The sequence below is a fragment of the Bos taurus genome, chromosome 7 (genome assembly GCF_002263795.3).
Source record: "Bos taurus isolate L1 Dominette 01449 registration number 42190680 breed Hereford chromosome 7, ARS-UCD2.0, whole genome shotgun sequence".
Lineage (NCBI taxonomy): Eukaryota > Metazoa > Chordata > Mammalia > Artiodactyla > Bovidae > Bos > Bos taurus.
In genome coordinates, this window is record NC_037334.1 from 9,228,736 (window position 1) to 9,372,914 (window position 144,179).

At 39.6% G+C, this 144,179-nt stretch overlaps 1 protein-coding gene and 2 pseudogenes across 1 annotated transcript; 2 read left to right on the forward strand and 1 right to left on the reverse strand.

Annotated features, from left to right (window-relative positions):
- OR7A157BP (olfactory receptor family 7 subfamily A member 157B, pseudogene) lies at positions 4,536-5,464 on the forward strand (annotated as a pseudogene).
- LOC107131239 (adhesion G protein-coupled receptor E2-like) lies at positions 37,828-103,848 on the reverse strand. Its single transcript, XM_015471937.3, has 20 exons — positions 103,747-103,848; positions 100,608-100,661; positions 99,956-100,075; positions 96,749-96,895; positions 95,283-95,336; positions 94,860-94,994; positions 92,428-92,474; positions 92,254-92,331; positions 91,696-91,873; positions 86,010-86,117; positions 85,605-85,825; positions 85,240-85,419; positions 76,298-76,495; positions 75,791-76,026; positions 56,735-56,801; positions 56,282-56,373; positions 55,122-55,290; positions 54,926-55,036; positions 40,523-40,730; positions 37,828-38,819 (listed from the first exon to the last, which is right to left on the reverse strand). The coding sequence occupies exons 1-19, from the start codon at positions 103,811-103,813 to the stop codon at positions 40,548-40,550; spliced, it is 2,445 nt and encodes an 814-aa protein (XP_015327423.3). The 5' UTR covers positions 103,814-103,848; the 3' UTR covers positions 37,828-38,819; positions 40,523-40,547.
- A 37,493-nt stretch (positions 103,849-141,341) lies between these two features.
- On the forward strand, positions 141,342-142,280 carry OR7A147P (olfactory receptor family 7 subfamily A member 147, pseudogene; annotated as a pseudogene).
- The last annotated feature ends 1,899 nt before the right edge of the window (positions 142,281-144,179 follow it).

Genomic DNA, 144,179 nt, shown 5'->3' on the forward strand with positions numbered 1-144,179 from the left:
AAGACTCCCTCCATTTTAATTTTCCCAACACCTGTATCAACTCCTAGAAGCTCTATCTCCAAATACAGTGATGTCACACTGGGGACTTGAATTTGAACACATGAGTTTTGAGGGGACACAATTCAGTCTGCAGCACATATCTCAAGTGTGACAGGCACTATGTTAGGAATGGAGGAATAAAAATTGTGCACTTTTGGTTGAGTGAGGGTACATAGAATTTACAATAATCACACTATAATTATTGATTATACCATTTGACTCTCAGATGACAATCTATTTCCCTCACTTAAAAGTTTATAGACACCAGATCACTCTGATATGTAATCTTAACAATATACCTTGACTTTTATTAGCATAAAAAGGAAAGGAAAGAATCAGTTCTTTATCAAGGTAGACTGGGTTGTCATTGTTTAGTTACTAAACTGTGTTAGACTCTTTTCTGACCCCATGGACTGTAGCCTTCCAGGCACTTGTGTCCATGGGATTTCCCAGGCAAGAATACTGGAATGGGTTGCCATTTCCTTCTCCAGGGGATCTTCCCAACTCGCAGATCAAACCTGTGTCTCCTGTATTGGCAGGTGGATTCTTTACCACTAAGACACCTGTGAATCCCAGACTGGGTTAAGGAATGGCATTGAATACTATAGACTAATCACAGTCACTTGTCTCTATCAAACATTTTGGATTCTTCCCTTTTGCTTCAAGGGAATTTTGTAATCAAGCATGTCAGACTGACAAGTTTCTACCTTGTCTTTTTTACCTGTGCTGAAGAAAATAGGAGAAGAAATGGAAAAAGGATCCAGCAGATCTTCTCCCCCATGTGTACATCTTTCCTCTTCCCTTTTAACTAGTTATCACCCTATATTATCACTTTTGATCTCTGGTCAGTCCTAAATAGCCCCTTCTTAAAGAGGTTTTTCCTCCTCTTTTGTTATCCCCAACTGAATTCCTTCCCTTTGTGATATGTTTTCACACTGATCACTTATTTTCCACTACAGTGTAGAAAAACAGCACAGTGATTTGGGTGGGTGGGTGGGGGTTGTTGGCGATATTCTACCAAATGAACACCTTTGCTTGACTTCAAACTTGGACTTTGTCATTGACTGAGATTTTCATGTTATTATTATTAAAAATATTATTATAATTCCTTGAATATCATATGATTAACTGTGAGCCTCATGGATGACTCAGTGGCATCAGTTCAGTTCAGTTGCTCAGTCGTGTCCAACTTTTTGTGACCTCATGGACTGCAGCATGCCAGGCCTCCCTGTCTATCACCAACCCCTGGAATTTACTAAAACTCATGTCCTTTGAGTCGGTGATGTCATCTAACCATCTCATCCTGTCATCCCCTTCTCCTCTCACCTTCAGTCTTTCTCGGTGGCATAATAGATTGCTAATGTTCACTTGCTCTCATCTTACTGAAATTACCAGACTTACATGTGATGACTTTCCTTCCAAGGAGTAAGCATCTTTTAATTTCATGGCTGCAGTCACCATCTTCAGTGATCCTGGAGCCCAAAAAATATAGTCTGACACTGTTTCCACTGTTTCCCCATCTATTTCCCATGAAGTGATGAGACCAGATGCCATGATCTTCATTTTCTGAATGTTGAGCTTTAAGCCAACTTTTTCACTCTCCTCTTTCACTTTCATCAAGAGGCTTTTGAGTTCCTCTTCACTTTCTGCCATAAGGGTGGTGTTATCTGCATATCTGAGGTTATTGATATTTCTCCCAGCAATCTTGATTCCAGCTTGTGCTTCTTCCAGTCCAGCATTTCTCATTATGTACTCTGCATAGAAGTTAAATAAGCAGAGTGACAATATACAGCCTTGACGTACTCCTTTTCCTATTTGGAACCAGTCTGTGGTTCCACCTCCAGTTCTAACTATTGCTTCCTACCTGCCTACAGATTTCTCGAAGGAAAGTTATGACCAACCTAGATAGCATATTGAAAAACAGATACATTACTTTACCAACAAAGGTCCGTCTAGTCAAGGCTATGGTTTTTCTTGTGGTCATGTACGGATGTGAGAGTTGGACTGTGAAGAAGGCTGAGCACCGAAGAATTGATGCTTTTGAACTGTGGTGTTGGAGAAGACTCTTGAGAGTCCCTTGGACTGCAAGGAAATCCAACCAGTCCATTCTGAAGGAGATCAGCCCTGCGATTTCTTTGGAAGGAATGATGCTAAAGCTGAAATTCCAGTACTTTGGCCACCTCATGCGAAGAGTTCACTCATTGGAAAAGACTCTGATGCTGGGAGGGATTAGGGGCAGGAGGAGAAGGGGACGACAGAGGATGAAATGGTTGGATGGCATCACTAACTCGATGGACCTGAGTCTGAGTGAACTCCAGGAGTTGGTGATGGACAGGGAGGCCTGGCGTGCTGTGATTCATGGGGTCACAAAGAGTCGGACACGACTGAGTGACTGAACTGACTTACATGTGATGACCCCATGAGACTCTCCATGGCAAACATACAATGACTGTTACACCATGGACCTGCTCAGTGGATGGTGTTCCCTTTTATTAGTGTGCACTGTCAGTTAAAAGGGCCCTCATGATAAATACACACAGTAATTCTCTCTTGGATCAGGTGAGATCAAGGACTTTCCTCATACGTTTGGGTGAGGCTCCAATAGTGTCAACTCAAGGTGTTTGATTGTGGCCTTCAATTCTTAGAAGAAGAAATTTCATGTCATAGCCACATAAATCAACTTTTAATGATATCCTGCATCTTGGAAGCTACTCTGAGAAGTCCAGTGAGATAGGAGACATGACTCGAGCTCCCATGTATACCCTAAAGGGGAAAATATGGCACAAGCATTTGCTTTCTTTTAATATTTTAACAAGTAAGAATCACATCCATCAGAGAAAAAATACCAAAGAATATTTCATTCAATGAGGCCCTATGGGAATTCATATTAATAAGTCACAAAAAAGTTACAAATGCTTTTCCTCAATATATTCAAGTCTGTCTCATCAAAGGGGATGAGAAAACACAATCATCTCACAGAGGCTTCATGAGTTGTTCCATCTCCTTACTCTTTTAGGGGCAGCTTCCAATTTTGTCCACCATTCAAGGAAGTAATTGGATGGGAGAAGGCAGATGTTTCCATGACATTATTTGGGTGAGCCACCGCATCTTCATAGGTGCTGGAGGATATGGAAGAGCATAATAGGCTATTTTCATTTGTGAATTTTAGGGGAATCGGTGGGGAAAACAATATAAGAAAAGTTTAATGATCAAGAGACTTTCTAAGACAGGTTCTTGATTTTTTGGGGTAAGAATTTTTGGAGGAAAGACAGTTTAGGGAAAACGATGAAATTAGGTACAATGCTGACACACAGTTGGCTGTACCCAGGAGATCAGATCAGGTCAGATGAGTTGCTCAGTCATGTCCGACTCTTTGCGACCCCATGAATTGCAGCATGCCAGGTCTCCCTGTCCATCACCAGCTCCCGGAGTTCACTCAGACTCATGTCCATCGAGTCAGTGATGCCATCCAGCCATCTCATCCTCTGTCGTCCCCTTCTCCTCCTGCCCCCAATCCCTTCCAGCATCAGAGTCTTTTCCAATGAGTCAACTCTTTGCATGAGGTGGCCAAAGTACTGGAGTTTCAGCTTTAGCATCATTCCTTCCAAAGAAATCCCAGGGCTGATCTCCTTCAGAATGGACTGGTTGGATCTCCTTGCAGTCCAAGGGACTCTCAAGAATCTTCTCCAACACCACAGTTCAAAAGCATCAATTCTTTGGCGCTCAGCCTTCTTCACAGTCCAACTCTCACATCCTTACATACCACAAGAAAAACCATAGCCTTGACTAGATGAACTTTTGTTGGCAAAGTAATGTCTCTGCTTTTGAACATGCTATCTAGGTTGGTCATAACTTTCCTTCCAAGGAGTAAGTGTCTTTTAATTTCATGGCTGCAGTCACCATCTGTAGTGATTTTGGAACCCAGAAAAATAAAGTCTGACACTGTTTCCACTGTTTCCCCATCTATTTCCCATGAAGTGATGGGACCGGATGCCATGATCTTCGTTTTCTGAATGTTGAGCTTTAAGCCAACATTTTCACTCTCCTCTTTCACTTTCATCAAGAGGCTTTTGAGTTCCTCTTCACTTTCTGCCATAAGGGTGGTGTTATCTGCATATCTGAGGTTATTGATATTTCTCCCAGCAATCTTGATTCCAGTTTGTGTTTCTTCCAGTCCAGCGTTTCTCATGATGTACTCTGCATATAAGTTAAATAAACAGGGTGACAATATACTGCCTTGACGAACTCCTAAGGTGGGCCAATTATATTCTTCTGAACATGTATGTTGATTGCTCAGTCATGTCCTACTTTTTGCAACCCCATGGACTATAGCCTGGCCTGGCTCCTCTGTCCATGGGATTCTCCAGGAAAGAATATTGGAGTGGGTAGCCATTACCATTTCTAGGGAATCTTCCTTATCCAGGGATTGAACCCAGGTTTCCTGCATCACAGGCAGATTCTTTACCATCTGAGTCACTGGAAATCTCATAAGCAACATGGAACCAGGAAACCATACACAGGTTGCAGAATTTTTTTTCTGCTTGGATTCTCAGAAGAGACAGAACTGAAGCCTCTCCTTTTTGGGCTGTTCCTGTTCTTGTACCTGATCACCTTCTTTGGGAACCTTCTCACTATCCTGACCATTGTCATTGACTCCCACCTTCACACACCCATGTATTTCTTCCTCTCCAACCTATTGTTTGTAGATATCTGTTTCATCTCCATGTCCATCTCAAAGATGCTGTGGAACATCCAGATAAAGAGCAAAGCCAAACCTATGAAGGCTGCCTCTGCGAGTTACACTTTTTTGTGCTCTTTGTAGCTTTGGATTACTTTCTCCTGAATGCAATGGCCCATGACTTGTTTGTAGCCATCTGTCAGCCCTTGGATTACACAGTCATCATGATCCCCCAGCTCTGTGGTCTCCTGCTTCTGGTATGTTGGTTATTAAGCATTCTGGACTCTTTGTTAAATAGTTTACTTGTATTGCGGCTCTCCTTCTGTGCTGACATGGTAATCCCCCACTTTTTCAGAGAAAGCAATCAGGTGCTTCAACATACCTGTTCTGACAATTTTTAAAATCACCTAATGCTATATTTTGCATCTTGGTGAGTTTTATTTCATTCACTAGTATCCTTTTCTCTTACTCTAAGATTCTTTTATCTCTTCTGAGAGTTTCATCAGTTAGAGGCAAGTATAAGGTATTTTTCACCTGTGGATCTCACATCTCTATTGTTTCCTTGTTCTATGGTACAAGACTTGAGATGTAGATAAGTTCTGGAATAACCCTAAGTACCAAGGTCAGTAAAATAGTTTCAGTTATGTATACAGTGGTTACACCCTGCTGAACCCTTTTATCTATAGTCTGAGAAATAAGGACATAAAATGTCCTTTGATAAATTGTGCCACTTCTATCACTTTTGAAGGGTGACAGAGATGTTTGTCTTGGGGCTGGAGAGGTGCCCGTGAATAACACAAAATTTAAAAAATATATTAAGATTCAGAAATCCAGATACTTTGTGACTGTTTCTGTTTGTTCATAAAATTTACAAATTTTTGAAACATCATTTCATGTATTTTGTTTGATAATGACCTAGATATCTCTAAACTCTTTTCATCATTTTCCTGTTTTCTTTTCCTAAAATTCACCCCCAATTTTAGAAACCAAGGAATTTAGTTGTAATCATTTTAATTAAGTAAATTTTAGTTTTTGAGTAATCTATATTTAAAATATTCATTAATTAAAAATATATATTTGATGTTTCATTTTACTTGTCAGGTTAGTAATGAATGTTAAAATTTCTATAGATATATAAGAAATTGAACCTGATTTTCCACTTAGAATTGTACCATTGATTACAATGATAACATCTCATTGCATCAACTTTTTCTTTCAGTATACCTATTTTTATGCTAATTGCCTACTAATCTAGACAAGGAGTCTCTAATGTCTGTAAAGAAGAAGAGAGTATGTAAACATTTTTGGCTCTCAAGTCACATAGCCTCTATGACAACCACTCAATTCTGCCATGGTAACAGAAGTCAGCCAACAAAGCAGAAATAGACAACATGAAAACAAAGGAGCATGGTTTTATTCAAATAAATGATTGGCAGAGAAAAGTTGTGGGTCATGTTTGGAATGCAATCCTCTTGGTTACTACCAGCTACATGTTTGTGCTGTGTTCTGTATCAACTTTATTAAAAAGATATCTAGAATCACTTTACCTCTTGTTAAAAGAGAAATTGTATGTGATTTAACAGGTGGAAGTGAAGTGACAATAATTGCCCTCTGAAGGTCTTGACATTCGATGAGTTGACAGATAGATGCAAGTGTGCGATGAATTTTAGCTTGACTTCACTATATTCTGCTCTGTTCAGCACTTCTTCCCAACTAGTGTTCCTGATGATCGAAAGTGACCTCAAGTGTATCAACAGACATTTGGCTGCAGAGCCAGAGATATGACAGATCTGCAAAAACTTCATCACAAACTCAAACTTTGCAGTCTCTCTTCAGCAATTAGATGTTCTTTGAATAACGGGTTGGTGGTTATTTTGAAAACCACAACTGCTTTCAAATCTTCCATTCCAAGCTGTTCTCTCAAATGTGTAAGATCTAATTTCTATAATAAATTCATAATCCCTAAATCATAGTAGTCCTGGTTCTATGACTGAATGCTCACTTCTGCAATCACTGGTTTCAGAAGTGGTTTCAAAGGAATATAACTCTAGAGCTGGACATCTGAAATTGGTTCTGTGTTCTGATTAAATTTAAAGGCATTAATGACTCTAGTGTGCATGTGTGGGGGTGGTAGCTAAAAGAGACAGCAATATTTCACAGCATGCTGTGGCAAATCTACAATTAAATTAAACTTAAATTATTACTTTTAGATAACTATAGATATACACCTTTAGAAAGCAAGATTCTCAGTACCAAAGTATTTGATACCTTAGAGCTTTTTAGTAAAAGAAATATAATGTTTTCGTGGGTTACTTCTAAGAGTATAGGAGAACTTGGAGAAGGAAATATTGAACTCAGGACTTGAACTGCTTTAATTCCCAGTTCAAGTTCCAGGCAAGGAAACAGAAAGCAGAAATCCCTTAAAGGAGTGCTCTGTTACTGGAAGGATTTCAGAAATTAGTTCTACTATCAAGTACTTTGTGATGCCAAGGTATTGATTCTCACATGTACTGTGCTAATTCAGAAAATAGATAAGATGGAGAGTGATGTCAGCAACATGGTGGAGTGCAAAGCTGCCCTTGCTCTCCCTGTCAATCTACAATCAGTAAAACATAACCAGTGAAACACAAGTGTCTCTGTCCATCACATAAAGATGGTAGATAATTTACAAATTTGTACATCTAAAAGTGGTAGACCGAAATGCATCAATAAGGTGAAACTGAGGGAACGATGGAGGCAGTGTTTGCAGTTCAAGAATCTGCCTGTGATAGCTGAACCCTCAGCCCCAGAGAACCTTGCGGGGTTAGGGGAGGTGGAACACAAGACTCTGGCCTCCCAATCACAGAGACACCAGTGGCTACTGGCAACTGGGTAACTTTAGCAGTGGGGCCTGGAACACTGTTCCTCCAACTTCTGAGGTGCCTGTGACTGTGAATCTGCATCTGATCCTTGCAGTAGTAGAGCCTGTGAATCTTACAGCATGACACAAGAGAGGCATCTGCATGAACCCAGCTTCCCCAGGGCAGTGGTAACTGTAAGTCATGCCATCCTGAATGCAAGGGAGGAACCCACCGTCCTGGTGCACCAGACAGCAATGTCAGTGACATTGGTAACAACAAGGCACCAACAACCTCAGAGACACAAGAAGTGAAAATGAAGGCACAGAGCCACACCTGACAGAAGCAGGGTAGGGTAAAAAGTGCCATTTCTTTATATAACCACAGACAGCTCAGGTTAGAGAAAGGAACAAATAAAATGCTATATCTCCACTTAGTTTAAAATAAAAGATAGTCCTCTAATTTCTAATCTATTGGATTTTTAGCATCAAGCAGAAAGGTGGTTCATGCCTGAAATGTACAGAAGTACAACACATCAAGCACTATGAAGACCCAGAATAACATTATCACAGAAAGAAAATGACAATTCTTCAGAAGCCAAACTTAAAGTCACAGAATACAGTGATCTAACTGACAGAGAATTCAAACCCCTGTCAAGAAGAAACTCAACAAGCTACAAGAAAATTCAGAGGTACTTTAATGAGTTCAGGAATAAAATTAGTGAACAGGAAAAATACTTATAAAAATATCAAGTCTCTAAAAAAGAATCAGACAGAAATTCTAGACCTTAGGAATTCAATAAACAAGATGAAGAATGCACTAAAAAGCATTGTAAATTGAGCAAGATGATAAATATAAACAGGATTGGGGAATTGCAAATTTATATCAGAATAGGCTTCTAAAAATTTATTATAACATAAAGGTGAAAGGGGGAAATAAAACAGAAAAATATCTATGAGCACCACATTTAGCTAATGAACTCACAAGATAACACACAGATAATTGAAGACAACAAAAACACAAAATGAAAAAGATGAAATTCACATAGGTAATTATTGATAAAATGTTATCAACAGAATAAACTATTTCCTGTGAGATATTATATACAAATTTTATAATAATCACAAAACATAAATCTAAAGTGGAGGAACAAAATATAAAATAGAGAAAACTGAGAAGAACATTTAAGAGAACCAGCAAACCAAAAATGGCAGACAGAAACATGAGGAAAAAAGGACAATGCATGTATAGAACAACCAGAAAGCGAAAGATAAAGTGGCAATATTAAGTCTTTATTTACCAATAATCTTCCTAAATGTAAATGGATTGAATTCACCCCAAAAACAGAGTGGCTAGATGGATTAAAAACAAGACTTAACTATGTGCTCCTGCAGGAGACTCACCTCAGCTCTAAAGGACAACATAGGCTCAAACTGAAGACATAGAAGATGATACTTAAAGTCAGTGACAGCCAAGAAAATATGGATGTAGCCATACTTATATCAGACAAAATATACTTCAAGCCAAAAAATGAATAAGAGACACATGTGGACAGTACATAATGGTAAAAAGGACAATTCATCAGGAAGACATAGATATTAATCTTCATGAACCTAATATAGGAGCAATAAAATATATAAAACAAGTATTAAGAGACCCCAAAGGAGAATTGACAGCAACACAATAGTAGTAAGAAACTTTAACACCCTAGTTTCATTAATGGATAGATTATCCAGATAGAAAGTCAACAAGGAAACAGTGGGCTTAAATGAGGCATTAGGCAGGATGAATATGATAGATTTATACAGAACATTCCATTTAAATGCAGCACAATATACATTCTGTTCAAGTGCACATGAAACTTTTTCAAGGATTGAGCATATGCTTGGACACAAAGCAAATCTGAGTAAATTTAATAAGATTTAAAGCATATCAATCATCTTTCTGATTACAATGATAAAAAACTAGAAGTCAACTATGGGAAGAAAGCTGGAAAATTTCATATATGTGGAAAGTGAACAACATGCCCACTGAACAAAGAAATCAATGGGGAATCAAAAATTAGACAGCACTGAAACATGTATAATATCATATAAAAAATGAATCACCAGTCCAGATTTGATGCAGGATACAGGATGCTTGGGGCTGGTGCACTGGGATGACCCAGAGGGATGGTACGGGGAGGGAGGTGGGAGGGGAGTTCAGGATGGGGAACATGTGTATACCTGTGGTGGATTTATGTTGATGTATGGCAAAACCAATACAATATTGTAAAGTAATTATCCTCTAATTAAATAAATGTAAATAAAATTTAAATTAAAAATTTAAATAAAATATAAATAAAATAAAAAAATATTAAAAAAAAACAAAAATTAGCTAAAAGCAAATGAAAATGAAAATACAATGCACTCAAATCTTTGGGGTGGAGCAGAAATGGTACTAAAAAGCACACTTATAGCAATAAAGGCCTAACAAAGAAACAAAAAAACTCAAAGAAATAATCTAAAGTGAAAGTGAAAGTGAAGTTGCTCAGTCGTGTCTGACTCTTTGTGACCCCCGTGGACTTTTTTAGCCTACAAAGCTCCTCCATCCCTGGGATTTTCCAGGCAAGAGTACTGTAGTGGGTTGCCATTTCCTTCTCCAGAGGATCTTCCCAACCCAGGGATGGAACCTGGGTCTCCCACATTGTAGGCAGATGCTTTACCATCTGAGCCACCAGGGAAGTCTATGCTTACACCTAAATGAGCTAAAAAAAGAACACACAGACCAAAGTCTGTATAAAGAAGGGAGCAATAAAGAACAGAGCAGAAATAAATGAAATAGAGACTAAAAATACAATAGAAAAGATCAGTGAACTAGGAGCTGGCCTTGGAAATGAATACCTTTAACTATATAAAGGGAGATGGCAATGGCACCCCACTCCAGTACTCTTACCTGGAGAATCCCAGGGATGGGGGAGCCTGATGGACTGCCGTCTATGGGGTCGCACAGAGTCAGACACGACTGAAGAGACTTACCAGCAGCAGCAGCAACTATATAAAGAGACAGAAGGCTCTGATAAATAAAATTAGAGATGTAAAAGGGGAAATAATAATAGATACCACAGAAATACAAAGGATCATCAGGGAATATTATGAACAGCTAAATACCAAGTTGGACAAATTATTGGAAGACTATTTCTGGAAGAAATGGATGAATTTTTAGAATCATGCAAACTTCCAAGACTGATCATGAAGCAATAGAAAAGCTGAAGAGATTGGTTACTTGTACAGAGATTATGAGGAATTAATTTGTAGCTCAGCGGGTAAAGAATCTGACTGCAATGCAGGAGACCTGGGTTTGATTTCTTGGTTGGGAAGATCCCCTAGAGAAGGGATAGGCTACCCACTCCAGTATGCTTGCCTGGGAAATCCCATGGACAGAGGAGCCTGGTAGGCTACAGTCCATGGCATCACAAGAATTGAACACGACTTAGCAACTAAAACCACCACCATAGAGATTAAAACCATTATCAAAATGCTATGCCCAAACAACAGTCCAGGACCACGTGGCATCACTGCTGAATTCTCCCAAACATTCAATTATTTAATACCTATTCAATCTTCTCCAATAAATTGAAGTGGAGGAAAAGCTTTCTAACTCACTTTATGAAGCCAACATTACCTTGATACAAAAAACAGAAAGAGCAACACACAAAAATTAAACAAAAGACCAATATCTCTCATGAACATACATCCAAAAATCCTGAACAAAATATTAGAATGCTAAGTACAGAATCCCATCAAGGGGATCATATGCCATGATCAAGTAGGATTTAATTTGGAGATGCAAGAATTTTTCTTATATCTGAAAATCGATCAATGTGGTGCACCACATTAATAAAATGAAGGATAAAAAATGATAATCTAAATAGATGCAAAAAAGCATTTGATAAGAATCAGTGCCCATTGATGATAAAAAAAAATTCTTAGTCAAGTGGGTATAGAAGGGTCATATTTCAACATAATAAAGGCCATATATGACAAATCCAGAGCTGACATCGTACTCAGTGGTGAAAAACTGAAAGATATCCCTCTAATATCAGGAATAAGACAAGAATGCCCTGTTTCAACATCTTATACAACAGAGCTTGAAACTCTTGCCAGAGCAATTAGGCAAGAAAATTTAAAAAGCCATCCAAACTGGAAAAGATGAACTAAAACTGTCACTGAGAATGATGTGATTCTGTACATATAGAAAACCCTGAAGACACCACCAACATTTTAATAGAAATAAAAAAAGGTAAAGTTGCAAGACACAAAATCAACATACAAAAATCTGTTGCATTTCTATACACTAATAATAAGCTAGCAGAAAGAGTAATTAAGAAAACAATTCCATTTCAACTGTTAAAAAAGAATAAAGTACTTAGAGATAAATTTAACCTAGGATGTGAAAGACCTGTATATTGAAACTGATATGGCATTGTTTAAAAAAAAAAAAAAAAAACTTGTCATACAAAAATGGAAATATATCATGTGCTCATGATTGGAAGAATTACCATTTTTAAAATGTCCATATTTTGTAAAGCAATCTACAGATTCAAAGCAATTTCCATCAAAATCCCAAGGATTTTTTTTCCCCACAGAAATAGCACAAAAAAATTCTAAACTTTATATGGAAGCACAAAAGACCTCTAATAGCTAAAACAATCCTGGGGAAACCCATCTGAGCTTTCTATTCTCTTACATTGATATGTGTATCAATTTTTTCTGAAAATATCATGCTGTCTTGATTACTAGAGCCTCGTGATATTCTTCAAAGTCAAAAGTGGCATATGTCCTGGGCTTCCCTGGTGATGCTAGAGGTAAAGAACCTGCCTGCCAATCCAGGAGACATAGGTTTGATCCCTGGGTTGGGAAGATCCCCTGGAGTAAGAAATGGCAACCCACTCTAGTATTCTTGCCTGGACAGTTCTAAGGGCAGAGGAGCCTGGCAGGCTACATTCCATGGGGTTAAAAAAGAGTCTGACATGACTGATTATGTATAGATGAATATGGTGGTGGTGGTGGTTTATTTGCTAAGTCATGTCTGACTCTTGTGACCCCATGGACTGTAGCCTGCCAGGCTCCTCTGTCCATGGGGATTCTCCAGGCAAGAATACTGAAGTGGGTTGCCATTTCCTTCTCCAGATAGATGAATACACACATAATTAATTAGTGACATATATGTATATATATGATATGTGTGTATTAATTTATGACAAAGGAGCAAATTAATTAACTTATGACAAAGGAGCAATTAAAAGACAATTTGTGTTGTTGTTGTTCAGTCGCTAAGTTGTGCTCAACTCTTTGAGACACCATGAACTGAAGTATGTTGGGCTTCCTTGTCCTTCACTTCATGTCTGCAGTGAATTTAGAACTCAAGAAAAGAAAAATTGTCAGTGTTTCCACTTCCCCTTCTATTTGCTGTGAACTGATGGTGCTGGATGCCAAGATTCTAGATTTTAATATTGAATTTTAAGCGAGCTTTTTCATGCTCCTCTTTTACCTTCATCAAGAGGCTCTTTAGTTCCTCTTCACCTTCTGCCATTAGAGTGGTGACTGCATATCTGAGGTTGTTGATATTTCTCCTGGCAATCTTGATTCAAGCTTGTGATTCATCCAGACCAGCATTTTGCATGATGTACTCTGCATATAAGTTTAATGAGAGGGATGACAATATACAGCCTTGATATATTCCTTTCCCAATTCTGAAACAGTTTTACATGTTTGGTCCTACTTGCTTCTTGACCCACATACAGGTTTCTCAGGAGACAGGCAAAGTGATCTGCTACTCCTAACTCTTTAAGAATTTTCCATTTGTTGTGATCCACACAAAGACTTTAGTGTAGCCTAAGAAGCAGAAGTTGATGTTTGTCTGGAACTCCCTTGCTTTCTCTATGATCCAACAAATGTTGGCAATTGACTTCTGGTTCCTCTGCCTCTGCAAAACCTAGCTTGTACATCTGGAAGTTCTCGGTTCACAAACAAGTGAACCCTAGACTGAAGGATTTTGAGAATAACCTTACTAGCATGAGAAATGAGCAAAATTGTACAGTAGTTTGAGCATTCTTTGGCATTGCCTTTCTTTGGGATTGGAATGAAAACTGACCTTTTCCAGTCCTGTGGCCACTGCTGAGTTTTCCAAGTTTGCTGGCATATTGAGTGCAGTAATTTCACAGCATCATCTTTCAGGATTTGAAATAGCTCAGCTGGAATTTCATCATCTCCACTAACTTTGTTCATAGTGATGCTTTCTAAGGCCCATTTGACTTTACATTCTAGGATATCTGGCTCTAGGTGAGTGATCACACCATCGTGATTATCTGGGTCATGAAGATCTTTTTTGTACAGTTCTTCTGTGTATTCTTGCCATCTCTTCTTAATATTTCTACTTCTGTTAGGTCCATACCATTTCTGTCCTTTATCGAGCCCATCTTTGCATGAAATGTTCCCTCGGTATCTCTAATTTTCTTGAAGAGATCTCTAGTCTTTCTCATTCTGTGGTTTCCCCTATTTCTTTGCACTGATCACTGAGGAAGGCTTTCTTATCTCTCCTTGCTATTTGGAACTCTGCATTCAGGTGCTTATATCTTTCCTTTTCTCCTTTGCTTTTCACTTTTCTTCTTTTCACAGCTATTTGTAAGGCCTCCTCAGACAGCCGTTTTGTTTTGCATTTCTTTTCCATGGGAATGGTCTTGATCCCTGTCTCCTGTACAATGTCATGAACCTCATTCCATAGTTCATCAGGCACTCTGTCTGTCAAATGTAGTCCCTTAAATCTACTTCTCACTTCAACTGTATAATCATAAGGGATTTGATTTAGGTCATACCTGAATGGTCTAGTGGTTTTCCCTACTTTCTTCAATTTAAGTCTGAATTTGGCAATAACAGGTTTATGATCTGAGCCACAGTCAGCTCCTGGTCTTGTTTTTGCTGACTGTATAGAGCTTCTCCATCTTTGGCTGCAGAGAATATAATCAATCTGATTTCAGTGTTGACCATCTGGTGATGTCCATATGTAGGGTTAGGGTTAGCATCGCTTCCTAATGCCCACTTGACTATTAGGGAAATGCAAATCAAAAACTCAGTGAGGAATCTCCTTATACCCAATAGGATCACTATTATTAAAATAGCAAGAAGTAATGAGTGTTGGATTGGATGTGGAGAAAAGAGAACCCTCATACACTTTAATGTAGCCGCTATGGGAAACAGAATGGAAATTTCTTTTTTTTTTTTAATTTAATTTAATTTTTTAAATTTAATTTTATTTTTAAACTTTATATAATTGTATTAGTTTTGCCAAATATCAAAATTATTCCGCCACAGGCATACATGTGTTCCCCATCCTGAACCCTCCTCCCTCCTCCCTCCCCACACCATCCCTCTGGTTTGTCCCAATGCACCAGCCCCAAGCATCCAGTATCGCGCATTGAACCTGGACTGGCAACTCGTTTCTTACATGATATTCTACATGTTTCAATGTCACTCTCCAAAATTTTCCCACCCTCTCCCTCTCCCACAGAGTCCATAAGACTGTTCTATACATCAGTGTCTCTTTTGCTGTCTCGTATACAGGGTTATCGTTACCATCTTTCTAAATTCCATATATATGCGTTAGTATACTGTATTTATGTTTTTCCTTCTGGCTTACTTCACTCTGTATAATAGGCTCCAGTTTCATCCACCTCATTAGAACTGATTCAAATGTATTCTTTTTAATGGCTGAGTAATACTCCATTGTGTATATGTACCACTGCTTTCTTATCCATTCATCTGCTGATGGACATCTAGGTTGCTTCCATGTCCTGGCTATTACAAACAGTGCTGCGATGAACATTGGGGTACACATGTCTCTTTCCCTTCTGGTTTCCTCAGTGTGTATGCCCAGCAGTGGGATTGCTGGATCATAAGGCAGTTCTATTTCCAGTTTTTTAAGGAATCTCCACACTGTTCTCCATCGTGGCTGTACTAGTTTGCATTCCCACCAACAGTGTAAGAGGGTTCCCTTTTCTCCACACCCTCTCCAGCATTTATTATTTGTAGACTTTTGGATTGCAGCCATTCTGACTGGTGTGAAATGGTACCTCATAGTGGTTTTGATTTGCATTTCTCTGATAATGAGTGATGTTGAGCATCTTTTCATGTGTTTGTTAGCCATCTGTATGTCTTCTTTGGAGAAATGTCTATTTAGATCTTTGGCCCATTTTTTGATTGGGTCATTTATTTTTCTGGAGTTGAGCTGTAGGAGTTGCTTGTATATTTTTGAGATTAGTTGTTTGTCAGTTGCTTCATTTGCAATTATTTTCTCCCATTCTGAAGGCTGTCTTTTCACCTTGCTAATAGTTTCCTTTGTTGTGCAGAAGCTTTTAAGGTTAATTAGGTCCCATTTGTTTATTTTTGCTTTTATTTCCAATATTCTGGGAGGTGGGTCATAGAGGATCCTGCTGTGATGTATTTCAGAGAGTGTTTTGCCTATGTTCTCCTCTAGGAGTTTTATAGTTTCTGGTCTTACGTTGAGATCTTTAATCCATTTTGAGTTTATTTTTGTGTATGGTGTTAGAAAGTGGTCTAGTTTCATTCTTTTACAAGTGGTTGACCAGATTTCCCAGCACCACTTGTTAAGGAGATTGTCTTTAATCTATTGTATATTCTTGCCTCCTTTGTCAAAGATAAGGTGTCCATATGTTCGTGGATTTATCTCTGGGCTTTCTATTTTATTCCGTTGATCTATATTTCTGTCTTTGTGCCAGTACCATACTGTCTTGATAACTGTGGCTTTGTAGTAGAGCCTGAAGTCAGGTAGGTTGATTCCTCCAGTTCCATTCTTCTTTCTCAAGATCACTTTGGCTATTCGAGGTTTTCTGTTTTTCCATACAAATTGTGAAATTATTTGTTCTAGCTCTGTGAAGAATACTGTTGGTAGCTTGATAGGGATTGTGTTGAATCTATAAATTGCTTTGGGTAGTATACTCATTTTCACTATATTGATTCTTCCAATCCATGAACATGGTATATTTCTCCATCTATTAGTGTCCTCTTTGATTTCTTTCACCAGTGTTTTATAGTTTTCTATATATAGGTCTTTAGTTTCTTTAGGTAGATATATTCCTAAGTATTTTATTCTTTCCGTTGCAATGGTGAATGGAATTGTTTCCTTAATTTCTCTCTCTGTTTTCTCATTATTAGTGTATAGGAATGCAAGGGATTTCTGTGTGTTGATTTTATATCCTGCAACTTTACTATAGTCATTGATTATTTCTAGTAATTTTCTGGTGGAATCTTTAGGGTTTTCTATGTAGGGAATCATGTCATCTGCAAATAGTGAGAGTTTTACTTCTTCTTTTCCAATTTGGATTCCTTTTATTTCTTTTTCTGCTCTGATTGCTGTGGCCAAAACTTCCAAAACTATGTTGAATAGTAATGGTGAAAGTGGGCACCCTTGTCTTGTTCCTGACTTTAGAGGAAATGCTTTCAATTTTTCACCATTGAGGATAATGTTTGCTGTGGGTTTGTCATATATAGCTTTTATTATGTTGAGGTATGTTCCTTCTATTCCTGCTTTCTGGAGAGTTTTTATCATAAATGGGTGTTGAATTTTGTCAAAGGCTTTCTCTGCATCTATTGAGATAATCATATGGTTTTTATTTTTCAATTTGTTAATGTGGTGTATTACATTGATTGATTTGCGGACATTGAAGAATCCTTGCATCCCTGGGATAAAGCCCACTTGATCATGGTGTATGATCTTTTTAATGTGTTGTTGGATTCTGATTGCTAGAATTTTGTTAAGGATTTTTGCATCTATGTTCATCAGTGATATTGGCCTGTAGTTTTCTTTTTTTGTGGGATCTTTGTCAGGTTTTGGTATTAGGGTGATGGTGGCCTCATAGAATGAGTTTGGAAGTTTACCTTCCTCTGCAATTTTTTGAAAGAGTTTTAGCAGCATAGGTGTCAGCTCTTCTCTAAATTTTTGGTAGAATTCAGCTGTGAAGCCGTCTGGACCTGGGCTTTTGTTTGCTGGAAGATTTTTGATTACAGTTTCAATTTCCGTGCTTGTGATGTGTCTGTTAAGATTTTCTATTTCTTCCTGGTCGAGTTTTGGAAAGTTGTACTTTTCTAAGAATTTGTCAGTTTCTTCCACATTGTCCATTTTATTGGCATATAATTGCTGATAGTAGTCTCTTATGATCCTTTGTATTTCTGTGTTGTCTGTTGTGATCTCTCCGTTTTCGTTTCTAATTTTGTTGATTTGATTTTTCTCCCTTTGTTTCTTGATGAGTCTGGCTAATGGTTTGTCCATTTTATTTATCCTTTCAAAGAACCAGCTTTTGGCTTTGTTGATTTTTGCTATGGTCTCTTTTGTTTCTTTTGCATTTATTTCTGCTCTAATTTTTAAGATTTCTTTCCTTCTACTAACCCTGGGGTTCTTCATTTCTTCCTTTTCTAGTTGCTTTAGGTGTAGAGTTAGGTTATTTATTTGACTTTTTTCTTGTTTCTTGAGGTGTGCCTGTATTGCTATGAACTTTCCCCTTAGGACTGCTTTTACTGTGTCCCACAGGTCTTGGGTTGTTGTGTTTTCATTTTCATTCGTTTCTATGCAAATTTTGATTTCTTTTTTGATTTCTTCTGTGATTTGTTGGTTATTCAGCAGGGTGTTGTTCAGCCTCCATATGTTGGAATTTTTAATAGTTTTTCTCCTGTAATTGAGATCTAATCTTACTGCATTGTGGTCAGAAAAAATGCTTGGAATGATTTCTATTTTTTTGAATTTACCAAGGCTAGCTTTATGGCCCAGGATGTGATCTATCCTGGAGAAGGTTCCATGTGCGCTTGAGAAAAAGATGAAATTCATTGTTTTGGGATGAAATGTCCTATAGATATCAATTAGGTCTAACTGGTCTATTGTATCATTTAAAGTTTGTGTTTCCTTGTTAATTTTCTGTTCAGTTGATCTATCCATAGGTGTAAGTGAGGTATTAAATTCTCCCACTATTATTGTGTTATTGTTAATTTCTCCTTTCATACTTGTTAGCATTTGTCTTATGTACTGTGGTGGTCCCGTGTTGAGTGCATATATATTTATAATTGTTATATCTTCTTCTTGGATTGATCCTTTGATCATTATGTAGTGACCTTCTTTGTCTCTTTGCACAGCCTTTGTTTTAAAGTGTATTTTATCTGATATGAGTATTCTACTCCTGCTTTCTTTTGGTGTCTATTTGCATGGAAAATCTTTTCCCAGCCCTTCACTTTCAGTCTGCATGTGTCCCCTGTTTTGAGGTGGGTCTCTTGTACACAACAGATGTAGGGGTCTTGTTTTTGTATCCATTCAGCCAGTCTTTGTCTTTTGGTTGGGGCATTCAACCCATTTACGTTTAAGGTAATTACTGATAAGTATGATCCCGTTGCCATTTACTTTTTGTTTTGGGTTCGAGTTTATACACTGTTTTTGTGTTTCCTGTCTAGAGAATATCCTTTAGTATTTGTTGGAGAGCTGGTTTGGTGGTGCAGAATTCTCTCAGCTTTTGCTTGTCTGAAAAGCTTTTGATTTCTCCTTCATACTTGAATGAGATCCTTGCTGGGTACAATAATCTGGGCTGTAGGTTATTTTCTTTCATCATTTTAAGTATGTCTTGCCATTCCCTCCTGGCTTGAAGAGTTTCTATTGAAAGATCAGCTGTTATCCTTATGGGAATTCCCTTGTGTGTTATTTGTTGTTTTTCCCTTGCTGCTTTTAATATTTGTTCTTTGTGTTTGATCTTTGTTAATTTGATTAATATGTGTCTTGGGGTGTTTCTCCTTGGGTTTATCCTGTTTGGGACTCTCTGGGTTTCTTGGACTTGGGTGATTATTTCCTTCCCCATTTTAGGGAAGTTTTCCACTATTATCTCCTCAAGTATTTTTTTCATGGTCTTTCTTTTTGTCTTCTTCTTCTGGAACCCCTATGATTCGAATGCTGTAGCATTTAATATTGTCCTGGAGGTCTCTGAGATTGTCGTCATTTCTTTTAATTCGTTTTTCTTTTATCCTCTCTGATTCATTTATATCTACCATTCTATCTTCTAATTCACTAATCCTATCTTCTGCCTCTGTTATTCTACTATTTGTTGCCTCCAGAGTGTTTTTAATTTCATTTATTGCATTATTCATTATATATTGACTCTTTTTTATTTCTTCTAGGTCCTTGTTAAACCTTTCTTGCATCTTCTCAATCCTTGTCTCCAGGCTATTTATCTGTGATTCCATTTTAGTTTCAAGATTTTGGATCAATTTCAGTATCATTATTCGGAATTCTTTATCAGGTAGATTCCCTATCTCTTCCTCTTTTGTTTGGTTTGGTGGGCATTTATCCTGTTCCTTTATCTGCTGAGTATTCCTCTGTCTCTTCATCTTGTTTAAATTGCTGAGTTTGGGGTGTCCTTTATGTATTCTGGCAGTTTGTGGAGTTCTCTTTATTGTGGCGTTTCCTCACTGTGTGTGGGTTTGTACAGGTGGCTTGTCAAGGTTTCCTGGTTAGGGAAGCTTGTGTCGGTGTTCTGGTTGGTGGAGCTGTATTTCTTCTCTCTGGAGTGCAATGTAATGTCCAGTAGTGAGTTATGAGATGTCTATAGTTTTGGGGTGACTTTGAGCAGCCTGTATCTTGAAGCTCAGGGTTGTGTTCCTTGGTTGCTGGAGAATTTGCTTGGTATGTCTTGCCCTGGAACTTATTGACCCTTGTGTGGTGCTTGGTTTCAGTGTCGGTATGGAGGCATTTGATGAGCTCCTGTCAATTAATGTTCCTTGGAGTCAGGAGTTCCCTGGAGTCAGGGTTTGGACTTAAGTCTCCTGCTTCCGGTTATTGGTCTTATTTTTACAGTAGTTTCAAAACTTCTCCTTCTAAACAGCACCATTGATAAAACATCTACATTAAAGATGAAAAGTTTCTCTACGATGAGGGTCACTCAGAGAGGTTCACAGGGTTACATGGAGAAGAGAAGAGGGAGGAGGGAGTTAGAGGTGACCCAAATGAGATGAGGTGAATCAATAGTGGAGAGAGTGGGCTAGCCAGTAGTCACTTCCTTATGTGCCCTCCACAACTGGACCACTCAGAGATGTTCACGGAGTTATACAGAGAAGAGAAGGAGGAGGAAGGTGACAGAGGTGGCCAGAAGGATAAAAGGGGGGAATGAAAAGGAGGGAGACAGATCCAGCTAGTAATCAGTTCCCTAAGTGTTCTCCACCGTCTGGAACACACAGAAATTCACAGAGTTGGGTAGAGTAGAGGGGTTACGGAGGAGACACAGGCGACCTGGTGGAGAAAAAGGAGAGTCTAAAGGGAGAGAGAGCAGTCAAGCCAGTATTCTTGCTCCCTAGTGAAAAATGGGTCCTGAAGATTGGGTTCTTAAAGGTACAAAATTGGTAACAATTACATAAAAGCAAAAATTAAAAATCTAGAGTAGAGTTTGGAATTTCAAAAATACGATGTTAAAGAAAAGAAGAAGGAAAAGAAAGAGAGAAAAAACGAACAAACAAAAACAAACAAGGTCACAAAAATTGTAAAGAAAGTACAGGTACAAAATTGATAACTAATACCAAAAATCAAAAATTAAAAATCTAGAGTAGAGTTTGGAATTTCAAACATACAATGTTAAAAAAAAAAAAAAAAAGAAGAAGAAGAAAAATTAAGAGAGAAAACAGACAAACAAAAACAAACAATGTCACAAAAATTATAAAGAAAATACAGGTACAAAATTGATATTATTCAGATATACAATGTTATATAGAAGAAGAAGAGAAAGAAACAGAGAAGAACAAAAAAAGAAGTCACAGAAATTATATATAAAAAAAAAAAAACTATAGGTACAAAATTGATAACAAATACCAAAAAGCGAAAATTAAAAATCTAGAGTAGAGTTTGGAATTTCAAAAATACAATGTTAAAGAAAAGAAGAGAAAAAAAAAAAAAAAAACAAGGTCAAAAAATTATAAAATATATATATATGAAGTTTGCTGAAGAAGAAAAAATAGGGTCTTTTTTTTTTTTGCAAAGTAAAAGGTTATAAAAGTGAAAATTAAAGGAACAATAGAGGACTTAAAATTTTTTTTTTAATTAAAAAAAAAGAAAGAATGATCGTAAAAATAATAAAAATATATCTAGGACTTTCTTGGTGTTGTTGTGGGTTCAGTTCATTTTTGGCTAGTTCCTTGGTCAGATTTATATTTCTCAAGATCTATAGGCCCCTTCCTATGTAGTCCGGAGTAACCACAGGGTTTTGGTCTATTGCCTGTAGCTTCCAAGTGTTTCCCTCTGTTATATCTTCTTCTGTTTGCTAGTCTCTTCAGTATCTGGTTTCCACCCTGACACAAAGGGGATGGTGGAGGACAGTTTTGTTTTTTTGTTTTTTTTTAGGCTTACTTGTTCAGTCGCGCTGTGGGGAGGGAGGGAGGAATGCTGCAAACAAATAACACTGGCGTGGGCTTGCAGTGCCTCAGCCACCCTGGGTCTGCCCCCGCTCACGGTGCATGTAGCCACCCTGCCCACACTGCTCGGGCTCTAGGTTGTTCCGCTGGGAACAATCCGAGGCCGGCCCTGGGTTGCATGCATCTCCCAGGTCCAAGCCGCTCAGGTTCAGGCACTCGGGTAGTCCTCAGAGGTGCAGACTCAGTTGGGCCTGCGTTTTGTGCTCTTCCCAGGTCCGAGCAGCTCAGGTGATGAGGTGTTTGGCGAGCGCCAATGCTGCGACTTAATGCCTCCCCGCCACTCGGTTATCTGGATGTAAAACCGGCGCACCTTCTCAGGCAGATGTTGACCGTCCAGACCCCCAAGAAGTTTTAGTTAGCAAAGAAGCCTGCTTACAGTTTTATAGATAATGTCTCTCTGGGGCTGCGATTGCCCCCTTCTGGCTCTGGCTGCCTGTCACCGGAGGGGGAAGGTCTGCAGCCGGCTATCTCTGTTCAGTCGTTTGTTCCATGTGCGGGCCTGGTGGTCTTAGGTTAGGACTGGCTTTTCGCGTGGTAGATATCCCACAGTCTGGTTTGCTAGCCCAAATTATTTCGCTCAGATAGCGCTCAGGGTATTCAGGCCAGATTCTTACTCTAAGCGATGCAGCCCGCGCCGCGCCTCTCTGCCCAGCCCCCGCTTGCTAATGGCGGATGCAGGCGTCTGTGCTGCTTCTCCGCTGGGGGAGTTACCGTAGGGCTCTCAATCTGCGAGTTTTAATTGTTAATTTATTTTTTCTCCCTGTTATGTTGCCCTCTGTGCTTCCAAAGCTCGGCACAGATTCGGCAGTGAGAAGGTTTCCTGGTGTTTGGAAACTTCTCTCTTTTTAAGACTCCCTTCCCTGGATGGAGCTCCATCCCTCCCTCTTTTGTCTCTTTTTTTTTGTCTTTAATATTTTTTCCTACCTCCTTTCGAAGAGTTGGGTTGCTTTTCTGGGTGCCTGATGTCCTCTGCCGGCATTCAGACGTTGTTTTGTGGAATTTACTCGACGTTTAAATGCTCTTTTGATGAATTTGTGGGGGAGAAAGTGTTCTCCCCGTCCTACTCCTCCGCCATCTTGGCTTCTCCCCTCAGAATGGAAATTTCTTAAAAATTAAGAATAAAACTGTCATATGATCCACCTATCCAATTTGGGGGTATTTATCCAAAGAGTATGAAAATGCTTTACTAGAAAGATAGATATATGCTCCCCTATATTAATCATGACATTATTTACAATAGCCAATACATGGAAATACCTAAGTACCCATTAGTGATTGGAGAAGGCAGTGGCAACCCACTCCAGTACTCTTGACTGGCAAATCCTATGGATGGAGGAGCCTGGTGGGCTGCAGTCCATGGGGTCGCTAGGAGTCAGACATGACTGAGCGACTTCACTTTCACTTTTCATTTTTATGCACTGGAGAAGGAAATGGCAGCCCACTCCAGTGTTCTTTCCTGGAGAATCCCAGGGGCGGTGGAGCCTGGTGGGCTGCCATCTATGGGGTCGCACAGAGTCAGACACAACTGAAGTGACTTAGCAGCAGCATCAGCCACATCAGTGATTTGATAGGTAAAGAAGATGCAATATATATATATATATATATATATATATATATGTGTGTGTGTGTGTGTGTGTGTGTGTGTGTGTGTGTGTGTATAGACACACATGGAATACCACTAAGCCTTTAAAAGATGATATCCTAACATTTGTGACAACAGAGACTGGCCTTGAAGATATTATGTAAAGGGAAATAACTCATATATGGAATGTAAAAAACAAATGAGCAAAATAAGTGAACAATCCAAACCAAAGAAAAAAACATGTAGATACATGGAACAGAATAGTGATTGCCAGAGGGAAAGGAGTTGGGTACAGTGAGAAATAAGTAAATGAGATCAACAGTATGGTGATGAATAAAACATAGTTTTTGGTAGTGCTCATGCTCTAGGGTATACAGAAGTAGAAATGTAAAATCGAATACAAACCTTGTTGTGTGGTTTTGAGCATGCTGTGTAAACTCTAGAACATTTCAGTATTAAATCTTGTTTCTCAAATCTCCCTGTTTTTTGTTTTTGTTTTTGTTTTTTCTGAGGTGAGTTCTGTGATCTTATTTAGAACCACACGGACTGATCCAGCCACAATCTTGACCCCAGTGAAGAAAATGTTTTGGGGTCTTGCTATAAATAATATGAAACAGGTGAGTGCCTGAGGCACTCCTAGCTGATAGCATCACTACCAATAGGCTGGATACAACAGTAGGAGTCTATCTGATAGGCTAGGTGAATTCAGTTTTTTTATTTCTCCTTCTCCATGAACTCTCCTGCCTTCTAGAGCTCAGAACTCCCATCACCTTATCCCAGCCCTGAATTAAAGTTTCATCCAAGGCAGACTTAGGATGGTATCTTGATTAGTCTCCTCGGATCTTCAAAACTTTAACTTGTGGTGTGGACAGAACCTTGGTATCTCCTAGGCTGTGTTACTATCATGGCTTTCTCATCTCCAGCCACACTGAGCAGAGTAGGAGTGGATACAGCTCAAGCTGGCAAGATAAGTTATGTTTCCTCTAGGTAATGTAGAAATCGTGCCTGAGAATTCCTTTTTCTTTATTAAATAAAGATGATTTCATTCTCATTTGACCCAAGACTGAGAAAACATCACGTGAGCACATTAAAGAAGTTTTGGGCACTGGCAGGTGTAGCTGCCCTGGATGTTGATGCAGACACTGTGGCCTTTACAGACTCTGGGTCTGTGCAGACATTCGTCCACATTTGCAAGGGTAAGGAGAGTGTGATGGATACCTGTGGCTGTAGACAGCTTTCCGGGCTGGGGTTTGGCTAAGTTTCCTGGTATAAGCATCCAGAAGAGCCCGCTCTCTCTTCCCCAGTTTGTGGGGGCCTTTTCTCGTTCCCATGGAGGCTTCCTATGGTTAGCATGGTGGCCCAGATGTTCTGTTGTCCCAATGTGGCCAGAAGTGACCCAGGTCCACCCTGTCTGCCTGCTCTGGCTCCTTCAGCCTCTCTGGGAAGCTCCCAGCTGGGATGGGGACATCACAGATGCATGTGTCACAGGCTAAGGATTTGAACAAAGGCCTGGGTGGGCCTTCCTGGGAACTGAGTTCAGAGGAAATTCTGTGGTCCCTGAATAAGGCCCATATTGGCTCCCAGTGATGGACTTTGTCTGACTTCCCCAGGGCAAGTGCTGCCAACTTAGTTCACCTTGGATCCTGCTGACCCTGGCAGGGCAGCACTCCCCATCCATGCTAACTCTGATACTCCAGCTCCATGGAGATGGACCAAGACCCACCCCTGAGCCAGGCTGCTCAAGAATGAGGCTTGTGGGCAGTGGCACAGAAAATGAGCATGATGGTAAAAAGGCCATGGTCATCTGGGCAGTGGGCACCAGGCTGTGCTGGACACTGGAGCTGATGTCTGATCACACAGGCTTGGGGCTGTGAAAGTGCCTTTTTCTGATTCCCATGAAGGCTTCCCCCAGGCTGGCAGAAAGTGGTAAGAATCCACAGCTGATCAAGGCTTTTAATGGAGAAGGACTGGGTGGCTGGAGCAGGAAGCAGATGCCCTTGGGTGAAGGGTGGCAGTTGTTTCTGCCATCTGGCAGTTGGTCTCCCACCAGGGACGTAGACCTGTGCACCCTGCTGAGTGGGGCTCAGCCTCCACCTTCTGTCCCCATGTGTTCTGGGTCATCGTGGGATCTGAGTTGATCTCCTAAGTAGGGGGTCAGGCAATGGGCAGTGATGACCTCTCATCATCTGGTCCAGATGAAAGCCTCTTCATTTACCTGATTCTTCAAGTGGGTTGGGCATTGATGTTACCCCGACATACCCCTGACACAACATCCTCTCAGGCCCCAGTCATCAGAGCTGCCTCAGGTCCATGAACTGAAATTACTGGGGAGGGTCAGGATGGAGCCTTGGGTAGGGAAATAGATGAAGGCTGAGCAACTGAGATGTGGGGTCGGGATGACAGGTGTTGTCTTTCCCAGGTGGGCTTTTTATTGGGGGCAGGGCCAGTTGGAAATAGTGGGTCTTTCCTTGATACTTTCTGCTCCCACATTTCTGAACAGGTCACCCGGGTCCACCATGACACAGGGGGTCTGAGAAGTCCCCAGTGAGGGCAAACGTCCTCCCAGCAGTCACTATCGATGGTGAAGAGAACAGATATTTTTCTGGAAACCACAGTGCTGTGACCTCATTGAATATCTTGAATGTCACGCTCTCCTTTGTTTTACACAAATAAGATGCCAGGTGGTGGGGGGATGTTCTGAACATCCAGAAGACACCCTCTGCAGAGGTTCTGAGCCTTAGGGTTCAGACAGGGTTGGGAGACCAGGTAGGTGCACAGAATGGCCCTCTAATGCCTGGAGAAAGTGGGACAAGAAGCCCAAAGAGCAGCCCAGTTCTCCTGTCCATAGCAGACCCCACAGCAGGTCATGGGTAGACACATCCTCAGGTGCAGCAAAGGCTGGAATGCTGAAGTGGTGGTGCACAGACAGTCCAGCTGAGCCTGTCACAGGGCTAAGTCTTCAGGTAACAGGCTTTGCTCCAAAGCCACAGGTTCCTTTTTCAGTCAACCACCTTGAGGTCTGTTAGGGTCCTGTCCCACCCCAGTCTTGTTCATGCATGTCTCTGTACGGGTTGGCAGCAGTGGGTGGGAGATACTCACAGTCCAGAAACAGTGAGTGGAATTCATGACCACCATGTGCAATTATGCAGGTTATTCACTGCACAAGAGTGTCCAGCCAAGGAGTCAAATGGGAAGAGGAAAATCAGCTCAATCTCCATTCCCCAAACATGCAGCGTTCACCTGGAGATGAGGGGCCTTTATCTAATTCACATGAAGGTTTTGAATTCTGCCAAGGCTACATGTTTAAAGTGCAACATCCACCCACAGGGGACCCTGTGAACCAGCAGAGCCTTCACACAGATGCAGGTCCCCTCATTTCTCCCACCAGGGGGGCTATGCCATCCTCCATCTGCAGGGAAGGAGGGAAGGGGCTGAGACCAAGGTTGTGGACTCTTCTCTCTGCAGCACAGTGGGTCAAAGGACCCTCTTCAGAGTCCTCTGGACCCTGGACTTAGCCACTTCCTCACCTCCCACCTTCACTCTCCTCCCCTCCCTATCCTTGGTATTCAAGTCTAACCCTATTCTTGGACACCTCTTGGAGTTCTGTCTGCCCCACTGCTGGCTACCTCTGCCCCATCCCCATGGAAAGGGGGCAAAGCATGCTGATATGTGGAGGCTAGGCTCCTCCTCTGTCCATGGTGAGGGGCTGGGCAAACACAACTGCTCTTGAACACCCACACTGGACACAGCCCCCAAGGATGACCATCCAGGAAAGGGTGTGTTAGGTCATCATAACCATAATTTAAAAGCCCAATAGCCATCACTGTTTTGTGCTTTGTGATCTCATATACCTTCCCAGCAATTCTCTGCAGTAAGCACCATGGTTACCTCATTTTTATGCATCCTTTTTTTTTATAGTTAGGTAAGCTGGGGCACAGAGATGTGAAATAATTTGTCCAAGATCACACAGTTAACAAAAGGAAAAGTTGCTTTTGTTTTTATCTGTAATGGATAGGGATTCTTATAAAAGAAAACACTAAACTACAATAATATTATCACATCTCAAAAGTTAAGGATTTCTGAATCAGTATCCTGGCCAGTGTCAAACTCACAGCTATCAGGTAGCAAAGCCAGGATTTGGGTCCCTGGCTCATTATGCCACCCTGCCTCTCTGTGCAGGTGAGATAGGAACAGTTACACTTGTCCCAACTGAGATCTGAGTACTGCACTTGTAACCAGGTCCTGCCCCTTGGATGCTGCAGGAATGACTCAGCATTTGGCTGACCCCAAACCTCATGAATGGAGAGGTGGAGGACACAGGGTCATTTTTACCTTGACATGTGTTCCCACTCTCATTCCTGAACATTGTTACCCCAGAAATAAGCTCACATCCTTGGATGAACATGTAGTAGAAGCCTCCTGCCATGTTCCAGCAGTCTGCTAATTTCCCACAGGACACTGTTAAGGGTCCACACTCATTGATGTCTGAACACAGCAAGAAAAATGGTCACTTCCCTAAAGTCTGTGATCTCTCAAGGCTGAGATCCCCACACTGTACCTGACTCCCCAGCTCTGGGCCTAATGTTTACTCCATGTCTTTTTGGAAAGAATTAGACTCTTGGGCAATACTGCTGAGTCTAGGCTGCTGCAGGAGCAAACCATTCCTGAAGCTTGTGCAGTCCAGCTCTGCTTTTCTTGGTCCTCTGGCTGGCACCCCAGAAGGGACACAGTGGGAAGTACTGATGTGGGGAGTGGGTGGAAGCTCTGCACCCCCCTCCTCATTCCTGAAAGGATAAACTGAGGCACAAACTCCAGACTCCTGGAGACACTCTCCTTCCCAGGAAACTAAGCTTACTCACTTCTTATCTCTCCACCTTCATATCTTTTCTTTTCTCTTTTTTCAGTCCTTGATGACAGTTCTGAGGAGGAAGCCTGGGGCCCCCAACCAACATCCATGTCTTCCACAAGCGCTGGAGTATACTCCACAATCTCTGCATGCCCCGCCACCACCCCAAATCTCTGTACCACCACAACTGTCCAAGGGGTCGGTGAAGATCTCCCCAGATGAAGAAATGAATGCTGGAGCACAGTGGCAGGTGGTGTCACTGATGCATGAGGAGTTTGGAGGGAACCACTGAACACAGGCTGTGGGGATGGAGACTTTTTGCAGAGGTCCAAGGAATGAAGGAAACCAGCTGTCAGCTAGTGGCCAAAGGGCAGAAGGAGGGAGGGAAGGATGAATGGGGGGAAGGGAGGGAGAGGGGAGGGAGGGAAGAAGGCAGAGACATGACACCATCAAAAGAGGAAGAGTTCAGAACACTCTGGGCAGGAAAAAACAACTCCTCTTATTCCCAGAGAACCAATGCTGAACTTCATTTGAAAAATATGCCTCCTTCTCTCCTTTGTTTGGAGTTGCAGGTACCACTGGCAACAACAGCAGCACCAAGAGTCCTGGGGTAGTAAGACAGAGATGAGAAAGATAGGAAAATTGAGCTTCAACTTCAACCCCTTTCCTCATGATCCCACAATCTCATGAAGCAGTGCCTTAAATAAAGTTCTTTCTCTCTTCTATAGATTCATCCTATTGATTTTATTTCTCTTAAGAACCTGGACTAACACAGATGGCAAAATGAGAATCTCTGTTAGGTCCACACACTTCCCTAGGAATAAGCTTCACCAACTTTCTTTTTTGAGAACTTAATATAATTGAGTTAATACCCTTCTTAAAATTCCTTCCTTCCTCTCCCTTATATAAATAGTGGGAGAGCTAGAAATAAAGCAAAAGTTGGATGTAAATCACAGAAGAGAGGACATTCTCAAATTGGATAAATAGTCCCAGACAGCTTTAGTTGTCTATCTCCACTGTTATGGTTCTACTTGCTAGCCTTTGTGTGTCCTAAGTCACTTCAGTCATGTCCAACTCTTTGCGATCCTAGGGTCTGTAGCCAGCCAGGATCCTCTGTCCATGGGATTCTCCAGGCAAGAATACTGGAGTGAGTTGCCATGCCCTCCTTCAGGGGATCTTTCCAACTCAGGGATCAAACCCATTTCTCTTATGTCTTCTGCATTGGCAGGCAGGTTCTTTACCACTAGTGCCACCTGAGAAGCCCTTATGTCTACTTACCTGGCAGCATACTTAGATGTCCATTTCTCAAGCTGTGGAGACCAGCAAGCCCAGCCATAGAGGACCTTTTATCTTGGTATTTTCAGTATGACTTATGCTTTTCATGACCTGACAGGAAACTACAGGTCTGGATGATTTCTTTCCCCTCATTACATCTCTGAAATTTCAGAGTATTTATATTGCATTACTACTATTTGCACTGAAAGCCTCCTAAAGGGCAGTTTTTATATCTTTTTGATATAGGATGATCTATGACACGGAGAATCATTATATTGGTCTTTTCTCCTATAAGGACTTTTGCTCAGAGTGAATAGAAATATCTGTTTATTGCTTATTAACAATTTTTTTAATTTTTAAGTTTATTTTGAAATAAAGATTCAGAGGAAGTTGCAAAACACTACCAAAGATTCTGTGTAATCTTTACTCATTTTCTCACAAAGGTTGTGTTTTTATGTAATGATAGTCCAATATCCAGGTTTCCTAGGTGGCTCAGTGGTAAAGAATCCATCCGCAATGGAGGAGAAATGGGTTTGATCCCTGGGTTGGCAATATACCCTGGAGAAGGAAATGGCAACCCACTCCAGTATTTTTGCCTGGAAAATCCCATGGGTATAGGAGTCTAGCAGGCTATAGTTCAACAGGTTGTGAAGACTTGGACACAGACTGAGTGATTCAACAACAAAAGGTCCAATATCTAAATCAAGAAATTGACATTGGTATAATGTGTATATAATTTCATGCCATTTTATCACATGTTTAGATTCCTGTAACTGTCACTGCAATCAAGACACATCAGTATTCCATCGCCACAAAGATCTCCCTCATGCCACTGCAGCATCCCTAACATTGGCAGGTCTAAAACTAAGGATTTTATTCTTCAACAAGACCCAACATAGTCTGAGATTCATATTTGTTGATGAAAGAAAATAGTCCTGATATGCATTTAAACATGAGAAAAGCATACCCCTCAAATTTTCCAGTAGTCTATGTGATGGAATTATGATAATTTTGTTTGCAGTTTTTAACTTTTTTTTTTTTTTCTATGTGGTTGTGTTTATTAGGTCTGCTAGAGCTGCCACAATAAAATATAGACTGAGTGGCTTAAACAGCAGAAATTTATTTTGTCACAGTTCTGGGGCTGGATGTCCAAGATCAAGTGCTGGTAGGGTTGGTTTCTGATGAAAGCTCTCTCTGGGCTTGTACCTGGCCCTGTTTTCACTGTGTCCTCATATGACCCTTCCCCTCTTTGTGGAAAGACAGTGATCATTGGTGTCCTCTAGTTCTAAAGCTTGAGCTCTTCGTGCTCCATCTCTTAGACATGACAACACCGGTGTCCTATTCCCTCACCCTTCCCTTGGCCTCCATTCCCCTGATGAAGTGCTTCTGTGCTGCTCCTTAGTGCCACTGACATCCCAAAATCTCCATAGTGTTGTCCATTGTGGCTGTACCAGTTTACATTCCCACCAACATGTAGGAGGGGTCCGTTTTCTCCACATCCTCTGCAGCACTTGTTGTTTGTAGAATTTTTGGTGATGGCCATCCTGACCAGTGTGAGGTGATACTTCTTTACAGTTTTGATTTGCATGTCTCTAATAATTAGTGATGTTGAGCATCATTCATGTCCTTTATGGTCATCTCTATGTGGCTCCATAGGCTTTCTAGGTGGCCCAATGGGTAAAAAATATATCTGCAATGCAGGAGATGCAGGATTGATACCTGGGTTGGGAAAATCCCCTGGAGGAGGGCATGGCAACCCACTCCAGTATTCTTTTTTTTTTTTTTTTAATTAATTTATTTCTTATTGAAGGATAATTGCTTTACAGAGTTTTGCTGTTTTCTGTCAAACCTCAACATGAATTAGCCATAGTTCTCCAGTATTCTTGCCTGGAGAATTCCATGGATAGAGGAGTCTGGTAGGCTACACGTTCATGGGCTTACAAAGAGTCAGACATGACTCACGAACCCACAAATGTCTTCTTTGGAGAAATGTCTATATAGATCTTCTGCCCACTTCTGTTTTTATTTTATTTTAATATTAAGCCACATGAACTGTTTGAATATTTTTGAGATTAATGCTTTGTTAGTTGCTGCTTTGGAAAATATTTTCTCCCATTCTGAAGTTGTCATTTAGAAAGAAGTTTTATGTATCTGTTTATTTGGCTATGTCAGATCTTATTAATAGTTGTGGAATGTGGGATCTTCATTGCATCATGTGGGATATTTTGTTGCAGTGTGGGCTCAGTAGTTGCATGTGGGCTCAGTCGCCCCAAGCATGTGTAATCATAGTTCCCTGACCAGGGATCAGACTCACATCTCTAGCAATTCAAGGTGGATTCTTACCCACTGGACCAAAAAGGATTAAAAAGATATTGCTATGATGTCAAGGAGTGTTCTGCCTATGTTTTCTTCTAAGAGTCTTAGAGTATTTGGCCTTACATTTGGGTGTTTAAACCATTTTGAATTTATTTGTGTGGCATTATGGAGTATTTTATTATTATTATTATTATTTTTTTTTTGCATGCAGCTGTCCAGTTTTCTCAGCATAACTTATTGAAGAGATTATCTCTTCTCCATTGTATATTTTTGCCTTCTTTGTCAGAGTACATAACCACAGGTGCGTGTGGGTTTATCTCTACTTTCTATCCTGTACCATTGATGTAGATTTCTATTTTTGTGCCAGTACCATATTGTTTTAATAACTGCAGAGTTTTAGTACAGTCTGATTTCAGGGACTCTGATTCATCTAGTTCTGTTTATCTTTCTCAAAATTGCTTTTGCTATTCCATATAAATTGAACTTTTTGTTTTAGTTTTGTGAAAAAGAACATATAAAACCAACCCAGTTAGCATCATATTCAACAGTGGAATGCTGAAAATATTTTCCTTAATTAAAAACTTTAGATAAATTTCTCTTAACCGTTTCTGTAATAGTTACATCATTTTTGTGTGTGTGTGTGTGCACTGCATATGTCAACCGGTGTTCCTGATGGCATCTCTGTGGATGATTTTTTCTTAGAGTTTAGGTTACTTTGTTGTATATCAGCTCTCTCTGGATCCAAGGAAATGTATGACTTTGTAGTTTCTAAGACTATTTCTCATTACTAGCTTGATATTACCATTTTCCATTATCTATTTTTTATAAAACACATAAAAATGATTTATTAGTTAAAATGTGTTACCTTATTTTGCATAAAAATGGTGGATTAATTATCACAATATCTCTTTTGTAAAGTGAAAGCTACATTATCAATTATTTTATTTTATTTTTTTGGCTTCAGACTTTTTTTTTTTTTTAATTTTAATTGTAGGTCAACTACTTTATAATATTGCACTGGCTTTGCCAAACCTCAACATGAATCTGCCATGGGTATGCACATGTTCCCCATCCTGAACCCCCCTCCCTCTTTCCTCCCCGTACCATCCCTCTGGGTTGTCTCAGTGCACAAGCCCTAGGCATCCAGTATCATGCATTGAACCTGGACTGGCGATTCGTTTCATATATTATATTATACATGTTTCAATGCCATTCTCCCAAATCATTCCACCCTCTCCCTCTCCCACAAAGTCCAAAAGACTGCTCTATACATCTGTGTCTCTTCTGCTGTCTCGCATACAGGTTTATCGTTACCATCTTTCTAAATTCCATATATATGCATTAGTATACTGTATTGGTGTTTTTCTTTCTGGCTTACTTCACTCTGTATAATAGGCTCCAGTTTCATCCACCTCATTAGAACTGATTCGAACGTATTCTTTTTAATGGCTTAGCCAGATGTGTGAATACCCTCTATTTTTTTTGACATTTTTAAAATTTTGCTTTAATTTTAAGTTTTATACTTTAAATCATCAGCATAGAGCCAAATTCATATATTTATATCAATTTACAAGGTTAGTTTTGTATAAAAAGGACATCTTTTGTAAACCTAAAAATTCATGAGTATATATGCTTTTAAGGAATTGATAACTGATTATACATTTATTTACTTTTATGATAGATTTTATGTATAATTTGCAATATAGATTTTGGTGCAATGACACACTAAAATCTTATATAGACTACACCCTGGGACCACAATTATTAACACAGCACCACATTATAAAATCTTGCATAATGTGTATACACATGTTTATTTTGCTGCTGATACTTGATTTTCAGTGGAGACATTATAAAACTTTATGCTTTAAAATGTCTTCATCAAATGTTGAAGAATTTATAGAATATGCTCAACATAATTATAATACTAGTATTTCACCCCTCAAAATAAATGATTTCAAAGTAAAATTATCCCAGTTGTCTCCAAAATATTTTTGTAATATATATCCAAACCAGAAAAATTGACATCAAATTTGACTGTCATGTTATTTTGTCACTTTGATCTAGGATAGCCTTATGAAACTTTTATAAGGATACTGACATTAGAAGAGTCTGCATTTGCCTAATTGTTTCCTCATGATGTCATTTGACTTGTGTGCCTTTCTCCTGTATTTCATGTGTACTGAAAGTCTGGTCACAAAGAATGGGTACCTGTAAGCTTTTTCTAGAAGTGGCCAGAAGGTAAGTATTTTTGGCTTTGTAGTCTTGCATTCTCTTTCACAAGCACTCAACTTGATATTGTAGCTTGAAAGCGGCTATGGCATCAGTCCTTCAGATGGATATTCAGGACTGATTTCCTTTACAATTGACTGGTTTGATCTTCTTGCTGTCCAAGGGACTCTCAAGAGTCTTCTCAAACACCTAAATAAAGCCTGGATTGTATTTAGGTTAGACTGATTTGCCACAATCTTTTATTTCACAAGTGAGATGTTGTAAACTCATGTTTTATCAGGAAATATAAACTGTCAGACATACTTTTGATGTTGAGATTGATTATTAATTCATTTGGTGGTTGTCTAATCTAACAATGTAAAATAACACTTTGTTCCTTGTAATTAATCAATTATCTCATAGAAAATTCTGTGGGATAGTCTTGTCTTTCAACAAGATTTTCCCTTGTGCTTTTAGTGATGATTTACTAAATACTGTAAAGTTATCATGATCTATTTCTATCATATCTTCCATATTTATTGGCTGTTACTTTTCTTATCATTATCCTCAAGCTAGGCTTCAACATTACGTGAACTGGGAACTTCCAGGTGTTCAAGCTGGGTTTAGAAAATGCAGAATAAACAGAAGTAAAATTACCAACATTCACTGGATCATAGAGAAAGCAAGGCAATTCCCTCCAAAACTTCTACTTCTGTTTCATTGACTATGCAAAAGCCTTTGACTGTGTCAATCATAACAAAGTGGGAAAACTTAAAGAGTTGTGAATACCAGATCACTTTAACTGTCTCCTGAGAATCCTGTATGTGGGTCAAGAAGCAACAGTTGAAACCCTGTATGGACAATTGACTGGTTCAGAATTGAGAAAGGAGAACGATGAGGCTGTTTATTGTCACCCTGTTTATTTAACTTATACACAGAGCACTTCATGCTAAATGTCAGCCGGGCTGGATGAGTTACAAGCCGGAATTAAGATTACCAGGACCTCAGATACGTGGATGATACCACTCTAATGGCAGAAAGTGAAGAGGAACTAAAGAACCTCTTGATGTGGGTGAAGGAAGAGAGGGAAAATGCCAGCTTAAAACTCAATATTAAAAACTAATATCGTGCCATCTGGTCCCATTACTTCAAGTCAAATAGAAGAGGAAAATGTGGAAGCTGTGACATATTTCCTCTTCTTGGGCTCTAAAATCATTGTGGATAGTGACTACAGCCACGAAATTAGAAGACAATTGTTTCTTGGCAGGAAAGCTATGACAAACCTAGACAGTGTATTAAAAAGCAAAGACACCACTTTGCTGACAAAGGTCTGTATAGTCAAGGCTATGGTCTTTTCAGTAGTCATCTAAGGATGTAAGCCTGGACAATAAAGAAGTAAGACCATTGAAGAATTGATGTTTTGAACTGTGGTGCTGGAGAAGACTCTTGGGAGTCCCTTGGAAAGCAAAGTGATCAAACCAGTCAATTTTTTTTTAATTTAATTTAAAAATTTTTAAATCAATTACTTAATTTATTTTACTTTACAATATTGTACTGGTTTTGCCATACATTGACTTGAATCTGCTGTGAGTGTACATGTGCTCCCCATCCTGAACCCCCCTCCCACCTCCCTCCCCATTCCATCCCTCTGGGTCATCCCAGTACACCAGCCCCGAGCATCCTGTATCATGCATTAAACCTGGACTGGCGATTCATTTAACATATGATATTTTATACGTTTCAGTGAAATTCTCCCAAACCATCCCACCCTCGTCCTCTCCCAGAGTCCAAAAGACTGTTCTATACATATGTGTCTCTTTTGCTGTCTCGCATACAGGATTATCGTTACCTTCTTTCTAAATTCCATATATATGTGTTAGTATACTGTACTGGTGTTTTTCTTTCTGGCTTACTTCACTCTGTATAATAGGCTCCAGTTTCATCCACCTCATTAGAACTGATTCAAATGTATTCTTTTTAATGGCTGAGTAATACTCCATTGTGTATATGTACCACTGCTTTCTTATCCATTTATTGGCTGATGGACATCTAGGTTGCTTCCATGTCCTAGCTATTATAAACAGTGCTGCGACGAACATTGGGGTGCACGTGTCTCTTTCGATTCTGGTTTCCTTGGTGTGTATGCCCAGCAGTGGGATTGCTGGGTCATATGGAGCTCTATTTTCAGGTTTTTAAGGAATCTCCACACTGTTGTCCATAGTGGCTGTACTAGTTTGCATTCCAACAGTGTAAGAGGGTGCCTTTTCTCCACTCCCTCTACAGCATTTATTGCTTGTAGACTTTTGGATCACAGCCATTCTGACTGGCGTGAAATGGTACCTCATTGTGGTTTTGGTTTGCATTTCTCTGATAATGAGTGATGTTGAGCATCTTTTCATGTGTTTGTTAGCCATCTGTATGTCTTCTTTGGAGAAATGTCTGTTTAGTTCTTTGGCCCATTTTTTGATTGGTTCATTTATTTTTCTGGAATTGAGCTGCAGGAGTTGCTTGTGTATTTTTGAGGTAAATTCTTTGTCAGTTGCTTCATTTGCTATTATTTTCTCCCATTATGAAGGCTATCTTTTCACCTTGCTTATAGTTTTCTTTGTTGTGCAGAAGCTTTTAATTTTAATTAGGTCCCATTTGTTTATTTTTGCTTTTATTTCCAATATTCTGAGAGGTTGGTCATTGAGGATCCTGCTGTGGTTTATGTCGGAGAGTGTTTTGCCTATGTTTTCCTCTAGTATTTTAATAATTTCTGATATTACATTTAGATCTTTAATCCATTTTGAGTTTATTTTTGTGTATGGTGTTAGAAAGTGTTCTAGTTTCATTCTTTTACAAGTGGTTGATCAGTTTTCCCAGCGTCACTTGTTAAAGAGATTGTTGTTTCTCCATTGTATATTCTTGCCTCCTTTGTCAAAGATAAGGTGTCCATAGGTGTGTGGATTTATCTCTGGGCTTTCTATTTTGTTCCATTGATCTATATTTCTGTCTTTGTGCCAGTACCATACTGTCTTGATGACAAGTCAACCTTAAATGAAATCAACCCTGAATACTCTTTGGAAGGACTGATGCTGAAAATGAAACTCCAGTACTTGGGCACCTGATAGGAACAGCTGACTCACTGGAAAAGATCCTGATGCTGGGAAGAACTGAAGGCAGAAGGAGAAGAGCAAGACAGGATGAGATGGTTGGATGGCATCATTGATTCAATGGACAAGAAGTTGAGCAAACTCTGGGAGATGATGTAGGACAGGGAAGCCTGGTGTGCTTCAGTCCATGGGGATGCAGAGTTGGACATGTCTTACTGATTGAAGAACAATCTGTACTCATTGATGGGGCTTCCCAGGTGGCTCAGTGGAAAAGAATCCACCTGCCAATGCAGGAGATGTGGGTTTGACCCTGGGATGGGAGGATTCCCTGGAGAAGGAAATGGCAACCCACTTCAGTATTCTTGCCTGGGAAATCTCATGGACAGAGGAACCTGATGGGCTACATTCCATAGGGTTTCAAAAGAGTCAGACATTACTCAATGAGTAAACAACAACAAGAACTCATGGATATTTTAAAGTTTATATATTATGATAACTTACAGTAATTTTCTATTTTGTTTCAAGTGATACAAAGAGATTAGTGGGTGTTTGCAGGACATTTACTGTAGATGTAATCCTCTGGCTTATATCTTGAATAGGTCACATTTTGAGAAAGAAATAATTTGTTATATACGTAAACAAAACAAAACTGTTCAGTAACAATATACACTTTTATTTTGCCAAGCTCAGTTTACAAGATAAACAAATTAAAGATATTTTATTCGCAGGGTTCTAATTTTACTCTGATAAAGCACTTTATTTATCATATAAGTGAAATTAGAAACTGAAAATCTCTTAATTTAGTGGAGCATATGGTGAGTACTTTATATATATATATATATATATATATATATATATATATATATATATATACACATATATATATATATACACACACATACACTTCTAATGAATATGTTAGCAATCTTTAGAAATAGAGAGTGAAGAAGATGAAGCATGTATGTATGGAGACCATCTGTCCTAGGTTGCCTGTAATGAAAATGTTTTTTAGAACATAATCCAGAAAAATCTTGGGAAACCATATTGGTTGTTTACCCTATATGTAGAGTTTGACCTGTTTCCTCTCTTACTGTATTTTAAGTTTGACTTCTGAAGCTCATTCTCCTTGTCATATATCTTCAATTAGAGGAACTTTGTAGAAAAAAAATGTTGAAGCAGATGATTTAATCCAAGGCAACTGGGGAATTGGGTCATAGCTCCTTGATTATGCTGTTAGTGAAGTAAGCATCCCATATGGAACAGAAAACCCAAATTCTCCAGCAATCTGAATATCACACGTTCCCTTCATGCTTTCTTCCACAATGGTTCCATGAAGAGTTACTTGTAAAAAACACGAATTTTTTTTTTTTTTTCCATGACGGAGGTGACAGTTCAGAATTTTCCTCATTGTCTAGGATACCAGATCATCTGGTTTACTGACTGATTCAAGCATCCTGAGAAGAAAAGTGTGAAAAATAATATTTTTTTAGAAAGTGCTAGACTTTTACACCAAAAACTAAAAAAGATAGTCAAAAGAAGTCAAAGAAGACCCAAAGAATTAAATAAACTTTCTATGACCATGGGTCAGGAGGCAATATAGTTAATATGGCAGCATTCCCCCAAGTTGATCTATAGACTCAACATAGTCCTTATCAACATCTCAGCTAACTTTTTTTCAGAAATTGACAAGCACTTCTTACAATTTACATGGGACTTCACCCTTATGGCAGAAACGGAAGATGAACTAAAAAGCCTCTTGATGAAAGTGAAAGAGGAGAGTGAAAGAGTTGGCTTAAAGTTCAACATTCAGAAAACTAAGATCATGGCATCTGGTCCCACGACTTCATGGGAAATAGATGGGGAAACAGTGGAAACAGTGTCAGACTTTATTTTTTGGGGCTCCAAAATCACTGCAGATGGTGATTGCAGTCATGAAATTAAAAGACGCTTACTCCTTGGAAGAAAAGTTATGACCAACCTAGATAGCATATTAAAAAGCAGAAATATTACTTTGCCAACAAAGGTCTGTCTAGTTAAGGCTATGGTTTTTCCAGTAGTCATTTATGGATATGAGAGTTGGACTGTGAAGAAAGCTGAGCACCGAAGAATTGATGCTTTTTAACTGTGGTGTTGGAGAAGACTCTTGAGAGTCCCTTGGACTGCAAGGAAATCCAACCAGTCCATTCTAAAGGAGATCAGTCCTGGGTGTTCTTTTGAAGGAATGATGCTAAAGCTGAAACTCCAGTACTTTGGCCACTTCATGAAAAGAGTTGACTCATTGGAAAAGACTCTGATGCTGGGAGGGATTTGGGGCAGGAGGAGAAGGGGATGACAGAGGATGAGATGGCTGGATGGCATCACCGACTGAATGGTATGAGTTTGAGTGAGCTCCAGGAGTTGGTGATGGACGGGGAGGCCTGGCGTGCTGGCGATTCATGGGATCGCGAAGAGTCGGACACGACTGAGTGACTGAACTGAACTGAACTGATGCGGTCCCAAATTGTTAAAAAATCCTGAGAAAAACTTATTGATAGAGTCAAAGTGAAATTTACTACAAAATACTTGAATCAAGATATACGAATGAAAGAGCTTAGAGTACAGACATGAACACTTATATTTAGGGTAACTTATTTTGACAAGGTTTTCAGTAAAGTTCACTGGGGGAAAGAATAACCTTTTAAAAAAATGATGCTGGGACAACTGCAAATCCACATGCTAAAGAATGTGGACCTCACAAAAAAAGTATAAAATTTGTATCATTAAAATGTTAATTATACATCAGTGTCTCTTTTGCTGTATAGAACAGTCTTATGGACTCTGTGGGAGAGGGAGAGAGTAGGAAGATCTGGGAGAATGGCACTGAAACATGTAAAATATCATGTATGAAACGAGATGCCAGTCCAGGTTCGATGCACGATACTGGATGCTTGGGGCTAGTGCACTGGGACGACCCAGAGGGATGCTATGGGGAGGAAGGAGGGAGGAGGGTTCAGGATGGGGAACACATGTCTACCTGTGGTGGATTCATTTTGATATTTGGCAAAACTAATACAATTATGTAAAGTTTTAAAATAAAATAAAATTAATTTAAAAAAGAGAAATGAACGCATATGACTATACAAAATTTAAAAAAAATGTTAATTATAAATTGATATACCTATGGAAGTGAAAGTGTTAGTTGCTCAGTCATGTCCAATTCTTTGTGATTCCATCGTTTGTAGGTCGTCAGGCTTCACTGTCCATGGTATTCCCCAGGCAAGAATTCTGGAGTTGGTTGCCATTTCCTCCTCTGGGGGATCTTCCTGACCCAGGGATTGAACCTGGGTCTCCTGCACCGCAGGTAGATTGCTTACCACTAGCGCCACCTGGGAAACAATTACTATATGTAAAACTATATTATTATAAGCAATCATTTCAGTTCAGGTCAGTCACTCAGTTGTGTCCGACTCTTTACAACCCCATGAATTGCAGCACGCCAGGATTCCCTGTCCATCATCACTCCCAGAGTTCACTCAAACTCACATCCATTGAGTCGGTGATGCCATCCAGCCATCTCATCCTCTATTGTTCCCTTCTCCTCCTGCCCCCCATCCCTTGCAGCATCAGAGTCTTTCCCAATGAGTCAACTCTTCTCATGAGGTAGCCAAAGTACTGGAGTTTCAGCTTTAGCATCATTCCTTCCAAAGAACACTCAGGACTGATCTCCTTCAGAATGGACTGGTTGGATCTCCTTGCAGTCCAAGGGACTCTCAAGAGTCTTCTCCAACACCACAGTTAAAAAGCATCAATTCTTTGGTGTTCAGCTTTCTTCACAGTCCAATTCTCACATCCATATATGACTACTGGAAAAACCATAGCCTTGACTAGACGGACCTCTGTTGGCAGAGTAATGTCTCTGCTTTTGAATATGCTATCTAGGTTGAATATGCTATCTGTAACCAATACCTAATACAATTAATATACATTATATATATATATATATATATATATATATATATATACACAATTAATATAGACAATACCTATATGCAATTACTAAAAGTTCTGAAGTCTTGGAAGAAACATGCATGCAAATTTTTGTGACCTTGTTGCAAGCCATTGTTTTAAGATAAGACTGCCAAAGTGCAAGTGAACAAAAAAATGGATAAACTGGATTTCTTCAAAAATTAAAACTTCTGGGGAATGGTCCCAAGATGCCGGAGGAATAGGATAGGGAGACCACTTTCTCCCCCACAAATTCATCTAAAGATCATTTGAATGCTGAGTAACTTCCACAAAACAACCTCTGAATGCTGGGGTAGGACACCATGCACCCAGAAATGCAGCCCATTCTCTTTGAAAGGAGGTAGGACAAAATATAAAAGACAAAAAGAGAGACAAAAGAGTTAGGGACAGAGACCCATCATGGGGAGGGAGTCGTGAAGGAGAAGAAGTTTCCAAAACAGTAGGAAACCCCCTCAAAGGCAGGTCTGTGGGGAGATTTGAAATCTCAGAGGGCAACATAACTGGGAGGGGGGAAAAAACCCCACAGATTAGGCGCCTAACCACAGCAGAGAAGTAGCCTAGAAGCTCAGATCTACCACCCCTGCTGTGTACAGGCCACCCTGCTGGAGGCAGAGAGGCAGGCATGTGACAGCCAGAGCTGGAAGGCAAGGGGCTGCTCCAATCTCGGCCCCAGAGACCAGCATCCTCCACCAAACTGTGAGCAGGCTCCCAGTTGCTAACCACGTCTTCCTGGGATCCTGGATGGTTGACATCTGCCAGGAAGGTCACAGCCTGACATCAGCTCCCCAGAGGAGACACACAGCACACATGAGACAGTGCTCTCATGCTCTAGGAAACCAAGCCAGGACTGGGAGGTGATTAAGACGCACTGCACATCTGGGGCAGTGCACTTGCCAAGCACCTGGTTGTCTGAGCTGCTCGGACCTGGGAAGGGCACAAAACACATGCCCAATCAAGTCTGTGCCCTTGTGGAGTACCCGAGAACCTGAACCTGAGCGGTTTAGACCTGGGAAGTGCACGAAATGCAGGGCCCACTTTGAACAGTGCCTTCCAGAGCATCCTGGAGCCTGAGCAGTGTAGACCAGGAAAGCACATGCTGCTGTGACCTGGGACAAACCCAGTGTGGTCCATACACTGTGAGCACTCCCCACACATGCCAGCGATATTTATTTGCAGTGTTCCTCCCCTCCCCCACAACACAACTGAACAAGTGAGCCTAAATAAGTGACTGCCTTCACCGCCTTGTGTCAGGGCAGCAATTAGACACCAAAGAGACCTGCAAACAGAGGAAGCCAAAATGAACAAAGAAGAGGGAACCACTGGAAGTAACAGGTGCAACAGATTAAAACCTTATAGTTAACATTGACTAAGCATTGGAGGGGGCCTGTAGACCTGGAGAACAAGTACAAGCTGGAACAAGGAACTTTTTGAAACTGAACTGACTCCACACTGCTTTCAACAGCTCCAGAGAAATTCCTAGATATAGTTTTGCTATCATCACTTTTTAATTTTTTTAAAAATTTATGTTCCTTATTACTCCTTTAATTTTCATTTTTACAACCTACTGTTACCTTGCAAAAAAGACCCTATTTTTAAAGCATATTTCATAAATATATATTTTATAAATTTTGTGATTGATTTTGCTTTGTATTTTTAAAATTGTATTTTTGAGAGTTTAACCTCTACTCTAGATTTTTAATTTTTGCTTTTTGGTATTTGTTATCAATTTTGTACCTTTAAGAACCTAACCTTCAATATCCATTTTCACTTAGGGATGTTGATTACTGGCTTGATTGCTCTCTCCCCTTTGGACTCTCCCTTTTATCTCCAGGTCACCTCTATCTCCTCCTTCCCCCTTCTCTTTTCTACTTTGTGAATATCTCTGGATGTTCTGGGCCGTGGAGAACACTTAGGGAACTGATTACTTGCTAGATTGGTCTCTCCTCTTTTGACTCCCCCCTCTTCTCCTCCTGGTCACCTCTATCTTCCTCATCCCTCTTCTCTTCTCTATGTAACTCTGAACCTTTCTGGGTGTTTCAGACGGTGGAGAGCACATATGGAATTGATTACTGGCTAGATTGCTCCTTCCCCTTTTGACTCTCCCTGTTCTCCTCCTGGTCACCATGCTAATTCTCCAGCAAAGCAGGAAAAAAGCCTTGAGAATTAAAAGACAAGCTGTTCAAAGCCATACCAATCCCACTGACACCCCAACTCTCTACTGGACACTTCACTGCACTCCAGAGAGAAGAGACCCAGCTCCACCCACCAGGACACAGATGCAAGCTCCCCTAACCAGGAAACCTTGACAAGCCACTAGTCCACAGGGCAGGCTCCACAATAAAGAGGAACCATAAATTTCCATCATACAGAATGGACACCCCAAACAGAGCAATCTAAACAAAATGAAAAGGCAGAGAAATATTCAGCAGGTAAAGGAACATGATAAATGCCCACCAGATCAAACAAAAGAGAAGGAGATAGGGAGTCTACCTGAAAAAGAATTCAGAATAATGATAGTAAAGATGATCCAAAAGCTTGAAAACAAAATGGAGTTACAGATAAATAAATTAGAGACAAGGATTGAGAAGATGCAAAAAATGTTTAACAAGGATCTAGAAGAGATAAAGAAGAGTCAATAAATTATGAACAATGCAATAACTGAGATCAAAAGCACTCTGGAGGGAACCAACAGTAGAATAACTGAGGCAGAAGATAGAATAAGTGAGGTGGAAGATAGAATAGTGGAAATAAATGAAGCAAAGAAGGAAAAATTTAAAAAAGAATTAAAATAAGTGAGGACAACCTCAGAGACCTCCATCCCTACATTCAAATCATAGGAGTCCCAGAAGAAGAAGACAAAAAGAAAAGGCATGAGAAAATACTTGAGGAGAGAATAGTTGAAAACTTCCCTAAAATGAGGAAGGAAATAGCCATCCAAGTTCAAGAAACCCAGAGAATCCCAAACAGAATAAACCCAAGGTAAAACACCCCAAGACACATACTAATCAAACTAACGAAGAGCAAATATTAAAAGTAGCAAGGGAAAAACAACCAAAAACACACAAGGGGATCCCCATAAGGATAACAGCTGATCCTTCAATAGAAACTCTTCAGGTCAGGAGGGAATGGCAGGACATACTTAAGGTGATGAAAGAGAAAAACCAACAACCCAGATTACTATACCCAACAAGGATCACATTAAAATATGAAAGAGAAATTAAAAGCTTTACAGAGAAGCAAAAGCTGAGAGAATTCAGTACCACCAAACCAGCTCTTGAGTAAGTGCTAAATGATCTTCTTTAGACAGGAAACACAGAAAACGTGTATAAACTTGAACCCCAAACAACAAAGTAATTGGTAAGAGGGTCATACTTATCAATAATTACTTTAAATGCAAATGGGTTGAATGCTGAAACCAAAAGGCAAAGACTGGATACAAAAACAAGCCCCCTATATATGCTGTCTACAAGAGACCCACCTCAAAACAAGGGACACAAACAGATTGAAAATGAAGGGCTGGAAATAAATATTTCATGCAAATAGAGACCAAAAGAAAGCAGGAGTAGCAATACTCATATCAGATAAAATAGACTTTGAAATAAAGGCCATGAAAAGAGACAAAGAAGGACTCTACATAATGATCAAAGGATCAAACAAAGAAGAAGATATAACAATTATAAACATATATGCACCCAACCTAAGAGCACCTCAATACGTAAAACAAATGCTAACAAGCATGAAAGGGGAAATTAACAGTAACACAATAAGAGTAGGAGACTTTAATACCCCACTCACACCTATGGATAGATAAACTAAGCAGAAAATTAGCAAGGAAACAAAAACTTTAAATGATACAATGGACCAGTTAGACCTAATTGATATCTTTGGATGCTTGGGGCTAGTGCACTGGGACGACCCAGAGGGATGGTATGGGGAGGGAGGAGGGAGGAGGGTTCAGGATGGGTAACACATGTATACCTGTGGCGGATTCATTTTGATATTTGGCAAAACTAATACAATTATGTAAAGTTTAAAAAAAAAAATACAAAAAAAAAAAAAAAAGACATTTCACCCCAAAACAATGAATTTCACCTTTTTCCCAAGTGCACACAGAACATTCTCCAGGATTAATCACATTCTGGGCATAGGTCTAACCTTAATAAATTCAAAGAAAATTGAAACCATTTCAAACCTCTTTTTTGATCATAATGTGGTAAGAGTAGATATCAACTCAATGAAAGGCAATGACAAAGAATGCTCAAACTACCGCACAATTGCACTCATCTCACATGCTAGTAAAGTAATGCTCAAATTTCTCCAAGCCAGGATCAGCAATACGTGAACCATGAACTTCCAGATGTTCAAGCTGAATTTAAAAAAGGCAGAGGAACCAGAGATCAAATCGCCAACATCCGCTGGATCATGGGAAAAGCAAGAGAGTTCCAGAAAAACATCTATTTCTGCTTTATTGACTATGCCAAAGCCTTTGACTGTGTGGATCATAATAAACTGGAAAATTCTAAAAGAGATGGGAATACAAGACCACCTGACCTGCTTCTTGAGAAACCTATATGCAGGTCAGGAAGAAACAGTTAAAACAGTTAGAACATGGAACAACAGACTGGTTCTAAATAGGAAAAGGAGTATGTCAAGGCTGTATATTGTCACCCTGCTTATTTAACTTATATGCAGAGTACATCATGAGAAATGCTGGACTGGAAGAAGCACAAGCTGGAATCAAGATTGCCAGGAGAAATATCGATAACCTCAGATATGCAGATGACACCAGCCTTATGGCAGAAAGTGAAGAGGAACTAAAAAGCCTCTTGAGGAAAGTGAATGAGAAGACTGAAAAGGTTGGTGTAAAGCTCAACATTCAGAAAACTAAGATCATGGCACCTGGTCCCATCATTTCATGGCAAGTAGATGCGGAAACAGTGGCAACAGTGTAGGACTTTATTATTATCTTTTTTTTTTTTTTTTTTTGGCTCCAGGATCACTGAAGATGGTGATTGCAGCCATGAAATTAAAAGATGCTTACTCCTTGGAAGGAAAGTTATGACCAACCTAGATAGCATATTCAAAAGCAGAGACATTATTTTGCCAACAAAGGTCCGTCTAGTCAAGGCTATGGTTTTTCCAGTAGTCATGTATGGATGTGAGATTTGGACTGTGAAGAAAGCTGAGCACCGAAGAATTGATGCTTTTGAACTGTGGTGTTGGAGAAGACTCTCGAGAGTCCCTTGGACTGCAAGGAGATCCAACCAGTCTATTCTAAAGGAGATCAGTCCTGGATGTTCTTTGGAAGGAATGAAGCTAAAGCTGAAACTCCAGTACTTTGGCCACCTCAAGAGAAGAGTTGACTCTTTGGCAAAGACTCTGATGCTGGGAGGGATTTGGGGCAGGAGGAGAAGGGGACGACAGAGGATGAGATGGCTGGATGGCATCACCGACTCAATGGATGTGAGTTTGAGTGAACTCTGGGAGTTGGTGATGGAGAGGGAGGCCTGGTGTGCTGCAGTTCATGGGGTCACAGAGTCGGACTCGACTGAGTGACTGAACTAAACTCAACTGAATAGGGAAAAAACTATTAACAATACAAACATAAGGAGATTAAACAACACAGTTCTGAGTAACCAACAAATCATGGAATAAATCAAAAAGGATATCAAAATATGCACAGAAACAAATGAAAATGGAAACACGACAACCCAAAACCTATGGGATTCAGTAAAAGCAGCGCTAAGGGCAAGGTTCATATCATTACAAGCTTACTTCAAGAAACAAGAGAAAAATCAGATAAATAACCTAACTTTACATGTAAAGCAACTAGAAAAAGAAGAAATGAAGAACCCCAGGGTTAGTAGAAGGAAATAAATCATAAAAATTAGGGCAGAAATCAATGAAAAAGAAATAAAGGTGACTATGGGGCGGAAACGAGAGGAGTTACCTGGAGCCATGGCTGCGCGGGCGCAGGAGGGCCTAGAGGCGCTATCCCACATTGAAGGGCAGGAAGGGTGGCGGTGAGGAGATACACGTCGTCCAAGGTAAGGAGCAATGGCTGTGCTTTGCTGGAGCAGCCATGAAGAGATACCCCACACCCAAGGTAAGAGAAACCCAAGTAAGATGATAGGTGTTGCAAGAGGGCATCAGAGGGCAAACACACTGAAACCATACTCACAGAAAACTAGTCAATCTAATCACACTAGGACCACAGCCTTGTCTAACTCAATGAAACTAAGCCATGCCCATGGGGCAAACCAAGACAGGTGGATCATGGTGGAGAGATCTGACAGAATGTGGTCCACTGGAGAAGGGAATGACAAACCACTTCAGTATTCTTGCCTTGAGAACCCCATGAACAGTATGGAAAGGCAAAATGATAGGATACTGAAAGAGGAATTCCCCAGGTCAGTAGGTGCCCAATATGCTACTGGAGATCAGTGGAGAAATAACTCCAGAAAGAAGGAAGGGATGGAGCCAAAGCAAAAAGAATACCCAGCTGTGGATGTGACTGGTGATAGAAGCAAGGTCCGATGTTGTAAAGAGCAATATTTGCATAGGAACCTGGAATGTCAGGTCCATGAATCAAGGCAAATTGGAAGTGGTCAAACAAGAGATAGCAACAGTGAATGTCGGCATTCTAGGAATAAGTCAACTGAAATGGCCTGGAATGGGTGAATTTAACTCAGATGACCATTATGTCTACTACTGCAGGCAGTAATCCCTCAGAAGAAATGGAGTGGCCATCATGGTCAACAAAAGAGTCCGAAATGCAGTACTTGGATGCAATCTCAAAAATGACAGAATGATCTCTGTTTGTTTCCAAGGCAAACCATTCAATATCACAGTAATACAAGTCGATGCCCCAACCAGTAATGCTGAAGAAGCTGAAGTTGAACGATTCAATGAAGACCTACAAGACCTTTTAGAACTAACACCCAAAAAAGATGTCCTTTTCATTATAGGGGACTGGAATGTAAAAGTAGGAAGTCAAGAAACACCTGGAGTAACAGACAAATTTGGCCTTGGAATACGGAATGAAGCAGGGCAAAGACTAATAGAGTTTTGCCAAGAAAATGCACTGGTCATAACAAACACCCTCTTCCAACAATACAAGAGAAGACTCTATACATGGACATCAACAGATGGTCAACACCGAAATCAGATTGATTATATTCTTTGCAGCCAAAGAAGGAGAAGCTCTATACAGTTAGCAAAAACAAGACCAGGAGCTGACTGTGACTCAGAACATGAACTCCTTATTTCCAAATTCAGACTTAAATTGAAGAAAGTTGAGAAAACCAGTAGACCATTCAGGTATGACCTAAATCAAATCCCTTATGATTATACAATGGAAGTGAGAAATAGGTTTAAGGGCCTAGATCTGATAGATAGAGTGCCTGATGAACTATGGAATGAGGTTCGTGACATTGTACAGGAGACAGGGATCAAGACCATTCCCATAGAAAAGAAATGCAAAAAAGCAAAATGGCTGTCTGGGGAGACCTTACAAATAGCTGTGAAAAGAAGAGAAGCAAAAAACAAAGGAGAAAAAGGAAGATATAAACATCTGAATGCAGAGTTCCAAAGAATAGCAAAAAGACATAAGAAAGCCTTCTTCAGCGATCAATGCAAAGAAATAGAGGAAAACAACAGAATGGGAAAGACTAGGGATCTCTTCAAGAAAATGATAGATACCAAAGGAACATTTCATGCAAAGATGAGCTTGATAAAGGACAGAAATGGTATGAACCTAAAAGAAGCAGACAATATTAAGAAGAGATGGCAAGAATACACAGAAGAACTGTACAAAAAAGATCTTCATAACTCAGGTAATCACGATGGTGTGATCACTGACCGAGAGCCAGACATCCTGGAATGTGAAATCAAGTGGGCATTAGAAAGCATCACTACGAACAAAGCTAGTGGAGGTGATGGAATTCCAGTTGAGCTATTTTGAATCCTGAAAGATGATGCTGTGAAAGTGCTGCACTCAATATGCCAGCAAATTTGGAAAACTCAGCAGTGGCCACAGGCCTGGAAAAGGTCAGTTTTTATTCCAATCCCAAAGAAAGGCAATGCCAAAGAATGCTCAAACTACCGCACAGTTGTATTCATCTCACACGCTAGTAAAGTAATGCTCAAAATTTTCCAAGCCAGGCTTCAGCAATATGTGAACCGTGAACTTGCTGATGTTCAAGCTGGTTTTAGAAAAGGCTGAGGAACCAGAGATCAAATTGCCAACATCTGCTGGATCATAGAAAAAGCAAGAGAGTTTCAGGAAAACATCTATTTCTGCTTTATTGACTATTCCAAAGCCTTTGACTGTGTGGATCACAATAAACTGTGTAAAAGTCTTCAAGAGATGGGAATACCAGACCACCTGATCTGCCTCTTGAGAAATTTGTATGCAGGTCAGGAAGCAACAGTTAGAACTGGACATGGAACAACAGACTGGTTCCAAATAGGAAAAGGAGTTCGTCAAGGCTGTATATTGTCACCCTGTTTATTTAGCTTATATGCAGAGTACACCATGAGAAACGCTGGACTGGAAGAAGCACAAGCTGGAGTCAAGATTGCCGGGAGAAATATCAATAACCTCAGATATGCAGATAACACCACCCTTATGGCAGAAAGTGAAGAGGAACTAAAAAGCCTCTTGATGAAAGTGAAAATGGAGAGTGAAAAAGTTGGCGTAAAGCTCAACATTCAGAAAATGAAGATCATGGCATCCGGTCCCACCACTTCATGGGAAATAGATGAGGAAACAGTGGAAACAGTGTCAGACTTTATATTTCTGGGCTCCACTACAGATGGTGACTGCAGCCATGAAATTAAAAGACGCTTACTCCTTGAAAGGAAAGTTATGACCAACCTAGATAGCATATTCAAAAGCAGAGACATTACTTTGCCAACAAAGGTTCGTCTAGTCAAGGCTATGGTTTTTCCTTTGGTCATGTATGGATGTGAGAGTTGGACTGTGAAGAAGGCTGAGCACTGACGAATTGATGCCTTTGAACTGTGGTGTTGGAGAAGACTCTTGAGAGTCCCTTGGACTGCAAGGAGATCCAACCGGTCCATTCTGAAGGAGATCAGCCCTGGGATTACTTTGGAAGGAATGATGCTAAAGCTGAAACTCCTGTACTTGGGCCACCTCATGCGAAGTGTTGACTCATTGGCAAAGACTCTGATGCTGGGAAGGTTTGGGGGCAGGAGAAGAAGGGGATGACACAGGATGAGATGGCTGGATGGCATCACTGACTCAATGGACATGAGTCTGAGTGAACTCCGGTAGTTGGTGTGGGACAGGGAGGCCTGGCGTGCTGCGATTCATAGGTTCGCAAAGAGTCGGACATGACTGAGCGACTGATCTGATCTGATCTGATCTGATAGCAGTAATCTACAAAACTAAAAGTTGGTTCTTTCAGAAGATAAGTAAGATAGACCAACAATTAGCCAGACTCATCAAGAAAAAAAAAAGGAGAAGAATCAAATAAACAAAATAGAAATGAAAATGGAGAAATCACAGCAGACAATGCAGAAATACAAAGGATCATAAAAGACTACTATCAGCAATTATATGCCAATAAAATGAACAACGTGGAAGAAGTGGACAAATTCTTAGAAAAGTACGACTTTCCAAAACTGGACCAGGAAGAAATAGAAAATCTTAACAGAGCTATCACAAGCATGGGATCAAAACTCTAATAAAAATTCTTCTAACAAATAAAAGCCCAGGATCAGGTGGCTTCACAGCTGAATTCTACCAAAAATTTAGAGAAGAGCTAGCGCCTATCCTACTCAAACTCTTCTAGAAAACTTCAGAGGAAGGTAAACTCCCAAACTCTTTCTATTGCACCATCATCACCCTAATACCAAAACCAGAAAAGATGCCATAAAAAAGAAAACTTCAGGCCAATATCACTGATGAACATAGATGCAAAAATCCTCAACAGAATTCTAGCAAACAGAATCCTGCAACATATTAAAAAGATCACACATCATGACCAAGTGGGCTTTATCCCAGGAATGCAAGGATTCTTCAATATTCACAAATCAATCAATGTGATACACCATATTAACAAATTGAAGGATAAAAACCATATAATTATCTCAATAGATGCAAAGAAAGCCTTTAACAAAATTCAACATCCATTTATGATAAAATCCTTCCAGAAAGCAGGCACAGAAAGAACATACCTCAACATAATAAAAGCCATATATGATAAACGCACAGCAAACATTATCCTCAATGGCAAAAAATCAAAGGGTTTCCCCTAAAGTCAGAAACAAGACAAGGGTGACCACTCTCATCACTACTATTCAACATATTTTTGGAAGTTTTAGCCACAGTAATCAGAGCAAAAAAAGAAATAAAAAGAATCTAGATTGGAAAAGAAGAAGTAAAACTCTCACTATTTGCAGATGACATGATCTTTTACATAGAAAACCATAAAGACTCCACCAGAAAATTACTAGAGCTAATCAATGATTATAGAAAAGTTGCAGGACATAGAATTAATACACAGAAATCCCTTGCATTCCTGTACACTAACCATGAAAATACAGAAGGAGAAATTAAGGAAACAATTCCATTCACCATTGTGATGAAAAGAATAAAACACTTCGGAATAAATCTACCTAAAGAAACAAAAGACCTATACATAGAGAACTATAAAACACTGATAACAAAATCAAAGATGAGACTAATAGATAGAGAAATATACTGTGTTCATGTATCAGAAGAATCAACATAGTGAAAATGAGGGTACTACACAAAGCAGTCTATAGATTCAATGCAATCCCTATCAAGCTATCAACGGTATTTTTCACAGAACTAGAACAAATAATTTCACAGTTTGTATGGAAATACAAAGTCCTCGAATAGCCAGAGTAATCTTGAAAAAGAAGAATGGAACTGGAGGAATCAACCTTCCTGACTTCAGACTATACTACAAAGCTGGCACAAAAACTGAAATATAGATTAATGGAACAAATAGAAAGCCTATAGATAAGTCCATGCATCTATGGACACCTCATCTTTGACAAATGAATAAAAAATATACAATGGAGAAAATACAATTTCTTTAAGAAGTGGTGCTGGGAAAACTAGTCATCCACCTGTAAAAGAATGAAACTAGAACATTTTCTAACACCATACAAAAAAATAAACTCAAAATGGATTAAAGACCTAAATGTAAGATCAGAAAGTTTAAAACTCCTAGAGGAAAACATAGGCAAAACACTCTCTGATGTAAATCACAGCAAGATCCTCTATGACCCACTTCCCAGAGTAATGGAAATAAAAGCAAAAATAAATGGGGCCTAATTAAACTTAAAAGCTTTTACACAACGAAGGAAACTATAAGGAAGGTGAAAAGACAGCCTTCAGAATGGGAGAAAATAATAGCAAACAAAGCAACTGACAAAGAATTTATCTCAGAAATATGCAAGCAGCTCATGCAGCTCAATTCCAAAAAGTAAACAACCAAATCAAAAAATGGGCCAAAAAACTAAAAGGACATTTATCCAAAGAAGACAGACAGATGGCTAACAAACACATGAAAAAATGCTCAACATCACTCATTATCAGAGAAATGCAAATCAAAACCACAATGAGGTACCATTTCACGCCAGTCAGAATGGCTGCTATCAAAAAGTCTACAAACAGTAAATGCTGAAGAGGGTGTGGAGAAAAGGGAACCCTGTTACACTGTTGGTGGGAATACAAACTAGTACAGCCACTATGGAGAACAGTGTGGAGATTCCTTAAAAACTGGAAATAGAACAGCCATACAACCCAGTAATCCCACCGGTGGGCATACACAGGTAGGAAACCAGAATTGAGAGAGACACGTGTACCCCCAATGTCCATCGTAGCACTGTTTACAATAGCTAGGACATGGAAGCAACCTAGATGTCCATCAGCAGATGAATAGATAAGAAAGCTGTGGTACATATATACAATGGAGTATTACTCAGCCATTAAAAAGAATACATTTGAATCAGTTCTAATGAGTTGGATGAAACTGGAGCCTATTATACAGAGTGAAGTAAGGTAGAAAGAAAAACACCAATACAGTATATTAATGCATATATATGGAATTTGTAAAGATGGTTACGATGACCTTATATGCAAGACAGTGAAAGAGACACAGATGTAAAGAACAGACTTTTGGACTCCGTGGGAGAAGGCGAGGATGGGATGATTTGAGAGAATAACATTGAAACATGTATATTACCATATGTGAAACAGATCACCTGTCCGAGTTTGATGCATGAAACGGGCACTCAAAGCTGCTGCACTGGGACAACCCAGAGGGATGGGGTGGGGAGGGACGTGGGAGGGAGTTTGGGAGGGTGGATACATGTACACCTGTGGCTGATTCATGTTAATGTACAGCAAAAACCACCACAATATTGTAAAGTACTTAGCCTCCAATTAAAATAAATAAATTAGTTAAAAAATTAAAACTTCTGTGCATCAGTTGACACTATGAGAGAGTGAAAACATTGAGAGAAATGGTGGGCTGAGGTCCTTGCACAATTCATATAGACCCCATGGGTCTCAGTGTTTTCATCTGTCGAATAGAAACAGTAATACCTTATTTTCAAGTGGTGATGTGAAGAATATATGATTAGAAAACATGAGAACTGTTTTTGTAAACTCAAAAATACAAATTCTTGGTAAGATTCACAGTGCCAGGATCTCTCTATGACCTCTGTGATTTTTTTGATGTTTTGCATTATTTGTGCGTGTTGCAAATCCCAGGAATGATTACTTTTAAGGAAATTCTCCAATCTAATGTAATCCTTATACTTTACTTTTATGACTACATAAGACGTGTATTTACTGTTTTCTATATACAGGGGTGGCTTTCCAGGTGGCACTAGTGGTAAAGAACCCATCTGCCAATGCAGAAAGATTCGGGAGATAAGCATTTAATACCTGGGTTGAGAAGATCTCCTGGAGAAGGGCATAGAAACCTACTCCAGTATTCTTGCTTGGAGAATCCCATGGACAGAGAAGTCTGGTAGGCTATGGTCCATAGGGTCTCAAAGAGTCAAACGTGACTGAAGCAATTTGGCACACACACACACACACACACACACACACACACACACACACACACACATAGAGGGGTACTAGGGTTGATATGGGTTAAATGATGGTCCTGTGACTCTGGTTAGCTTGTGCGTCTGTGCTTCAGATCCACAGTTACTGCTTATTGAGCTTAACACAGGACTATACTCTTCCTTAAGAGTTTGTGCATGAAAAAGCCCATGCTGCATGGACAAAATAGGTGCTCAACCCAGGTGGAGAATAAGAAGATAGTTATGTATGAGAGTCAAGATGAGAATAGAAATGCAATGAGCAGAAGTAAGAGGAAGACATTCTTTCATGACAGAGGAATGTCCTGAGTGAGTTTAGATGTAAACCAGTGTGAGTCATAGGATATCACCTGCTTTATACCCAATTGTCCAGTATGATAGGAATGTGCTGCTCAATGAATCAATCAGTGAAGTGCTCTGGGGAAATGCATGATTTTACCTCACTATGTTTAGAGGGTTCCGACATGGCCCTGCTGGAGAGTGTGTACTCCTCAGACTCAGTTTTCTTTTTCTTGATCACTTTGAACCATATATTGTATTGCTCTTGCACCTGTAGAGACAAAGCATGCTCTGCATCAGCTCTCAGAGAGAAATGAGGATGAGAAGAGTCCTAAGCAGGAGTCAGACAGTGGTACCTGCTGGCTGAGGAGGCAGTACACCAGGAAGATGAAGAAACCTTGCAGGCTGTTGATGATGGTGAAGAGGTAAGCCATGACGTGGGGAGCTGGTCCCACCTGCAGGATTCCCAGACACCATGTACATCCCAAGATAAAGAGCTGAGCTGTGGCTTTAAATGTTAGCATCCTGAGTAGGAGGACAAAAAAGATTCACTATGCACCCTGACCAACACAGTCAAGTCCATCTCTTTTCAACTCAAACAATGTCTCTGACTTAGTTGTGGCCAATCGGATGTTTACTGTGAAGGATTATCTAAAAGAAATTTTTTTGTTGTTGTTCTGGAATGGCATATTATCTTAGACTGAAGTTGGTAGTGAAACTTCATAATGTGGCTTTCAGTAATAGGATGAATATCCCAAGTTTCAATTAACTAATATTACTGTGGATGTTCTGTGCACATGGCTTTGTGCTGGCCCTGAGCATTAAAAATAAGAAAGGCAAGATTTCTGATTTCACAGACCTTACCACCTTTTGGGAAGACAAATACAATGGTCAATTATACTTGTGAAATTGAAGGTCCCTCTGCCCTGGTCCCTCCAATGATTTCCCTATCTTTTCCATCTCCATGAATTGACCCACAGCATGCTTTGTCAGATGATTCATTCTGTGTAAAGGAAAAGAAAGCAAAGGATATCCTTGGCTTCTTAGAAGATATGATATATAGATAATCAACCTGACTTCACCAGGTAGAGCAGGGCAGATAAGGGTAGTGGGACGAACATGAATAAAGACATGGGCATGAAAGGGAATGCTGGGGCCTGTGTCAGGTATGTAAGTGATTTATAAGGATATACATATTCTCAGGACTTTTCTTATAGTGTCATGGTGGTAATCCCTGTTTACCAGAACAAAATCAATTTCCTTTGTAGCTAAAATAGTTCCATTCTCGGGTTAGAGATGAATGGAATATTTTTGACTTAGGTATCAGCAACAAAACAGTATTCAAGCTTCCAAGAGGGTGGCTGAACTCCTCCTCTCAAGTCCCCTTGAAACCCTGTGAAGGGACACTAGAAGCTTGGAACTCTATGTCCTTGCTCCTGGACCATGCTTTTTATGGTGTGGGGTTGGGGGGGTGTGGTGGGGTAGGGTGGTGATGTGTACCTCTGATCCATCTCACCTAGTCTTCCGGAGAGTGGACACATCACTGTTGAGTGAGGAAAGCTTCTTTTTCACAATCCAGAATGTTATCAGGAAGAAAACTAAATTAATCTGCAGAAACATCACAAGGGATATTAAGTGCATCCAGATCTGCTAATCCTTCCCTGTGGCTCATCCAACATCTAAATCAGCAGGTAGGAAGGGTTTGTATTTCATAACAGTGATAGAAAACCAGACTGAACACCAGTAACTCACTTTGCATGGGGATTTACATGTTTAAACACCGAGAGTGCTATGTCTAAGGAAATGCTCCTTCCTGGTTTTAAAATGGGAATTTCTGCATCCCGGGACCCTCTCATTCCTCAGCTAATTGGAATAATTGGTCACCTTGTCCATAGCCCTCTTTTTGCTTGTGGTTTTAATTCACCCTCAGCCAGGGAGGAAAGATCCTCTGATGTCATCCATTACTCACAGAGAAGATGGTGCAGACAGGGCCAAGAAATGTCCATACAAATCCTTTCTCTGTGCTGAGCCAGCATCTAAGAGAGGTGGTTGAGAATCAAGAGTATATTAGCCTTTGTGGATAAAGAATTGATAGATGAACATATCTCTCATTCCTCAAAGTTTTTCCTAACTCCTTTATTATTTTATTATTAATTATTATTATTATCATTTTTTGGTCAGAATATTTCACATAAGATCACCCTTAGCAAATTTCAATACACAACACAATATTAGCTATAGGCACTATGTTCTATAGTAGACTTTCTGAACTTATTATTTTGCATAATTGAAAGCTATGTATGTCCTTGATATTAGTAAAGGCCATGGGTGTGTACTTATTCCCAATTTGTCAGGTTATACACATTAATCATGTGCAGCTTTTTTTCCAAGTAAATCACAATGTAAAAAAGTGGTTTTAAATAAATATAAACTTATTTTAAAAAGCCCTTTTAAGTCTTGGCCCTCATATGCTGGCAGAAAGAAATGTACATGTTTTAAAGACAATAATCAATAAACATTAATTTATGGTTTATGAGACAAATATTGAGTCTCTCTTTCTCTATTAGGGTCAGTTCTTGGCTCTGAAGATCAAGTATGATTAAGAGAGCGATCTCTTTCTTCAAGGAGTTCCTAGCTCTGTAGGCTTATTGATAGTTAGACAATAGAAACAATCAAAATGATGAAGCTTATGATCAAATATGAGGAGTTGTGGGAACATGTAGGTGGATCTATAACCTAGTCAGACCTGTAGGAGGTTCTGATACTGGGAAGGGTTCCCTGAGAGAATTCTGTTGTGTTTATGATGAGAGGTGAAGGATGAGTAGATGTAGATGGGGTGAAAAAATTGGGGACAGCCAAGAAGGGAGAGAGAGAGTGAGAGAGAGAGAGAGAGAGAGAGAGAGATAATAACAGTAAGCCTGACACTGCTATGGCAGGCTCATGTGCGTTAAACAAGTTATTCCTCATGACGACATACGTAATCAAATGATTACAGATCAGGCATCTGAGGCATAGGGATACAGAGTCAGTAACTGAAGTTCACACTGATAGAAATTATAGAATTGGTGCTTGGTCCTAAATAGGAACTGTGTGCGATTTGGGAGATGTTAAGACCACGCTAGTTGGATCCACCAGGAAGAACCAAAGAGAGAGTTACAGAGACAGGGGTTGACATACTGCAGCCTGTGGTTCACACTGGGTTGCTGTCTGATTTTGGAAATGCATTTTACTGGGTCAGAGTTACACTCATTTTCTTATATCTTTTCTGTGGCTGCTTTTGAACTACAAGGACAGAGGTGGAAAATTGCAACTGAGACTGTTTGACCCACAAAACCAAAATATCTACTACCTTGTGTTTGTAGGGAAAGTTTTCTGACTTTTTGCTAAACTATCTAGAAAGGCCAGTGATTCAGAAACCATCTGATGCAGGTCGACATCAGTTTTTACCAGCATAAGAATTTGTTGTGAGTTGCTAAGTTATGTCTGACTATTTGTGACCCCATGAACTGCAGTACGCCAGGTTTCCCAATCTTCCACTATCTCCCTGAGTTTGCTCTAACTCATGTCATCTAGTTGGTGATGCTATCCAACAATTTAATCCTTGTCACACCCTTCTCCTGCCCTCAATCTTCCCAGAAACAGAGTCTTTTCCAATGAGTCTGCTCTTCACATCAGGTGGCCAAAGTATTGGAGCTTCAGCTTCAGCATCATCCTCCCAGTGAATGTTCAGTGTTGGTTTCCTTAAAGATTGACTGATTTGATCTCCTTGCTATCCAAGGCAGTCTCTAGAGTTTTCTACAGCACCACAATTTGAAAGCATCAGTTTTTGGCATTCAGATTTCTTTATGGTCCAGCATAGAAATTTGTTGTGAGTACCAGTGTGCATTTTATCACATCTCTACCACCAACAGCCTAATTAAAAAATGGTACAGGACTAACGAGACATTTTCTAAAGAGGTCATAGAGATTATCAGCAGGCACATGAAAAATGTTCAACATCACGAATGTCAGGGAAATGTAAGTCAAAACCACAGTGAGACATTCCAGCACACTTGTTAGAGTGGGTCTTATCAAACACGTGTGTAATAATCACTGTAAGTGAGAATGTGGAGAAAAAGGAATTCTTATACATTGTTGCTAGAAATGTAAACTGATGCAATCACTATGGAAGACAGTACTGAGACCTTCAAAAACATTAAGAATAGAACTACTATGTGATCCAGCTATCCTGTGCCTGGGTAATTATAAGGACTACAAAAACACTAACTCAAAATGATGTGCAGACTTTTATGTTCACTGCGGCATTATTTGCAATGGCAAAGATATGGAGGCATACTAAGTGCCTATCAAAGGATAAAGAAGATGTGATACACACACATACACACCAGCCATGTAGTACTACCTAGCCATAAAATGAGGAAATCTTGCTAATTGTTACAACGTGAATGGATGCTGGGTTTATTATGCTAAGTGAAAGAAGCCAGATAGAGAAAGACAAATACAGTCTGATTTAATTCACATGTGGACTATGACAAATCAATAAACAAACAAAATAAATGAACTGCCTAAACCAAACAACTGCCCTCTCCCTATAGAAGAAGATAATAGAGTACTGACAGAAGAGAAAATATGAGTTGGGGAGAGGTGAAATGGGCAACTGTATTGTAATGGATGGAAACCCAATTATCAGTGGTAAACAGGTTGTAGGGTATACAAACATAGAAATATGTCCTACACATAAAACATATACAGTGTTGCAGAACAATATTGACACAATGAAAAGAATATATCAATGGAGAAAAGACAATCTTTTCAGTAAATGGTTCTGGGAAAACTAGACAGCTACACGTAAAGGAATGATATGAAACACTCCCTAACATCATATACAAAAATAAATTCAAAATGCATTAATGACCTAAATGTAAGGCCAGACATTATAAAACTCTTAGAGGAAAACATAAGCAGAACTCTCTTCCACATAAATTACAGCAAGATCTTTTCCCCCCATTCTTCTCCTAGAGTAATGAAAATAAAATTAAAATAAAAAATTGGACCTAGTTAAACTTAAAAGCTTTTGCACAGAAAAGGAGACCATAGTGGGGTGGTCCTAAGATGGCAGAGGAATAGGACAGGGAGACCACTTTCTCCCACAAAAATTCATCAAAAGAATATTTAAAAACTGAGTAAATTCCACAAAACAACTTCTGAATGTTGGCAGAGGACATCAGGCACCCAGAAAAGGAGCCCATTGCCTTCGAAAGGAGATAGAAAAAATTTAAAAGACAGAAAAAGAGACAAAAGAGGTAGGGACAGAGCTCCATCCAGGGAAGGGAGTCTTAAAAAGAGAGAAGTTTCCAAACACCGGGAAACACTCTCATTGCCGAGTCTGTGGCGAGCCTTGGAACCACAGAGGGCAACATAACTGGGAGGAAAAATAAATAATTAAACCCCATAGATTACGTGCCCAATGGTAACTCCCCCAGCAGAGAAGCAGCACAGACGCCTGCACCCGCCACTAACAAGCGGGGGCTGGGCAGGGAGGTGCAGGCTGCATTGCTTAGAGTAAAGACCAGGCCTGAATGCCCCAAGGTCAACCTGAGGGAACTAACTTGGGCTAGCAAACCAGCCTGTGGGATAGCTATCACATGAAACACCCTAACCTAAGACACCACCAGGCCCGCTCACAGAACAAAGGACTGCCTAGAGCTATGTGAGGGGTCCTAACCTAGGACACCATCAGGCCCACTCACAGAACAAAGGACTGAACAGACCTAGCCAGCTGCAGACCATCCCCCTCCGGTGACAGGCAGCCAGAGCTGGAAGGGGGCAAGTGCAGCCCCAGAGAGACATTATCTACCAAACTGTAAGCAGGCTTCTTTGCTAACTAAGACTTCTTGGGGTTCTGGATGGTCAACATCCACCTGAGAAGGTGCGCCAGTTGTACACCCAGAAAACCGAGTGGCAGGGACGGGGGAGGCAGTAAGTCACAGCGACCACGCTCGCCAAACACCTCATCACCTGAGCTGCTCGGACCTGGGAAGGGCACAAAATGAGGCCCAACCAAGTCTGTGCCTCTGAGGACTACCCGAGTGCCTGAACCTGAGTGCCTTAGACCTGGGAGGTACATGCAGGCAAGGGCCGGCCTTGGACGGTTCCCAGCGGAGCAACCTAAAGCCTGAGCAGTGTAGACAGGGAAAGCACACATGCTGTGAGTGGGGGCAGGCCCAGTTTGGCTGAGACACTGCGAGCACACGCCAGTGTTATTTGTTTGCAGCGTCCCTCCCTCTCGACAGTGCGATTGAACAAGTGAGCCTAAAAAAGTGTCCACCACCTCCCCCTTGTGTCAGGCAGTAAATCAGACACTGAAGAGACTAGCAAATGGAAGAAGCTAAAATAGAGGAAACCGCCTTGGAAGTGACAGGTGTAATAGATTAAAACCCTGTAGTTAGTACTGACTACATAGGAAGGGGCCTATGCTGCTGCTGCTGCTAAGTCACTTCAGTCGAGTCCAACTCTGTGTGACCCCATAGACGGCAGCCCACCAGGCTCCCTTGTCCCTGGGATTCTCCAGGCAAAAACAGTGGAGTGGGTTGCCATTTCCTTCTCCAGTGCATTTAAGTGAAAAGTAAAAGTGCATCAAAACTGGGCTGGCTGGTGCACTGGAATGACCCAGAGGGATGGTATGGGGAGGGAGGAGGGAGGAGGGAGGAGGGTTCAGGATGGGGAACACATGTATACCTGTGGCAGATTCATTTTGATATATGGCAAAACCAATATAATATTGTAAAGTTAAAAATAAAAAAAAAAGGAAATGTGAAGTCTCTCAGTCATGTCCAACTCTTAGCGACCCCATGGACTGCAGCCTACCAGGCTCCTCTGTCCATGGGATTTTCCAGGCAAGAGTACTGGAGTGGGGTGCCATTGCCTTCTCCAAGGAAGAGGCCTATAGATCTTGGGAAATATAAGCCGGACCAAGAAACTATCTGAAAATGAACTGACCCCACACTGCCCACAACACCACCAGAGAAAGTCCTAGATATATTTTTACTATTTTTACTATCATTCTTTTTAAAACAATTTTAAAAATGTTTAAGTCCTCTATTACTCCTTTAATTTTCATTCTTATAACCTACTATTGCTTTGCAAAAAAAAAAAAAAAAGAGAGAGAGAGAGACCCTATTTTTTAAAGCAAACTTCATATATAATTTAAAAAAATAATTTTTGTGACTTTTTTTTCTTTTCTTTAATACTGTATTTTTGAAAATCCAACCTCTACTCTAGATTTTTAATATTTGCTATTTGGCATTTGTTATCAATTTTGTACCTTTAAGAACCCAATCTTCAGTACCTACTTTACTTGGGAGTGAGATTACTGGCTTGACCGATCTCTCTCCCTTTGGACTTTCCTTTTTCTCCATCAGGTCACCTCTATCTCTTCCCTCCCCCTTCTTTTCTCTACCCAACTCTGTGAATCTCTTTGTGTGTTCCAGACGGTGGAGAACACTTAGGGAACTGATTACTGGCTGGATCTGTCTCTCTCCTTTTGATTCCCACCTTTATCCTCCTGGCCACCTCTGTCTCCTTCCTCCCTCTTCTCTTCTCTGTATAACTCTGTGAACATCTCTGAGCGGTCAAGACTGTGGAGCACACATAAGGAAGTGATTACTGGCTAGCTTGCTCTCTCCTCTTTTGATTCCACCTCATCTCATTTGGGTCACCTCTAACTCTCTCCTCCCTCTTATCTTATTCATGTAACTCTGTGAACCTCTTTGGGTGTCCCTCACTGTGGAGAAAATTTTCATCTTTAACCAAGATGTTTTATCAATGGTGCTGTATAGATGGAGAAGTCTTGAGACTACTGTACAAATAAGACTGAAAACCAAAAGCAGGAGGCTTAAGTCCAAATCCTGAGAATACCTGGGAACTCCTGACTCCAGGGAACATTAATCAACAGGAGCTCATTAAATGCCTCCATACCTACCCTGAAACCAAGCACCACCCAAGGGCCAACAAGTTCCAGAGCAAGAAATACTACACAAATTCTCCAGCAACGCAGGAACACAGCCCTGATCTTCAATATACAGGCTTCCCAAAGTCACTCCAAACCCACTGACATCTCCTAACTCATTACTGGACATTGCACCCCAGAGAGAAGAAATCCAGCTCCACCGACCAAAACACTGACACAAGCTTCCCTAACCAGGAAACCTTGACAAGCCACCCGTAAAACCTCACCCAAATGTGAGGAAACTCCACAATAAAGAGAACTCCACAAACTGCCAGAATACAGAAAGACCACCCCAAACACAACAATATAAACAAGATGAAGAGACAGAGAACTACCCAGCAGGTAAAGGAACAGGACAAATGCCCACCAAACCAAACAAAAGAGGAAGAGATAGGGAATCTACCTGATAAAGAATTCTGAATAATGATAGTGAAAATTATCCAAAATCTTGAAATCAAAATGGAATCACAGATAAATAGCCCGGAGACAAGGATTGAGAAGATGCAAGAAAGGTTTAACAAGGACCTAGAAGAAATAAAAAAGAGTCAATAAATAATGAATAATGCAATAAATGAGGTCAAAAACATTCTAGAGGGAACAAATAGTAGAATAACCAAGGCAGAAGATAGGATTAGTGAATTAGAAGATAGAATGGTAGAAATAAATGAATCAGAGAGGAATAAATAAAAATGAATTAAAAGAAATAAAGACAATCTCAGAGACCTCAAGGACAATGTTAAACACACCAACATTTGAATCATAGGAGTCCCAGAAGAAGAAGACAAAAAGAAAGACCATGAAAAAAATACTTGAGGAGATAATAGTTGAAAACTTCCCAAAATGGGGACGGAAATAATCACCCAAGTCCAAGAAACCCAGAGAGTTCCAAACAGGATAAACCCAAGGTGAAACACCCCAAGACACATATTAATCAAATTAACAAAGATCAAACACAAAGAATAAATATTAAAAGCAGCAAGGGAAAAACAACAAACAACACACAAGGGAATTCCCATAAGGATAACAGCTGATCTTTCAATAGAAACTCTTCAGGCCATGAGGGAATGGCAGGACATACTTAATGTAATGAAAGAAAATAACCTACAGCCCAGGTTACTGTACCCAGACAGGATCTCATTCAAATATGAAGGAGAAATCAAAAGCTTTACAGACAAGCCAACGCTGAGAGAATTCAGCATCACCAAGCCAGCTCTCCCACAAATTCTAAAGGATCTTCTCTAGACAGGAAACACCAAAAGGGTGTATAAACTTGAATCCAAAACAATAAAGTAAATAGCAATGAGATCATACTTATCAATAATTACCTTAAACATAAATGGGTTGAATGCCCCAACCAAAAGACAAAGACTGGCTAGATGGATACAAAAACAAGATCTCTATATGTGTTGTCTACAAGAGACCCACCTCAAAACAGGGGACACATACAGACTGAAAGTGAAGGGCTGGAAAAAGATATTCCACGCAAATAGAGATCAAAAGAAAGTAGGAGTAGCAATACTCATATCAGATAAAATAGACTTTAAAAAAAGGCTGTGAAAAGAGACAAAGACACTACGTAATGATCAAAGGATCAATCCAAGAAGAAGATATAACAGTTATAAATATATATGCACCCAACATAGGAGCACCACAATATGTAAGACAAATGCTAACAAGTATGAAAGGGGAAATTAACAATAACACAACAATAGTGGGAGACCTTAATACCCCATCACACCTATGGATAGATCAACTAAACAGAAAATTAACAAGGAAACACAAACTTTAAATGATGCAATAAACCAGTTAGACATAATTGATATCCATAGGACATTTCACCCCAAAACAATGAATTTCACATTTTTCTCAAGTGCACACGGAAGCTTCTCCAGGATAGACCACATCCTGGGCCATAAATCTAGCCTTGGTAAAATTAAAAAAAAAAAAAAAATGAAGCCATTCCAAGCATCTTTTCTGACCACAGTGCAGTAAGATTAGATCTCAATTACAGTAGAAAAACTATTAAAAATGGCAACATATGGAGGCTGAACAACACGTTGCTGAATAACCAACAAATCACAGAAGAAATAAAAAAAGAAATCTAAATATGCATAGAAACGAATGAAAATGAAAACACAGCAACCCAAAATCTGTGGGACACTGTAAAAGCAGTACTAAGGGGAAAGTTTATAGCATAGCAATACAGGCATACCTCAAGAAACAAGAAAAAAGTCAAACAAAGCAGACCATAAACAAGATGAAAAGACAACCATCATAATGGGAGAAAATATTTGCAAATGAAGCAACTGACAAAGGACTAATCTCTAAAATGTACAAAGAGTTCATGTACACAGCTCTCTCTCTCTCTCTCTCTCTCTCTCTCTCTCTCTATATATATATATATATATATATATAGAAACAGCATTTTGTGGTCAAATGTTCATATAGTTAAAGCTATGCTTTTTCCAATAGTCATGTATGGGTATGAGAGTTGGATCATAAAGAAGGCTGAGTGCCAAAGAATTGATACTTTCAAACTGTGGTGTGGGAGAAGACTCTCGAGAGTCCCTTGAATTGCAAGGAGATCAAACTGGTCAATCCTAAAGGAAATCAACCCTTAATATTAATTGGAAGAACTGAGGCTGAAGCTCCATTACCTTGATTGCTTGATGTGAAAATCTGACTCACTGGAAAACATCCTGTTGCTGGGAAAGATTGAAGGCAGAAAGAGGAGGAAGTGGCAGATGATGAAATGGTTAGATAGCATCACTAATGCAACTGATACAAACTTAAGCAAACTCTGGGAGATAGAGGAAACTCAGAGGGCAACATAACAACAACAAAAAAAAAATTTACCACAGAATACGTTCTGAACCTCAATTACTAGCAGAGAAACAGCTCAGATGCTGCTCAAGTCCACCAGCAACTAGTGGGGGTTGGGTGTAGAGGTTTGGGCTGGTGGCTGGTTCTTAGGGTAAGGACTGGATCTGAATGTCCTGTGGACAATCGGAGGAGGCTACTATAACACAGCAACCTAAACCATGTGAATGCCAGAGAGACAAAGAAAATCAAAGGACCTTTCCTGCAGGAAGGCTCAAGTGCTGCATGGTGACACCTGGTCAGCTCACAGAACAAATATTGTGCCCTAGTGAAAACCAAAAAGGAGTAAGCTGCTGCCATTTATGACCCTCTTTCCCTGGAGGCAGAGAGGTAGGACTGTGACAGCCAGAGCTGGAATGCAAGGGGCTGCTGCAATCTTGGCCCCAGAGACTGCATTTCCCATCAAACTGTGAGCAGGCTGTCAGTCGATAACCATGTCTTCCTTGGATCCTGGACAGTTCACATTGGCCGGGAATGTCACAGTCTGAGACCAGCTCCCCAGAGGAGAAACACAGCACACCTGGCATAGTGCCCTCTTCGTGCAACAGAGAAATTGGGCAGCTTGGACCAGGGAGGTGCATAAGATGCATGGCCCACCCAGGACAGTGTGCTCGCCAAGCACCTGGTCACCTGAGTTGCTTGGACCTGGGAAAGGCACAAAATGCACAGCACACCTGGGTCTGAGCCTTATGGAGGCCACCATCATCCTGATACCAAAACCAAACAAAAGCCACAAAAGAGAAAACTACAGGCCAATATCACTGATGAACATAGATGTAAAAATCCTCAACAAAATTCTAGCAAACAGAATCCAACAACATATTAAAAAGATCATACATCATGACCAAGTGGGCTTCATTTCAGGAATGCAAGGATTCTTCAATATTCTCTAATCAATCAATGTGATACACCATCTTAACAAATTGAAAGATAAAAATGGTATGATTATCTCAATAGATGCAGATAAAGCCTTTGACAAAATTCAATATCCATTTATGATAAAAACTCGAGAAAGTAGGCTGCTGCTGCTGCTGCTAAGTCGCTTCAGTCATGTCCGACTCTGTGTGACCCCTGAGACAGCAGCCCACCAGGCTCCCCCATCCCTGGGATTCTCCCAGGCAAGAACACTGGAGTGGGTTGCCATTTCCTTCTCTAATGCATGAAAGTGAAAGTGAAGTCGCTCAGTCATGTCCGACTCTAGCAAACCCATGGACTGCAGCCTACCAGGCTTCTCCGTCCATGGGATTTTCCAGGCAAAAGTACTGGAGTGGGGTACCATTGCCTGGGAAAGTAGGCATAGAAGAAATATACCTCAACATAACAAAAACTATATATGACAAACCCACAGCAAACATTCTCAATGGCAAAAAACTGAAAGCATTTCCTCTAAATCAGGAACAAGGCAAGGGTGCCCACTGTTACCACTACTATTCAACATAGTTTTGGAAGTCATAGCCACAGCAATCAGAGAAGAAAAAGAAATAAAAGGAATCTAGATAGGAAAAGAAGTAAAACTGTCACTGTTTGCTGATGACATGATCCTCTACATAGAAAACCATAAAGACTCCACAAGAAAATTACTAGAGTTAATCAATGAATATAGCAAAGTTGAAGGATATAAAATTAATGCACAGAAATCCCTTGCATTCCTATATACTAATAATGAAAAATCAGAAAGAGAAATTATGGAAACAATCCTATATACCATTGCAACATTAAGAATAAAATACTTAGGAATAAATCTGCCTAAAGAAACAAAAGATCCATATATAGAAAAATATAAAACACTTATGAAAGAACTCAAAGATGACACAACTAGATGGAGAAATATGCCATGTACTTGGAGTGAAAGAATCAATATAGAGAAAATAAGTATACTACCTAAAGCAATCTATAGATTCAATGCAATCCCTATGAAACTCCAATGCTGTTTTTCACAGAACTAGAAAAAATAATTTCACAATTTGCATGAAAACACAAAACCCGTCAAGTAGCCAGAGGAATCTTGAGAAAGAAGAATGGAACTGGAGGAAACAACTTTCCTGACTTCAGACTATACTACAAAGCTACAGTCATCAAGACAGTATGGTACTGGCGCAAAGACAGAAATATAGATCAATGGAACAAAATAGAAAGTCTGGAGATAAATCAATGCACATATAGACACCTTATCTTTGACAAAGGAAGCAAAAATATACAATGGAGAAAAGACAGTCTATTCAACAAGTGGTGCTTAGAAAACTGGTCAAACACCTATAAAACAGTGAAATTAGAACACTTTCTAACACCATACACAAAAATAAACTCAAAATAGATTAAAGACCTAAATGTTAAGACCAGAAACTATAAAACACTTAGAGGAAAACATAGGCAGAACAGTCTCTGACATAAATCACAGCAAGATCCTCTAAGACCCACCTCCCAGAGTAATGGAAATAAAAGCAGAAATAAACAAATGGCACCTAATTAAACTTAAAAGCTTGTGCCCTATGAAGGAAGGTATAAGCAAGTGAAAAGACAGGTTTCAGAATGGGAGGAAATAAAACAACTGACAAAGAATTAATGTGCCACATGTATAAGCAGTTCATGCAGCTCAGTCAGTACCAGAAAAATGAATAACTCAATCTAAAAGTAGGCCAAAGAACTAAACATACATTTCTCCATAGAAGACATACAGATGGCTAACAAACACATGAAAAGATGCACAACATCACTCATTATTAGAGAAATGCAAATCAAACCACAATGAGATATCATTTCACCCTGGTCAGAATGGCCATTATCAAACTCTACAAACAAAAAATGCTGGAGAGTGTGTAGAGAAAAGCGAACACTTTTATACTGTTGGTGGGAATGCAAACTGATACAACCATTATGGAGAACAGTGTGGAGATTCCTTTAAAAATGGGTCATAGACCTGTCATATGACCCAGCAATCCCACTGGTGGGTATACTTCCCAAGGAAACCAGAAAGAGACTCATATACACCAATGTTCACTGCAGCATTATTTACAATTACTAGGACATGGAAGCAACCTATATGTCCACCAGCAGATGAATAGATAAGGAAGATGTGGTACTTATACAGAGTGGAATATCACTCAGCTGTAAAAAGAAACTCATTTGATTCAATTTAGTGAGATGGATGAAACTGGAGCCTATTATATAGAGTGAAGTAAATCAGAAAGAGAAAGACAATATGAAATTTAGAAAGATGGTAACGAAGATCCTATAAGCGGGGCAGCAAAAGAGGCACAGATGTAAAGAATAGACTTTTTGGGAGGAGGAGCCAAGATGGCGGAGGAGTAGGACTGGGAGAACACTTTCTCCCCCACAAATTCATCAAAAGAGCATTTAAACGTCGAGTAAATTCCACAGAACAACTTCTGAATGCCGGCAGAGGACATCAGGCACCCAGAAAAGCAATCCAACTCTTCGAAAGGAGGTAGGAAAAAATATAAAAGACAAAAAAGAGACAAAAGAGAGAGGGACGGAGTTCCGTCCTGGGAAGGGAGTCTTAAAAAGAGAGAAGTTTCCAAACACCAGGAAACCTTCTCACTGCCGAATCTGTGCCAAGCTTTGGAAGCACAGAGGGCAACATAACGGGGAGAAAAAATAAATAAACAATTAAAACTCGAAGATTGTGAGTCCTACAGTAACTCCCCCAGCGGAGAAGCAGCACAGACGCCTGCATCCGCCATTAGCAAGCGGGGGCTGGGCAGGGAGGCACAGCGCGGGCTGCATTGCTTAGAGTAAGAATCTGGCCTGCATACCCTGAGCACTATCTGAGCGAAATAATTTGGGCTAGCAAACCAGACTGTGGGATATCTACCACTCGAAAAGCCAGCCCCAACCTAAGACACTGCCAGGCCCGCGCACAGAACATAGAACTGAACAGAGATAGCTGGCTGCAGACCTTCCCCCTCCGGTGACAGGCAGCCAGAGCCGGAAGGGGGCAATCGCAGCCCCAGAGAGACAATATCTATAAAACTGTAAGCAGGCTTCTTTGCTAACTAAAACTTCTTCGGGGTCTGGACGGTTAACATCTGCCTGAGAAGGTGCGCCAGTTTTACACCCAGATAACTGAGTGGCGGGGAGGCGATAAGTCGCAGCATTGGCGCTCACCAAACACCTCATCACTTGAGCTGCTCGGACCTGGGAATAGCACAAAACTCAGGCCCAACTGAGTCTGCGCCTCTGAGGACTGCCCGAGTGCCTGAACCTGAGCGGCTTGGACCTGTGAGGTACATGCAGCCCAGGGCCAGCCTCAGATTGTTCCCGGCGGAACAACCTACCGAGCAGTGTGGGCAGGGAGGCTACACGCGCCGTGAGCGGGGGCAGACCCAGTGTGGCTGAGGCACTGCGAGCGCATGCCAGTGTTATTTGTTTGTAGCATCCCTCCCTCCCTCCCCACAGCACGACTGAACAAAGAGAAGAAATGCAGCTCCACCCATCAAAACACCGACACAAGCTTCCCTAACCAGGAAACCTTGACAAGCCACCTGTACAAACCCACACACAGCGAGGAAAAGCCACAATAAAGAGAACTCCACAAACTGCCAGAATACAGAAAGGACACCCCAAACTCAGCAATTTAAACAAGATGAAGAGACAGAGGAATACTCAGCAGATAAAGGAACAGGATAAATGCCCACCAAACCAAACAAAAGAGGAAGAGATAGGGAATCTACCTGATAAAGAATTCCAAATAATGATAGTGAAATTGATCCAAAATCTTGAAATTAAAATGGAATCACAGATAAATAGCGTGGAGACAAGGATTGAGAAGATGCAAGAAAGGTTCAACAAGGACCTAGAAGAAATAAAAGAGAGTCAATATATAATGAATAATGCAATAAATGAAATTAAAAACACTCTGGAGGCAACAAATAGTAGAATAACAAAGGCAGAAGATAGGATTAGTGAATTAGAAGATAGAATGGTAGAAATAAATGAATCAGAGAGAATAAAAGAAAAACGAATTAAAAGAAATGAGGACAATCTCAGAGACCTCCAGGACAATATTAAATGCTGCAACATTCGAATCATAGGGGTTCCAGAAGAAGAAGACAAAAAGAAAGACCATGAGAAAATACTTGAGGAGATAATAGTTGAAAACTTCCCTAAACTGGGAAAGGAAATAATCACCCAAGTCCAAGAAACCCAGAGAGTCCCAAACAGGATGAACCCAAGGCGAAACACCCCAAGACACATATTAATCAAATTAACAAAGATCAAACACAAAGAACAAATATTAAAAGCAGCAAGGGAAAAACAACAAATAACACACAAGGGAATTCCCATAAGGATAACAGCTGATCTTTCAATAGAAACTCTTCAAGCCAGGAGGACATGGCAAGACATACTTAAAATGATGAAAGAAAATAACCTACAGCCCAGATTATTGTACCCAGCAAGGATTTCATTCAAGTATGAAGGAGAAATCAAAAGCTTCTCAGACAAGCAAAAGCTGAGAGAATTCTGCACCACCAAACCAGCTCTCCAACAAATACTAAAGGATATTCTCTAGACAGGAAACACAAAAATGGTGTATAAATTCGAACCCAAAACAATAAAGTAAATGGCAACGGGATCATACTTATCAGTAATTACCGTAAACGTAAATGGGTTGAATGCCCCAACCAAAAGACAAAGACTGGCTGAATGGATACAAAAACAAGACCCCTACATATGTTGTCTACAGGAGACCCACCTCAAAACAGGGGACACATGCAGACTGAAAGTGAAGGGCTGGAAAAAGATTTTCCATGCAAATAGGGACCAAAAGAAAGCAGGAGTAGCAATACTCATATCAGATAAAATAGACTTTAAAACAAAGGTTGTGAAAAGAGACAAAGAAAGTCACTACATAATGATCAAAGGATCAATCCAAGAAGAAGATATAACAATTATAAATATATATGCACCCAACACAGGAGCACCGCAGTATGTAAGACAAATGCTAACAAGTATGAAAGGAGAAATTAACAATAACACAATAATAGTCAGAGACTTTAATACCCCACTTACACCTATGGATAGATCAACTAAACAGAAAATTAACAAGGAAACACAAACTTTAAACGATACAATAGACCAGTTAGACCTAATTGATATCTATAGGACATTTCATCCCAAAAAAATGAATTTCATCTTTTTCTCAAGCGCACATGGAACCTTCTCCAGGATAGATCACATCCTGGGCCATAAAGCTAGCCTTGGTAAATTCAAAAACATAGAAATCATTCCAAGCATCTTTTCTGACCATAATGCAGTAAGATTAGATCTCAATTACAGGAGAAAAACTATTAAAAATTCCAACATATGGAGGCTGAACAACACCCTGCTGAATAACCAACAAATCACAGAAGAAATCAAAAAAGAAATCAAAATATGCATAGAAATGAATGAAAATGAAAACACAACAACCCAAAACCTGTGGGACACAGTAAAAGCAGTCCTAAGGGGAAAGTTCATAGCAATACAGGCACACCTCAAGAAACAAGAAAAAAGTCAAATAAATAACCTAACTCTACACCTAAAGCAACTAGAAAAGGAAGAAATGAAGAACCCCAGGGTTAGTAGAAGGAAAGAAATCTTAAAAATTAGAGCAGAAATAAATGCAAAAGAAACAAAAGAGACCATAGCGAAAATCAACAAAGCCCAAAGCTGGTTCTTTGAAAGGATAAATAAAATGGACAAACCATTAGCCAGACTCATTAAGAAACAAAGGGAGAAAAATCAAATCAATAAAATTAGAAACGAAAATGGAGAGATCACAACAGACAACACAGAAATACAAAGGATCATAAGAGACTATTATCAACAATTATATGCCAATAAAATGGACAACGAGGAAGAAATGGACAAATTCTTAGAAAAGTACAACTTTCCAAAACTCGACCAGGAAGAAATAGAAAACCTTAACAGACCCATCACAAGCACGGAAATTGAAACTGTAATCAAAAATCTTCCAGCAAACAAAAGCCCAGGTCCAGACGGCTTCACAGCTGAATTCTACCAAAAATTTAGAGAAGAGCTAACACCTATCCTGCTCAAACTCTTCCAGAAAATTGCAGAGGAAGGTAAACTTCCAAAGTCATTCTATGATGCCACCATCACCCTAATACCAAAACCTGACAAAGATCCCACAAAAAAAGAAAACTACAGGCCAATATCACTGATGAACATAGATGCAAAAATCCTAAACAAAATTCTAGCAATCAGAATCCAACAACACATTAAAAAGATCATACACCATGACCAAGTGGGCTTTATCCCAGGGATGCAAGGATTCTTCAATATCCACAAATCAATCAACGTAATACACCACATTAACAAATTGAAAAATAAAAACCATATGATTATCTCAATAGATGCAGAGAAAGCTTTTGACAAAATTCAACACCCATTTATGATAAAAACTCTCCAGAAAGCAGGAATAGAAGGAACATACCTCAACATAATAAAAGCTATATATGACAAACCCACAGCGAACATTATCCTCAATGGTGAAAAATTGAAAGCATTTCCTCTAAAGTCAGGAACAAGACAAGGGTGCCCACTTTCACCATTACTATTCAACATAGTTTTGGAAGTTTTGGCCACAGCAATCAGAGCAGAAAAAGAAATAAAAGGAATCCAAATTGGAAAAGAAGAAGTAAAACTCTCACTATTTGCAGATGACATGATCCTCTACATAGAAAACCCTAAAGACTCCACCAGAAAATTACTAGAACTAATCAATGATTATAGTAAAGTTTCAGGATATAAAATCAACACACAGAAATCCCTTGCATTCCTATACACTAATAATGAGAAAACAGAAAGAGAAATTAAGGAAACAATTCCATTCACCATTGCAACGAAAAGAATAAAATACTTAGGAATATATCTACCTAAAGAAACTAAAGACCTATATATAGAAAACTATAAAACACTGGTGAAAGAAATCAAAGAGGACACTAATAGATGGAGAAATATACCATGTTCATGGATTGGAAGAATCAATATAGTGAAAATGAGTATATTACCCAAAGCAATTTATAGATTCAATGCAATCCATATCAAGCTACCAACAGTATTCTTCACAGAGCTAGAACAAATAATTTCACAATTTGTATGGAAATACAAAAAACCTCGAATAGCCAAAGCGATCTTCAGAAAGAAAAATGGAACTGGAGGAATCAACCTACCTGACTTCAGGCTCTACTACAAAGTCACAGTTATCAAGACAGTATGGTACTGGCACAAAGACAGAAATATAGATCAATGGAACAAAATAGAAATCCCAGAGATAAATCCACGAACATATGGACACCTTATCTTTGACAAAGGAGGCAAGAATATACAATGGATTAAAGACAATCTCTTTAACAAGTGGTGCTGGGAAATCTGGTCAACCACTTGTAAAAGAATGAAACTAGAACACTTTCTAACACCATATACAAAAATAAACTCAAAATGGATTAAAGATCTCAACGTAAGACCAGAAACTATAAAACTCCTAGAGGAGAACATAGGCAAAACACTCTCTGACATACATCACAGCAGGATCCTCTTTGACCCACCTCCCAGAATATTGGAAATAAAAGCAAAAATAAACAAATGGGACCTAATTAAACTTAAAAGCTTCTGCACATCAAAGGAAACTATTAGCAAGGTGAAAAGACAGCCTTCAGAATGGGAGAAAATAATAGCAAATGAAGCAACTGACAAACAACTAATCTCAAAAATATACAAGCAACTCCTACAGCTCAACTCCAGAAAAATAAAGGACCCAATCAAAAAATGGGCCAAAGATCTAAATAGACATTTCTCCAAAGAAGACATACAGATGGCTAACAAACACATGAAAAGATGCTCAACATCACTCATTATCAGAGAAATGCAAATCAAAACCACTATGAGGTACCATTTCACACCAGTCAGAATGGCTGCGATCCCAAAGTCTACAAATAATAAATGCTGGAGAGGGTGTGGAGAAAAGGGAACCCTCTTACACTGTTGGTGGGAATGCAAACTAGTACAGCCACTATGGAGAACAGTGTGGAGATTCCTTAAAAAACTGGAAATAGAACTGCCTTATGATCCAGCAATCCCACTGCTGGGCACACACACTGAGGAAACCAGAAGGGAAAGAGACACGTGTACCCCAATGTTCATCGCAGCACTGTTTATAATAGCCAGGACATGGAAGCAACCTAGATGTCCATCAGCAGATGAATGGATAAGAAAGCAGTGGTACATATACACAATGGAGTATTACTCAGCCATTAAAAAGAATACATTTGAATCAGTTCTAATGAGGTGGATGAAACTGGAGCCTATTATACAGAGTGAAGTAAGCCAGAAGGAAAAACACCAATACAGTATACTAACGCATATATATGGAATTTAGAAAGATGGTAACGATAACCCTGTATACGAGACAGCAAAAGAGACACTGACGTATAGAACAGTCTTATGGACTTTGTGGGAGAGGGAGAGGGTGGGAAGATTTGGGAGAATGGCATTGAAACATGTGAAATATCATGTATGAAACGACATGCCAGTCCAGGTTCAATGCACAATACTGGATGCTTGGGGCTAGTGCACTGGGACGACCCAGAGGGATGGTATGGGGAGGGAGGAGGGAGGAGGGTTCAGGATGGGTAACACATGTATACCTGTGGTGGATTCATTTTGATATTTGACAAAACTAATACAATTATGTAAAGTTTAAAAATAAAATAAAATTAATTTAAAAAAAAAAGAATAGACTTTTTCGACTCTGTGGGAGAAGGGGACAGTGGGATGACTTGAAAGAATAGCACTTAAACATGTATATTACTACGTGTAAAACATATGACCAGTGCAAGTTCAATGCAAGCAGCAAGGCACACAAAGCGGGTGCTCTTGTAGAACCCAATGGGATAGGGTGGGGAAGGATGAAGCAGGGGGGTTAAGGATGGGGGGACACATGTACACCTGTGGCTGATTCATGTTGATGTATGGCAAAGCCACCACAATATCATAAAGTAATTGTCCTTAAATTAAAATGAATAAATTAAGAAAGATAAAATCAAAGTGCTATGTTGGTTCTATAATGGCCATAGTCATGCATGAGAAGTTAGGATGGCGGGAATTTGGTTTTACCGTTTGGGTGTTCCATAAAGATGAGGCCTGGATGCAGAAGAAATGGCCACAATCACCGCCGGGACTCCGTAGCCCACTGGGAACGTGAGCTTCTTCATGAATCTGTTGACACTGGAGTAGTTGACCACCGTCAGGTTGCGTGCAGTGAGGAAGAGCTGCAGACCCTCCAGCAGCATCCAGGTGAAGGAGGCCAGGTAGAGATAGTGTAAGGCACCTGCAATGATGGCACACAGCACCTGGGAGAGGAGGAAGGTGTCACCTGGATGGTTTGTCAGGATGGATCATGGCCCCAGGACTTCTTCTATGACTTGCCACTGGGGATAACTCTGATGTAAATGAATGAATTATCAATTGAGTGTTTGCTTTCTAGTTCTGTCAGTCCATGTGAATTGGCTACTTATCCATCTAACATTACCTGGGATCCCACTATATTAAGGAGTCCAGTGCAGTATGGCCCCATGAACTCAGCATCCCTGGGGCAGGTATATTCTGGGACAGTATACGTACCTTGCTCTCAGTTCTGTCGATGGCTGTCAGGAAGAGCAGGTGGGCCAGGAAGAGGCAGAGCGAGAGCTGCAGATGGAGCGAGGTGCTGATGCTCTGGATGGCTTTGCACAGCAGGAAGGTGAGGGCCGCCAGGAAGAGACACAGCAGAGAGAGGCTCAGTCCCATGTAGGTGATCACAGTCAGTGCGAGATCCTCCTCCTGGGACCCAGCAGAGAGATCAGTCATGCTTTCCTGCTGTAGGGTAATGACCCTTCCACCATTTTTATTTGTAGACATAGAAAAATCAGGAATGGAGGTGCTGAGTAGATGATGTTATGGATATGTTTACGGATATGTTATGTTTATGGATAACTTTCCCCCAGTTCCAAAATATAGAAATTTATGGGATCTGAATGATAAAATCTGTGCCAGGAAGGATCGAGGGATAAGAGAGTCCTAATGAAGACCAAGACCTGGATCTCACAAGGGTTTATTTCCCTCTAGACTTTTGAGCATGACTAAGCTTCTCAGTTACCTCAATAGGTTCACAGAGGCAAGAAGCTACATTTTGAGCACAATCCTCCATCCCCGTAATGTAATGATCTATGACAAAGTCTCTACCTGTTGTCATGATGTCCAGGTATCAATTCCCAACTCTTAATTCAGCACAGTTTATCCCTGTAATATTTCTTCATGTTTGGCCACTAATCCTTACAGATTTAGAGATAACTCTTGGGTAAAAGAGAAAAACTACTATGCTTGGATGTTGGCTGTAGCTTAAAATTGATAATGTCTGCCTCTTTTTGGTGTGCATGTGTTCTCAGTCACTCAGGCGTGTCTGACTTTTTGTGACCTCAAGGACTGTAGCCCCTCAAGCTCCTCTGTCCATGGAATTTTCCAGGCAAAAATATAGGACTGGGTTGCCATTTCCTCCTCCAGGGGATCTTCCCAATCCAGGCATTGAACCTGAGTCTTCTGCATCTTCTGAGTTGGCAAGTAGATTCTTTACTACTGAGCCACCTGGGAAGCTTGCTTCTTTTTGGAAATCATCCTAAATACCTGAGCACAAGGAAAAAATATCTCCCAACTTCCTTTTAGTATAAGTCTGGGTGAAGAGAGAGAGGGAGAAAGACAGAGGGAGGTGCAAAAAGGATGAAGAAAATGAATGTTAAAACCTGCAAATTAAGTGCTTCTGGATAAAAAGCAATTGAGTATGGTAGCACCAAATTTATTTTTGCAGCATGTCTCTATGTTCAATTTTGTTTAAGAATGAAATGTTTAGAAATAAATAACTGGCCCTCCAGATGATTCTGATGCACTTTAACTTTTGAGAATGTTTGGCTTATTGCATAAAACTAATTTTTGTACTGTATTAAAGTTCCCAAGAGAGGTCCACATGGGAGGAAATGCAGGTAGCCCCTGTTGGGAAGTGCAGTGCAAAATAGCCTTGAAGGAGAAGGTCCTTGGGAAAATGGCAGAGGGCCAGAAGTACTCAGGCTTTGCGATAGCTGAAAAACATCTCCTGCTTTTAGCTATGCTCAGTGCCAAGATTTAATAATATTAAAGATGTTGCTTGAGAAAATGGATCATGGGATAAACACCTGGGTCATTTAGAATGTGCTGTCCTTGAAATATCTTTTACTGATTATGTCTTAACCCCATATGCACTCTGCTGGTCATATACTCTAAGGTCTTTGTTCCTGCTTCTATAAAAAGGCTCGACTGCAGAAATAAATTTGTCAGTCCTTGCAAGAGACTGTCCGAGTGTTGTTCTTTCAGGTTCGTCGTTTCCAAGTTCAGGGGAGAAAATCCCCACAAGTGGCGCCTGAACAGGGACTTGAAAGGAAGGCTAAACAAAGCAACGAGCCCTGCAGAAAGAGGTAAGCAAGATGGGACAACATAGCAATAAGATCCTTTCATTTCTATAATGCATCATTTTCTGATACAAAATGGTATTAATATTTCAAGGGATCAATTGAACGACTGCTATCATATTTTACTGGAACAATTCATGGTTCCCAGAAGAGGGGACACTCAATCTAGACATAGAAAAGGGTTAAAAGTAATGTTTTGCGAGCATATCGGCAAGGGTTACATGGTCACTCATACAGGCTATCATAGAACAAATTGAAGGGCATAACATTGATTTGGAAGTAAAGACTATTCAGTCTTTACAAGAATGTTATGCTCAAGCAGACGCAATCCTTAGAAAAACAACTTAGAGACATATATATACAGGATGTGTCAAAACTGAAGCCACTTAGAACAGAGGTCATTTCATTCAACGGACAGCCCAAATCTGAGGTTTTCCTTCTGCTCCGCCTGTAACAGCAGTTGCTAACTTTGCTCATACTAATCATTTCACTCCTCCTTGGGAGATGCCTGCTTGCACTTTTGCTTTCCCAATACAGTTTAATCAACCTGCCTAAGGCCAAAATACTTGGGCTAATCTAGATTTTGACGTGTTGTCTAGCCTTGAGAAAGCATGCACTCTGCATGGACCTACTTCTCCTTACTGTGTAGAATTCCTCAGAGGATGGGCTGATCATTGGATGCCATATGATTTTTTTCAAATAGCAAAGATGGTTCAAAATCCTTAACAATTACTTCAATGGCAAATATGGGTTAATGATGAGGCCCAACAAATAATGATTGACCAGCCATCTCATGGTAACCCTGCCAATTTAACCTATGATATACTCACTGGAACAGGATCCATGGCCGATATGATTGCACAATTAGCTAATATTACCCCTCAGATGTTACATTTCATTAAAGAAACTGCCTACAGGACGTGGGCAAAGGTTGATAGCGCAAACTCTGATGGTTCATTTGTTAAGTTTATTCAAGGACATGAGGAGGAATATTCTCAATTTATAGGGAAATTACAGGATGCAATCAAAAAATCTATTAAGGATTTGATTTTACAAAATATTATTTTAAAACAACTTGCTTTTGAAAATGCTAATGAGAAATGTCAATCCGTGCTTAGACCAATTCGAGAGACTGGCTCTCTTATGGAATATTTGAAAGCTTGGAAGGATATTGGATCTATGTCCCATAGAGCAAAATTGGTGACATTAGAAACTTTTAATGTACAGAAAGCTACTAATGCCAAATGTTTTAACTGCAGGAAGGCCAACCATATGAAAAAAACAATGCTGCCTGCCAACACAGACCAGAAAAAATAATACTACTTCTAATAAGAAGAGACCCCCAGCAGTATGTCCAAGATATAAAAAGGGGTTCCATTGGCTGAATGAATGTCATTCTAAATTTGATAAAGATGGAAACACATTGACCCCTGGTGCACAACAAAAACAACAGGGAAACTAATAAAGGGGCCATCCTCTAGCCCCATTACAAAAGGAGGACCCAACGTTATGATGCTACAAGTAGCTACATCTAAGAGTGCTTGCATTGATATACCTAGTCCTTATGACATATAATTAATGGAATTATATAACCTCCACAAAATTCCCACTGGATATTATGGCCTTATTCCATCCGGGATGATGGGACTAATTTTGGGACATAATAGCTGCACAATGAAAGGTTTAATGGTATTGACCGATGTTATGGATGAAGATTATAAAGGGGAAATACATGTTATGGTAAATGTTGTGAAAATGGGGAATGTATATTTACATAAAGGGGAACATTTTGCACAATTATTACTTTTACCATATGTCAAACCAATGAAAGCATCTGATAAAATTTTGCAGGGAAGCTTTGGTAGTACCAACCTTACTGCTGCACTATCCACCTTGTTAAAGGAACATCAGAAACCCATGCTCACTTTACACATACAGGAAAAAAAATTTCACAGGCATGCTAGATACCGGAGCTAACATTTCAATCATTAGAGCGGAAGAATGGCCCCTTGATTGGGGTAAAATTGTGGCTCTTCAAGACTATTAGGAGTGGATGAAACTGATGTAATAAAAAAGAAATCAAGAAAATGGAAAATGTTGATAGATCTAAGAAATGTTAATAATACTATAATTCCTATGGGGCCATTACAACCTGGATTACCCTCCCCTTCCATGGTACCAAAAGGCTAATCTATAATTATTATTTTATAAGATTGCTTTTTTACTATACTTTTGCATCCTAAAGATAGAAAACACTTTGCTTTTTCAGTTCCTTCTATAAATCACACGGCTCCTGTTAAAAGATTTCAACGGAAGGTTCTACCTCAGGGAATGATGAACTCTCCTACCATTTGCCAATATCTCATATCCGTTTTATTACAACCCATTAGAGATAAATATCCTACTGCTTTCATAATTCATTATGTGGATAATATACTCCTCTTCATGGAATCTGAACTCTGTTTACAACAGTTATATAATGAAGTTACTACTACTCTTCAAAATCATGGCCTGCTTGTTGCACCAGATAAAATTCAATTGAAAGCACCCTTTAATTATTTAGGACATGTTATGGAAGAATCTAAAATCAAACCTCAAAAAAACTAAAATTTCTGTACAGTCTTTACACACACTGAATGATTTTCAAAAGTTGCTAGGAGATATTAATTGGCTACAGCCATTTGTTGGCATCCTCACCTATGCCTTACAAAATCTATTTAAAATTTTAGAGGGATCCCTTAGCCCTAATAGCCCTAGGCAGCTAACAAAAGAGGCCAGAAAAGAGCTAGCCTTAATGGAAGAACACATTCAACAATCTTTCTCAACTCGGCTAGATCATGATCAACCGGTTTCTTTATATATATTCCCCACTGAACATTTGCCCACTGCAATTATAGCTCAACACAGCCCAATAGAATGGGTATATTTACACACTAAACAGTCTAAAAAAATCGTATCATATATTGAGAAAATAGGGCAATTTCTCATGTCAGGGAGAAGCCATGTACAAACTTTGACTGGATTTGATCCATATACAATACACATCCCCTTGACAAAAAAGAATTGCAAATTGCCTTACAGTATAACCTGACCATGAAAATAGCATTAAATGATTTTCAAAATGTTATCTCATCTCATTTGCCAAAAAGAAAATTATGGGACTTTCTACAATGTACTAAATTCATTATAACTAATATCATTGCATCCTAGCCAATTTCCAATGCACCCACCTATTTCATTGATAGTAACAAGAAAGGCATAGCAGGGATTGTCGGCCCTAATATCAAAGAGAAATTACCCACTACCTATTCTTCAGTACAAAGAATTGAATTGTATGTTTTACATGTTCTTTTGTCTCTTCAACCATTATCCTTCAATGTATATACTGATTCCAAATACCTTGCTTCCCTTTTTCCCGACTTTGTTACCACCTTTTTATACAATCAAGATGAAGAATTGCATACTCTTTTCACAGACTCAAGCCTTAATTCGCTCACGTACAGAACCTTTCTTCATTGCACATATATATGCTCATTCAGGTTTACCTGGCCCTCTGGTTGCAAGAAATGATGCCATCGACAGGCTCATAGCTCCTGTCTTTACATCTGCCAGTGACGAACATGCTAATCTTCATACCAATGCTAACAGATTGCACTCTAAATATCATATTCCCCTCACTGAAGCAAGGCATATTATTAAAACCTATGACGTCTGTGCTCCTCTGCACTTACGAACTATGATTTCAAGAGTTAACTCCCAGGGGCAATAACCTAATTCCCTTTGGCGATCTGACTTCACTCACTGCTCCCTAAGAAAGTTTTCTTTGCTTTTTGTCTCAGTAGATACATTTTCCAGCTTTATCTGGGCAATACCTATCTCTTCAGAATCCAGCAAACACGCCATTTCCGCACTCTTACTCACCTTCCCAGTTATGGGGATTCCTTCAGTCCTGAAAACAGACAATGGACCTGCATTTATCTCACACTCATTTCATTCATTTTTATCGGAATGGAACACCACACACATTACAGGAATACTCTATAATCCCCAGAGTCAAGCCATTATTTAAAGAGCCCACCACACCCTAGAAACTCATTTATTAAAACAGAAAGGGGGAATTTGGAAGAGGAGATACACTTCTTATCCTATGAACCCTCAATTATTATTATCTTTAACTCTTTATTCCCTAAATTTTTTAAACTCAACAGAAAATGATTCTAACACTTGTGTAGATAGACATTTTGCAGAAGACAAAAACAACAAATTAGAAATCAATAAATACATCAATATGGTATAAGCAATTTAATCAATGGCTGCCAGGAATCTTACAACTCCTAGGCAAAGGTTATGGTCTTGTCATTGCAGATGGAGAGGAAATCTGGGTTCCCCTTCACCACGTCCATTACCGAGAAGGACCCCAAGACCGGACTCCCTTGGCAAATGACAAAGCTGAAGCGAAGGGTCTCATCAATGACCTTGGAAGAGCCAATGAGGAAACACCATCGTCTGAATCCTTACCCTACATGGGCTCAAATGAAAAACATGACTCATCAGGCTGAGCAAACACTGAAGAACACTAGAACTCCTATGACTCCAGAGAAGCTATTTCTGGTAATGTTAGCTGTTCTTTCCTGTTCCTCTAGGGTAAATGTGGAATATGTTTATTGGGCATATATACCTAATCCACCTTTGTTATCCATAATGGATTGGGTTGACAAGGCCCCTATGGTATTCACCAATGATAGTCTGCACTTCTCTGCCCCATGGTCAGCACAGAGGCCAATTCACAAAGAAGATGAAGGAAAAAAGATAAATGTTTCAATTGGATTCAAAACACTACCTATATGCTTCGGAGCTCATTTTTTGTGCGTGACTATATTCCCACAATGGTGTGCTTACTCTGTACACAATGTTTCCACCTATAGTATAGGAATGTTTGCAACTGCATCCTTCCTCTTAAATGGTTCTGAAAGACATTATCCTGGACAAATAGCTAACTATACTAACTCACTTTTCCAGCCTGCAGAACTAATATGTGATGCTGTATCTTGGAGAAAGAAATGATCAATTCAACCACTATATTGGTCTGACTGTTGAGGACAGTTCAGGAAGGTTTCTATCAAACAACAAAATCAATCCATATTCAAATTCGTGGACTGGGGGCCCCATGGATTATTTATGAATTGCTCTGAGGAGCAAGAAAAAAATCATAGCTGTTCCTGGTATCATAGAGTCAACACATGGGGATTCCATAAGACCAATATTGGCTTTTGGACTGATAAGGATGTATTGTTAAACTAGTATAATGGAGGGTTGTCTCCACCTCAGCCCAGAATTATAGTCCCTCTTATAGGACCTGAACAATGGCATATTTGGAAGATTCCTGCTGCACTGGAACACTTTGCCAATATACATGGGACTGTGAAGGCTTTAAAACCCCAAAACTATACCTTTATGTATAATAATACAGGTTGTATCCAATCCTATGTGCACCTCCCATACATGTTTATTGTAGGTAACTTTGATATAGATCTTTCTGCTAAAATTGTTAACTGTACAGCTTATGCTTTGTATACATGTTTAAACCATACTATTTCTTACCACAATGCCAATGTCACTTTGGTCAAGCAGAGGTTCAGACTATGGCTTCCTGTCAATTTAACAGAGCCATGGACTGACTCTATATTCCTTTCAGTTCTGCTCAGAAATGATCTGAAAAGGTCAAAGCGCATAATAGGGTGGATTATTGCTGGCATTCTTAGTCTAATATCCATTGTTACAGTAGGAACCCTGTCTGGTATGGCATTACACAATTCTATACAAAATCATGATTTTATCACTGCATGGCACAAAGACTCTCATGATCTTTGGACTCGACAAGCCCCAAATAGATCAGCAACTACAAACACGAATTAATGAGTTACAAACTATGATAATCCACTTAGGAGATCAAATGCAGCAACTGACTTTCCAAACACATATACGTTGTCACTAGAATTTTACGTCTTTTTGTCTGACTAACATGCCTTATAATAGCACTGAGTATCCTTGGGATAAAGTTAAAGCACATTTCCAGGATCTCACAGACAACTCAAGTTTAGACATCAATCTGTTGAAACAACAAATTGCTAATTTTCAAGTTGAGGTACCTAAGGAATTGTACAGCACTCAATTTTATGATACTTTAACTAAAACCCTGTCATCCCTAGACCCTAGAACTTGGTTTTCAGGAAGCAACATTTATATATATATATATATATATATTAATCACCTTACTTTTTCTGTCATTGATTATAGGATACAGATGTCTCTACTCAAGACTCCATGCCTCTCACAACGGAGTCCAACTAGCAGCTGCCATGCTTAAACTAAAAACAAAAGGAAAATATGTTGGGAAGTGAAGTGCTAAATAGCCTTGAAGGAGAAGGTCTTTGGGAAAATGGCAGAGGGCCAGAAGTACTCAGGCTTTGCGATAGCTGAAAAACATCTCCTGCTTTTAGCTATGCTCAGTGCCAAGATTTAATAATATTAAAGATGTTGCTTGAGAAAATGGATCATGGGATAAACACCTGGGTCATTTAGAATGTGCTGTCCTTGAAATATATTTTACTGATTATGTCTTAACCCCGTATGCGCTCTGCTGGCCATATACTCTAAGGTCTTTGTTCCTGCTTCTATAAAAAGGCTCGACTGCAGAAATAAATTTGTCAGTCCTTGCAAGAGACTTGTTATTCTTTCAGGTTCATCATTTCCAAGTCCCAGGGAGAAAATCCCCACAGCCCCTAAGAGCTAAACATGGACACCTGTTGTCAGATAGGAAGTCAAGGAGACCTCAGTCCTACCATCACAAGGAACTGAATTGTGCCCAAAATTAGAGGGCTAGAGGAGGACTGCAAACCTCAGATCAGAATGCAGTCCAGGCTGACAGAATGATTTCAGCCTTGGAAGAACTTGAGCAGACATCCCTGCTATACCGTGCCAGATTACTGATGTGCGATAACTGGGAGACGGTATTTTTTTCAGGTTTTACATGTGTTAGAATTTGTTCCACATCAAGATATTGAATGCAGCCCCTCTGAGGGGTGTCACCTGCACATCGTAGTAGGCCATGAGGACAGCAAAGCTGCTGAAGTGGGTGCACTGGCAGGTGGTGCTGTCGTCTCTGTTGTCCATTGTCCTGCAGCCTCTGGTTGCCCAATGACCACTTCTATTCTGGCCCTGCTCCCAGAAGACACAGTGCACCTTCCCCTTTGTTTCAGGGGTCCTTGACTGTAGAAACAGGAAGTAGGTTTGAGCTGGTGGTTCTATTGCTCAGAAATGCTGACCCAAATCTAGCTCATGATGGACTTTCCTTGGGATATGATGCACCCGTGATGGACATCCCTGAAGCACAAAGGCTGTGCCCAGGACTCAGGTCTCTCCCACACCCATAGCTTCATCCCCTCAGGACTCACATGTTTGAAGACAAATTTGACTGGAGAACTGAGGTTCTGTGTGTTACTGTTGCTGATAAAAACAGATATGACATCTGACAGCAGGATAGGGGGAATTTCCTGCAGCAATTCCCCACGTGTCTCATGTGGAACTGCCTTTTCCTCAGCGTCCACAATCAGGGGGACTTTATTCAGCAACTTTTCAATCCCAGGTATGGAGACAAGGCCCACCACAATGGGACCTGCAGGACAAAGGCAAGGTTGATATCTTGGGGTATCCATGACTCCTCCTTTAATTAACTATTTCCCTGTGGCCCCACCATTACCTATAGTTTCCTTTAAAGTATACATTTCTGTTTATTGCTTCTTTGAGTATCATGTTCCATTTTGAATTCCTAGGGATCTGTACCCTGCCACAACCATTACCTGAGTCATTAGATTCATGCATTGCATCCCAGATCAGTATCATCTTTATGTTATTCTGAATCAAGGTGACATTCTTATCTTCTTTATCCAGTGCCTTCAGTGACATTTCTGAGTTGTGAGGGTTATAGAAGGGAGTTAGATTAGTAATTGTGGCTATGATGGTACACATACTACCATTATTTGCATACATAAAAATAAGTATTTTAATATATTATGTGCTGTGTGCTGCCCTTATTTGGTCAATCGTGTCCAAAACTTTGCAACCCCATGGGTGGTAGCCTGCCAAGCTCCTCTGTCCATGGGGATTCTCCAGGCAGAATACTGGAGTGGGATATCATGCCCTCCTCTAGGAGACCTTCCTAACCCAGGGATCAAGCCCAGGTATCCTGCATTGTAAACTTTGGATTAATATTGGAACCTTTACTGTTGATCCACTAGGGAAGCTCAATAATATTAGTCTTGGTAGCCTATCCCTTCTCCAAGGGATCTTCCTGATGCAGGAATCAAATCAGGGTCTCCTGTATTGCAGGAAGATTCTTTACCAGCTGAGCTACCAGGGAAGCCCCTTAATATATTATATAAATATGTAGACAGTTTATATATTACATAATATATATTATATGGGCTTCTGTGGTAGCTCAGGAAATGATATATTTTTATCATTGATTTACATGATATCTAAATATGATGTCAAAATATCTAAATCATATGACATATATAAATGATTATGTATCATTTTATCAATAATATATAAATAATATTTATAATAATGTATATTATAAATAATGATATTATTGTTTTAAGCAATATCATTTGGTACAATAATAGTGGTATATACATATATCATTTAAATTTACAAAGGATTGTAAGAGAACATATGAGCAATTATTCAACAACATGAAATGCAACCTAAATAAAATGGAGAAATTCCTATAGACACAAAATACAAAAAGTTGATTTAAGAAAATGGAAAATCAGAGCAATCCAGTAACAGATAAGTAGATTGAATCAGTATCCAAAACTTTACAAAATGAAAAGACCAGAACAGATGGCTTCTATAGTGAATGCTCTCAGGCATTCTGGAAAAAGTTAATACTAATCCTTTGTAAACTTTTCTATAGAATAGAAGAGAAATAACTCTACCTAAATAGTTCTATGAGACCATCATTATCCCAAGAACAAAACAAGATAATGCATTACAGCAATCCCAATAAACCAATGTCAATTTGAACATAGATACACAAATAGTCAACAAAATATAAGGAAAAATTTTATCCAAGGAAACTCAAGACTTGTATATTGAACACTACAAAGGACTGTTGAAAGTAATTAGAAACTCTAAATAAATCATAAGACATCCTGTGATCATGGATCAGAACCATCATATTAAGATCTCAACAGTCCCCAAAATGATTTATCGACTCAATGCAATCTGTATCAAAATTCTGACATCATTAAATTAATTTTCAGCAGAAATGGAAAGTTCATCCTAAAATCCATAATGGACTGCAAGTGACCTGGATAAACAAAGCAATCTTAAAGGTGAAAAACAAATTTGGAGGCATTACAATTTCTGATTTCAAAACTTACTGCCAACCTACAGTATTCAAAATGGTGGGAAATTGCTATATGAATACAGAGCAGTAAAACAGAACTGAGGATCCAGGAATAAATCCATGCATCTATGGTCAGTTGATTTTCACAAAGGGGTGTCAAGACCATCAATGGGCAAAGGAGAGGGTGGGAAGATTTGGGAGAATGGCATTGAAACATGTAAAATATCATGTAAGAAACGAGTTGCCAGTCCAGGTTCGATGCAGGATACTGGATGCTTGGGGCTAGTGCACTGGGACGACCCAGAGGGATGGTATGGGGAGGGAGGAGGGAGGAGGGTTCAGGATGGGTAACACATGTATACCTGTGGCGGATTCATTTTGATATTTGGCAAAACTAATACAATTATGTAAAGTTTAAAAATAAAATAAAATCTAATTTTATCATTTATTATTTGCCAAATATCAAAATGAATCTGCCACAGGTATACATGTGTTACCCATCCTGAACCCTCCTCCCTCCTCCCTCCCCATACCATCCCTCTGGGTCGTCCCAGTGCACTAGCCCCAAGCATCCAGTATCCTGCATCGAACCTGGACTGGCAACTCGTTTCTTACATGATATTTTACATGTTTCAATGCCATTCTCCCAAATCTTCCCACCCTCTCCTTTGCCCATTGATGGTCTTGACACCCCTTTGTGAAAATCAACTGACCATAGATGCATGGATTTATTCCTGGATCCTCAGTTCTGTTTTACTGCTCTGTACCTGTGGTGGATTCATTTTGATATTTGTCAAAACTAATACAATTATGTAAAGTTTAAAAATAAAATAAAATTTAAAAAATTAAAAAAAAAAAATAAAATAAAATTAGAAAAAAAATAAGACAAAAAAATAAAATAAATAATACTAAAAAAAAAAAACAACACAATGAGACATCCAGCTTTCCACAAGCAATGAAGGAATTCAGTGACCTACTTCATATAATAAATTTTAATAAAGAAATGGGTCAAAGACCCCTTGGGGTCAAAATGGCTCAAAGATCTACATTTAAAAGTTAAAACTAAAACAAGTAGGACAAAAACACATGAGTAACTCTTCCTGACCTTGGATTTGGAAATGGACTATTAGATATGGAGTAATTATGCAGGAGCAACAAAAGTGCCAATAGATTATATGGACTTCATCAAAATGGAAATATCTATTCATTAAAGTGAAAAGACCACAAAAAAGTGAAAAGGTAATCTACAGAATGGGAGAATATATTTGCAAAGACATATCTGATAGGATCTAAATTAAGATCTATGAAGATCTCTTATAGCTTAACAACCAAATGTAAAAAATTGAAATTGAAAAGAAAGAAAAATACCCGAGTAGGTGTTTCTCCAATAAAATATAGACAAATTCAACAATGACATGAAAAGAGGTTCAACATCTTAGTCACTAGGGAAATGCAGATAGAACCATGATGAGATATCACCTGACACACACTAGAATGGCTACAAGAAAAAGAAAGCAAAATGGAAGTAACGTGTTGCTGAGGATGAGGAAATTGGAACCCTCATACATTGCTGTTGATAATGTAAAATGAAGAAAAAGCCACTGTGGAAAACTCGTTTGGTGGTTCCTCAAAAAGCTGAAAATAGAACTACCACATCACCAAACAGTTTTACACCCTATTATGTGCCCCAAAGAACTTTGTTCAACAGTTATTCAAATCAAAACTTATGCTACAGGGACTTCCCTGGTGGTACAGTGCTTCCAGGACTCCATGCTTACAATGCAAGAGACACAGTTTTGGTCTCTGGTCAGGGAATTAAGATCCTACTTCCCATATGCTGTGAGGTGCACAGAAAAGAAACACCACATTCATAGTAGCTTTGGTCACAACAGTCAAAAGGTGGCAGTCAGCCAAAGTCCATCAATGGATGAATGGATAAACAAAAGGAGGTACATCCATGTACAATACATTATTATTCAGCCATAAAAGAATGAAATACTGATACATGCTACAACATGGATGAAACTTGGAAACATTATGCTAGGTGAAAGAAGCTAAACATTCAGGTCATATATCTTTAATTCTATTTATACAAAATTTCCAGCATGGCAAATTCATAGAGAAAGAAAACAAATCAGTGGTTGGCAGGTACCAGGGGAACAGAGGATTGAGGAGTGCTTGCTTAGTGGCTACAGTTTTTACTTTGGGAGAGTTGAAGTTATTTTATAAATAGAGGTTATGATTACAACCTTGCTGCTGCTGCTAAGTTGCTTCAGTCGTGTCTGACTGTGCGACCCCATAGACGGAGCACACCAGGCTCCCCCGTCCCTGGGATTCTCCAGGCAAGAACACTGGAGTGGGTTGCAATTTCCTTCTCCAATGCATGAAAGTGAAAAGTGAAAGTGAAGTTGCTCGGTTGTGTCCGACTCTTAGTGACCCCATGGACTGCAGGCCAACAGGCTCCTCCATCCATGGGACTCTCCAGGCAAGAGTACTGGAGTGGGGTGCCATTGCTTTCTCCGATTACAACCTTATAATGTACTAAATGCTACTAGATTTTACACTTTGATTAAAATTGTGAACTTTAGTGTCCATCAGTGGAGGAATGGGATAAAAAGATGTGATGATTATGTAGAATAGAATATTAATCTACCACAGCAAAGAATGAAATTCTGCCATTTGCAACATTGTAGATGGACCTAGAGAGTATTATGCTTAGTGAAATAAGCCAGATAAAGACAAATACTGTATATCATTTCTATGTGAAATATAAAAATAATATAAACCAATATATGCAAAACAGAAACAGATTCATTGATATTGAAAAGAAACTAGTGGTTATCAAAAGGGAGATGGTAGGGTGTAAGGGCAAGCTAGGGTTATGGGATTAATAAGTGCAAACTGCTATGGCAACCCACTCCAGTGTTCTTGCCTGGAGAATCCCAGGGATGGGGGAGCCTGGTGGGCTTCCATCTATGGGGTCCCACAGAGTCGGACACGGCTGAAGCAACTTAGCATCAGCAGCAGCAGCTATGTTTAAAATAGATAAGCAACAGGGATATATTGTTTAGGATAAGGAATATAGCCATTGTCCTGTAAGAACTTGTAATCAAGTGTATTCTGTAAAAATACCAAATTACTATGCTGCACTCCTGAAACTACTATAAATAAAAATAAATTTTAAAAAAATACATAAATAATTGTGCTAAACAAAACAAATACTCAATTGAAACAGATTATACCTACATGACAAATAACATGAGAAAGTTATGTTATTCCAAATTAAAAATTTTCCCTTTTGTAACCATTTCTATTTTGTCTTAAACTTTTCATTATCATTATTTTTATGCTTATAATTTATTTACAATGAAAGTGTATATTGTATATAATTTTATTCATTTATGTTTTTCTTACTGAGGTATAATTGACAGGTATAGTGACTCCATACTTGAATATATTGCAAAACAATCACCACAAAAACTAGCTAAAATCTGTCATCATACAGAGTTCCAAATTTTTCTGTGGTAAGTCCTTTTAAGATGTACTTTCATAGCAATTTAAAATACACAGTACAGTACTATTAACTATAGTTACCATGTTGTACATTCCAGTAACTTATTTTTAACTGGAAGCTTGTACCTTTTGACTTCTTTACACCATTTCCTGTACTGCTATCCTTGTCTCTGGCAATCACCAATCTGTTCTCTATGTTGATGACCTTGGTGTTTGTATAGTTTTTTGAAAGTGTTAGTGGCTCAGTTGTGTCTGACTCTGCAACCCACAGACTGTAGACTGCAAGGCTCCTCTGCCCATGGGATTCTCCAGAAAATAGTACTGGAGTGGGTTGCCGTTCCCTTCTCCAAGGGAACTTCCTGACTCAGCAATCAAGCTCAGGTCTCCTGCATTGCAGGCTGACTCTACCATCTGAACCATTAGAGAAACCAGGGTATTTGTCTTCCTCTGTCTTATTGTTTTGCTTAGCACAATAATTTATTTATTTTTAAAAATTTATTTTTGTTTATGAGGTCAACTTGAAATACAACCCTGGTCACTGGGCTCTAGTGAGGTTGGGAAAGGAATGAACCAGGAATGAGCAGAGCAGGAGCCTGGAGGCTGTTCCAGGTAATTACCTGTGCCTGAAGGTGAACTGAAGTGCAGTGATTCATTGTTCAGGGACTTGCTCAGTCCTCTCAAGACAGTTTCCAGGCCAATGAGCAGGTTAGAGGCCACAAGGTGCTGTTCTGAGTTGGGCAAGGTTTCTAGGTCCCGGGGGGCCTCCAGCATTTCATCCACCCCCTGTATGAGGTTCTGTGGAGATAAGGACACAGAGCCAGTAGATCACACACCTGAGAGGTTGTATGAAGCCATTACCCACTCACTCACAGAAAACAGAGATTGGAAACTGTTTGAGGGATAAAGGCAGTGCCAGGTAGGATTCTTTGGGTGGTCTTTGCATCTGGAATCCAGCCATTCAGAGGTCAATCTTGTACATGAATGCCAAGGATGATGCAAACCTAATATTCAGGGGCTGCAAGATTAAAGGTTTTTAAAAGGTGCATGTGGGAGTGACTACACATGGCAGGGCCTCGGAGCAGTGCACCATTATGTTGAAATATCTCCTCCTGGACCAGATTTTCCCACAGGACCTGTGGGAAGCCTCCACCTGCCTCCCTGGGTCCTACCCTTACCTGGATAGTGTCCTGGACAGGGACTGACTCCACATTTTCACTAAGATTCTGGACTCTGTTGAAGAAGCAGGAGAGCATCTGGGGGGGAAGAATATGAGGAGGTTAGAACTTGGGGGAAATAGGTGGGCTATATGGAGGGATTTCCTGTTGTGTGTTGTCTGCTGGGCCACTCACCGAGCTGTTGATACTTGAGGGTGCGGTCCAGGTGTGGATGGAGATCTCTGCAGGGAACAGTACGGTAGATCATTAGGGGTGAGAGCATTTGTGTGTGTGTATGTTGTGAGTGGGATCTGTGGTCAGGTCAGGCCAGGTACCATCCCAGACATTAATCCCTGAATATTTGGTTCCTCAGAATAACAGTTTAAGAAGAACCATGAACGTAAGAATGAATCAAAAAGAAGGAACAGAATGCTCGATCCTGTATATTCTGATTAGGGAACCAAAGACTTTATGGCTTCACAGGACTCATAACATCATGATGAGTCAGGGCAGCTGTCTGGTCCCCCCAGATCAGAGTCCTCATCTCTGGACCTAAGGGTTTCCCTTCTAAGGCCCCAGACCCAGGTGGAGGGTCTTCAGTAAGACAGAACAAGATATAGGAGGGATGCACAACTGAGGGATTCAAATTCAACCTCTAACTGGGCATTGAGACTTCTTCCTGTCTTCTTAGATAGTGGCAGTCACTGGAGACCTGTCTTAAATGTTGATGAGATGAGATGGAATTGAGTGCAGGATAGTGGAAATGGGGTGTGAGGAGGGGAGGATATGAGGATCTGGAATTCCTCAACCTGACAAGTGTGCTCCTAGGAATGAGCTGGGACTAGCAGCCATATCTCTTCTCCATGTTCAGGAGTTTACAAATCTCCATGAGACACACATACAAATGCATCAAAGAAACTCTGGGAATACCTCTAGAGTGACAGAAAGACTGAACATCAGTCAAATACCTTTTTTGATAACAAAATCTGATAAAATCTACTTTTATAAAAAATATTAAGTAACACATGGATACTTGGAAAACAAAGATAATTTAAAACATAAAAAAAGAAGAAAGAAAGAAAATCACTCTTATGTCCATTACACAGATCCCTGGAAATTTCTTCAAAATTTTTTTCTCATCATATTGCATATATTCAGAATATTTTTCTTTAGTAGCAATAAATGTCCATCAAAAACTATTATCAGTAGACAAGGATTATTTCTTGTAAAAACTGTATAATTCTCCCCTACTTTTTAGTATTGTGGTAAAATTCATAAAACATAAAATGTACCATCTTATTAACTTTTTAAGCAATACAATTTCCCTTATGATTCTATATTGTTGAAAATGAAGTCTTTAAATTTTAGATCTGGATCTTGGTTCTATGACCCTACTAAATGTGTGACTTTGGATATATAACTTAAGCTCTTTGGGCCCAAATATGATTATTGAAAAAAAGATTCTGTCTTGAAAATGTAAAACTCCTAGAATAAAATATGACAGTTAGGCAAAGTGGGAGAAGGTGGGGAAAAAAATCTAAGTGTGCTAGCATCCTGGGTCTGCTGTGAGGATTGATGTGGGAAACCACAATGGTCAGTGGGGAGGAGTTTCTGGTGAGCTTGAGATAGTGAGAAAGCCTGAGCTTCCTCCTGGGAGTTTCTTTCCTTCTGTCGGTCCATTTATTCCCCCCCCCTTTCTTTTTGCCATAATAATAATAATAGTGTAACACTATGAATGATGATAATAGCTCTCATGTGTTGACAATTTTCTCTGCACTAAGGTCCATCTAGTCAAGACTATGGTTTTTCCAGTGGTCATGTATGGATGTGAAAGTTGGACTATAAAGAAAGCTGAGCACCGAAGAATTGATGCTTTTGAACTGTGGTTTTGGAGAAGACTCTTGAGAGTCCCTTGGACTGCAAGGAGATCCAACCAGTCCATCCTAAAGGAAATCAGTCCTGGGTGTTCATTGGAAGGACTGATGTTGAAGCTGAAACTCTGATACTTTGGCCACCTGATGGGAAGAGCTGACTCATTGGAAAAGATCCTGATGCTGGGAAAGATTGAGGGCAGGAGGAGAAGGGGACAGCAGAGGATGAGATGTTGGGTGGCATTACTGACTCAATGGACATAGGTTTGGGTGGACTCTGGCAGTTGGTGATGGACAAGGAGGCCTGGCGTGCTGTGGTTCATGGGTTCACAAAGAGTTGGACATGACTGAGCAACTGAATTGAACTGAACTGAAACTTTAGCTTTTCTTAACTAAGGTAAATATTAAATCTAAGTTCATCCATATGGGGTAGGTACAATGACTACCTTTGGTTTACAGACTAGCAAATAATGCACAGAGAGGAAAACAACTTCCTAACTGTCAAAGAGCCTGTGTCATAGCCCAGCTCTGCTGTGTCGGCTCTCAGCCCTCTTCCAACTGATCATGAAAACAAGATTACCAACTCCCCTCATACTTTCCTGTGCTGTCACTTTTATGTTATGCTTGTTAAAATACTTTTGAGCTGCTCCAATGGCTGAGGGCTCTGGAGGTCCCATTGTGTCCTCCCACAATCTCTATATACCACCCCCAAGCATATGCCACCCACAAGTTAATGCCACCCCCAAGCCTCTGTACCATCACAAGTCTCTGAGCGGCTGGTGATGACTTCCCCAGTTGAAGATGTGAATCCTGGAATGCAGCGACAGGTGTTGGCATCAACACATTTGGAGTTTGGAGGGCACCACCGAGCACAACGAGTTATGATAGAGGCTGTGTGGATGAAGATCATGGTCAGAAGACCCAAGAAACTGAGGAAGTCAGCTTCATGCTAGAGGCCCGATAGTAGAGGAGGGGAGGAAAGTGTTGAATGGCTGCCACTAGAAGTGAAAAGCCTCAGAAAACTCTGGACGTAATGGGGAAGAGTAACAGCTGTTAGTATCCTTAGAGGATACTCTTGCAGAATAAACCTCCTTTCCCAATTTTATTGGTGAGAGGACCCAGACCATGGCATACACTCTCAAGCTTATGTCACCAATGGAGCTGGGTGCAGAGACTCACTTTTAAGGTTCTGGACTGCAGTGTTCATTGTCTTCAGCAGTAGTAGATTCAGTTCTGTGGCAGAAAGACAGAGATGACAAAGAGGAGAGAGTTGAGCTCTAATTGCAACCACTGTACCCGTGGCCTTTGCCTTCTTACTGGATGGCTCTGGCTCTATAGCCCATCACTCTGAGCAACATTACTGAGGCTCCTGTACTTTACTTGGAATCAAGGAATCAACACTTCCCCTCCATTTCTCAGGTCTCTTGAGGGATCAGTCACTGATAGACAGCCCCTGTGGAACCTCATGTGCTACACATTTGTAGAAAGAATAGTGCTCTCCCATCCATGCTAGCTCAGACTCTAACTCCATGAAGCTGGTCCAAGACCCATCCCTGAGCCAGGACCATCAATAAGCTTTCAGGAAGGGGTGAGGCGTGTAAAGATGATGCCAGAACAGGCCAGAGGCTCCTGGACACTGGGGACCAGACTGGGGATACAATGGAGGTCTACTTCCATCCATGCAGACTTGGTGTTGTGAGGATCCACTTCCTGTACCCTTGGAAGGCGTTTTCCAAACTGAAATGAAATGGTAAGACTCATCATCTGAGTGAGGCCAGCTTTGTGGGAGGGCTGGGTGGCTGAAGAAGGAAGCAGGTGCTGATGGATGAGGAGTGGCTGGTGTTTCTGTCTTCTTTGTCCTGGGCATCCAGCTAGGGATGCAAACTTGTGGGCTCCTTCTGTGCAAGGCTCAAGTGGTCTGAGTCAATGTAGGGCCTTTGTTGACCTCCTAAGTAGAGAGTTGGGCCAGGACAATGAAGCCCAGTGACACTCTCTCTTTCCATCTATGCCAAATGGGAGCCACTTTGAGTATATGTGGTGTGGTTCATGTCATCTACCCATTCTGACATAACATCCTCCCGGTCCCAGTCATTTGAGTTTCCCATAGGCTTGTTAATAGAAATTATTGGTCAGGGGCATGGTGGATACTTGCATAGTGAAATAGACAAAGGCTGAGTGGCCAAGGAACTGGGTAAGGTTACCCAGGGACAGGGCTGGCTGGGGAAGATGGGACCACCCTTGAATATCCCCCTTCCAACATTTCTAGACAGAGTTCTCAGGTCCATCATTCCAGAAGAGTCTGAAAGGACCCCTAGCTTGCTCAAATCTGTATGGGATCCAGGTGAGAAAGGTCTCATCTTGGCAATTAATGATGAAGAATACAGATAATTTCCTGGGACTCATTGCACTGGACATCAACTCCTGAAATGTCTTGAATACCACTGTTCTGTTTATTTGAGAAAATAAGATGCCAAATGTCAAGGGGGCATCCAGTATTGAAGAAATGTCACTCTATGTGGGGTTCTGACCCTTGTGGTTTGGAGAGAGAGGGGATACCAGTAGGTGCTGAGAACAGACCTCTGTGGCCTAGAGTAAGTGGCCAAACTTAATGAATGAGGAAATGAAAGAAATGGGTTCCTTCTTACCAAAGGTTTTTGTAGTACACTCATTCTCAAATTCTTTTTGAGAAAGAGTTCTGTTTCCTTTGCATTGACGCTGTGTGTTGTTAAAGTTCTGGCAGTCTACATATATTCCACAGGACACTTTCCATGATGGTCCACACTTGTTGATATCTGGAACACAACAGGACAAAATGTCACCTCTCAAAGGTATGAATTCCATTGTGAATTCACATGGCACTCACCTCCGTCCTGATCTTGACACAAGACTGAACTAACTCAGCTCCTCATTAGCTCTTGTAGGGTTAGGCTGAACTAGCATCAGTTGCTCCAGAAAGCTGGCTTACTGTTCTGCTCATCCCTGCTCTCTGACTATCTGCATGTACCTTGATTCAAACACTCTGCTGTGTCATATGGGGACTGGAAGGAGGTCTGCCTCCCCGCTGCAGGCCTTTTGGGGTAGACAGAAAAAATTACTTGGTTCTGGACCATATTCTTGGTTGCTGTTTGCATCATCAGGGACATGCATTTGAGCTCAAGTCATTCCTAACTGTGAGTGACAGTGACACTGAAGGCTTCCCAAGATGCTGAGGAAATGGAGGCAGTCATGGCTGGGGAATTGTCCAGAGTGATATCCATCATTTACAGCTGAGGTTAGGGGTAGGTGATCAGACTCTTACACATTGATGCCCTCAACCTCCACTTTAGTCATAGCAGTCCTAGTACACCCTACAATCTTCATCAAGCACTCCCCCAGCTCTCATGTTAAGACTTCTTGAGATTCCCCAGGATGTCTCTAGGGGAGACTTGCTCTCTCCACTTCTGTAGAAATCACATTTTATCAGAGCCTGTTATGCATAGGAAAGAGGAAGCAGCTCACAGCTGAGTCACTGCAGGTGTTGTCTGGCATTTTACCTCTCCCTGTTCCTAAACTTAGGAGGAAAGGTGCCCATGAGCCAGGTCCCCTTGGAATAGGTCAGGGAACCATAGAGCAAGTGCTGGACACCAATGCTAAAACAACAGCAACTTAGTAAAAATTCAGAAATAGAATGTTTGGCTCTTGTACATATATGATCTCCTTCCAGTCAGGGGGCCAAAGACGTTTAAAGCCTGGAAGGACTCACACGGTCATGATCAGTCAGGGTAGACAACTGGTCTTTCCCAGGTCAGAGTTTCTTATCCAGAATTTTGACATTCCCTTCTAAGGCCCCAGATCCAGGTTGTGGGTAGTATTAACATAAGGATATGAATGGAAGGGGGAGGGATGCACACCAGAGGAATTGTTGTTTGGCCCCCATCTGATCTCTGAGATTTCCTCCTCTCAGATGGAGACCCATATTAAAGGCTGAGGGATAGGGAGGAGTGAGTGGGGGCATATGGGAATGAGTGCTGGAAGGAGAAGACATGAGGATGGGAGACTCCTCAACCTGACAAGTGTAGTCCAAGGAAGGAGCTGGAATCCAGTTAAAGCATCAGCCAGATTTCCTCTCCATGTTCAAGAGTCTGCATATCTCCCTGAGACACACACATGCAAGTTCACAAAGGAATCTTTTGGATACTTCCAGGGTCAAGTAAGGGCTGTGCAGTAATTGCAACATCTTTTCCTTTCTTTGATAAAATTTACTTTCTCCCAAATTTTAAATAATACATCGATACTTACCTGTGGTGGATTCATTTTGATATTTGGCAAAACTAATACAATTATGTAAAGTTTAAAAATAAAATAAAATTAAAAAAAAATAAAATACACACCAGATTTCAAAGACCAAAAAAAGAAAAAAAAAACTTAAAAAAAAAAAAATAAAACAGGGAAAAAGTTAAAAAAAAAAAGGGGGGGGGGGAATCACCCAGAATTCTAGTATTCTAGAATATTGTAGATTTTTTCTTTTTTTTTTCACTCATTGTTTCAAATATGCTAGGAATAATTTATTTTATTACCAATAACTCAGATTATTTTGAGCAGATGAAGAATATTTCTTGATGAAAAATCATATAATTTTCTTTTCCCTCATTAAAAAAAATTGCAGTAAAATGTCCATAACAAAAGTTTTCATCTTAACTTTATGTTTAATAATTTCCTTTTGTTGTTCTATTTTTTTGAAGAATAAAAACTCCTTGGCTTTAGACATAGTCTGTTTATACTACCTTATTAGTTATAGAACTTTGGACATCACTCAATCTCTTTGAGGCTGAATTTGCTAATTACAAAAATCAGGCTACCTTGAAATCATAAAATTCATAGAAAAAACCATACTGTATAAGCTCCTTGACATTGGTCATGGTAATAACTTTTTTTTTGGATTTGACAGCAAAAGCAAAGCAACAAAAGCAAACTAGAGAGGTGGGACTCCATCAAACTACATAGCTCTGTACAGCAAAATGAAGTGAAATCACTCAGTCGTGTCCCACCTCATGGACTCTACAACCCATCGAATTCTCCAGGCCAGAATACTTGAGTGGGTAGCTGTTACCTTCTCCAGGGGATCTTCCCGACCCAAGGATCGAACCCAGGTCTCCCACATTGCATGCAGATTCTTTACCAGCTGAGTCACAAGGGAAGCCCAAGAATTTTGGAGTGGGTAGCCTATCCCTTCTCCAGAGGATCTTTCCGACTCAGGAATTGAACCGGGGTCTTTTGCATTGCAGGCAGATTCTTTACCAACTGAGCTATCAGGGAAGACTGTACAGCAAATGAATCTATCCAAAAAATGAAAAGAAAATCTACAATATTGGATAATAATTTACAAATCATACATACATAAGGGGTTAATATCCAAAATATATAAAGAACTCATATGACTCAATAGCAAAAAAAAAAAAAAAAGAACCAAATAAAGTGATTGAGTAAAAAATGGGTAGATGACTGAATAGATGTTTTTCCAAAGAAGACTACCAAATGGCCAACAGGTACATGGAAAGGTGTTCAACATCACCAATCAATGAAATGGAAATAAAAACCAGATATCACCTCACACTTGTTAGAATAACTATTATCAAAAAGACAAGACAGAACAAGTGTTAGTGATGATGTGGAGGAAAGGACTTTTTTCCATTGTTGGTATCAAATTTGCAGCCCCTATGGGACTGCTCACTTCCTTCATGCTTTCTTAAAATGTCTCCTTTCTTATTCTCAACAAAGTGCTTCTGTGCTGCCCTCAGAGCTGAATGCTGTAGATGTACCACAGCCTCTCCCCAAATCTGCCTGAGCATTTCCACCACCCCAAGGCTCTGTACCATGGCAACTCTTCAAGGGGCTGGTGAAGCTGTCCTCAGATGCAGAACTGAATCCTGGAATGCAGCGGCAGGCATCAGTGTTGACACATGGAGGGTTTGGAGGGCACCACCAAGCACAGGCTGTGAGGGAAGAAGCAGTGGGGATGGAGGTCAAGGAATTGTCAAGGAATGAACAAAGCCTGCTTCAGGCTGGTGATCTAATAATAGAGGAAGGGAAGGAATGGATGGGACGGCTTCCATTGGAAGTTATTTTTGTTTAGTTACTAAGTCATGTCTGACTATTTGTGACCCCATGGACTTTAGCCCACCAGACTCCAGGGGATTCTCCAAGCAAGAATGCTGGAGTGAGTTGCCATTTTCCTCCTCCAGGGGATCTTCATGATCTAGGAATTAAACCTGTGTCTCTTGCATTGGCAGGCACATTCTTTACCACTGAGTCAGCTGGGAAGCCCTTTCTTGGAATAGGAAGAGACAAAAATTTCTGAGCATGTTGGAGTGTGGAGGAATAGCTTCTCTTACATTCATAAAACTGTGTCTGGACCTTACATTCAGCATAAGCCTACTTTCTTATTCCTTTGTTGGTAAGAGGACACAAACCCCAGCATATGCTCCACAGCTTATGTCACTAATGGGGCTGGCTGAACAAACTTACGTTTCTTGTTCAAGGATATGGATTCCAACGGCAAAAACAGAAGAATCAAGAATCCTGGGGGCAGAAAAACAGAAAGATGACAGAGTAGAGTCACACTCAATTTCATCTCCTGTCCCCATAGCCATTGCCACCTGGGGATGTGTTTCTGGGCCCTGTATCCCTTAGCTTTCCAGTGGCATGTCATATTCTCGAGAACTCAGTCTTTCACCTGAGTCTTGGGTCTCCCTGAGGAGTCAGTCAGCAACGGACACAGTCCTCGCGGAAAAAACAGGTGCTACAGGTAAAGGACAGGCAATATATAGACCTACAGCTGATGTTAGCAACACATCTTTGAAATTCCAACCTCTTCCAGTGGAAGTGTTAAATTGTGGAGGAGAAAGTTCTTTAGATTGTTGTACCTAGGTTATTTGTTCTCTGACAGTGGCAGAAATCTGCTCTGAAGGTTTCTCTTTCAGGATCTCTCTTCATGTTTAACATACATGACACAGATGGGTATGGGTAGTAGAAATGAAACAGCCCTGAGTTGGAGCCCTAGCTCACAATTATATCAGCAGGGCATGGAGCCCTGGATCAGGAGACAGGGAGTTTAGAGCATGTGAGAAGTAAGAACTAAGGCAACTTCTAAGGTAGAAGAACTAAGGTAGAGTCAATATAACCTTGTTAAATGGCCTCTCCACATATAGCACCAATAACTTCTATGAAACTGAAAGAGTTAGTGGCTCAGTCATGTCTGACTCTTTGTGAGCCCAAGAACTGTAGCCCACAAGGTGACTCCTCTGTCCATGGAATTCTCCAGGCAAGAATACTAGAGTAGGTAGCCATTCCTTTCTCCAGGGCATCTTCCCCATCCAGGGATCAAATCTGGGACTCCTGCATTTCAGCAGATTCTTTACCATCTGAGCCACCAGGGAAGTCCAATGACTTCTAAACTTCCAAGTGAACTCCTGGTCCTGCTATAGTGTATCAAGAGCACAGCCTTTTTTCTTGATCTCCCAGTTTGGTCTGAGAAAATGAGTTACTGATCAAGTTTTCTGTTATGAAAATAACCCTTATATGTGGAATCTAAACAGAAATAATACAAATTAACTTACAAAACAGAAAGAGTCTCATAGACATAGATAATGAACTTATGGTTGCCGGGGGGGGTGGGGGGTGGGAAGAATGGAGGAAGGGATATTTAGGGAGTTGGGGATGGACATGTACACACTGCTACATTTGAAATGGATAACTAACAAGGACCTACTGCATAGCACAGGGAACTCTGCTCAATGTTATGTGGCAACCAGGATGGGAGGAATTTCGGGGGAGAATGGATACATGTACATGTAATGGTCGAGTCCCTTCACTGTTCACCTGAAACTATCACAACATTATTAATTGGACATATGTGTGTGTGTGTGTGTTAATCACTCAGACGTGTCTTACTCTTTGCAATCCCATGGACTGCAGCCCACCAGGCTCCTTTGTCCATGAAATTCTCCAGACAAAGATACTGGAGTGGACTGCCATTCTCTTCTCCAGGGGATCTTCTTGACCCAGGGATCAAACCCACATCTCATTATGTCTCCTGCATTGGTAGGCGGGTTCTTTACCTTCTGTGCTACCTGGAAAGCCCCTAATTGGCTACACTCCAATACAAAATGAAAGTTTAAAAAAAAATGAATAAAGAAAATAACTATGGATGCAAAGATAAAATTTACTCTTATAGGCAATATGTGGAGCACGTATTAGAGTCTGTTATCTTATCCATGGGAGCCAGTGAACCCTATTAAAATTTTTTACGATCTGTGAGTCTGCACAGAATTTTCCCCAAATGTGCCCAGAATTAAGAAAGTCATGTTTCACAAAGAAGATAAGAAATATGGCCATTCTCATAAAAAACAGAAAACAATTTACAAGCAATGAGGACAACATATAAGGAACATTTGACTTACTAGGTAACAGGTATTATTCTAAACAGTGAAGAAAATAAAGATTCATCAGAATTAAGCTGACCTTTCTGATACTGTTTTTTCACCAATTTACTATTGAAAGTGTTGGTCACTCAGTTGTGTCCAATTCTTTGCCTCCCCATAGGCTGCAGCCCACTAGGCTCCTTTGTCCATGGGATTTTCCAGGCAAGAATACTGGAGTGGTTTCCCTCAAATCATTCCATCCCACATAAAGCCTATAGATTAAGTAATGGTGTTTTTCTTATGCCATTAGAATTTTCACATAGGTTGGTTTTATACTCTTCTGAAAAAAAAAAAAAGTTTACCATGCTTGTCTCAGCCATAGTACCCAGATATTTTGTCAAACACTAGTCTAGATGCTGCTGCAGAGTTTTGTTTTGCTTTTTAAAAATGAGATTAACATTTAAGGCAGGGCTTCCCAGGTCACTCAGTGGTAAAGAATCTGCCTGCCTAGCAGGAGATGCGGGTTCAGCCTCTGGGCTGGGAAGATCACCTGGAGAAGAAATTAGCAACTTGCTCCAGTGTTTTTGTCTGGGAGATCCTATGTACAGAGAAGCCTGGTGGATTACAGTCCATCGGGTCCCAAAGAATCTGAGATGACTTTGGGATTAAACATGCATGCACACACACATTTAAATCCATAGACTTTGAGTAAAGCAGATTACTCTCCATTATATAGGTGATCCTTTTTCAAACAGTTGAAAACCTTATAGTAAAAAGACTGACCTCACTGAGGAAGAGAGAATTCTTCCAGATTGCATTTGGACTTGAGAAGCAGCATTAGGTCTTCCCAAGGTTTCCAGCCTGGCTCCCTGTCCTGTTGATTTTGAACTTTCCAACCTCCGCAGTCCCATGAACCAGTTCCTTCAATAAACCCCTTTCTCTTTCCTTCTCTCTAAACATTCCAGTGAATTCTCTTTCTCAGGAAAACCTGGACTAATACAGGTGGCAAAACGAGATGTCTTTAAGTCTCCAATTTGCCCAGAAGTAAGTTTGACCAGTTTTCTCCTTTGAAACTTACTATCAGTGTGCTAATATCCTTAAAATTTCTACTTGTCTATCCCTTATAGAGATAGTAGGAAAGCAAGTTAAATATCAAGGATGAAAGAAAGAAGAGAATATTTGCAGACGGATAGAGTCCCCAAACAGCTCTATTTGTCTATACCCCGTGTTATCATTCTACACACCTGGAAGCAACCTTAGATAGCCGTTTTTCATGATGTAGAGACCAGCAAGTTCAGCCACGGAAGACATCTGATCTTGGTCTGTGCGTGTTGAAAAGACTTCTTGTTTTAAGTGTTACTTGCACTTTGAATAAGTTGACTGAGAAAAATGCTGATCTGGATTCTTTCTTCCCTTTTAATCTGCCCTATGATTAGCTTCTTAGAAACTGCAGTTCTGTTTTTAAACTATGTGCATGGTATTTATACTGAATTAGTATTTGGGCTTCCCTTGTGGCTCAACTGATAAAGAATCTGCCTGCAATGTAGGAGACCCCGATTCGATTCCTGGGTCGGGAAAATCCACTGGAGAAGGGAAAGGCTACCTACTCCAGTATTCCAGCCTGGAGAATTCCATGAACTGCATAGTCCATGGGGTCATAAAGAGTGGGACACGACTGAGTGACTTTCACATAGTGTTTGTACTGAAATACTCATTGAAGGTGGTTTTTTAATCTTTTTGGTATCAGCTCAGTTCAGTTCACTCAGTCATGTCAGACTCTCTGCAGCCTCATGAACCGCAGCATGCCAGGCCTCGCTGTCCATCACCAACTTTCAGGGTCCACCCAAACTCATTTCCATTGAGTCGGTGATGCCATCCAACCATCTTATGTTCTGTTGTCCCCTTCTCTTCCTGACCTCAATCTTTCCCAGCATCAGGGTCTTTTCCAATGAGTCAACTCTTTGCATGAGGTGGCCAAAGTATTGGAGTTTCAGCTTCAACATCAGTCCTTCCAGTGAACACCCAGGACTGATCTCCTTTAGGCTTGACTCATTAGATCTCCTTGTAGTCCAAGGGACTCTAAAGAGTCTTCTCCAACACCACAATTCAAAAACATCAATTCCTCGGTGCTCAGCTTTCTTCACAGTCCAACTCTCACATCCGTACATGACCACTGGAAAAACTATAGCCTTGACCAGACAGACCTTTGTTGGCAAAGTAGTGTCTCTGCTTTTGAATATGCTATCTAGGTTGGTCATAACTTTCCTTCCAAGGAGTAAGCGTCTTTTAATTTCATGGCTGCAATCACCATCTGCAGTGATTTTGGAGCCCAGAAAAATAGTCAACCACTGTTTCCCCATCTATCTGCCATGAAGTGATGGGACCGGATGCCATGATCTTTGTTTTCTGAATGTTGAGCTTTAAGCAAACTTTTTCACTCTCTGAAGGTGTGATACTATGTATAAGAAAACCTCCCCAACATGAATAATCATATTGGACTTTTTACCTCTGTGAGGCCTTTAGGTCAGAGTGAGCAGAATTATATATTTATTATTGATTAGTGGACATTTAAAAATTGTGTTGTAATGGGCACATAACATGATATTAGTTTCAAATGTGAAATGGGATTATTTGATATTTGTATATATTGCCAAATGATTACCAAAATAAGTCGTTAACATCCATCACCACACACAGTTACAAATTGTTTTTGCTTGTGATAGGAAATTTCAAATTTTTGGCCAATTCAAAATTAACTCAATAAAAAATTCAACTGAATTAGGCAAGTTAACTCATAGGCAGGTATTCTTTGATGTCCCTCACATTTATTTTCTTAGTCATCAAGGTCCAAGAGCTCCAGTTTTGAACAAAGATGACCACCAACCTCCCCCCCCCCCACCCCGCCGCCCCATTTCTAAGGTACATTCTATTTGACCATAAACAGCTACGGTGCCCCATCCCCAGTCAGAGATTGGTTTCAGAATGGATTGGTGACTCCGTTCTTGCAATGAGGACCAAAAGCTGTGGGGCTTCTAGTAAGATTCCTCCTTCCTAAGAAAAAAACCCTGATATCCCTTTTCTTTCTGAGCATTGCAATTTCTGGATGCAATGCTGGAATGGCTCCATCCAGCAGCCTGAAAAGGGGCACCAATCCAGTCAGAAAGGCAGAGCAGAAAAATGGACCTTGATGACATTGTTGATCAGCTCAATCACCCAATGCTGAAGTTTGTTTGCCTCAGAACTTCCGAATGTGTAAGACAATAAATTTCCTGATTGCTTAATCTGGTGAGTATGGAGAGAGGGAGAGAGAGAGAGAGGAGGGAGGGGGAGAGAAAGAGGTGGGGGAGAGAGAGAGAGAGAGAGAGAGAGAGAATGCCTCTCACTGTGATTACTGTCAACGGATAAGACTGATTTAGAAGAATCATTAAATTCTGAACGGAATATTGAAAAAAAAAAGCTTTATTTTGTTAGAAACTTTGTAATACAATATTATTAGGTATTGTTGCTTTGTTGCACGTTATATCTACATGACTTATTTTATAACTGGATACGTGTACCTTTGGATCCCCTTCACCCACTCCCCCTCTCTGTTCTCTGTTCTCTATATTTACAAAGTTGTTTTTTGTCCTATCTTGCTTCTCTAAATCTTTTAGAGTCTTATGTTTGTCTGATATATAAGATGTTTATACACATGCTAATAATGCTCAAAATTCTTCAAGCCAGGCTTCAGCAATACATGAACCGTGAACTTCCAGATGTTCAAGCTGGTTTTAGAAAAGGCAGAAGAACCAGAGATCAAATTGCCAACATCTGCTGGATCATGGGAAAAGCAAGAGAGCTCCAGAAAAACATCTATTTCTGCTTTATTGACTATGACAAAGCCTTTGACTATGTGGATCACAATCAACTGTGGAAAATTCTGAAAGAGATGGGAATACCAGACCATCTGACCTGCCTCTTGAGAAACCTGTATGAAGGTTAGGAAGCAACAGTTAGAACTGGACATGGAACAACAAACTGGTTCCAAATAGGAAAAGGAGTCCATCAAGGCTGTATATTGTCACCCTGCTTATTTAACTTATATGCAGAGTACATCATGAGAAACGCTGACTGGAAGAAGCACAAGCTGGAATCAAGATTGCTGGGAGAAATATCAATAACCTCAGATATGCAGATGACACCACTCTTATGGCAGAAAGTGAAGAGGAACTAAAAAGCCTCTTGATGAAAGTGAAAGAGGAGAGTGAAAAAGTTGGCTTAAAGCTCAACATTCAGAAAACAAAGATCATGGCATCCGGTCCCATCATTTCATGACAGATAGATGGGGAAACAGTGGAAACAGTGGCTGACTTTATTTTGGAGGGTTCCAAAATCACTGCAGATGGTGACTGCAGCCATGAAATTAAAAGATGCTTACTCCTTGGAAGGAAAGTTATGACCAAACTAGATAGCATATTGAAAAGCAGAGACATTACTTTGTCAACAAAGGTCGATCTAGTCAAGGCTATGGTTTTTCCTGTGGTCATATATGGATGTGAGAATTGGACTTTGAAGAAGGCTGAGCACTGACGAATTGATGCTTTTGAACTGTGGTGTTGGAGAAGACTCTTGAGAGTCCCTTGGACTGCAAGGAGATCCAACCAGTCCATTCTGAAGGAGATCAGCCCTGGGATTTCTTTGGAAGGAATGATGCTAAAGCTGAAACTCCAATGCTTTGGCCACCTCATGCAAAGAGTTGACTCATTGGAAAAGACTCTGATGCTGGGAGGAATTGGGGGCAGGAGGAGAAGGGGAGGACAGAGGATGAGATGGCTAGATGGCATCACTGACTCGATGGACATTAGTCTGAGTGATTCCTGGGAGTTGGTGATGGACAGGGAGGCCTGGCGTGCTGCGTTTCACGGGGTTGCAAAGAGTTGGACACGACTGAGTGACTGAACTGAACTGATACATATTTTGGATGTAATTGTGTTTTAAGTAGGGTTTTTCATGCTATGAACTTTGTCTTCAAAGTTTCTTTAGTCAGCAATAGTTCTTGGGGTGGAGAAGGCAATGGCACCCCACTCCAGTACTCTTGCCTGGAAAATCCCATGGATGGAGGAGGCTGGCAGGCTGCAGTCCATGGGGTCGCTAAGAGTCGGACACGACTGAGCGACTTCACTTTCATGCATTGGAGAAGGAAATGGAAACCCACTCCAGTGTTCTTGCCTGGAGAATCCCAGGGACAGGGGAGCCTGGTGGGCTGCCATCTATGGGGTTGCACAGAGTCAGACACGACTGAAGCAACTTAGCAGCAGCAGCAGAAGTTCTTGGGGAGTTCTTTCATGTCATTCCATGTAAATCCACATTTTTCTTTTCTGCTGCTGTTGCATGTATCCAGAACAACATGAAGAAATTAATTTTTCCATTCTCTATTTTTATGCCCATACAATAATGCTGCAGTGAATACCTCAAAAGTACCATAAGGAGAACATTTGATATTTTCCTTACAAGAGGCATTATGTGGTTCTAATCTTGGGTTGTAGAGTATATATATTCTACATTATGATAAATTCTACAAGTCTTCTATTTAATGGCACTCAAAGTGCCATTGGTGCTATAGGATAGAGTCAACTTCCTATATTCAATTAACACTCTTGCTGCCATACTTTTTTCATTTTTAATATAAAAATTTTTGTTGTCAGTTGGTTTAAGTGACATATGAATTAATCAATTATTTATCTCATTTGCTGCTAAGTTGCTTCAGTCGTGTCTGACTCTGTGCGACCCCATAGACAGCAGCCTACTAGGGTCCTGCATCCCTGCGATATTCCAGGCAAGAACACTGGACTGGGTTGCCATTCTCTTCTCCAATGCATGAAAATGAAAAGTGAAAGGGAAGTCGCTCAGTCATGTCTGACTCTTTGCACAACCCCATAAACTGCAGCCTACCAGGCTCCTCTGCCCATGGAATTTTTCCAGGCAAGAGTACTGGAATGGGTTGCTATTGCCTTCTCCATTACCTAACTTAGAATTAAATTAATAGAAGACTAAGATATAGGAACTTTAAAATGTCAGGAAGTTAATTTATTATATATTAGGTCGTTAGAATGGAAAGGGGAGTCCAAGATGGTGGCTAGCAAAAGCCATGCAGAGGTCAAACAAAGAAAAAACCTGCAAAAGAGGAAGCTAAAAACTTGAGTGAGAGCCTCTGGTAAGAAAACATGCCCTAGATGTCCATCAGCAGATGAATGGATAAGAAAGCTGTGGTACATATACATAATGGAGTATTACTCAGCCATTAAAAAGAATACATTTGAATCAGTTCTAATGAGGTGGATGAAACTGGAGCCTATTATACAGAGTGAAGTAAGCCAGAAGGAAAAACATAAATACAGTATACTAACGCATATATATGGAATTTAGAAAGATGGTAACAATAACCCGGTGTACGAGACAGCAAAAGAGACACTGATGTATAGAACAGTCTTATGGACTTTGTGGGAGAGGGAGAGGGTGGGAAGATTTGGGAGAATGGCATTGAAACATGTAAAATATCATGTAGGAAACGAGTTGCCAGTCCAGGTTCGATGCACGATGCTGGATGCTTGGGGCTGGTGCACTGGGACGGCCCAGAGGGATGGTATGGGGAGAGAGGAGGGAGGAGGGGGAGGGAGGAGGGAGGAGGGGGAGGGATGGGGAACACATGTATACCTGTGATGGATTCATTTTGATATTTGGCAAAACTAATACAATTATGTAAAGTTTAAAAATAAAATAAAATTAGAAAAAAAATAAATAAAGACTATCAAGAATAAGGGCAAATAAATATATTTTCTAAAAGAAAAAAAAAAAAAAAAAAACCATGCCCAGAACACGTTCCATTACCTTATTGATCTTGAGCATATGCCTTTTTGCATTCCCTTTCTTGATTGGTGGTGGGTACAAGCTCTGTTTTGCATAAAGGTGAAACAATCAGACTCCAGGAGGATGAGACAGAAAGTATAAGACAAGAGAGATAAAATCTCTCCTGTGGGGTCAGCCTTATCTCCCATCTTGAGGGTGCACTGTCTACTGCCTGCTGCCTTCTTGAGCTCTTAGCCTACTTGAGCTGTAACTAGTCTGTTGATGAGACGATAACCTTGAGGGTGCACTATCTGCTGTCTCCTTAATAAATCCTGCCTATTTGAGCTATAACTAGGCTATTATCTCAAATCCATGCTATGACGATACAAGAGCTGAGAAACCCTGCCTTCTTGAACTGTGACTATTTTGTCATTTCAAATCTTTGTTATGATGAGATAAGAACTAAGGGAGAAGAATAAACTGATCTGATGGCATCACCGACTCAATGGAAATGAGTTTGGGTGGACTCTGGAAGTTGATGATGGACAGCGAGACCTGGCGTGCTGTGGTTCATGAGGTCGCAGAGAGTTGGATATGACTGAGCAACTGATGCGATCTGATCTGATCTTTTGCAAACTATTTTATTCATTGTATTTACTAAAATTGTTAAGAATATACACATGTGCATGATGTGTGTATATATCTTTGATTGTGGTGTCTTTTGTTACCATATTTCCCCCCCACCTCCCCCCCCCCTCAAAAACCTGTTACCTATTTTATTCCTGGAGAAGGGTAAACAAAAAAGAGAAGATATTCACTTTAATTTGAGAGGCAGCTATGCTGGAAGCAACAGTGTCAATAATTTTAAGCCCTTAAGAATATTCTCAGTAAAGGGAATGCTGAATCATCTTACTTTGGAGACTAGAGCAAGATCATCCATTTTCACTGGGATAAAAGAATGAGGAGGGAGGAGGGTTCAGGATGGGGAACACATGTATACCTGTGGTGGATTCATTTTGATATTTGTCAAAACTAATACAATTATGTAAAGTTTAAAAATAAAATAAAATTTAAAAAATTAAAAAAAAAAAAAAAGAATCAGAAAAAAAAAAAAAAAAAAGAATGAAGAAAAGCAAGCTCAGTAACACCAAATAGGGTTTTAACAAAGAAATTAAGGTGAGGTTACTCCTTTCAAATTCAGATTTTTAAAATGAAAATATGTGTAGAAGTCACAGTTGTATTCTTTCTGAATTCAGCTGGTCTTCTACCCATAGTAGGAGCCCCAGAAACATGAAGAACAAAGGCATTATTAACCAGATACAGTCAAGTCACTCCTTCTAAACTGGGATTTGATTGCTGATGGACCTGTCTAGCTCACAGCTGCCTCCAGTGATGGGAATCAGTAACTATGTTGGCAGGAAAGCCAGATACTAAGGATGCACCCATCAAAAAGTTGAATGCTGTGCAATGGGTCCAAGATGACTTGCACACCCTGTTCACTGCACATTTTCTGACCTCTGTGGATAGGAGTTATCTGTGAACATCAGGCTCACTTGATGATGCTGCATGTCTGTGCTCATGTTGATAGTAAACAGGGTAAACATCATCCTCATTCCAATTGAAGTGAGATGAAATTGACAGCTATGTCATTACAAACTTTTATTTTGGTCTAGTTTTCAATTATTTACTATGTGGATTTTGCTTTAGCCTTGCCTAGGGCATTGTTCTTCATCTTCCAATGTTTATTTGGTAGATTGTTAGTATACTTGGAATTTGTTCATTCACTAATTTTTTCTGAATAAATAACCTGCTATCTTGATGTGATTTATTGCAGGAGTTATTGTGACTTTCCTGACTTCACATGCCATCTTTCATACATTGATTTGAAATATCATATCTACTGAACATTAAATTTCTATACATGATGTATTTGTTATTTGTTTCATGAATCAATTTTCCCATTTCCAGACCAGTAACACAGTTAAAATGCTTTAGTTTTGTTTTTATAAGTGCTATGAAGCAAATTTCTGTATTTCCTGTTAAATGTGTGAATCTGGTTGGATAAGAATAGAGTTTCATCAGAAAGTCTATTGTAATAGGGAGAATGCTCTGATCTCAGAAATCTGTGAGGATCTCAAAATCATACTGCAAAAAGTTTTTCTTTTATAGTGTAAAGGAAGAAGCAGGCAGAGATAAACTTAATTTTTGGAAGGGGAAGCTGGACAAGTAAGGGGAAATTATCCTCAGTTTGTGACAGGAAATTGATTTTAATGTGATCAGCCATTTCCCAGAAGAAGTTAAAAATGAAGGCATGTTCTACTTTATTTTGATTCTTACTCAGGCTTGTGGATAAACTTAGTTCAGAGACCTGTAGGAAAAAGAGAAACACTTGTTTCAAGCTGGACCAAGACAAAGCAAAGTGTAAGAAATAACAATTGATAAATGTCATTCTTTACAATTGTGCTATTTCCTCTTTCATATTTTTTATACTATATAAACATTAGTAAGTTCCATAAAAAAATGTCTTGGGACTTTGATTTTGATTGAACTGGCTCTGTAGATTAATTTGGAGGTAATAGATTCCTTATAAAACTGAGATTTTCCAACCCCTCCAATATAACACCCTATGTAGCTTATTATTTCTTTCAATTATACTTTCCAGTTTTCTGCTTAAGAACTTGATGCATTCTTGGAGGATTATTCCTAGTATTATTCTTAAATTTCAAACAATTTTCCTATAGTATTTTAAAATTGTTTTTTCTTTAGATAGAAAAAACATTGCACTTTGCAAGTTGATCTTGCTATATATGTAGAACTCAATATTTTTCAATAAACAATGTGAAGTTTCTTTGATAGACAACTTGCCCTCTGGAAATAAAGACTCTATTGTGTATTTCTTTCAAGCACTTGTATCTTTCTTTTTTCATTGCACTTGTGTGAGTTTGGAGATGGGATAAAGATTTGTGAGACAACTCAAGTATCAGTGTTCAAATATTTTGAGTTGAACATTTAATAATGGTCACAATAAGTCTTGCTTCCTTACTGGTAAAAGTTCAATGGTTATTGAGTTATAAATTGCAATTTAAGAAAAAGGTATCAGATATTCTGTATGCATAAGGAATTTGGCAGAGCACACACAGAGTTGAGGTATTTAATGCATTAAATGGTGCTTTTCAGTAGCTATATTCTAGCATTATTTAAATTGAAAAAAATTTTTTGATAGCAAGGACAACATGAATAAATTTTGGTTGAAAAAATAAACCCAAAACACAAGACATATATGATCCATTCCTACCCTGGTCTAGTCTCCCTTTAATAGTTATTATCTACTATCACAAAGCAGAAAATATTAAGAAGAGGTGGCAAAAATACACAGAAGAACTGTACAAAAAAGATCTTCATGACCAAGATAATCACGATGGTGTGATAACTCACCTAGAGCCAGACATCCTGGAATGTGAAGTCAAGTGGGCCTTAGAAAGCATCACTATGAACAAAGCTAGTGGAGGTGATGGAATTCCAGTTGAGCTATTTCAAATCCTGAAAGATGATGCTGTGAAAGTGCTGCACTCAATATGCCAGCAAATTTGGAAAACTCAGCAGTGGCCACAGGCCTGGAAAAGGTCAGTTTTCATTTCAATCCCAAAGAAAAGCAGTGCCAAAGAATGCTCAAACTACTGCACAATTGTACTCATCTCACACGCTAGTAAAGTAATGCTCAAAATTCTCCAAGCCAGGCTTCAGCAATATGTGAACCGTAAACTTCCAGTTGTTCAAGCCAGTTTTAGAAAAGGCAGAGGAACCAGAGATCAAGTTGCCAACATCTGGTGGATCATGGAAAATGGAATGGAGTTCCAGGAAAACATCTACTTCTGCTTTATTGACTATGCCAAAGCCTTTGACTGTGTGGATCACAATCAACTGTGGAAAATTCTTCAAGAGATGGGCATACCAGACCACTTGACCTGCCTCTTGAGAAACTTGTATGCAAATCAGAAAGCAACAGTTAGAACTGGACATGGAACAACAGACTGGTTCCAAATAGGAAAAGGAGTACGTCAAGGCTGTATATTGTCACTCTGCTTATTTAACTTATATGCAGAGTACATCATGAGAAATGCTAGGCTGGAGGAAGCACAAGCTGGAATCAAGATTGCAGGGAGAAATATCAATAACCTAAGATATGCAGATTACACCACCCTTATGGCAGAAAGTGAAGAGGAACTCAAAAGCCTCTTGATGAAAGTGAAAGTGGAGAGTGAAAAAGTTAGCTTAAAGCTCAACATTCAGAAAACTAGGATCATGGCATCCGGTCCCATCACTTCATGGGAAATCGTTGGGGAAACAGTGGAAATAGTGTCAGACTTTATTTTTGGGGGCTCCAAAATCACTGCAGATGGTGACTGCAGCCATGAAATTAAAAGATACTTACTTCTTGGAAGGAAGGTTAGGACCAACCTAGATAGCATATTCAAAAGCAGAGACATTACTTTGTCAACAAAGGTCAGTCTAGTCAAGGCTATGGTTTTTCCAGTGGTCATGTACGGATGTGAGAGTTGGACTGTGAAGAAAGCTGAGTGCCAAAGAATTGATACTTTTGAACTGTGGTGTTGGAGAAGACTCTTGAGAGTCCCTTGGACTGCAAGGAGATCCAACCAGTCCATTCTGAAGGAGATCAGCCCAGGGTGTCCTTTGGAAGGACTGATACTAAAGCTGAAACTCCAATACTTTGGCCACCTCATGTGAAGAGTTGACTCTTTGGAAAAGACTTTGATGCTGGGAGGGATTGGGGGCAGGAGGAGAAGGGGACGACAGAGGATGAGATGGCTGGATGTCATCACCAACTCAATGGACATAAATTTGAGTGAACTCCGGGAGTTGGTGATGGACAGGGAGGCCTGGCGTGCTGAAATTCATGGGGTCACAAAGAGTCAGACATGACTGAGCGACTGAACTGAACTAAACTATCATAAAACTGTATTTTTTCTGGTATACATAGAATCTATATTTTAATATTGACAGTTATATAAGATTTCTTAAATATTCAAATATTAATAAATATATACTTTTGGAAATATGAAGCATTTACTGAAAATCACCCCCAAACTTGACTACTCTTTATAGCGTACAAGGCAATTTTTCCTTGCCAACATAGGTAGAAGTAATTCAGTCTTTGGGTCTGTGGACCAGGGTTCCTTAAAATTGAGATGACTTTTCATTTTGCTATAGTTTATTAATGGTTCATTTGAGTAGCTTGATTTTTCTTCTTACAGTGCTGCAATGAATGTCTTCTCCTTGAGCTCCCTACTTTAGAAGTGTTTAGAGCAGAGACTTCCTATTGTCTGATAGATAAAAAAGGACCTTTGCTAAGATGTCACCTCTTTTCTGCTGATTGCCAGAAGTTGGTATTCTCAGCAATCTGGAAACCAGAAGTTTGTGACTAAAGTAAACTGGAAACCACATTCCATTCCTGTCAATTGAAACACAAGAATAAGGGGAATTGAAACTTTGTATATGCGGAAATCCAGGAGCATGACTCAAGAATCTAAGACTTGAACACTGGAGATGCTGAGAATCCATCTACTCTTGGTGGATGTGAAAATTGGATGACTGTAGAGCCTGAAGGCAAACTGAGTGTCACATAATGAAGGAGACTGTTGTGGGTCTAAACTGATCACCCAGATTGACAGTTTGTGGTTGAGGAGTCTAGATGAGAGAATATGAAAGATTGATCGAGCAAAGAGGATCATGTTCTGAAGGAGTTAGATAGGAAAATCTGGAGTGGTAGCAGAGACGATTGGGGGATGATAATGAGAGGGAATTGAGCTGAGGAAGCTAAGATATATGATATGAAATAATTCAAGGAGAAACACACAGCAAAGGGCTGAGCCATTGCTTAAATGGTATTCAGCACAGAATGAATTCCCCAGCTAGGAAAAGTTATAAGAGTGTGGTAGGAGGTGAATCTGGGATCACTCCTGGGAGACATTGTTTTGTAGGTTTTTTTTTTTTGGAGGAGTGGATGAAGGCCTGTTTCCATGGGGTTTGCTTGTTGAGAAAAGTGCTTTGTACTGTCTGCTTCAGGAAGCAGCTAGAAATTTTCAAGCAGTGAGGTGAAGGTAGCATATTAGGGGCGATTGGGTTTGATTTACTCTTTCTCCTTATCCCACATCCAAAGAATGTATGTGTTGTGGAAAATAATGCATTCCAGGAACAGAGATTGCAAGCAGCAACTGGTATGGAAAATACAATCACACCAAGAGAAAATTTGTAAATTTCCACCATAGTCCAAAGAAGAAATACCATGTTAGTTAGATGTGAACACATTAAACTGAGAAGTGGAAAATTATTCATACATGTGTTTCTTTTTCTTTGACAGCAATTATAATTTTTGTTTTATCACAATATATGAATAATCTCTTCAAAGAAGTTATATATGTACTGATACAGCAAAATTCAAAAAAATTTCCCTTACCCACAGCTGTCCTGTCCAAAACACAAGTGGACATGCATTTTCTTTCTCACTTATGATTTAAACTTTGCAACAACCCATTAATCATTCTAAATATTAATCTACATGGATTTATGTATCTATATATTTTTGAAAATTTGTTTCAAACTATATGTAGGATTATGTAACTAGTATTTTTCACATTAAAATATTCCTTTTAAGTATATATGCCTTCTGGTTTTATTCCTAGCACTATGTACTTTCTAATTATAATTGAACTCTGATTTAACTCTGCCTTTTTAGTAAATATTTTAGTTTTAAAGGAGAATTGCACATTTGAAGTGGGTGCAGATTTATTATTTGATTTGTATATGGACATGATACTTAAAGTGGAGGAGGGCCAAGACCCTATACCTGGTTGTGAAATCCTTGAGCCATTACTGAGATATGCAAAAAATAAGGATCATGATCAACTGTAGAATACAGGGCTTCAGTACTGGGAGGTGGGGAAAGTTGAATGGCTCAGCAGAGTATTCCTCTTAAGAAGCAGGGAGAGGGTGATCCTATGGACAGTCTTATTGAAACAGAGCAGGGTTATATGGTCCTTCCCACACCCTACCTCCCCCAACCCCCATGTCCTCTGCTTTTCTTTTGCCTGTGGAAAACTTTAGTCAAAGAATAATCAGAGAAACAAGAAATTCTAAAACAATGGAAAGCAGTCAAAAGAGATGAAATTATAATTATGTAGTCATTAAGCATAGTCAAAGGTCTTTAGTTATTTCTCAAGGGCTATAGATTATATTCTGATCCATATCCTGTGAGCGGTCTTATAGATACAAAAACCCTAGATGGAGAAGTTAACTACATGATGACCAGACTGTACCCAAGACTTGAGCTGCCACAATTCTGAGAATTGACCACAAAGAAATGGGAAAAATTGGACCCTGGAGCTGAAGATGAACTGTACCTAAAACATTCATGATGATGCTGGTCAGACCACTGATAACCAATCTGAAGATGACTGTTAGAGATGACTGCATGTAGCACCCCATCCCAACAATCTGTCTATAAAAGCCTTTCCTCCTGCTTGTCGAGGGAGGGGTGTCAGCCCTTGGACAGGTTTCTGCCACCCTCCCCCCACACAGTTGCCAGCATCTGAAATAAAGCAAATTTTCCTTTCTACCATCCTGGATTGTTTATTGGCTTTTGAGTGGTGAGCAGCCGGACCCCACACCCTCCTTCCGGTAACATTATCTTATGGTTTCCCCTCCACCCAGAGCATCATAACTCCCACACTGAGGTAAGAATTGTGGCTCCTTACATCCAGACAGATAAGACCTGGTACCCCAGAGATGTCTATGTTCCCAGTCTACTGCTTTTTCTTATAAATTTTAGTATTCTATTCTTCTACTTCTTCTTTTTTTTTTTTTTGCATTTCTCTTTGCTCTTTCTTTTAAAACACCAGTAGTCACTGAGAACACTTGAATTATTTATCCAAACACTCAGAAGTTGTCTCTTATTTTTTATACTCTATTTATTGTGAAGTACACAAGCACTGGCACTGCCTTTGTGCTCAGACAGTAAGAAATCTGCCTGAAATTAAGGAGACATGCGTTTGATTCCTGGGTTGGGAAGATCCCTGGAGAAGGGAATGGCTACCCACTCCAGTATTCTTGCCTGGAGAATCCCTTGGACAAAGGAGCCTGGTGGGCTACATACATGAGGTCCCAAAGAATTGGATATGATGAATGACTAACAGTTTTACTTCACACAGGCACTAAGTGCTTATGTTGTAACTTTAAATAACTTACTAGAACTGAGAAATTGTGTCAAATTGCTTCTTGAACACTGTCCCTATCCCAGTGCCCTTAGCAGAATTCTTATTTTTTATGACTAGGATGTGTATTCTATCTTAAACTCAAGACATTGAGTTTAATGATGTTGTCATTCAGTTGCTAAGTTGTGTCTGACTCTTTGCAACCCCATGGACTGCTTCATGCCAGGCTTCCCTGTCCTTCACTGTCTCCTGGAGTTTGTTCAGATCCATGTCCATTGAGTCAGTGATGCTATCTAAGCACCTTATCCTCTGCTGCACTCTTCTCCACTTGCTTTCAATCTATCCCAGTATCAGGGTCTTTTTCAATGATTTCGCTCTTCACATCAGGTGGCAAAAGTATTGAAGCTTCAGCTTCAGCATCAGATCTTCTAATGAATATTCAGGGTTGATTTCCTTTAGGATTGACTGGTTTGATCTCCTTGCTGTCCGAGGGACTCTCAAGAGTCTTCTCCAGAACCACAGTTTGAAAGCATCAGTTCTTTGGCACTTAGCCTTCTTTTTGGCCCAATTCTCACATTCCTACATGACTATTGGAAAAACCATAGCTTTGACTAGACAGACATTTATTGGCAAAGTAATGTCTCTGCTTTTTAACATATAACCTGTTAATCACATTAGTAAAATATATCTTGCTGAAACATCTCGGACATTACAGAAGTTATCATGCCTCTAATCACTGCTCCAAACTTAGGCTCTTTGCTTTGCACCTGTAAAAATAGAATATTTTATTCTTTATAAGAATTAACTCAATAATACTATGTCCATTGTATTTCAAGTTGCTTTTTTTTTACACTCAACTATGTATATTGAAAATCTTTTCTCATCTTTATAGAAGCTATGCTACACATACATGCATTTTATCCTTTTCTATTCATAGATATATATCTACATTTATTTTGACATTTTTTAATGAATGGATGCTTGAATATTTAAAGCAAATTAAAAGAATGATTTTAGTTAAAAGCTAAGAGTCTAAGTAATTTGAAAGTATAAATAAACAATTTTGCTTTTTTACATTTTATGAAGCATCCTTTTCTACAAACTCTAGACTGCAAGAACTCTCCAACTTTGTCAAGCATTGAGGTGTTTTTTTGTAGAATGCTAAAATTTAGAGTCCTCAATTTGGAAGTATATATTTTTACTTAAATATATAGATACTTATAAATAACTGATTTTTATGTAAAATTAATGGCTACTCATATACACATTTAAAGCCCCAGAAAAAAAGCTTATATTTTTGCATTGGATTACCATCAGAAAGATTCTCCCAGCCAACAAATGATCTCAGAACAAAGAGGTGATCAAATCAGATCAGATCAGTCGCTCAGTCGTGTCCGACTCTTTGCAACCCCATGAATCGCAGCACGCCAGGCCGCCCTGTCCATCACCAACTCCTGGAGTTCACCTAGACTCACGTCCATCGAGTCAGTGATGCCATCCAGCCATCTCATCCTCTGTCGTCCCCTTCTCCTCCTGCCCCCAATCCGTCCCAGCATCAGAGTCTTTTCCAATGAGTCAACTCTTCACATGAGGCGGCCAAAGTACTGGAGTTTCAGCTTTAGCCACATTAATATAGTTTCAGGGGCAACTGAGAAGGCCAAGTGGGAAACTGCAAGAGATTTGGGTGTCAACCAAATTGCTCATTTTTTGGGACAGTATTATTTAGATAAGTTTTCATTCACAGCAAAATAAAGGAAGGTACAGAGGTTTTTTTCATATTTCCCTTGCCTCCAGACATGTACAGCTTCTCCTGTTATCAGTATCACTCATCAGAGTGGCACATTTGTTACAAGTTAGGAGCCTATAAGGTGCATCATGATCAACCAAAGTCCATAGCTTACATTAGGATTCACTCTTGGTGCACATTGTTTTGCTCACCTACCTTTCAATATTTATCTCTTGTGAATGTAGTGCAAAAAAACCTTTTTGTAAATATCCTCTACAATCATAGGAATGTTTCTTGAATGAAGATTTTAAAAGTAAGATTGCTGAACCCTAGGGTCTCTGCATCCTAAATTTCTATAGCTGCTACCAAATTCCTGAGCAAAGTGTCTATATAAACTTACCTTAGTACCATATAGGAATATCCATTTTACCCTGGTGTAACTGATATTGAATGTTGCTCAGATATGTAGATTTTTCTGATCTAATGTATGGCAGTATTTGCTCTTTGTATTAATTCCAATTTCCTTGATTACTTGGTATTTTTAAAGAAATTTATTTTTACTTTTGTTAATTATTTATAAATATCTCTGTTAACCTTTTTATTATTGAATTTGACACTTCTTATTACATTATGTGTGTTGGTATCTTACTAACATGGCAAATACTTTAACTTGTCTTCAGTCTTTGTAAATGGTGCCTTTAATTATTAGAAACATTTGAGTAGTAAAATTTGTCAATTTTTTCTATGACTAGATATGTTTTAAAAGTATGGCATTAAAAAATTTAAAATGTTGGCCCTCATTGTCTTTTGAAATTTCTCATGTGTTCATACATGCTGTCCGCTTTTGCCAGGAGAACAGGGTTTCTCAATCTTAGGGAAAGAAAGAGAACGTTAAATTTCCTATTAAAAGTTACTTTCTCTTTACCACTCATATGATTCTGTAGAAAATTTCCTGCATCCAGTGGCAAAAGGAAGATAGCTGAGCTTAGTATTTGCAGAAAGTAAGGACAGAGTTTCTCAAGCTCAGCATTACTGACATTTGGGGGTGGTTGTATAATTCTTTGTGGCTGGAAGCGTGTCCTCTGCATTGTAGAAAGCTGAACAGAATCCCTTGCTTTTGTTCACTAATGCCAACATTGTCTGTGATGCCAAAATTGTCTCCAGAAGTTGCCAAACATTTCCTGAGGCCAAGTTGTCCCTTAGGTGAGTGCTACTGCTCTACAGCCTTTAATATATTATTCATAGTTATTTTTAATTTCCTGACAGTTAGGTTAAGTATGGTTCTGTTGATCTCTTCATGAGTTGTTTTTTGTGTTTTTGCTTGTGTTTCATAAATACTGATTGAATACTTAGCAATGTGTATAGAATAGTAGACTTTGAGGAATATATTGTTTACTACTAGACATACCTTTTATTGTAGTTATGTTAGGGGAAGCACACTGTCCACCCTGGCCAGGCACCATAGTAACCATTTGCATAAGTTGTTTTAAGACAGGAGGTCCCGGTAAGGAACACGGAACTAATAAGCCTCCATCAACCGGCAGAGTTTGGGAAAGGTCAAAATGAGACACCACATGTCCGACCACCTCCCAGAATCCTTCTCTCTGGCATTCATCTTGGCTGAACAAGGCATGCACCACTAAGAAGTATTCTGAGTCAGAATTATTGGCTAAAGACAACCCGGAAGCTAATCCCATCACCATAAATCCTGAGACTGAAAGCCATGTGACAGAGCTGTTCTCCTGGGTTCCCTTGCCCTACTGCTTTCCACTCGGGTGCCCTTTTCCCAATAAAATCTTTTGCTTTGTGAGCCCATGGGTCTCCTCAGACAATTCATTTTGGAGTGTTAGACAAGAGCCCAGTTTCGGGCCCTGGAAGGGGTCCCCCTTCCTGCAACAGTTATAGTCAATTTTCATTACTCTTGTTGTTATGTTTTTGCCTCCAGGGACTGATCCAAAAAAATATTACTGCAACTTATGTCAAAGACTGTTTGGCCTATGTCCTCTTCTAGGAGCTTTATTGTTTCATGTCGTGCATTTAGACCTTTAAACGCTTTTGAGTTTATATTTGTATATGGAGTGAGGAAACGTTCTAATCTCATTGCTTTATTTTTGGCTGTTTAGTTTTCCCAGTACCACTTGTTGAAGAGACTGTTTTTTCTTCACTGAATATTCTTGCCCATTTTGTCATAGGTTAATTAGCCATAGGTGTGTGAATTTATTTCTGGGATTTCAATTATTTTCCAGTGATCTATGTGTTTGTTTTTGTGCCAGGACTGTGCTGCTTTGATTAATACAGATTTATAGTATAGGGAAGTCTTGGAAGGTAATTATTTTTTCAAGATTGCTTCAAAAATTCAAAACTCTTTTTGGTTTCTTCCTTCTTCTAACTTCAGGGTTTGTTTTTTCTTCTTTTTCTAATTTTTTTATGTGCATGTCAGATAATTTGAGAGTTTGCTTTCTGATATAGACCTGTATCATTATGAACTTCTCTCGTAGAAATGTCTTTACTGCATCCCGAAAATTTTGGAATGGTATGTTTTCTTTCTTTTTCTATGTGTGTCGAGATATTTTCTTATTTCTTCTCAGATTTTAATCCTGACCCATTGGTTTTTTAGTAGCATGTTGTTTAGTCTTCACATGTTTGCTCTTTTCTCATTATTTTTTCTGTACTTGACTTCTAATCATTGTGATAGGAAAAGATGTTTGATATATTTTCAATCTTCTTAAACTTATTGAGACTTGTTTTGTGACATGTAGCCTATTTGAGAAGGAAATGGCAGCCTACTCCAGTATTCTTGCCTGGAAAATCCCGTGGAGAGAAGTCCCTGGTGGGCTACAGTCTATACGATCACAAAGAGTAGGATGCAACTAAGCAGACAGATATATACTCATGTGATCTATCCTGGAGAATGTTCTATGTACATTTCTAGAGAGGATTGTGCACTCTGGTTCTTTTGGGATATAATGTATTGTAAATATCAGTTAGGTCCCCAACTGCTCTATTGTGGCATTTAGGATTTCTGTTGCTTTAATGACCTTCTGTCTGGATGATCTCTCTGATCAGTGTTCAGTTCAGTTCAGTTCAGCCACTCAGTCGTGTCTGACTCTTTGAGACCTCATGAATCGCAGCACGCCAGGCCTCCCTGTCCATCACAAACTCCCGGAGTTCACTCAGACTCACATCCATCGCGTCAGTGATGCCATCCAGCCATCTCATCCTCTGTCGTCCCCTTCTCCTCCTGCCCCCAATCCCTCCCAGCAGCAGAGTCTTTTTCATTGAGTCAGCTCTTCCATTGAGGTGGCCAAAGTACTGGAGTTTCAGCTTCAGCATCATTGCCTCCAAAGAAATCCCAGGGCTGATCTCCTTCAGAATGGACTGGTTGGATCTCCTTGCAGTCCAAGAGACTCTCAAGAGTCTTCTCCAACACCACAGTTCAAAAGCATCAATTCTTTGGTGCTCAGTCTTCTTCACAGTCCAACTCTCACATCCATACATGACCACAGGAAAAACCATAGCCTGGACTAGACAGACCTTTGTTGGCAAAGTAAATGTCTCTGCTTTTGAATATGCTGTCTAGGTTAGTGATAACTTTCCTTCCAAGGAGTAAGCATCTTTTAATTTCATGGCTGCAATCACCATCTGCAGTGATTTTGGAGCCCCCCAAAAAAATAAAGTCTGACACTGTTTCCATTGTTTCCCCATCTATTTCCCATGAAGTGATGGGACCAGATGCCATGATCTTAGTTTTCTGAATGTTGAGCTTAAAGCCAACTTTTTCACTCTCCACTTTCACTTTCATCAAGAGGCTTTTTAGTTCCTCTTCACTTTCTGCCATCAGGGTGGTGTTATCTGCATATCTCAGGTTATCGATATTTCTCCCTGCAATCTTGATTCCAGCTTGTGTTTCTTCCAGTCCAGCGTTTCTCATGATGTACTCTGCATAGAAGTTAAATAAGCATGGTGACAATATACAGTCTTGATGTACTCCTTTTCCAATTTGGAACCAGTCTGTTGTTCCATGTCCAGTTCTAACTGCTGCTTCCTGACCTGCATACAGATTTCTTAAGAGGCAGGTCAGGTGGTCTGGTATTCCCATCTCTTTCAGAATTTTCCACAGTTTATTGTGATCCACACAGTCAAAGGCTTTGGCATATTCAATAAAGCAGAAATATATGTTTTTCTGGAACTCTCTTGCTTTTTCCATGATCCAGCAGATGTTGGCAATTCGATCTCTGGCTCCTCTGCCTTTTCTAAAACCAGCTTGAACATCTGGAAGTTCACGGTTCACATATTGCTAAAGCCTGGCTTGGAGAATTTTGAGCATTACTTTACTAGCATGTGAGATGAGTGCAATTGTGTGGTAGTTTGAGCATTCTTCGGCATTGCCTTTCTTTGGGATTGGAATGAAAACTGACCTTTTCCAGGCCTGTGGCCACTGCTGAGTTTTCCAAATTTGCTGGCATATTGAGTGCAGCACTTTCACAGCATCATCTTTCAGGTGTTAAAGTCTCTGTTGGTTACCAGGAGCTGGGAGTTGGGGAAATAGAGAAATCTTGATTTTTAAAGGCCATGAAATTTTATTTATGCAGGGTAAGTAAGTTCTGGTGATGTACAGTGTGGTTATAATAGATAATAATTATACTGTGTTATATAATTATATGTGTTTCCCTGGTGGCTCAGAGGTTAAAGCGTCTGCCTGCAATGCAGGAGACCTGGGTTTGATCCCTGGGTCGGGAAGATCCCCTGGAGAAGGAAATGGCAACCCACTCCAGTACGGAATGGCAACCCACTCCTCCCATGGATGGAGGAGCCTGGTGAGCTACAGTCCATGGGGTCGCAAAGAGTCAGATAGGACTGAGCGACTTCACTTATATAATTTCAAGTATATAATTATATACTTGAAATTTGCTCAGAGAGGAAAGTTTTAAAAATGTTTAGTTATTTTTAATTGATAATTGGTTTACAATATTGGTTTTATTTCTGTCATACATCAACATTAATTAACCATAGGTGTGCATATGTCCCCTCCTTGAGTCTTCCTCCCGTCTCCCACTTATTCCCATCCCTCTTGTCTTTTGTACAGCCCAAGTTTGAGTTCCCTGAGTCATAGAGAAATTCCCACTGGCTATCTCTGTACATATGTTAGTGTATAGGCACCCATTCTACTCTCTCCATTTAACGCACCCTCTCCCTCTTCTTCCCCACCCTTGTCCATGAGCCTATTCTCTATGTCTGTGTCTCCATTACTGTTCTGTGAACAGATTTGTCAGTACCATCCTTCTGGATTCCATACATATGCATTAATATAGGATATTTGTTTCACTCCATATAATAGGCTCTAGATTCATCCACCTCATTAGAATTGACTCAAATGTGTTCCTTTTTATGGCTGAGTAGTATTCCATTGTATACACGTGCCACAAATTCTTTTATCTATTCATCTGTCAATGGACATCTAGTTGCTTCCAACTCCTGCCTATTGTAAATAGTACTGCAATGAACTTTGTGGATACATGTGTCTTTTTCAGTTTTGGTTTCTTCAGGGTATATGCCTAGAAGTGGTATTGCTGGATCATATCGTGGTTTTATTCCTAATTATTTAAGGAATCTCCGTACTGTCTTCTATAGTGGCTGTATCAATTTACATTCCAACCTGCAGTGATTCCCTTTTCTCCATGCCCTCTCCAGCCTTTGTTGTTTTTTGAATTTTTTTTTTTTTTCTGTCTGGGGTGAAGTGATATCTCACTATAGTTTTGATTTATATTTCTCTAATAATGAGTGATGCTGAGCATATCAGAGAAGAAATTTTAATTGTTCTCACAAAAGAAAAAATGAAAAAGAACTATATGAGGTGATAGCTATGTTAATTATCTTGATTGTGATAGTCATTTCATAATGTATATGTATATCAAAGGATCATGTTGTACAACTTAAATATATACAATTTTAGTTTGTCAATTATACCTCAGTAAAGATAGAGAAAATTATAGTGCTGCAAACCTTCTGTATCTTTTTTTAAAGTATTAATTGTAATGAATAATGGTTTTTAATTTTTTTTTAATTTTTTAATTGTTCCATGTCCAGTTCTTAATGTTGCTTCCTGATCTGCATACAGGTTTCTCAAGACGCAGGTCAGGTGGTCTGGTATGCCCATCTCTTGAAGAATTTTCCACAGTTTATTGTGATCCACACAGTCAAAGTCTTTGGCATAGTCAATAAAGCAGAAATAGATGGTTTTTTTTTTTTTTTAACTCTCTTGCTTTTTTGATGATCCAGCTGATGTTGGCAACTTGATTTCTGGTTCCTCTGCCTTTTCTAAAACCAGTTTGAACATCTGGAAGTTCACAGTTCACATATTGCTGAAGCCTGGCTTGGAGAACTTTAAGCGTCACTTTACTAATGTGTGAGATGAGTGCAATTGTGCAGTAGTTTGAGCATTCTTTGGCATTGCCTTTCTTTGGGATTGGAATAAAAACTGACCTTTTCTAGTCCTGTGGCCACTACTGAGTTTTCCAAATTTGCTGGCACATTGAGTGCAGCACTTTCACAGCATCATCTTTCAGGATTTGAAATAGCTCAACTGGAATTCCATCACCTCCACTAGCTTTATTCGTAGTGATGCTTCCTAAGGCCCACTTGATTTCCCATTCCAGGATGTCTGGCTCTAGGTGATTAATGACACCATCGTGATTATATGGGTCGTGCAGACCTTTTTTGTACAGTTCTTCTGTTTATTCTTGCCACCTCTTCTTACTATCTTCTGCTTCTGTTAGGTCCATACCACTTCTGTCCTTTATTGAGCCCATCTTTGCATGAAATGTTCCCTTGGTATCTCTAATATTCTTGAAGAGATGGCTAGTCTTTCCCATTCTATTGTTTTCCTCTATTTCTTTGCATTGATCGCTGAGGAAGGCTTTTATATCTCTCCTTGCTATTATTTGGAATTCTGCATTCAGATGCTTATATCTTTCCTTTTCTCCTTTGCTTTTCACTTCCCTCCTTTTCACAGCTATTTGTAAGGTCTCCTCAGACAACCACTTTGTTTTTTTGTTTTTTTTTTTTTGCATTTCTTTTTCTTGGTGGTGGTCTTGATTCCTGTCTCTTGTACAATGCCATGAACCTCCGTCCACAGTTCATCAGGTACTCTGTCTATCAGATTCAGTCCCTTAAATCTATTTCTCACTTTCACTGAATAGTCATAAGGAATTTGATTAAGTCATACATGAATGGTCTAGTGGTTTCCACTTTCTTCAATTTCAGTGTGAATTTGCCAATAAAGAGTTCATGATCTGAGCCACAGTCAGCTCCTGGTCTTGTTTTTGCTAACTATACATAGTCAATGCTATTATCAGGAAAACAACATGGGCACTACCCAAGAAAAACCCTTTCTCATTCCTCCTCTTAACTTGTACTTTATTCCTTTTTTTTTTTTTTTTTTTCATACAAAAGTCACCACTGGCTTCCCTGGTGGCTCCAATGATAAAGAATCTGCCTGCAATGTGGGAGACCTGGGTTTGATCCAAGAGTCAGGAAGATCCCTGAAGAAGAGAATGGCAACCAACTACAATATTCTTGCTTAAAGGATTCCATGGACAGAGGATCCTGGCAGACTTCACAGTCCATAAGGTCACAAAGAATCCCACATGACTGAGCCTCTTTCACTTCACTTTAATTTCTAAGCCAGTAGATTAACTATGCTGCTGCTGCTGCTAAGTCACTTCAGTCGTGTCCGACTCTGTGCGACCCCATAGAGGGCAGCCCACCAGGCTCCCCCATCCCTGGGATTCTCCAGGCAAGAATACTGGAGTGGGTTGCCATTTCCTTCTCCAATGCATGAAAGTGAAAAGTGAAAGTGAAGTTGCTCAGTCGTGTCCAACTCTAGCGACCCCATCAACTGTAGCCTACCAGGCTCCTCTGTCCATGGGATTTTCTAGGCAAAAGTACTGGAGTGGGCTGCCATTGCTATATCTATTAATATATATATATATATAAAAAAACTTTTACAACTGAATACAAACAGCATGTGTCTTATGTGTCTGGTTTCTTTTACTCAGTGTTACGTTTGTGATAACCACCCATAAAGATATTTTGTCCTCTTCTAATCTTGGGTATCATTCCATTGTGTGAAAGCACTGCAGTTTATTTACTTGATTCATGGTCATTTGGATTGTTTTCAGTTTTTTGGTTTTTTTTTTTACCTATTGTTGTTGCTATAAATCAAGCTGCAATGAACATACTTTACGTCTTTTGTGCACTTATGCATTCAATTCTTTGGGGTTTTTAAGAATGAAATTGATGTATCAGAGTGTAGATATAGTTTTCATAGACAGTGCTGAATAATTTTTTGAAGGAGGGTTGCCAGTTTTTATTTCTATCATCAATGTATGACTTCCACTTGTCCACATGTTATGTTATGCTTACTGTTTTCCATCATTTAAATTTTAATTATTCTTTTGAGTATGTAGTGAGTGTGTAGTAGATTTTAAAACGAGTTGCCAGTCCAGGTTTGATGCACAATACTGGATGCTTGGGGCTAGTGCACTGGGACGACCCAGAGGGATGGTATGGGGAGGGAGGAGGGAGGAGGGCTCAGGATGGGGAACACATGTATACCTGTGGCGGATTCATTTTGATATTTGGCAAAACTAATACAATTATGTAAAGTTTAAAAATAAAATAAATAAATAAATAAAACATTTCCAAAAATAAACATTTCAGAATAATTTTGTATTTCTAGAAAAGCTGCAAAGTTGGTAGAGAAAATTCCTGTATGTTTTACACCCAGATTTTCTTGTGTTAAAGTATTACAGAACAATGATACTTTGGTCAACAGTTAGAAATTAACATTGATGAAAACCATGAGAAATATGTTATTATTAGCCAAACTATAGACTGTATTTGGATTTCACCATTTCCCTCCACTAATATTATTTTCCTGTTTGAAAATCAAATACAAGAAACAACATTGCACTTAGGGACTTTGTGTGTGTGTGTGTGTGTGGGTGTGTGTGGTTTCCATTTCCCCTTTTCTGATGACTAACAAGGTTTCACACACCTTCATACACATATTCATCATTTGCATATCTTCTCTGAAACTCAATACTTTACTCAATTCTCCATTTGGTTGTATTTGTTTTCTGTTTATTGGAGTTCTTTGTATGTTTTAGAGTTTTGTTTTTTTTTTAATATATTTATTTACTTTACTTGGAGGCTAATAAATTTACAATATTGTATTGGTTTTGCCATACATCATCATGAATCCACCATGGGTGTACACATGTTCCCCATTCTGAACCCCCTCCCACCTCCCTCCCCATACCATCCCTCTGGGTCGTCCCAGTGCACCAGCCCCAAGCATCCTGTATCATGCATCCAACCTGGACTGGCGATTCGTTTCACATATGATATTATACATGTTTCAATGCCATTCTCCCAAATCATCCCACCCTCACACTCTCCCACAGAGTCCAAAAGACTGTTCTATACATCTGTGTCTTTTTTGCTGTCTCGCATATAGCGTTATCATTACCATCTTTCTAAATTCCATATATATGCATTAGTATACTGTATTGGTGTTTTTCTTTCTGCCTTACTTCACTCTGTATAATAGGTTCCAGTTTCATCCAACTCATTAGAACTGATTCGAATGTATTTTTTTAATGGCTGAGTAATACTCCATCGTGTATATGTACCAGAGCTTTCTTATCCATTCGTCTGCTGATGGACATCTAGGTTGCTTCCATGCCCTGGCTATTATAAGCAGTGCTGTGATGAACTTTGGGGTACACATGTCTTTCTATTCTGGTTTCCTCAGTGTGTATGCCCAGCAGTGGGATTGCTGGGTTGTATGGCAGTTCTATTTGCAGTTTTTTAAGGAATCTCCACACTGTTCTCCATAGTGGCTGTACTAGTTTGCATTCCCACCAACAGTGTAAGAGGGTTCCCTTTTCTCCACACCCTCTCCAGCATTTATTGTAGACTTTTGGATAGCAGCCATTCTGACTGGTGTGAAATGGTACTTCATTGTGGTTTTGATTTGCATTTCTCTGAAAATGAGTGATGTTGAGCATCTTTTCATGTGTTTGTTAGCCATCTGTATATCTTCTTTGGAGAAATGTCTTTCTAGTTCTTTGGCCCATTTTTTAACTGGGTCATTTATTTTCTGGAATTGATCTGCAGGAGTTGCTTGTGTATTTTTGAGATTAGTTGTTTGTCAGTTGCTTCATTTGCTATTATTTTCTCCCATTCTGAAGGCTGTCTTTTCACCTTGTTTATAGTTTCCTTTGTTGTGCAGAAGCTTTTAAGTTTATTTAGTTCCCATTTGTTTATTATTGCTTTTATTTCCAATATTCTGGAAGGTGGGTCATAGAGGATCCTGCTGTGGCTTATGTTGGAGAGTGTTTTGCCTATGTTCTCCTCTAGGAGTTTTATAGTTTCTGGTTTTATGTTTAGATCTTTAATCCATTTTGAGTTTATTTTTGTGTGTGGTGTTAGAAAGTGTTCTAGTTTCATTGTTTTACAAGTGGTTGACCAGATTTCCCAGACCACTTGTTAAAGAGATTGTCTTTAATCCATTGTATATTCTTGCCTCCTTTGTCAAAAATAAGGTGTCCATAGGTGCGTGGATTTATCTCTGGGCTTTCTATTTTGTTCCATTGATCTATATTTCTGTCTTTGTGCCAGTACCATACTGTCTTGATGACTGTGGCTTTGTAGTAGAGCCTGAAGTCAGGCAGGTTGTATTCCTCCAGTTCCATTCTTCTTTCTCAAGATTGCTTTGGCTATTCGTGTTTTTTTTTCTCTTGTATTTCCATACAAATTTTGAAAGTATTTGCTCTAGCTCTGTGAAAAATACCATTGGCAGCTTGATAGGGATTGCATAGAATCTATAGATTGCTTTGGGTAGTATACTCATTTTCACTATATTAATTCTTCCAATCCATGAACATGGTATATTTCTCCATCTATTAGTGTCCTCTTTGATTTCTTTCACCAGTGTTTTATAGTTTTCTACATATAGGTCTTTAGTTTCTTTAGGTAGATATATTCCTAAATATTTTATTCTTTTTGTTGCAATGGTGAATGGAATTGTTTTTTTAATTTCTCTTTCTATTTTCTCATTATTAGTGTATAGGAATGCAAGGGATTTCTGTGTGTTAATTTTATAACTTTCAACTTTACTATATTCATTGATTAGCTCTAGTAATTTTCTGGTGGAGTCTTTAGGGTTTTCTATGTAGAGGATCATGTCATCTGCAAACAGTGAGTGTTACTCCTTCTTTTTCAACTTGGATTCCTTTTATTTCTTTTTCTGCTCTAATTGCTGTGGCCAAAACTTCCAAGACTATGTTGAATAGTAGTGGTGAGAGTGGGCACCCTTGTTTTGTTCCTAACTTTGGGGGAAATGCTTTCAATTTTTCACCATTGAGGATAATGTTTGCTGTGGGTTTATCATATATAGCTTCTATTATGTTGAGGTATGTTCCTTCTATTCCTGCTTTCTGAAGAGTTTTTTTTTTTTTTTTAATCATAAATGGATGTTGAATTTTGTCAAAGGCTTTCTCTGCATCTATTGAGATAATTATATGGCTTTTATTTTTCAATTTGTTAATGTGGTGTATTATAGAAGAATCCTTGCATCCCTGGGATAAAGCCCACTTGGTCATGATGTATGATATTTTTAATATGTTGTTGGATTCTGATTGCTAGAATTTTGTTAAGGATTTTTGCATCTATGTTCATCAGTGATATTGGCCTGTAGTTTTCTTTTTCTCTGGCGTCTTTGTCAGGTTTTGGTATTAGGGTGATGGTGACCTCATAGAATGAGTTTGGAAGTTTATCTTCCTCTGCAACTTTCTGGAAGAGCTTGAGTAGGATAGGTGTTAGCTCTTCTCTAAATTTTTGGTAGAATTCAGCTGTGAAGCCGTCTGGACCTGGGCTTTTGTTTGCTGGGAGATTTCTGATTTCAGTTTCAATTTCCGTGCTTGTGTTGGGTTTGTTAAGATTTTCTATTTCTTGCTTTTCAGGTTTGGAAAGTTGTACTTTTCTAGGAATTTGTCCATTTCTTCCAAGTTGTCCATTTTATTGGCATATAATTGCTGATAGTAATCTCTTATGATCCTTTGTATTTCTGTTTTGTCTGTTGTGATCTCTCCATTTTCTTTTCTACTTTTATTGGTTTGATTTTTCTCGCTTTGTTTCTTGATGAGTCTGGCTAATGGTTTGTCAATTTTATTTATCCTCTCAAAGAACCAGCTTTTGGCTTTGTTGATTTTTGCTATGGTCTCTTCTGTTTCTTTTGCATTTATTTCTGCCCTAATTTTTAAGGTTTCTTTCCTTGTACTAACTCTGGAGTTCTTCATTTCTTCCTTTTCTGGTTGCTTTAGGTGTAGAGTTAGTTTATTTATTAGACTTTTTTCTTCTTTCTTGAGATATGCCTGTATTGCTATGAACCTTCTCCTTAGCACTGCTTTTTCAGTGTTCCATAGGTTTTGGGTTGTTTTGTTTTCATTTTCACTCGTTTCTATGCATATTTTGATTTCTTTTTTATTTCTTCTGTGATTTGTTGATTATTCAGCAGAATTATCATGATTCTTTCAGGAAGACAAGTGAAGACAAATGTTGTTCAGCCTCCATATGTTGCAATTTTTAATTTGTTTTCTCCTGTAATTGAGATCTAATCTTACTGCATTATGGTCAGCAAAGATGCTTGGAACGATTTCTTTTTTTTTTTTTTTTTGAATTTACCAAGGCTAGATTTATGGCCCAGGATGTGATATATCCTGGAGAAGGTTCTGGGTGCACTTAAGAACAAGATGAAATTCATTGTTTTGGGTGAAATGTCTTATAGATATCAATTAGGTCTAACTGGTCTATTGAATCATTTAAAGTTTGTGTTTCCTTGTTAATTTTCTGTTTAGTTGATCTGTCCGTAGATGTGAGTGGAGTACTAAAGCCTCCCACTATTATTTTGTTATTGTTAATTTCCCCTTTCATCCTTGTTAGCATTTGTCTTACATATTGCGGTGCTCCTGTTGGGTGCATATATATTTATAATTGTTATATCTTCTTCTTGGATTGGCCCTTTGATGATTATATAGTGTCTTTCTTTGTCTCTTTTCACAGCCTTTGTTTTAAAGTCTATTTTATCTGATATGAGTATTGCTACTCCTGCTTTCTTTGGTCTCTATTTGCGTGGAATACCTTTTCCCAGCCCTTCACTTTCAGTCTGTATGTGTCCCTTGTTTTGAGGTGGGTCTCTTTTAGACAACATATATAGGGGTCTTGTTTTTGTATCCATCTTTGTCTTTTGGTTGGGGCATTCAACCCATTTATGTTTAAGGTAATTATTGATAAGTATGATCCCATTGCCATTTGCTTTATTGTTTTGGGTTCAAGTTTATATACCCTTTTGGTGTTTCCTGTCTAGAGAAGATCCTTTAGCATTTGTTGGAGAGCTGGTTTGGTGGTGCTGAATTCTCTCAGCTTTTGCTTGTCTGTTAAGCTTTTGATTTCTCCTTCATATTTGAATGAAATCGTTGCTGGGTACAGTAATCTGGGCTGTAGATTATTTTCCTTCATCACTTTAAGTATGTCCTGCCATTCCCTCCTGGTCTGAAGAGTTTCTATTAAAAGATCAGCTGTTATCCTTATGGGAATCCCTGTTTGTGTTATTTTTCTCTTGCTGTTTTTAATATTTGTTCTTTGTGTTTGATCTTTGTTAATTTGATTAATATGTGTCTTGGGGTGTTTCTCTTGGGTTTTCCTGTTTGGGACCCTCTGGGTTTCTTGGCCTTGGGTGATTATTTCCTTCCCCATTTTAGGGAAGTTTTCAACTATTATCTCCTCAAGTATTTTCACATGGTCTTTTTTTCTTCTTATTCTGGGACACCTATGATTCAAATATTGGGGCATTTAACATTGTCCCAGAGGTCTCTGAGATTGTCCTCATTTCTTTTAATTCGTTTTTCTTTTTTCCTCTCTGATTCATTTATTTCTACCATTCTATCTTCTACCTCATCAATCTTATCTTCTGCTTCCGTTATTCTACTGTTGATTCTCTCCAGAGTGTTTTTTATATCATTTATTGCACTATTAATTATATATTGACTCTTTTTTATTTATTAAAGGTCCTTGTTAAACCTTTCTTGCATCTTCTCAATCCTTGTCTCCAGGCTATTTATCTGTGATTCCATTTTGTTTTCAAGATTTTGCATAATTTTCACTATCATTATTAGGAATTCTTTATGAGGTATATTCCCTATCTCTTCCTCTTTTGTTTGGTTTGGTGGGCATTTGTCCTGTTCCTTTACCTGCTGGATATTTCTCTGTCTCTTCATCTTGTTTGTATTGCTGTGTTTGGGGTGGCCTTTCTGTATTCTGGCAGTTTGTGGAGTTCTCTTTATTGTGGAGTTTCCTCACTGTGGGTGGGGTTGTATGGGTGGCTTGTCAAGGTTTCCTGGTTAGGTAAGCTTGTGTCAGTGTTGTGGTGGGTGGAGCTGGATTTCTTTTCTCTGGAGTGCAATGAAATGTCCAGTATTGAGTTATGAGATGTCAGTGGGTTTGGAGTGACTTTGGGAAGCCTGTATATCGAAGCTCAGGGCTATCTTCCTGTGTTGCTGGAGAATTTGCATGGTATGTCTTGCTCTGGAACTTGTTAGCCCTTTGGTGGTGCTTGGTTTCAGGGTAGGTATGAAGGCATTTGATGAGCTCCTGTCAATTAATGTTCCCTGGAGTCAGGAGTTCCCAGGTGTTCTCAGGATTTGGACTTGAGCCTCCTGCTTCTGGTTTTCAGTCTTATTTTTACAGTAGCCTCAAGACTTCTCCATCTATACAGCAGTGATGATAAACATCTAGGTTAATGATGAAAAGTGTCTCCAGTGAGGCACACCTGGAGACATATACACAGAGTTACATGGAGAAGATAAGAGGGAGGAGGGAGATAGAAGTGACCAGGATGAAATGAGGTGGAATCAAAAGAGGAGAGAGCAAGATAGCCAGTAATCACTTTCCTATGTGCTCTGCACAGTCTGGATCCCTCAGAGATGTTCACAGAGTTACACAGAGAAGAGAAGAGGGAGGAAGGAGACAGAGATGGCCAGGAGGATAAAGGGGAAATCAAAAGAAGAGAGACAGATTCAGTCAGTAATCAGTTCCCTAAGTGTTCTCCACAGTCCAGAACACACAAAGAGATTCACAGAGTTGGGTAGAGAAGAGCAGGGGGAGGGAGGAGATAGAGGTGACCTGTGGAGAAAAAAGGAGAGTCCAAAGGGGGAGAGAGCAATCAGGCCAGTGATCTCACTCCCAAGTAAAAATGGGTAATGAAGGTTGGGTTCTTAAAGGTAGAAAATTGATAACAAATACCAAAAAGCAAAGATTAAAAATCTAGAGTAGAGGTTGGATTTAAAAAAAATACAATATTAAAGAAAAAAAAGTCACAAAAATTATAAAATCTATATATATGAAGTTTGCTTAAAAATATAGGGGTCTCTGTCTCTCTCTCTCTTTTTTTTTTTTTTTTTTTGTAAAGTAATAGTCGGTTATAAAAACTAAAATTAATAGAGGACTTAAAAATTAAAAAAAATTAAAGATTGATAGTAAAAATAGTGAAAATATATCTAGGACTTTCTCTGGTGGTGTTGTGGGCAGTGTGGAGTCATTTAATTTTTAGATAGTTCCTTGATCTGGCTTATATTTCTCAAGATCTATAGGCCCCTTCTTATGTCATCGGTACTAACTACAGGGTTTTAATCTACTGCACCTGTCACTTCCAAGGAGGTTCCCTCTGTTTTAGCGTCTTCTATTTGCTGGTCTCTTCCATGTCTAATTTTCGCCCTGACACAAGGGGGCGGTGGTGGATACTTTTTTAGGCTCACTTTTTCAGTGGTGCTGTGGGGAGGGAGGGAGGGACCCTGCAAATGAATAACACTGTCGTGTGTTCGCAGTGTTTCAGCCACACTGGGTTTGCCCCCGCTCATGGCGTGTGTGCTTTCCCTCTCTACATTGCTTAGGCTCTAGGTTGTTCTGTCGGGAACTGTCTGAGGCTGGCCCTGGGTTATATGCACTTCCCAGGTCTAAGCCGCTCAGGTTCAAGTACTTGGGTAGTCCTCAGAGGTGCAGACGCGGTTGGGCCTGCGTTTTGTGCCCTTCACAGGTCCGAGCAGCTCAGGTGATGAGGTGTTTGGCAAAAGCGGTTGCTGCAACTTAAAGCCTCCCCCATCCCTGCCGCTTGGTTTTCTAGCTGTATAACCAGCTCACCTTCTCAGACGGATGAGACCATCCAGAATCCCAAGAAGTCTTGGTTAGCAACAAAGCCTGCTTGCAGCTTGGTAGATAATGCCTCTCTGGGGCTGCGATTGCCCCCTTCTGTCTCTGGCTGCCTGTCACCGGAGAGGGATGGTCTGCAGCCGGCTAGTTCTGCTCAGTCCTTTGTTCTGTGAGCAGGCCTGATGGTGTCTTTGGTTAGGGCTTTTCACGGAATAGCTATCCCACAGTCTGGTTTGCTATCCCAAGTTAGTTCCCTCAGATTGCCCTCAGGGCATTCAGGCCCAGTCTTTATGCAATACAGCCTGCGCCTCCCTGCCCAGCCCCTGCTTGCTGTGGAGGATGCAGGTGTCTACGCTGCCTCTCGCTGTGGGAGTTACCATTGGGCATGTAGTCTATGGGTTTTAACTGTTTATTTATTTTCCCTCCTGTTTATGTTACCCTCTGTGATTCCAAGGCTCACCACAGACTCAGCAGTGAGAGTGTTTCCTGGTGTTTGGAAACTTCTCTCTTTTTTAAGATTCCCTTCCCAGGATGGATCCCCATCCCTACCTCTTTTGTTTCTCTTTTTATCTTTTATATTTTTTCCTACCTCCTTTTGAAGACAATGGGTTGCTTTTCTGGGTGCCTGATGTCCTCTGCTGGCATTCAGAAGTTATTTTGTGGCATTTATTCATTGTTCAAATGTTCTTTTGTTCAATTTGTGGGGGAGCAAGTGGTATCCCCATCCTATTCGTCCACCATTTTACGACCGCCCCATCTAGTTTTGTTTTGTTTTGTTTTGTTTTGTTTTGTCAAATACTGGCATTGAAACTATCTCCTTATTCTTACTCTCTCAATGGTGTCTTTTGATGAATCAAAGAAATTCTCCACCTTCCTCAAGTCCAGTTTAGCTACATTTCTTCTGTAGTTACATCTTTTTACAAAGATAATTTTGGTCATTAGGAGTTCTTTCAAATGGCTCCTATGTCCTTTTGATATTATATATCCCCACTATGGCAAAGTTTTTTTTTTTAATTCTTTCTTATTTATGGCACTATAAGATGATCCAGGCTCATCTTACATATTTTCAGCTCCCGACCTAAAAATAGTCATTGCTTCAAGAGGTCCTGGTTCATTCCATTCGTGAATTGTATTAGAAACCAAGATCTGGGACTTTTCTGGTCGTTCAGTGGTTAAGACTGAAAGCTTCTAGTGCAGGGGAGCGTGAGCCCTGGTTGGGGAACTAAGAACTCTGGGCAGAGAACTAAGATCCCACATATTGTGTAACATAGCCAAAACAAACTAATAAACAAAAGCAAATCTGGACTCCAATTGTTTGTTTCTACTGGAGTCTTTAGGCCCTCTAGTTGATAAACAAGGAGATACATATATGTGTGCTTGGCTTCCATGATGGCTCAGTGGTAAAGAATCTGCTTGCAATGTAGGAAACACAGGTTTAACTCCCTAGGGAGAGAAGAGGACCTAGAGGAAGAAATGGCAAACCATTCCAGTATTCTTGCCTGGGAAATCCCATGGACAGAGGAGTCTGGTGGGCTACTGTCCACGGCATCACAAAAGATTTGGATATGACTTAGCAACTAAATAACAACATGTGTGTATACTAACTTGTGTGCATGGATACATGTTTTGTCACTCAGTTGTTCCAACTCTTTGGGCTCCCATGGACTGTAGCCTGCCAGGTTTCTCTGTCCATGAGATTCTTCAGGCAAGAACACTGGGGTGGGTTGCCATGCCCTCCTCCAGGGGATCTTCCTGACCCAGGAATTAAATCCAGGTCTCCTGCATTGGCAAGCAGATTCTTTACCACTGAACTACCAGGAAAGGCATATACTAATCTGTGTATGTATCTATATAACCTGTGTATTTATGTCTCTAACTCAAATTTATTAGCATAAAGCTTACTCCAACCCAGTCCCCTTTCTTATGTGTAAACACCACTGCAATACTGAGATTCTGGGTTTTCCCATCTATCATCCACTTAATTGTTCTGTTCCAGTATACACATATAGAAACATAATAAGTATTAATCTATATTATGGTGGAATATAAATTTATCAACTTGATTACAGTAATTATGTAAAATTCCTTTGCCTTTAATTTTATAATCTCTACTATAAAAAAGCAGAGACGTTACTTTGCCAACAAAGGTCCATCTAGTCAAAGCTATGGTTTTTCTCGCAGTCATGTATGGATGTGAGAGTTGAACTATAAAGAAAGGTGAGCACTAAAGAATTGATGCTTTTCAACTGTGGTGTTGGAGAAGACTCTTGAGAGTCCTTTGGACTGCAAGGAGATCCAACCAGTCCATCCTAGGGGAAGTTCAGTCCTGAACATTCATATTGGAAGGACTGATGCTGAAGCTGAAACTTCAATACTTTGGCCACCTTATTTGAAAAGATCATAATGCTGGGAAAGATTGGAGGCAGGAGGAGAATGGGATGACAGAGGATGAGATGGTTGGATGGCATCACCAACTCTATGGACATGAGTTTGAGTAAGCTCCGGGAGTTGATGATGGACAGGGAAGTCTGTTGTGCTGCAGTCCATGGGGTCGCAAAGAGTCAGACACGACTGAGAGACTGAACTGAACTGAACTGAACTCATTTCCAATGTTACTTAGTTCACCACTGTTTCCCCCTCTTCCTTCAGTGAAGGTGTTCCATTCATTTGAAAACAATTAGATATTTTTGCCCACAGTCTGCATTCCATCCTGGAATTCGCTGAACCTTCTAAATGATGTCTTTATTTGTATACATTGAGGTTTACCCTTTGTGCTGTAAAGTTTAATGCATTTTAGCAAATGCATAATGTCACATGTTCACAATTACAGTATCTTTTAGAATAGTTTCACTGCTCCAAAAAATCCCTTTCTTTTACCCTTTCAACCCTTTCTTGTTTGGAGTCACAGAAACTTAAACTTTCTGTTTGGCTTCTTTCATTAAAAAACAAGCATTTAAGATTTTGTCATGTCTTTTCGGGGGCTGTTAGTTTCTTTTTATCACTGAGAAATATTACATTGTACAGGCATACCACAGTGTGTTTATACATTTACTTAATTGAGGGCATCTTGGTTGTTTTCAGTTTTAGAGACCGTGAATAAAGCTGCTTTCATGAATGAAGATTTTGTGTGGGTGTAGGTTTTGGATTCGGAGAAGGCAATGGCACCCCACTCCAGTGTTCTTGCCTGGAGAGTCCCAGGGACGGGGGAGCTTGGTGGGCTGCCATCTATGGGGTCGCACAGAGTCGGACATGACTGAAGCGACTTAGCAGCAGCAGCAGCAGCAGGTTTTGGATTACTTGAGTATATAACTTAGTAATGCTTCCCAGGTGTCAGAGTAGTAAAAAATTTGCCTGTCAATGCAGGAGGTGCAGGAGATGTGGTTTTGATCCCTGGGTTGGGAAGATATCCTGGAGGAGGAAATGCCAACCCACTCCATTATTCTTGACTGAAAAATTTCATGATTAGAGGAGCCTGCTGGGCTGCAGTCCGTGGAGTCCCAAAGAGTCGGACATGACTGAATAACTACGTAAGCACGCAGATACCTAGTAGTACTACGGCTGGCTTGTATGGTGAGATTATACTTAGCTTCAGAAGAATCTACAAAACTGTCCTCCTAAATGGTATGATGTTTTTTAATCCTACTAGCAATGTATGAGCGTTTGTGTTGCTCCAACTACTTGTCAGCAATTGGTATGTCAAGTTTTTGTTTTGTTTTGAGCCATTCTAATTTGTATATTTTGGTATCTCATTGTTGTAGATTCTAATTATCTAAATGATAAATGATGCTGTGCATTTCCCCAGAAACTTTCTTGCCGTCAGTGTTTCTTCTCTGGTGAGATGTCTTTGCGTTCATGGTGTGATGTCACTTTAGTCGTGTCTGACTCTGCAACTCCATGGACTGTAGGTTGTCATACTCCTCTGTCCATGGGGTTCTGCAGGCAAGAACACTGGAATGGGTTGCCATGCCCTCCTCCAGGGGATCGTCCTGACCCAGGGATCAAACCCCCATTTGTCTCCTGTGTTGGCAGGAGGGCTCTTTACCACTAAAGCCACCTGGGAAGCCCTTCAGACCTTTAGCCCATTTTTAAACTGAGTTATTTGCTTCTTTGGTGAATTTAAGAGTTCTATGTATTTTGGGGATACAAGTCCTTTATTAGATACATGTTTTTCATGTACTTTTTCAAAGACTGTGGTTTAATCTATTATTTCTCTTAACAATGCCTTTTGTAAAGCAGAAGGTTTTTTGTTTTTATTTTAATGAAATACAACTTATTTTTTCATGAATTATTATTTTTGTGCTGTATCTAAAAGCTCCTTGTGAAACCTAAGACACTCTAGATTTCCCTCAGTGATTTCTTCTAGAAGACTTAAGTTTTTTTGTTTTTAGTATATGATATCTTTTGAGATAATTTTTGTGAATGGTCTTTGTGATACTTTCTCACCAACAAGTAGGATCTTAGTGGTTTTGTGTCGCATGTTCTCTACCAAACTGAAGTTCCTATTCTCAATCTACTGATTTTTTTTTTTTTTAATGAATGTTTGTTGGATTTTGTCAACTGCTCTTTCTACATCTATTGATATAATTTCTCTTCATTAGCTTCTTAACATGGTTGATTACATTGATTTTATTTTTTTCATTTTAGTATTTTAAAAGTTAACATGAGATTATTAACAAAATTTAAAGTTAAATGAAATGTTAACTGAAGGAAAGAATAGATTACATTTATTTTCAGATTTTGAACCTGTCCTGCATACCTGGAATAAATTCTTCTTTGTCTTGGTGTAAAATTCTCTCTATTGCTTGTTTTGATTTGCTAATATTTTGCTGAAGACTTTTGTACATATATTTGTGAATTATATTTTTTCATAGTTTTCTTTTCCTGTAGTATGCTGTCCTAGTTTTCTGTTAGTTAAGGCTGGCTTTACAGAATGAGTTAGGAAATATTCTAACTGCTTCTACTTTCTGGAAATATGATAGGGAATGGAAATAATTTCTTTCTGAAGTTTTTGTTAGAATTCACTATCATTTCAGCAATATTTAAAAAATAACTGTTTTACCTATCAAAACATTTTCCCAGGTCACTGGATTTTGAAAAACAAAAGCTTTAAAATGTTTTGTTTTATTTCTATCAGTTTTTCTATATGTATTTAAAATTATTTGTTGGTCTTTATACAAATAAATAGTAGTGGGAGGATAAACAGTAGTGTGAGGTTATGAATCATTTTAGGTCATAAAGATTGAAAATATTTATCTAGTTGGGTATTCATATTATTATTATTGGGGGCATTCAGGGAGCTATAAGACAGATGTACAATACTGCTATCACCCAAAGAAGGTGATTCCCCATCACTTCTTTTTTCAGTGGAATACAGTCTTTTGTTTCTTTTCCTCCCTTTTTGTCTATTTCATTTCTCTCTCCTTCTCTGTATTTTCTACCTCTTTTCATGCACATAGAAGAAGACTTGTAAAGTTCCCTGCTTAATGTCTGGCTCATTCTTGAGATCCCTAGACATGGCTACCCCATTAGGATACTTGAGCTAAAAACTGGAATTCTCAGAGGAAAGCAAACTAATAGATTTATCCTATGGAAGACTTCTGCTGACCCTATCAACTCTGCTTCAAATGCAGGCAGACTAAGTGACACCATAGTGCATTGTTTGAATGTGCCAAAGTTTACATATCCATTCACCTACTGAAAAACATCTTGCTTCCTTCTCTGTTAATATCTTGATGGCTTCTTTTAGCTAAATTTGCATTGTTCCTGTTTCTATTTCTGCAATTTCACTGGCTACATGAAACCAGGAAACCAAACTCATATTTCAGAGTTAATCTTCCTGGGACTCTCAGAAGAGGTATTATTGCAGCCTCTCCTCTTTTGGCTCTTCCTGTTCATGTACCTGGTCACTTTCATTGGGAATCTTCTCATCATCTTGTCCATTATCACTGACACCCTCCTCCACACACCCATGTACTTCTTTCTCTTCAATATTATCTTTTCCAGACATCTGTTTCATCTGTAACACCATCCCAAAGATGCTGTGAAACATCCAGACTCAGAGTCAAGTTATCACCTATGAAGGCTGCATCGTACAGATGTATTTTTTCATGCTTTTTGGGATATTAGACAACATCCTCTTGACTGTGATGGCTTATGACCAGTTTGTAGCTATATGTCACCCATTGCAGTATATGATCATCATGAACCCGAAGTTTTGTGACTTCCTGATTCTGACATCCTGGTTAGTGAGTTTTCTCGACTCTCTGTTACATGGTTTCATGATTTTGTGACTCTCTGTTTGCACAAAATTGGAAATTCACCATTTTTTTTGGCGAACTTTATGGGGTGGTTCAGCTTGTTTGTTCTGACACTGTACTTAATGATTTGATGATGTATTTTGCAAGTGGAGTTCTGGTTATTGTATCCTGGTATCCTTTTCTGTTACTCTAAGATTGTATCCTCCATTTTGAAAATTTCATCCATGAGAGGCAAGTATAAAGCATTTTCCACATGTGTGTCTCACCTATCAACTGTCTCCTTGTTCTATGGTACAAGCCATGGGGTGTATGTTAGCTCTGCTGACACACAAAACTCCGAGGCAACTGCAATAGCCTCAGTGATGTACACTGTGGTCATACCCATGCTGAACCCTTTTATCTACATTCTTAAAAACAAAGACATAAAGCAAGCCCTTAAAACACTCTTCAGTAGAGAAACATTCTCAGTATAAGGGAAATATTTGTCTGAAGATAGAGACTTTTTCATGAGTAACAGTTCTCAAAACCCTAAAAGATCTAAGTCATGATTAATATTATCAGTGACCAGAAAGACAATCTGAAATTTAAGTTATTTAAAGAGTTCAGTTTCTTTCATTTTTCATATAAGTAACGGCTTCTTCCTGTACTTTCTCTAAAAATTTCATCTCTTATTATATTCTCTGGGTTCAGTGTGGGAAATAGAATCTACCACATAAGTTTTCAGAAGTATATAATACAGAAAATTTAATGCTAAAATAGTATAGGACTCGCTGGAGAAATCATCGTGTAATGCTTTCTCTACCAGATGAAAGCAACTGTCCTTCATACGATCTTCTGTTGATGACAAATCATTTGACATATCAGAGGCTGTACACTAATGGCCAGGGTTTCTGTTAGTCCAATTTGTGACTATATCACATCCACAACAGGAGCAATTGGAGTCACCATCTGATGAAGTTTACAATAATCTGTATGTACTTTCCTACAATGACTGACAGGTAGATTGCAGCTTTGTGAGAGACCAGGGCTCAGAGAACCCAACTAAGCTATGTCCAGATTCTTGACTCACAGAAACTTTAAGATAATTGATGTGTGTACATTTTCTAAGTTTTGTGGGAGAATCTGTTACACAAAAATATGAATAAATAATACAGAGGTGTGGAAAACTAGTATAATTTTTATACATTTACATAAGATGACAAAAAGAACCAACCCTTTCAAAAAAATTGGTTATTTCTTATAAAAGTAGACATATTTACAGGGTATGTGTGCCTGCTTAGTCATTCAGTCATGCCTAACTCTTTGCAACCCAATGGACTTTAGTCCTCCAGGGTCCTCTCTCACTGGTGAGAGGTGAAATATTTACTGCTGCACCACCTGGGAAGGCCACATATTTATATGTAGGACTCAGCAATTCTGCTCCTAGGTTTTCATTTAACGTAAATGAAAACATGTCCACACAAAGACTTGGTCACAAATGTTTATATCAAGTTTATTCATAATAGATAAAATGGAAGAAAAACTGAAATAGCCATTGATACATAATTATAAAAAATTGTATATTCAAATGATGAAATCTACTAAGCAATAAAAATAACCCAACTATAGATACAAAGTGAAGTCACTCAGTCGTGTCCAACTCTGTGCAACCCCATGGACTGTAGCCCACCAGGCTTCTCCATCCGTGGGATTCTCCAGGCAAGGGTACTGGAGTGGGTTGCCATTTCCTTCTCCAAGGGACCTTCCTGACCCAGGAATCGAACCTGGGACTTTCTCATTGTAGGCAGACACTTTACCATCTGAGCCACCAGGGAAATATAAACAACAATTTAAATGAATTTAAAAAAATCTATTTTGAATCGATAATGCCTCAAACTTCACATAAGAGAAGCAATTTCTATGAAGGTATACAATAATCAAAATCAATGTTAAGGTGATTGGAATAAGATCAGTGATGCCTGTGCCAAAGTGGGGGCTTAGCACATACTAGCTACAAAACCATGAGGGACTTTTCAGAGGAGATGGAAATCTACATTGTTTATACATGTATTTGTGAAGACATTGCTTTAAAAATATTTTTGAAAGACTGTTTCAAGGGTGACAAGTGAAAACAACATGTATCCTGAAAGGTCTTCTCTGAGCGCCAGCCAGACTTAAAGCATTTTCACTAGAGTAGATTTGTTTCCTCTTGTTACCTATTTCAGCAGCACATGATGGAAGAAATCACATCCTTAAAGAATTGTCTTAAAGCCTGGAGGAAGTCTAAACTTGGACCCTGTGTAAAACCAACATTGTACCCATGCCTTCAGACCCACAGACTGGCCAGAGAGAGATGATTTACATAGATGACATTCTACTATAGGAGACAATTC

Coding starts and splice junctions, on each gene's coding strand:
- LOC107131239 (XM_015471937.3), bottom strand. CDS start 103,813: ATGTCTTCCGTGGCTGAACTTGCTGGTCTCTACATCATGAAAAACGGC. Junction 95,337..96,748: donor GTGTACTACAAAAACCTTTG/GTAAGAAGGAAC, acceptor TTTCTGCCACAG/AACTGAATCTACTACTGCTG. Junction 92,475..94,859: donor CCGCTCAGAGACTTGTGATG/GTACAGAGGCTT, acceptor TGTTCCCTGCAG/AGATCTCCATCCACACCTGG.